Genomic DNA, 142272 nt, shown 5'->3' on the forward strand with positions numbered 1-142272 from the left:
ATTCAGTCCATATAGATATTGGATTGGGTGAATACAGTGTCTTACTGGGCCCATTTTCAGGTCCAATCGTGTTCGTGTCCAGTAGACCAAGTTGGGATAGTAATCCAAATGGAACTCTCTAATATTAGTTTCCTATTTTTCTTTAGGTAAATCAAACGCGTAGTTAAAGTTGTACAAATTTTGGGTATACACGCACTATAATTTCAATGTTCTAGTAAAAGTTATTATGACTTTATATTTCTCAAAACATAAAAATATATATTTATATAAGAGGAAAAATCATTTTTAAAGAAATATCATAGGAGTCTTTCTTTAAATCTTCGAAAGCATAGTTAAAAGTGTGTTCGATATATGTCAATCAAAACTTTTGGTGCAGTCTTTCATTTACATAAAAATATTTCTGCACTACCTGAGCCCACAATTATTTTTATGATGAAATTTGTTACAAAACATTGAAAATTTAGAATATATATTATATTGCATACCAAATCATTTTAGATCTGATACAAAAAATAAAATTTTGAGTACAAAATTGGAACAACAAATGTATATATTTTCTACACTTGTTTTTTTCTTAAATATTATATATTAGCATCCGTTCTGAAAGAGTTTATACTGAAATATCATATATTAATATTACATTTTTTGTTATAGAAAAGATATTATAGATGATTATTGATATTGTTATCTATTCAAATCTGTAAATCTACTCTATAAATAGAGGTCTTCAGTGATGAATAAAACACACAAAAATCATTCTCTCTTCTCTATATTCTCTACTATTCACAACACGTTATCAGCACGAGTGCTCTTCAAGTTGCAATGGCGAACATCACCAAACTTGAATTTGAAGCACTTGACTTGACTGGAAAAAATTATTTATCATGGATTTTGGATGCCGAGGTCCACCTTATCTCTATGAATTTAGGAGATACAATAAAAGAAGGAAATGAAATGTCCCAGCAGGACCGTGCAAAGGCACTTATTTTTCTCCGTCATCACCTCAATGATGGGTTGAAAGTCGAATATCTCACTGTGAAAGAGCCACGAGAGCTTTGGAAAAATCTAAAAGAAAGATTTGACCATCAACGAACTGTAATTCTCCTAAGAGCCCGATATGAATGGATGCACCTACGGTTACAAGATTTTAAGTCCATTAACGATGAGATGTCAGGATGAATGCTTAGTGGATAGTGGTACAACACATACCATTCTTCAAAATAAAAGGTATTTTTTGGAGTTAACATTAGCTGAAAATAATGTTACAACAATATCGGGTGCATCAAAAATTATTGAAGGTTATGGAAAGGCAAAAATTATTTTACCAAATAATACAAGCCTATATATTGAAAATGCCTTATATGCAAGCAAATCCAGTAGAAATTTGCTTAGCTTTAAAGACATCCGCCGAAATGGATACCATATTGAAACATTAAATGAAAATAATTTCGAATACCTTTGCATAACATCTATTATATCTGGCCAGAAGCAGATAAAAGAAAAATTATGTGCACTCCCTTCTGGAATGTATTTTACAACAATAAAAACAGTCGAAGCAAACATTGTCACAAACCAGAAGTTTGTTGACCAACAGAGCTTCAAATTATGGCATGATCGACTTGGTCACCCTGGGGCAACAATGATGCGCAGAATAATAATTAACTCACATGGACACCCTCTAAAGAACCAGAAGATTCTTTTACACAATGATTATCCATGTGTAGCTTGTTCACAAGGCAAACTAATTATAAGACCTTCTCCTACAAAGATTGATGTTGAAATCCCAACCTTCTTGGAGAGAATTCATGGGGATATTTGTGGGCCTATACACCCACCATGTGGACCATTTCGATACTTCATGGTATTGATTGATGCGTCTACTAGATGGTCACATGTTAGTTTGCTTTCAACTCGAAATATAGCTTTTGCTAGATTACTTGCGCAAATTATTAAATTACGAGCTCAATTCCCAGATCACTCAATCAAGACAATTCGTCTTGATAATGCTGCTGAATTTAAATCGCAGACATTTAATGACTATTGTATGTCAATAGGGATTTCAGTTGAGCATTCGGTTGCTCATGTCCATACACAAAATGGCTTAGCAGAGTCATTCATTAAACGTTTGCAATTAATTGCTAGACCATTATTGATGAGAACCAAACTTCCATCATCTGTGTGGGGACATGCCATATTACATGCTGCATCATTGATTCGTATAAGGCCAACTAATTATCACCAATACTCACCCTTACAACTTGCTTATGGTCGAGAGCCTGATGTTTCTCACCTTCGAGTATTTGGTTGTGCAGTACAAGTCCCCCTCCCACCTACACAGCGAACCAAAATGGGCCCACAACGTAGACTTGGGATTTATGTGGGATATGATTCACCATCTATTATTAGATTTTTGGAACCTTTAACAGGAGACTTGTTTACTGCGAGATTTGCAGATTGCCACTTCGATGAATTGGAATTTCCAAATCTAGGCGAAATAAAGTTGTGTCCCGAAGAACAACAAAAGATTTGTTGGAATGAGAAAACACTATCTCATTATGATCCTCGAAATAATCAATGTGAGCAAGAAGTTGAAAGAATCATTCACCTACAAAGAATTGCAAATCAATTGCCCGATGCTTTTGTTAATACAAAGAATGTGACAAAATCACATATACATGCAGAGAATACCCCTGTCAAAATTGATGTCCCCATAGGACCAGCTATTATTCAACCTGCAAATGAATCTAAAATACGCCAGAAGCGTGGTCGACCAATTGGTTCAAAGGATATTGTACCTCGAAAAAGAAAGGTACAAGAGAAAGAAAATTCAAAAGCTCTCGAAGAAGAAATCTTGGATGATATAGTAAGAGAGATCAATGAACCAAACTTGGATAATATTATTCCTGAAGAATCAAATTCTCATGAAAATAATGAGATTTCAATAAATTATATATCATCTCGAAAATTGTGGGATCGAAATAACACAATTGTTGACACTGTCTTTGCCCTAAATGTCGCCCTTGACATCATACATGATGAAGGCCCAGAACCATAATCCGTTAAGGATTGTCAACAAAGAGATGATTGGCCGAAATGGAAGAAGGCCATACAAACTGAATTAGACTCACTAGAAAAACATAAAGTGTTTGGACCTGTAGTACGAACACCTGAAAATGTAATCCCAGTAGGATACCGATGGGTTTTTGTACGAAAGAGGAACGAAAATGGTGAAATTGTAAGATACAAGGCCCGACTCGTAGCCCAAGGTTTCTCGCAGAGACCTGGAATTGACTATGAGGAAACATATTCACCTGTGATGGATGCCACTACTTTTCGATTCCTAATCAGTTTAGCAGTATCAGAAACTCTTGATATGCGACTTATGGATGTTGTAACTGCTTATCTTTATGGTTCACTTGATAGTGATATATATATGAAAGTGCCTGAAGGATTCCAACTATCGAAAGAAAATGGTGAAGCACCCAAGGCTATGTTATCAATAAAACTGCATAAATCCTTATATGGATTAAAGCAATCTGGTCGCATGTGGTACAATCGTCTTAGTGAATATTTGTTAAAAGAAGGATACACAAATAATGCTATTTGTCCATGCGCTTTTATAAAAAGAACAGATGAGGGTTTTGCAATTGTGGCAGTATATGTTGATGATCTAAATCTTATTGGCACTCCAGAAGAGCTTACTAAAACTGCCAATTATTTGAAAAATGAGTTTGAGATGAAAGATTTAGGAAAGACAAAATTTTGTCTCGGATTGCAAATAGAACATTTGCAAGAGGGAATATTTGTTCATCAATCATCATATACAGAAAAAATATTAAAGCGCTTTTACATGGACAAGGCACACCCATTAGCATCACCCATGTATGTTCGATCACTTGATGCTAACAAAGATCCTTTTCGACCACCTGAAAATGGAGAAGAAATCGTTGGTCCAGAAGTACCATATCTAAGTGCCATTGGTGCACTGTCATATCTCGCAAATTGTACTCGCCCAGATATATCATTTTCTGTTAATCTTTTAGCGAGATATAACTCATGTCCAACCCGAAGACATTGGAATGGTGTAAAACACATATTTCGTTACCTTCGGGGTACAATTGATATGGGATTATTTTATTCGACAAAATCAAAGTCTCCTTTAGTCGGATATGCAGATGCAGGATATCTTTCTGATCCACATAAAGCTAAATCCCAGACAGGTTATGTGTTTACACGAGGAGACACTGCTATATCATGGAAGTCGGTGAAGCAATCCTTAACAGCGACGTCTTCAAATCACTCTGAGATCATTGCAATGCATGAAGCAAGTCGGGAGTGTGTGTGGTTGAGATCTATGACACAACATATTCAAGAATCATGTGGACTCCCAACAGCCAAAGATGACCCAACAGTAATATTCGAAGATAATACTGCTTGCATTGCGCAGTTAAAAGGAGGCTACATCAAAGGTGATAGAACAAAGCATATTTCACCAAAGTTTTTCTATACACATGAGCTTCAAGAAAATGGTGATATTGACGTCCATCAAATTCGCTCAAGCGACAATGTAGCTGACTTATTTACAAAGGCATTACCTACTTCAACATTCAAGAAATTGGTGCACAAGATAGGAATGTATCAGTTGAAGGATATCAGATGATTGAGATCAGGGGGTATCTTTGTGTCTTTTTCTGATTCATTTTCCTTGGGTTTACTGACAAAGTTTTACATGAGCATTTGACTCCCCATTTAGAATAATTGCTGAGTAGATATCACTAGGGGGAGGTTATAGAAAAGATATTATAGAATTATTGATATGTATCTATTCAAAATTAAATCTACTCTTAAATAGAGGTTTCAGTGATGAGAAAAACACAAAATCATCTCTCCCTATATTCTCTACTATTCACACATTTTTAATGTTTTATTCTGATTTTCATTCTAAAAAACATGTGTCATTAATACCAATTTTTTTTTTTATAAATGTTTGAGTACTCAAAAATCATATACTAATTTCAGATATGAAATATTTAATATTTAAATGTTATATATTAATAGCAGTTTTTCAAATTTTTTTACCGAAATTTCATCCAAAAATATGTGTCATTAATGTCAGAATTTGTTATATATATTTTTTGAGTATTCGAAAATCATATATTAATGTCAGATCTAAAATATTTAGTTCTGAAATATCATATAATGTTCTAGATGTTCAATGTTTTGTATCAAATTTTCATCTGAAAAAACACACGTAAGCCGAGAAAATATAGAACATCTTTGTATTCGTAAGAAACTTCATATAATCGGTCTGATAAAGACTAAACATATATATAATTATTAAGATTGAGATTTATGGATCATTGCTCAAAAATCAAAAATCATTTTCAAATGTTCACACGAGATATTTGAAGGAAAATTTAAAAAAAAAAGAAGAAGAAGAAGCTGTGCCTTATCCTTGAGCCCTTAACCAACCCAACCGTCATAATAAGTGGCAAAAGCTCAGACACATACACCCAAAATGGCAGCTGCAGCCATGTCAGTCCATCAAGCCATGTTAAATTTCCATGCTTCTAAACCTTGCGTCGGTTATGGCCGGTCGAAGGGAGTGCGCCACGGACTGTTGCGTTGCTGCCAGGCTGCTGTTGAGGTGGCGGAGAAGAAGAGAACGGTGTTGAAGAATGGGAACGATTCTCTCGAGATATGCAGAGTGCTCAATGGTATGTGGCAGACCAGCGGCGGATGGGGTAGAATCGACCGAGACGACGCCGTCGAGGCTATGCTTAGCTATGCTGACGCCGGTCTCTCCACCTTTGACATGGCTGACCACTGTATGACATTTTACTTCTCTTGTTTCGTAGTGAATTTGATTTTTACTTTTCCCCATTTCATCTTACTCGAAGACCGAAGCTCTACGTGCAACTTGTCCGAGTCCATGTGTTGGTGGGTTCAACAATCTTAATGAGGGGTGAACAGAATGGGAATATCTAGTGTACTTTTGTTCGTCCGATTGAATATGTTGCCATTTTTTTGAACAATTCAAACATTGAATTGAATCTGGTTTAACCCCTCCACTCTAGTCGGAGATATCTTGTCTTAAATGGCATTTGAGGAGCCAAGATTTTGGGATTTATGTGAAACCGAAGTTTATTGATTGAATAATTTAGGAGTTTAGTCTTATTGTCATGAATGTGTAATATGTAAAAATATATGGAAAAATTAAACAACTGGCCGGGGGGCGGGAACGGCGAGGGACACCCTTAGATCGCTGATTATTTTCCTATTCAAGTATCATATCTCACAAACATCTCAATTTCTGCAAACTCTGGAAGCCATATGCTACTACTAAATAGCAGATTGAGATAGCATTCCAAACATGAGATATGGGGTGCTTTCGAATTTATCTAGATAAGTTCTAGGTTCATCAGGCTACGGATGAATGATATGGGGTGCTTTTCAAACCCTTGGTTATTAATGAGACCTCATCCTTTAACGGTCTAGGCCAATTTCGGAAATGGGCTTTGACCCGCCCAGATGTGGTAATTTTAGGGACATCAGTTTTGAATCAAGAAAACTCGGTTGCATCTGCAAGGTCATTTCTTTGCTTTCTAACAAGCACACATCGAAATGCCGGTGCTTGGCTTCCTACTTTTGTTCTGGCCGATGCATCTAAACCAATCAAATCAAGTAACATTTTGCATCTTTCAAGGAGTCTCTTTCATGCCACAGAAAGCTCAGATACTGCATTGTTTACTAACTAGTATACCATATTTGCAGCATGATTGGTTAAGAAATTAGGAATGCAGGTATCTTGATACAAGATAGTTGCAATAGCGATAGCGACATTTCTATGTGAGAGAGAATGATAGACTTATCCTCTCTTGGTTTTCCATAGATGGACCTGCAGAAGATCTTTATGGTATTTTTATCAATAGAGTACGAAGAGAGCGCTCTCCAGAATATTTGGAAAAGGTTAGAGGGTAAGTGTAATGCTGCAATATTTTGGTATTTTTTTGATTTCTCTGCAGCTGTATGAGTATCAAATTAAATGAGACCCTCCTTAAAAATATGTGCAGAAGAATATTGTTTATAAATTCAGACCGTTATCGTAACTCAATTTGTTCCTTTTCCTGCTATGTAGTCTGACTAAATGGGTGCCTCCACCTGTCAAGATGACTAGTAGCTATGTTCGCCAAAGTGTCGATGTTTCACGTAAGAGAATGGATGTTGCCTCTTTAGATATGCTTCAGTTTCACTGGTGATTGGGTTATACTCTTCTTCTCTCACTGAACTTGCCAAATTATCATCATGAAAATTGACACTCATTGTTGCTTATTTCTAAACCGTCTCTATCTTATAATTGAAGGACATCCAGATCAATTAAAGCTTATTTCCTTTTTAACTTTTTTCTTTTATTTTCTTCAACTAGGTGGGACTATTCTAATCCTGGCTACCTTGATGCTCTAAAACATCTGACAGATTTAAAAGACGAAGGTTTGTATATTCTCACGTGTCTCCCAATTTATAGTATTTCAATTGACTGTAGACTGGATTATTTAAGCAATTGGCATGCAGGTAAGATTAAGACTGTTGCTCTGACTAACTTTGACACGGAGAGGCTGCAAAAGATCCTGGAGAATGGGATTCCAGTCGTTAGCAATCAGGTGGGAGAATTTTCTTTGTTGTTTTAAAATTTATTATCGTTTTGTGTCTGTGTGTGTGTGTGTGTCTCCAACCCATTGTACTTTATACTTTATTTTTACAGGTACAACACTCAATTGTGGACATGCGTCCTCAGCAGAAGATGGCTGAGCTTTGTAAGCTTACAGGAGTAAAACTTATAACGTCTCTCTCTCTCTCTCTCTCTCTCTCTCTATATATATATATATATATATATATATATATATGCATTATTCTTATATCTCTAAATTTACTTGCTTGATGTAGTTCATTTGTAAAATGTTTAATTCCGTCCTTTTCTTTCTCCCAGTTTTTTCCATGTGGCATAGAACTTGATCCAGGGAAGTCGGCATGAATTTTCTAACATAAAAGTAGGAAAAAGATTTGTGTGTGTCAATTTGTCCATTTTTACTTTCACTACCGGCTGTTTCTGCATTTTATCGAAGTTACCAAGTCAATAAAAATGAGGAAGTAAAATACTTAAAACTGCTGTTTAAATATTTTTGCTGTTATAGTTAAAGATGTTTGAGCTTAGTGTAGCTAATATCTTCGAAATTTTCATGCCTTGCCTTGTGGTGCTTTATTTACAGGTATGGAACAGTGATGGGTGGACTACTGTCTGAAAAGTTCCTTGACACCAATTTGACCATTCCTTTTTCCGGCCCTCCATTAAATACTCCTTCACTGCAGAAGTACAAAAGGGTATGTCACTTTATAGCTGATTCAAGTTATTTGGAATTTGTGTTCTTGTCACGGGGAACTACTCACGAAATGCCCTTGCTATTTTACCACTCAGTGTTTGGTGGTATGTAAAGAGAAATGAAATATGTTGGTCATAGTCAATGGATTATGCGAAAACAGATTAGATGTTCCACAAAATTTAAATCAAAGGTCAAATGTTTTTCTCAAGTGGTAAATTGTTCCCTTACTCCAATCGTTCTCTTTAAATCCCTAGAAACACTGTATAGATACCGACTGTTTCAAAGTACCGGAGATTGGGAGGCTATTTTTCATTTATTTGCGCCAAATTTATATTTGATGGTGTGTTAACACTTTTGTGCCTAAAACCCATAGATGGTTGATGCTTGGGGAGGATGGAGCCCTTTCCAGGTTCTGCTTCAGACCCTGAAAAATATAGCTTCAAAACATGGAGTTTCTATCCCAACTGTTGCTGTGAAATACATCCTCGATCAGGTCAAAAGCCATAACATCCAAACCCTTTTGCCTGCACTCTTTTCATTACTTTTCTTACTGTATTTCAATCGCTATACTACTTGTATCAATTGCAGCCAGCTGTGGGGGGATCAATGGTTGGTGTGAGACTTGGTCTCTCAGAACACATCAAAGACTGCGACTCTATCTTTTCCCTCGTTCTTGATGAAGATGATGTGAACAGCATTCTTGAAGTTTCGAAAAAAGGCAAAGATCTGATGAAAATAATCGGCGATTGTGGGGATGAATATAGACGGGTGTAAGATGGGTTGCCGGTTTGGCTCTGTCACTCAGAAATACTCATATTTAGGATCTGATACATTCTTGAAGTTCTTATTCTAGATAGGGCGGAAAATTTCACAAGGGATGAAGGCCGAATTGTTATGTTGTATGTAGTTATATGTGTAGAAAGAGAGGTGTACATTAATCTTGGAGCTGATAAAGCCACTCAAGGAAAACCCAAGTTATAGTCATGTATTGTACACTATCATAGCAAAATGGCTCTTTTTATCCCCCAAGTATACATGGCACTAAACAGTATGCCTTTAAACTGTTTCGGTGGCAGGTATTCCTTCTCGTTTTTATGGCTTCAATCCCATTTCTGTATCTCACTTATACATGATCTGCTATGGAACATCCACGCAATGAATATTTCTTTGTAGTTTGTGCATTTATCCCATTGTGAAGACATGTTTTTCCAGACCACTTCGATACTTCGTAGGTTCAAAGAGTCAAGAAATAGGTCATTAACCAACCGAGTTATGTTAGCTTGTATCTTCAATATTAAACATTAGCCATCTTGCTGAAAAAAGAAGAAGAAGAAGAAAGTTAGTCATATATGGCGTATAAATCTTTGCACGAGCTTCTCACTCTTTTTTCACAAGTTTCGGTGGCTGTACAGAATGTGATGAATTCACAATTCTATTAATTTCATTCCTAATAAATAATAAATATCCCGAAGACAAACCCGAGCATCGTGGGATATAAGGCTCTGCAAATAGGTTACTTTCGCTTCTGTTAATTTCACATTCTTCCCCCAGTTTTCCATTTTTTTTTCTTTAGCCAGTTTTCTCTTGTACGGGTTTCTTCAGTGTTGATTTTAAGACCCTGACGTGGTTTTGTATTATTAGTCTTCTTGGGAGGATCAGGAGACACGTAAAGTGTACAGTTGCGTTGATCTTTATTTTGTTTGTCAGGTAATTTGCTATAGTCATAAGTTCGATCTCGTTTGATTTGGAATATTTATTTTACTTAGTTGTTTGATGTTTGAATCTTTGACTCTAGGATGGTTCAACATTTAAGGCAAAATATAGGTTCCGGCCATATTTTTTTGCGACCACCAAGGTTAGTATAGTATGAATTGAGTATCAAAAAATTGGATTGAATGGTCTGTTTCCCACGCTTGAGCGTGTTACGTTATGTGATTATAGGATAAGATGGAAATGGACGTAGAGGCTTATTTGAAAAAGGCACTATGAAGTTCAAATTGCAGACATTAAATTCGTGGAGAAAGAAGATCTTGATCTGGTGAGGCACCCTTTTCTTGGGAGAACTCCATTCAAGCGTTTTTTTTTAAAGCTCGATGCTTGTAGACATATTAAATAATAACTTGAATTCCTTATGATGCTTTGGGGGATTATTTACTGGCCCTTTTTCTTCATGTCCAGAGGTTCGGTATGCACCATCTAGTTTTCTCAAAATATTATTTTCTGATGCATTTATCTTTTGTCGCCAAAAATTCATTTGTCTGGCTTGCACAATATTGATCTTCGCCAGTACGATGTGGCATACCATGTTGGCTCTGCCATCGACAATGGTGATTACTTTCTAACAGATGAGTTATAAGGGATCATTTTCACTCTTCTTATAAATTTATAGTCACTGATACATTCCTCGACGTCATTCTGTTGTTTTCATCATTCAGATGTAAGATGTAGGCTTTGGTTGATGTTAGTGTTTCTAGTTCTGCTGTTACAATGGAAAGGAGATCAGATCTATTGCAACATGCAGAAGTTCATGTACCGTGCTTTTGATATTGAAACCACAAAGCTCCCTTTAAAATTTCCAGTTGCTGAATACGATTCAACCGTGATGATTTCGTACATGATTAATGGTCAAGGTTACCTCATCATTGATAGAGAGGTAAACAGAACAGAAGCTGATATCTGTTGCTTTGAAGAACCAAATTCTTTGCTAACAATTGTTTCCAGAATCCATTCTTTTACATATTATTCTCCCCGGTCATTTGATTGAACGATTTAATAATCTCTTTATTTTTAACAAAAGTTGATATTTACTTCTACACGTATGCTTTTTGCATAAACATTTTGGTAAAAGTCAAAGGATGAACTTGACAAACACACGGTTATTAAAGGCATACGGTGCATGGTACCATAGAGGTCAGGCACAAAGCATAAGGTGCAAGGCGGGCATGACCCTTATTGAATTAGTCATCAATTAATGCTTTGGGTTTTAATTTTCAACGCGCACCAAGATGTGTGCTTTATTGCCAAGGTGTGTCATTGGGCCTTAGGTTGTTTTTAGGGCCCAAGGTGAGCTTTGCAATACTTTGAGCAGCCATTGGAGTTTAGACATTTATTAACTAAGAAGTAATGAATGCAAAATGGATCCCAAAAGTAGCTGTTAAGATATTGTTATTGCCCTCAAGTTTTGGTGATCAACAAAATCAAAACAACGCTTAACTGTTTCAGGAAACAACCGCAATCTCTCTTGTACAACATAAACGCTTCAACCGCTTGCAACATCAGCTTGAAGAGTTTCAATCGTTAAATATTTTCCAACCGTCTGTTTAAAGACTTCAACTGTTTCATTTAAGGATCTATTTATTGAACACTTAATGAAGACATTCTCTGACCGGCTCAGGACATTCAATGGGTTGCACCGCTACAAGTCAACCGTGTCTTGCTTCAGCCTCGATAAAGATTTTTATCCTCCAGATATTTCTGTCATTATCCCAAAAATGGAAAGATAATTCAAATATCCTATCAGTTTTGATGGAACTAACATTTACCATAAACAAAACATGTAGCAGCAACTTTTCAGAAGAACGAGACTCAAAGTTGCACAAGCAAAGAGAACATTAAATGTTTGTGCAGTAGCTGATAGTAACATATCATTTTAAATCGACCGTGGGTCTGTTAGCTTATATAAATCAAGAGTTGAAGAATGCATGAAGCAAGCTTGTTGACTTTTGCACTCTCTGACATACAAGCTTTTCAACCGCTATATTGCTATATCACTAAGCCTGCATACCTGAAGATCTTGAATGCACTTAATGTTTCATCTTTCATCGCTCATTCAAACACGCACTCATCAGAAATTTATCTGATTCTTCAAGGATCAACCTCGTGTTACCCAAGCATATTGTTTCTTTATATCAATGACCTTTGAGTTGTTTGATTTACTGTATGGCCTGGTGAACCTAAGGTTCTTAAATATCCAGAAATGTAAAGTGATAACTAAGAGTTCTAACACAGGTATTGTGATAAGTCCTGGTTCGAGTGGGCTGTTGCAAAAGTTTGTAAAGCCAAAGTCTTTTAGTGGAATCTTTTCTGAAGAGGTAAAGGAGTGACGTAGGAGTTATATCTCCGAATATCCATAAAACCTTGTGTTTTTACCTTCTGCAATTTTTTACATTTTGAACTGTTTCTTGTTAACCAGCTAGTCACCGGGTTGTAGCTAGCGTTAAAAATTCTGAACTGTCTTTCGCATTTTTTAAGTGGTTCATATTTTTAACCGTTCGAGAAAAGTTTCAATTACCTAAAATCCCTTGAGAACAAATTTAAAAACGTTCAATTTTTTAAAAGAGTTTATTCACCCTCCTCTAAACTCTTTTCCAATCCCAATAAGTGATATCAGAATGAGTTTTCTTGAACTCTAATATCTACGATCTATATATGGCATCATTTAACAAGATTCTTATGTTTTCAAAAGAAGATTATGATGATTGGAAAATTTGTACGCATGCACATTTAGCGGCTTAAGATGATGACATGTGGTATGTTATCACAGACAGTCCTATGAAAATTCTGAAAGTTAATCCAACTGTTGTTGTAACTGAAGGTGCTCCTCAGATGGTAGAAAAACATCGATCTGAATGGACTGCTGAAGATAAGAAGAAGGCAAACCTTGATAATATGGCCAAAGATATCATTTATAAAACTTTAGATAAAAATATGTTTGATAAAATTAAAACTTGTTCACAGAGAAGGAGATCTGAGAGAAGGTCGTACAACTGTGTGAAGTCAATGATCAAACCTAGGAGAATAAACTAACCGTTGCCATCCAGAAGTTCGACAATGTCAAAATGAAGCTTGGAGAAACTCTTTCTGAGTTTGATGAACGGTTTAGCAGTTTCATTATTGAACTTATATATCTCGGTAAAGAATATTCTAATCGTGAAATTGCTTTGAAGGTGACGAGAGCATTTACCAGAGAATGTGATGTAAAGATGGTGGTTATGCGAGAATCAAAGTATCTAAACATGCTAGAGCTTTATTACCTTTTCGCCGATCTCAAAGCATACGAGTTCGAACTTGGAATTCGGACTGAGGAAGAACCATCTACACCTCAACCAACCAAGGCTCTTGCCGTAACCACAGTGACTCTTCCGGTCGAAGAGTCTCCAAGTAAGAAATCAGCTGAACAATTAAGCAATGAGGTCGTGTCTCTGTTCGTTAAGAAATTTGGTAAATTCATGCACAAGAATCAATCTAAGTTTACTAAACCATATTACAAAAAGGATCATACAGATGATGGTCAAACATGCTTTAACGGTGAAAAAAAGGCATTTTATTGCAGAATGTAACAGGCCAAAGAGGGATGAGGAGAAACCGACCGAGAGGAGACGGTCCAGAGATGTAAGAAGTTTGCCAAGAAGAAAGATCAACGAGTCTTAGTTGCAGAAGAAGGCAAGAGCAAGTGTTGCAGAAGAAGGCAAGAGCAAGTGAGCTGATTCAGACTCACTTTAAAACATGAGAATCATTTGGTACTACTTTGTATCGGTAAGGCAACCATGCAAGCTCCACCTTTGTCGAAATCATTTAATGCCTTCAACCCCACTTGCCAAAATCAAGCGCCTAAAACAACCAAATATTTTTAAAAAGAGTCGTAATCAATTTTAAAATGTAGTAAACATTGTAATCGATAATTTGAATCTTCCTCACATTCCAAGGACGGTCAGGGAAATGTAATTATAGTCATCAAATATTCCGTTTATTTGAATACACATCAGAGTGTGCCTGGAAGCAAGTAAGGTATGGACATCATTGATATTTGATCATTCCACAAGCTTCGTGAAACACATCATATAAAAATAGAAAAAACAAGCAAGGACTTCAATCAGGGGAAAAAGACCACCATGTTGGTCGGCTGAAAGTTATATGGATGACTTCTAATGATTTAAATCGCCATCCATAGCTGTAGACAATCCATGCTAGGTCACCATGTTTTCGTAGTTGAGTGACCATACCTCTCCAACAATGTGGCTTCTGATTCCAACTGATTACATCTCTCCTTTGCTTGTTCTACAGGCATAGACGTTCCTAATCTTAATCCTTATCCTGCATAAAAGAAAACCGAAAACTAAGAACTGGGGAAGTTAACTACACAAATAGAAACAAGCAAAGGAGAAACATATAATGCACGGTTGAAGCAGACCCTCCTCTCTGCACATTGCTGATACTGTGATACAACACAATCTCATCTTGACAGAATGGCTCGATATCATTGATGTGTAGACCTATTAACCACAAGAAACAAAACCGGACAAACGTTTAAGACCCGAACATATACCCCCCCTCGCGATCCTCCCTTGTTCTCTAAACATAAAAGGTTATTTTACATAGAAACAGATTCCGCAAAAGCCCATCACAAAAATCAACACCTTCCAGAACATGAGAAGCTATTTCAGGCGGAATTATAGGTGATGGAGGAGTAGAGGACCCATCATTAGATCATTACCCACCAACTCTGTGTCCTCCATCGTTTGCTTTGAGTCCACTATACAAACAAACAAGAAAGCAAAAAAGAAAAACAACTCAGGAATCATTCGCTAGCCATTTCTTGAGAACCATGCTTATATATCTGACCAGAACATTCAATTTAAGTTCATACCATCCATGGCGCTCTATTTGCTGTAGACTACAAAGTGCTCGACCAAATCACTCGTTGAGAAACAGTCCTCACTGAGATACCTCCGACAAAAAGCAATTCAAATTTCACCATTAATAGCAAACGATGAATTTTAAGATTGAGAGAGGAAAACTAACGGCGGAAATCTGTTGTATAGTTGTTAGTGCTGACTGCAATGCGAGTGCTTGAGAAGTAGAGAGACTGAGGAAGGAAATTTCATTTTCCTGCTTATTGGGCTGCCAAAAACAGTTATGTGGACTCTAGATCATTTTTTTTTTCGATGGGCTCTAATAGGTCTCAGGCCCAAATATAAATCAAAGGCCCATAACAACTAAACCCTAGCTATAATAAGGACTGAATATGTCGATCTTCTTTCAGTTGCATCTAATCGCCAGCAATTTTCCATAACCCAAGCAGCACCGTCATCTCAGAGATTGTGATTCCAAGTAATTTATTCCTCCATTTCCTTGATAATTCGTCTACTTTTGTATATATTCCTTTGATTTTGTGATTCTATTTTGAGTCTATTATTGCCTTGGATGACATACAGATGAAGATATTAGCAGCTTATTTGTTGGCTTTGTTGGGTGGCAACGCCAGTCCTTCCGCGAAGGACTTAAAGAAAATTCTCGGCTCAGGTTAGTCTCCATCTATTTCTGTCTGTCTGTTTTTTTTTTTTTTGTAAAAATAAAATCGTAGCTGTTCAAGTATTGAATCTTCGTATGGAATATGTTATTTGTGATAAAATTAAAGCTAAATGGGAAAGTAAAAGTGCAAGGGAAGGACAACTTTTATTCAATAGAGTGTAGCCATTGTATAGGCAACCACTTAATGACCCAACATAAAAATAGCAACTACTAACCCACTAGTTAAAACGTGTAACCATGACTCCTAAATACTAGGATTTAATAAACTGACCACTACTTTAAATGCCAAATGACTAGGTCAAACACACGAAAGGGTGAGACTTATTCAACAATTCCTCCCTTAAACTGAATGCTCTAGTCCTTCAGTTTAATGAGAAATTCATCTAAAGTGCATACTCCAAGTAACTTCCTCAGCTTTAAAAATGATGCCAATTTGAGGGATTTCGTGAATATATCTGCAACTTGGTCTTTACTCTTGCAGAACACTAGATTAATTGTTCCATCAGCTACAAGATCACGTAAGAAATGATATTTCACATCGATGTGCTTACTTCTTCCATGCAAAATAGGATTTTTTGAAAGCTTAATAGTTGAACTGTTGTCACAGAAGATGTGTGTAGGTCCTTCTTGCTTAAAACGAAGCTCCTCTAGAACTCTTCTCAGCCAAATAGCTTGACAAGCACAAGAAGCTGCAGCTACATATTCAGCTTCGGTGGTTGATAAAGTGACGATTGGTTGCTTTTTCGATGACCACGACACAACCCCTGTACCAAGCATAAAAACATATCCAGAAGTACTTTTTCGATCATCTTGATCTCCAGCATAGTCACTATCAGTAAACCCCATCAACTTTGATTTCTCTCCTTTCTTATAAAACAGACCAAAGTTAGAAGTTCCTTGTAAATATCTAAAAATCCTTTTAGCAGCACAAAAATGCATTTCTTTTGGATGCTCCATGTATCTGCTGATAAGACTAACAGCATGCATCAAATCTGGTCGAGTTGTAGTCAAATACATTAACTCCCCACAATTTGCTTGTAAAGAGTGCTATCACCATTGCCTCCTTCAGGGTATTTTTCAAGCTTCATGCCTACTTCCATGGGAGTACCAACTGGATTGCAATTCTTCATGTGAAATTTCTCCAAAATGTCTCCTGCATATTTCTTTTGAGAAACAAAAATACCAGTAGATAATTGAACTACTTCCATGCCAAGAAAATAGTGCATCTTTCCAAGGTCAGACATATCAAATTCAAGCATCATGGATTGCTTAAATTTTTGAATCATGGTGCTGTCATTTCCAGTGTAAATCAGATCATCCACATATAAGCAAACAATAAGAATCTTCCCTTCATGTCCAAGTTTGACAAAAAGAGTATATTCGCATGGACATTTTTGAAAACCTTCCTTCAAGAAATATGCTTCTATACGACTATACCAAGCTCGTGGAGCTTGTTTTAATCCATACAAAGCCTTTTTTAACTTGCACACTTTATGCTCATTTCCAATCTTAATATAGCCAGGAGGTTGATCAATGAATACTTGTTCTTCCAAGTTTCCATGCAAGAATGCTGATTTGACATCTAACTGGTAAATGATCCATGAATTTTGCGCCGCCAAAGCAATTACCAATATGATTGTATCGTGCCTAGCAACTGGAGCAAAAATTTCATTGTAGTCGACACCAAATTCTTGTTTGTAGCCTTTAACTACCAAGCGAGCCTTGAACTTGTCCACCTCACCATTCTCCCTCAGCTTTGTCTTGTATACCCACTTTACACCAATGGTCTTTTGCCCAGGTGGAAGATCTATCAACTCCCAAGTTTTATTTTTTTCAATGGCTGCAATTTCGGCATCCATCGCCTTCTGCCATTTTGGTTCTTTAGCAGCATCTTCAAAGGTTACTGGATCACAATCAGAAAACAAAGCAAAATGAGTAAGAGGATCTTCATTTTGATCAATCCCAGTTACCTTATAATCAGTCATCCAAGCTGGTCTTGTTCGAGCTCGGTGAGGACGCTGGTCTTCAATTACAGGGGCTGAAATTTGTTGATCAGCTACTGGTGGTTGCTCATTTTCTTCATGTCTATCATTTTGTAAAGAACGATCCCATTCTTCTGTGTTTTCTCCATCAAAATCAGCTTGTATTTGTTGTGCAGCTCTATTTTCTTCCCAAATCCAGAATCGGTCTTCATCGAACACAACATCACGAGAAACTACAATTTTCTTGGTGGCAGGATTGTACAATTTGTAGGCTTTGCATTGATCACTAACACCAAGAAAGACACATTTTTCCCCTTTATCATCAAGCTTTCTTCTTTTCTGATCTGGAATGTGCGCATACGCTATGCAACCGAAAACTTTGAAGTGCTCGACACTTGGTTTTAGTCCACTCCAAGCCTCTTCAGGTGTTATATTTTGGACAGCAAATGTGGGACTTCTATTCAAGACATGAATGCTCCACTTGACAGCTTCGGGCCAAAAACTTCTTGGGATGCCATTTTTTGCTAAAATAGTTCGCACCATGTTTAATATTGTACGATTCTTCCTCTCCGAAATGCCATTTTGCTGTGGGGTATAGGCTGCTGTGAGCTGCTTTTGAATGCCATGTTCCTCACAAAAATTTATAAATTCTTGTGAATTATACTCTCCGCCCCGATCACTGCGAATAATCTTTATGGGAGTGCCTGCCTTTTTTTCTGTGAGTGCTTTAAAAGTTCTGAAAGCTGAAATGGCCTCCGACTTTTCCTGTAAAAAATAAACCCAAGATTTTCTGCTATAATCATCAATAAACGTCATAAAATAACGTTTACCACCATTTGATGTTGGATTAATTGGCCCGCAAATATCGGAGTGAACCAGCTCCAACACTTTCTTTGCTCTCCATGATCTTCCCTTTTGAAAATGGTCCCGATGTTGTTTACCAACAACACATTCTTCACAAACTTGAGAAGGAATCTGTATTTCCGGTAGACCCGTCACCATTTCCTTCTGTTGCAGCGTTTTTAAACCTCCAAAATTCAGATGTCCATAGCGGTAGTGCCACAGCCATGTTTCATTCTTCAATCTTGTGGAGAGGCATGATTGATAGGTGGTGTTGTTGAGATACAACGGAAACATACGGTTTGCCGTCATATTGACTTCTGCAATCAGACCCAACTTTGCATCTTGAATTCGACACACTCCATCTTTTATGAAAATCTCGTACCCCTTCTCTTGCAATTGACCCACGCTAAGTAAATTGGTCTTTAAATCTGGAACAAATAGAACATTAGAGATAGTGTGGGTAGAGTTGTCTTTAGTTTTAAGAATGACCTTTCCTTTGCCCATGACAGAGATTTTGGAGTTGTCGCCAAATTTGACGGTGTCACGAAAGGATTCATCTAAGTCAGAAAACATCTTCTTGTCTCCACACATGTGGTTGCTGCACCCAGTGTCTAAATACCACATGTTTTGTTGAGTTTCTTCTGTCATGTTGCACACCATCAAAAGAGACACTTCTTCTTCTTCATTTTCTGCAAAATAATTTTTTTCTCCATTTTGCTTGGTTGGATTGGTTCGGCATTCAGATTGATAATGGCCATACTTATGGCACCCGTAACATTCAATGTGGGACTTGTCTGCTGACTTTCGTCTTGATTGATAACCTCCACGTCCTCTTCCTCTTCCTCTACCTCGGTTTGGTGTTTGATTAAATGTTGTAGTGTTGTCAGTGGAGGCCTTCAAAGCTTGCTCTTCATTGTCCTGCCGGATCAATTTATTTTCATAAACCAGTAAAGAACTTTGCAATTCATCAATTGAAAGTTTCTCAACATCATTGGCTTCTTCAATGGAACATATGACAAAGTTGAACTTCGGTGTCATGGATCGCAGGATCTTTTCAACTATGGTGACGTCTTCTGTCTTGTCGCCATGAATCCGCATCTTGTTGACGATTGCCAACATCCGGGAAAAATAGTCAGTGACTGATTCTTCCGATTTCATTCGTAGTATTTCAAACTCTGTACGAAGTGCCTGAAGATACTGCCGCTTTGCTCTTGATGAGCCTTCATACTTCTTCTTCATGGAATCCCAGATGTGCTTGGCGGTGTCTTTGCATAGAATAGTTTCCAAGATTGAGCGATCAATTGCTTGGAAAAGATAGTTCTTCGCCTTGAGATCTTTCAAACGTTGCCCTTCAAGCTCTATTTTTTGCGCTTCTGAGATTATCGTGTCTGTTGCTGGCTCTGCGATGCCCGTGGAGACTACCTGCCAGTACTCCTTAGATCTCAAAAAATTTTCCATTAGCATGCTCCAATGGTCATAATGACCATCAAAACGCGGAATTGCTGGTTGAACAAAGTGCTCCGAAGTCATGCTTTTATGCCCTAAGTCTGAACAGCTACAGCGATGGTGAGCGTCTGCACGTTTTTCCCTCAATGTCTCCTCCTTTTTTTTTTTTTGACATGGCTCTGATACCACTGATAAAATTAAAGCTAAATGGGAAAGTAAAAGTGCAAGGGAAGGACAACTTTTATTCAATAGAGTGTAGCCATTATATAGGCAACCACTTAATGACCCAACATAAAAATAGCAACTACTAACCCACTAGTTAAAACGTGTAACCATGACTCCTAAATACTAGGATTTAATAAACTGACCACTACTTTAAATGCCAAATGACTAGGTCAAACACACGAAAGGGTGAGACTTATTCAACAATTTGATCTGATTATGCATTTCGGAGTGATTTTATGTTTCAAATACATTTAGAATTTTAGATCTGGTTTAACCTCTTGTTTGAGAATGTTGTAATCGCTTGGATCATATTCCTTATGCTATGAAGCTTTAGGGAAAGCTTTGTGAACTCATTTCTGTTAATTTTGAAATTTGAAGTTTTGACTAATTTCTTTAGTTGAGTGGTTAACGGGTGGCAAGATAAAAGAAAGGCTTTCTTTGAACATTGAGTTCTGTTTGAAATTCCAAAATTGGGAACTCTGTGATGGAATATTGTGAGGAAAGATGAGAGACAAGTAGTTGATCATGTACATACATGTCTCTAGTCTTCCATTAAGCCATGGAAGAGGGATATTTTGATGTTAAACCAAAACACCCGCTAGTAGATGGATGTGCAAGCAAAAGATAAGAAAGATTGAAAAATTACATTTTAAACTTCTGGAAAATAACTAAGTTTGGTCTTGCTGCTTGGTGTGGTATTTTTTTCCATTTTCTATGAGTCCCTAGACATTGGTATTTTTAAAATATTTTTCAGCCTTATGTTTTTAGTTGATCAGTGTTAATCTATTGTGTTTTACATTATGTTTGCAAATTTTATTCCACGCACTAGAATCAGTTCTCTGACTGTAATTGTATTGACCTACTCATTTCTCGGTTCAGTTGGAGCCGAGTGTGATGATGATAGAATCACCTTGCTGTTGTCTGAAGTTGAGGGAAAAGATATCACTGAATTGATTGCTGCTGGAAGGGAAAAGTTGGCTTCCGTGCCGGCAGGTGGGGGTGGGGGTGCAGTTGCAGTTGCTGTTGCTGCTCCAGCTGCTGGTGGTGGTGCGCCTGCTGCGGCCGCTGAAACCAAGAAAGAAGAGAAAGTAGAAGAGAAAGAGGAGTCCGATGATGTAACTATCTGGACATGGCCATATTAAGACTTGTTTTTATTATGCAAGATTTTGACAAATTTCACTTGTATCTAATATTATTTTCTGTTTGATTGCAGGATATGGGCTTCAGCCTCTTCGACTGAGGGTGCGGCAATTGCTTTTTGCTTGAAACAGCCATCTTCTAATCTTGTTCTTCAATTTCTGGTATTAGGGAACATTTATTTTAAAGATGCTGACATTTTTAGAATGGTACGTGTAATTTTGTTGTCTAAATGAGTCATGGACAAAAGCCATCAAAACTTGAGTGTTTAAACAAGAGTTTAAATCTTGATGTTGTTTCCTTATTCTATTATGTTCTGCATACATGTTCCCATATTAATTAAAAATTTGTACTCCATGTAAAATTTTGGTTTTGTGATCAAACCATAGCCTTCAAGGAAAATGAGATATTATTCTTAGGACAATCCATCTAAGAAAAGATATTTATTGATGTGTGGAGTTCATATTTTTTCAGTAGACCCTATATATGACGATAAATGTACACTTTCAGATTTAGTCTAAAGGTATTGATTGACAAAAAGAGAAGGTGAAATTTCCCGATGTAAACATAGGAGGTTGATTGGAACTATTTATGGCCTCGCATATATTGCCTCTAATGCGTTCTTCATGATGTATCGGCTGATATACATACGATGTGATTGAAACCATTGAATTATCTAAATTTTCAATGCTCCACGAATTTATGCGGGTCTCTGATCATATCTGATTATGGTTTTTTGTTTTACGAATCTAAGGTATCTTTGGATTCATATGTTTGAATGTAATTATTTCTTAATCATTTCTACCAACTTAAAGCCTGAACTTAAAATACTTTTCTATAATGATAAATTTCCAGAATCTCTATTATTAATCTTTCGAGTATATATATATATATATATATATATATATATATATATATATATATATATATATATATATATATATATATATATATATATATTCATTTTACAATTGATTTTAAATCTTTGACTAATTATTTTTTGAGTTATTGTATTAATTTCGAATTGTTATCTGTTTAAATTAAAGAATTTGAAATTAAAAAAATAAACTCATCAAACTTGTTTGGATACGATTGAATTTCATAAATTCAATATTTAACTCATTTTAGTTTTAGATTGTCTATGCATCAATATGATGAACTTTTTTATGTACAAATTGGAGTCAGTTTAAGTTCCTTCCCTAGGTTTTTTAATCAAATTAATATTACTCCATAGTGTACTCCATCCAGAAGAAATCTTTTTTTCTTTTTTAGTAAAACGACCGACTCATCATCAATGCATTCAAAAATTATTTGAATACTATAAAATATCATAATACGTTAAGCACATGAGGTTAATCTATATATATCTATAAAAGTGTGGATGAAGGTCATTGTTTTCTAATTGTGCAATGACAAAATTAATCTTCTATACACACTTCAAGATTAGAATGTAACTCCTATATTAATTTTATCAAATAACTCATATTTATACTACATTTAAATGTTTTATCATTTTAATTCTCTCTACATGTTTTTCTAATGATTTTATTTCTCTCTACATGTTTTTCCAATGATTTTATTGTAATTTTGTAATTATTTTTTTATTGCAATTTTTAATTAAGTAATAAATTTTCTAATTAAGTAATAAATTATAGTATCACAAAAATATATATGAACGTCTGTTTCTTTTGTTATATTTCAAATTTTAATGGTTAAAATCATATAGTTTCTCTACATGTTTTTCCAATGATTTTATTTCTCTCTACATGTTTTTTCAATGATTTTATTGTAATTTTATAATTATATTTTTATTGCAATTTCTAATTAAGTAATAAATTATCACAAAAATATATATGAACGTTTGTTATATTTCAAATTTTAATGGTTAAAATCATATAGTTTCAAATCTATATTTAATAATTATTATATGAGTTTATTTGATAATTACCATATAATCTTGTTTGAATGTACGTTTTTTTTACATATATTGATTTATTTATTATTTTAAAACTTATTTAACAAGAAATTAACAGTCATCAATGTTAGTTCACGAAAGATCGATATATAGAATTTATTATCCATGATATATAGAATTGTAAAAAAAAAAAGTAAAAAAAAAAAATTAAGAGGTTAAATTAAATATTATGAGTTATATTTTACTATCAATATTACTATTTCATTTGTATTAATGTTGTTTTTAAGAGTTAGTCATAGTGATTTTAAATTGATAATTATTTGTTTTTAGTACGGTTCGTTTTTGTAGATTATGATTTATACATTGGTAAAATACATAATTTGGTTGATTTTTAGGTTATTATGATTTATACGTTGTGTTTGAATATATAATTTTTTTAAAAAAATTTGTTTCAGTTCATTTTGTTTTATATGTTATGTTCATTACAATTTATTATATAACATAAAATCAACTGCTTGAATTTTAATCTGGGAAATAATTTTGAAAATAAGTTATATAAGTTCTTATAAATCGTCTGATCAGATAAATAACAAATTGATTCAAATTATTTTTAGAAAATCATATTTTTTAAATTTTTATAATATAATTGAAATTACGTGCAACGCACGTGCATCATGCTAGTCACTTGAAATTTATCAAAATAAATAGTTTTATCGGATGAGCGAAAGTATTGTGGGGCTATCACATATTCAAGAATATATTTTTTTTTTATGAAGATGAAACTCATTTGGGTTAGCATTCGATACAAATTAAGTAAATATTATGGCTACCGCAATAGACTGACTACAAACCGCACTGAACACAAACAATCTTGTTCCTCGTATCATCTGCGAACCAAAGATTGTATTCACCAAAGCTGATGAAAGATCGAGATCAAGGGGAAAAGGGGAGATATCTCAAAGCTCAAAAAGTAGCACAGGGGAATGCAGCAGTACCAGAAGTAACTGCGACTAAAGCTATGTAAGTATGTCTAGCCGCACACATGTTGAAAGACTGGAGATGGGAAGTATACAATCTGTCCAGAAGCAGCACGGAAGCTTGGGTTTGCAACACTTGAAGCTGTTGAAGAAACTCGGAGGTGGAGATATTGGGATAGTTGATCGTTCTGAGCTGATAGGCACTAGTTGCCTCTCCGCTGTGAAAGTAATGGATTATGATTTTCTGGCAAGTGGAAAGAAGATTATGCGGGCTCAAACTGGAAAAGAGATCATGGAAATCCTGGATCGCCCATTTCCCCCTACACTTAATGCGCATTTTACAACCAAGAAATTCTTGTTGTTGGTAATGGAACACTGTCCAGGTGGTGATCTTCATGTGGGACTGTCAAAAGCAGTCCACGAAGAGTTCTCCTGAGCACGCAGTCAGGTAAAATTTCAAACAGTTGTCTGCCGATAGCCCTTTTAGTCGTATAACTAGAGAAGCAAACTAGGCCATACACTTCAATGAGCATGCGAGAAAATATAGTACCTGCAGTCCTCTCATTTTGACTTTGTACTTTCTTACAAGAGCTATTTCGTGTTTGCAAAGTTCAGAGTTTTATTAACAAGGCTTATCAAGGAATGATAACTTGGTTCGTTTTTCAACTCTCTATGCAGGTTCTAGGTATCTGAAGTCCTCCTTGCACTGGAGTACCTTCACATGCTTGGCGTAGCGTACAGAGACATGAAACCAGAAAACATATTGGTTATAGAAGATGGGCATATCATGCTCTCAGATTTTGACTTGTATTCTAGATGCACCGTAAAACCTATGCTACTCAACTCATCTTCACCACTTCCCGAACCTCCTAACAGAATGTCCAGTCCATGCTCATGTTCTAGCTGCATCGACTCTTTTTGCCTCCAACAATCATGGCAGCTCGCTGTTTTACACCAAGATTTTTATTCGGGCCTCCAAAACGCAGAAACTAAACGCTGACCAATGCATTCCATTGCCGCAACTTGTAGTATAGCCCACCAGTGCTCGGTCCAACTCTTTGTAGGAACCCGAACACATGAATAATCAAGGGGCAAGGCCATGGGAGTGCAGTGGATTGGTGGACACTCGGGATTTTTCTATACGAGCTTTTATATGGCAAGACGCCTATAATGGGATCGAGCAACGATAATACTTAATCAAATTTTTCGTCCCAGTGCCTCGAGTTTCCTGCTTATCCAATGGTCAGCTCTCATGCTTGAGACTTGATCAGGCTGTTATTGCCGAAGGAACCAGAGAATAGACTTGGTTCGACAAAGGGTGCAGCAGACATCAAGCCACAACCATTCTTTGAAGGCCTGAACTGGGATTTGGTTCGATGCGCAACGCCTCCAGATCCTCCCAAGTTCTTCGATTTGGGCAACACCACCCCTGAGTTTGGGTGGATGAAATAGAATTTGAGATGTTTTAGCAAATTTTAATGTGGAAGTATTACACCTAGGAATTTCCATTTTAACTCAAGTTTCTTCACATGATTTGTAACTGATATATAGAATATGGTGCAAATGTATTCAAAGAATATGCTCCATGAAAAATAAAATAACGTTTTAGGGGTCTAAAGCTGGAGAAAATTTGTATTAGAGTCATCCACGAAGGAAATTTTCAAATTGAATCTTTAAGAATAGAAGTTATTAGCCAAAGTTGTAGTGAATCACACCTAAAATCTCTAAAAATAAGGAGTTTTCTGCCAGAATAAGTCACAACAGATATTAAATAACATGTCATTCAAACAAATTAAAAATTATTATCATGAAATTTATTTTCCTGAAATTACATGTTAAAAAGGGATAAAAGCAAACGTAAAAACTAAAAATATTTTTGGATAAATTTTACAAAACCAGAGGCCTTTTTATGTTTCTTATATGTGTGCATCATATCATATCTTCTCTTTTTGAAAAAAGACATGAATCTCTCGTAAAATTATATGGGGAGAAATAAATAAAACAAGATTCTCCCTATATGGAATAAGAGCATAACACCACCATACCAAATTTATAATCACACTGACAGTGGAAAACATCTTCAATCCAATGAAATCCTTGTACACTGCTACTTTTTTCATCCCAACTACCTCTAAGTTACCAATTTGCCACCACTCTCCTCTTCTCTCCCTCAAATCTTCGCCATTTCTCCGGTTTTCGGCGGACCCTTCAAACAAACAAACAAACAAACAAACACAGGAAAATCAAGAATACCCGAAAGAATCAAAGCTTCATCAATGGCTTCCACACTATCTACAGCCTCGAGTGATCATTCACAGGCCACTAAGCCATACTCAGTTCTATTTGTTTGCCTCGGGAACATTTGTAGAACCCCAGCTGCTGAGGGTGTTTTCAGACATCTTGTCAAGCAGAGGAATCTTGATTCTGTGTTCTATATTGATTCTGCAGGCACCATCAATTATCATGAGGTTTATATGTACTCACTGTTTTTGTTTTGTGTGTCAGAGATGTCTGATAGTTGAATCAGAGGATTCTTGTTAGGATATACTAGATTTAGCATATATTTGTTTTTCATACCTGTGTTGAATATGCGGATTCTTGGAATGCTAATGATGCTGCGTATATTGTGGTGCTTTTTTTGGAAATGAAGGGTAATCCAGCGGATTCAAGAATGAGGGCAGCTTCTAAAAGGCGTGGAATTGAGATAACTTCTATCTCCAGGCCGATTAAGCCGTCTTATTTCAGGGAGTTTGATCTTATTCTTGCTATGGATAGGCAAAACAGAGGTAGATTTATCCGTAAAATCTTTTAACTCAATCATGACCGTGCTTATATTTTTTTTTTTGGAGTTTCTTTCTTCATCGGATGTCCCCTAAGGGATGGAGTTTCTTGCCTTATGACACTCCTCTCTTTGGGAATGATATGTGGTCAAAAACTAGAATGCAGTTCATAATTTGCAACTCTCTGAAATATTATACCTCAACCGAATTTTTGTCGTGCACGTGCTTCTTCATATGTTGTCCCTACTTGTTTGAATCTAGACTTGATTGAGCACTAACCATTAAAAACCAAGGTTGCATTTGAGCCAGAGCAACCGCTGAACTTGATTTAATAGATCCGGTTGTAGCACTACTATATTTCTTGGATACCATAGATGTTCAGTTGCTAGGATTAGATTTATTCAATCTACATGTTTACTAATGAACCGTGACCGCGCAGCTATTATGGATTCAACTGATTTTCAAAGACATAAACCACCCTTGTATAATACCAGATAACATTTTGAATTATCAAGTAGTCATCTGTTGACATGAGTTTAAACATTCTAGCAAGTAGCACCAGCAATGTGTCTGTTTGGCTGATTCGGCCGAAAATGCCCATCCCTCAATGGCTCAGTTGTAACTTATGATCTAAGAAACTAGCTAATCGAATGAGTTACATTTGATGATATTGTCAAATCACCTTGTTTTTATCCTTTGAAATTCCACCATTCTGTGGAAGGTTCTGGATTTTCTTGAAGATGCTTGTGAGTCACTATTGGAAAAAATTGTGGCCGAGGGTAGTCAAGTTTTAGCTTCTTAGCTTTTTTACGCAAGACGCTGTACATTTTTAACTCTAGTCCTTGTTATCAACTGCTTGATTCGAAATGTTCATACGAACTGCATTGTTTGAGCGAACAGAGTAGGACTCCATCCCGAAGACTAGTATTTTAGTGCACTTAGTTTACAGGAAAAAATATCGGAGCTGTTCAGGCCTATGATTCTCATTTTTTTTATGTTTCCATTATGTTACATTATCTGCAGGTATACTAAAGGCTAGACATATAATAAAAACTCGAGAGAACTACAAATGTATGTAAAACTCAGGAAGTTCAAGTCTCCCTCCCCGTATACGACCTTTAAAGAATCCTGGAAAATAATTTTTATATATATGTATCATATACAGCTCGCAAATGTCAACAAGGGGCCACCTCTCCGGTATGCCACGATCTAAAGTCAACTGGCATTTTCATGCTAAATTTCATGCCGATTGTGCACACAGTAGTATTATGGGTATCTGAAGTGATATGTTATAATATGGTCAACTTTATAACTGGTGGCTGCTTACGGGGTGAAACCTTGAATGGGGGATCCTACAATTTGTTTCTCTCTCCGCTGAAATCTGGCACAAGAAAAATATAGCCAGGATAGGAGAGAGGTGTACTGACAGAGTATGTGGTATTCATATAATGAAGTTCTGGACCGGTCCTTTTCGTGAACGGTTTCTCCTTGGAGTGGCTAGTGCGCAGGAAAAGGCATTCATAAGTGCGGTGTCCGCGGTATTAACCAAGAAATTTGCCGCAGGTGGGTTGGCAATGAGGAGTTTTGCTACTAGATATCCTGCAATGGACCAAGTTTGAAAGAGGTGTGCCTGTTTTCCAATGAATCTTGCTCCTTTGGTGTCGTAGTACTCGGGCCATTTGTCTTTTGCTAATCTTTTTTCGGCAATCTTGATTGCATTTTCAGCTATCTCTGGTCTTTCCATTTTTATGCATGCCACAGTTAACTGAAAGAGCACATATATGAATCAATAAAAAATACAAAATCTGATAAATCAAACAGCTGTTGAAATAAAAGCTTGATCATGGAATAATATATGCGTTGCTATTTGAAAAGCCGAGTACTGACATGAAACTAAAATATGCCACCATTCGTAAAAAATACCAAACGTTAGTGGAGAAACTGCAGTCCTAGAAAAATTACATACGAAGCTTGAACTCTTTTTTCCCATTTAACGGGAAGTTATTCACTTTTATGCCGCACAGAGTAGGCTACAAGTGTAACACTACTCCCAAGTGGACTAATTCAACCTCAAAATGGCATATTCAAGCGACAATCCGATACAATCCTCCTCTTTTTTCGCAACTCAAATCCATCATATGAGTAATACCACAAAGCTACTTGGTCAGACACTAAAATTCAAACTGGTAATACTAGCCAAAATAAGAAGAGAAAAAAACTAACCTGCCAAAGCAAAGTTGGCCAGGAACCTCCGTTATGGTAAGACCAAGGACTGCACGAAAAGCAACAACATGCATTGTTAACCTGTGTAAGTTCACCAAATCTGATATATATAACAAGAGGAGTACATTAACATAGAAACTGTACGTGTTCTTTGGATCACTGCCTGTAATTATTCGCCATTCTTGGCCCTCTAATGCTGGGTAACAAAGTTTCATTGGCATTTCTGCTACCAGATCTGACCATTTTGCTTCAATAAGATCCAAAATCGCATGTGACTGATCAGTTGTAGCAAGACCGCATACTATAGCCCATAAGTTTCCTAGTGAAAATAAACGAAAGTCCATATGTGCCGGCTGCAGGTTTCCAATAAGATAGCCTCCTTTTTTAGGCATCCATTCCACAAGCCAGGGAGGAATCTGATCTGGGTAGATATTAAACTTGTTAACTGCATCATATGAGTACTCTTCTGTCTTGTATCGATATATTTCATTCAGTTTCTTCAAATCAATCCAATAGTACTCTCGGATGTGAATTGATAATGCCACTAGTCGATTGTTAAGTGCCTGCACAAGATTCGCAGAAACCTCCTCTGGAACAAGCATCTCGCGAGCACAAAGTAGAGCTGAATAAAATAATGACTGCAACAAAAGGCAGCATATCAGCACATATGCGTGCAGCATACCTGTGGAATAAATATAATTTTCACCATTTGCTCTGGTGGCTCCTTTTCATGTGGTAACAGTGTATCATTGAGCCTGGAGGACATCTCTGGCTTACAGTGATTTTTATGCTCTGAAATGCTGATAATTTCCAGGTTTTCACAAGTAAATGTCCATAGACATCCCGTCGAGCACAAGTACGAGGATATGCACAAGGGAGAAAAAAAAATGATAAAAGAGCACAGTTGATGAACCATGTCTCTGGAAAATGCTTTGATATCCCATAATTTGTTTAAATCTACCTACACTTTATAACAAAAAGGTAGAGGGAAAGGTATGGAATGGAATCGAAGCCAACAGGTGTTCAGGAATTTTAATTTAAATACTGCATAAAAGTATGTAGTTCTGTAAAATTTCTCAAAGGCCGTCATTCAATTGCTATTGTGCTGAATCTCTCACGTTATTCCGAGAGAATTTAATGGCATTTCAAACATATGTTCAAGGAGACAAATGGTTACTCAACCATTGGAAGATTGAAACACAAGAAAGTTTTCCAAGAATTGTGAATGAGCAACTTTTTCACACTTAGATCACAAGGCAGGCTACTAATCACGAATGGAAACGGCAAAAGGTACATAGGACATTACGAAATTCTAATACAATATCTACAAAGACAACTGCCACTAGTAGAAATATTGTCTCAGCTTCAATCCTGTGAGCAGTTTGGACTGTATGGTTTTGAGGTACTAGGGCCGTTTGAGGCGAAACAAACTCTTTAATTTTCTTCAAAAGAATATAAACCAACGGGGGGAAATGGAGAAGAATTAAGAGGGGGAAGGAAAGATTGCATAGAACATAATAGAAGGATGGTCTGAGATAAAACACCTGAATTTCAAGGGGGTGACCATGGATACCCAAGCGACGATCAATCATGCACGACCCATCTGTTACCAACAAAGTTGGAAACATATCAAAACCATCTGCCAAACAAAGTTTTAAAATCATCCTGATTCCAGTCTGCACATCAACCCGTTCCTGGACTGAAAGGTCTCCTGAACATTTTCCATATGCTCGTAATAATATGATCCACCACAAACCTGTTGAAACAAATTCTTAAGCTTATGTGTGTCCAGATGGTCAGAACTACAAGCCAGACAAAAAAGACAAACCAACCAGAATCGACTGGTGCCACCCGACCAATTGCTGCCTCACCAAAGTCAGGATCTAAGATCTCTTCAGTTGCAGATTCATCACCATCAAGTGGTACAGTACGCACCTTGAAGCTTGCTGGCATCAGTCCTTGCCCAGGACTATGGCAATCCATGGTTTTCTCCCAGCTCTGAGTCAAGCAAAAAAAAACATCCAGTAGAAGCAACAACAGCTATGGTACCAAGCAGCATTTCCATTCAGTAAATAGCCCTTGTAGTGCAAAAGGATGAGAGATGTATTGGTGCCAGGTGCAGAATTACCACACATGATTTTACACAAACAGGAAAGGAAAACATAGAAACATTTTAAATGTTGATCAAATATCAGTAGGCGGATTCACACAAATATGAGGAAGTCCTAACATCTAAAAGAAGAAGCATAGGACAACGAAGCCATGCACAACTACAAAATAATCATAATTGTTTCAAATGTAGTGATAGAGAAACGACACACAAACAAACATACTAGTGCAAATATTTTAGTGAAGATTAGCAGAAATTCCAATTTGGCTTTTCAAGCATAGAAATAGTTGATTTCGCAGTCACCAAAGTTAAAAATCTTGAAAAACAGGAAACTTTTCGCCCGATTAGGATAGTAATATTACCTGAAGCTGAAGAGTGTGCAGAATAAAGTTCCGAACAATTTCATACTCTCCTTTTAATAGGAAAGCGATCCCAGAAGGTATAAAATCACGGATAAACACTTGATCATAGTTGAGAGTGTTCGAGTCGCATGGATCGTTAGCAGCAATGGTTCCAATTGGGTTGCCACAATAACATAATATTGATTCTCGCAACAACTTCCAAGCTTCATCCTCTAAAGATTCTGCAACTCCTGTAATTATCATCTTATTATTTTTTGCTGCAGATGCTGATCCATTGCTGGACGAAAGGCCTTCCTTTTCACCAACCAAATGCCCTGTTGCCTCAGTTTTACTTCCATCTTTCGAAAATGTCTCTCTAACACTCTCGGCCTTAATGCAGTTGCATTCGAAAGATTTTGACAAGTTACCTGGTTTCTGTCCTCTTAAAACATATTGTGCACCTGTCATCACACGATTTCCTTCATAATATTGATTTACCCCAAGGCCCTTCCGCATTACGGCCCTATAATCTCCATTTTTTGCACTTTTGACACTATATTTGAAGGAGAGCGGTGGAGCGAAATTTAAATTTGGGTAAATCCGACATGGCACCCCCCAAGATAGAACTTGTAGGGATGCTTCTGAAGCGGCCATCAGGAAAATGACTTCGAAATTTGGTGAACGCGTTGATTACACTAGTTAGGTGTTCCTAAACAAAGCCACAACATTCAACTTCATAAGCATAATAGTTAAAACATACATGTACTAAATTGATGAGTTAGTTGATTCATAGGCTTAGACAATGCTAACCGTATTGAAATACATGAATTTCTAAACAAACACAGCCTCTTCGAAGATAAGACTGAATTGTCCAACACATCGACATGAAGTAAAACAAATTAATTAAACTAAAAGAGAATATAACAAGATAGCAGAGACTCGGCAGACAGTTTTCAGATTCACTTTTCATTTCCCTTGTTGTCCCCTCTTCAGTCTGCTCTAAATGATCACGATCAAACAAAACATATAACTAAGGAACAATGTCATACTGACAATTGCAGCATGTTTTCCAAAACTACTCCTCCACTCGTTATTTTCAAAATCTCGTATGGTTGCCTAGTCACAAACAGGAAATCCTTAAATCAGGAGACGCAAAAAAATTAATCCGTAACCGAGAAACGTATTCCTGCTAAGAGGAAACAAAATTCAACAAACCAAAAAAATACAGCACCATGTACGATCAAATAGATTCTTTCATTTCTACTAAGCTAAAACAACTATGTATTAAATATAATATCAAACAACACACGCTGAATTGACGGATTGAAAAAACAATACTAATTTTCTTACTTGATTTCTGAGAGTAAATTTGTATTTGCGGAAAGAAATTAGAGAGTCGGAGGAAAATCATGCGCAGCAACCGCGGGTGTGGTACGGAGGAAGCCAACTGTGGGCGGAACTGGAAGATACAGGCACCTAATTTGCGTGATTTGGTGCACGTGGACCTATCGAATTCATTAAATAGGCAATTGGTTTACGACGGCAAAAAAGAATGTCGAGTCTCCTTTTTTATTATTATTAAAATTAAACCTTATTTACGTGTCAAACTTCGACATCCATGTGTCTCGTTCTCAATCGAAATGTAATTACGTTAAAACTTATTCCCGAAAATATTTAATAAATTTTTAAAATAAAACATCCATAGTTCCGTAATTTTGGAGGAAATATACGTTTTCTCTCATGGTCGATTCGGATTTTACATGTACAGATTTCTTGAAACACGAGTTGATTTTTTGCAAGGCCAAAATTTTACATAGAATAATCAATAGGATATTATTACAAGTTTGCCCAAAATTAGAAATTTCACTACGAAATACATGGAAACAATTTCACGCCTGAATCCTGAGAGAGCCCGTGATTTTACTGGACCTGACCGTTGAGCTTTCAAAAGAAACAATGACAGAAAATGCTTCCAAAAACAGGACCACTCAAACTGAAATGTATCATTGAACCAACAGCAATTTTTTTCAAAGCAAAATCTACCAGGAATAACAAATTGTGGCATCATTATCAACGAAAGAAAATGTATAAGCTACTGTTAATCCTTCTGAAATTCAGAAGTTATTGACATTGAAATTGCAAATACTTCAAGAACACAAAAACTAGTTTCGAAATGATTTTTCCGTGAACAGAAGACATCATCTCCTCATTCCTTCTTCCCAATTCCATGGGACATATTGTAGATCCCTCTTCCCTGCACCACAGTATCGATAAAAATTAGTGCTCACGTCAAAGAAATGGATAGAATATACAAATCATATGAAGAAAAGAACAGAAAAGAACTCACAATGAGATATAAAGAGGTACCGGCCAAAGCCAGAGGAATGGCAACTGAGGTGATCTTATCAAGTGGTCCTTTCAAATATGTATGCTTGTGAATGCTTTGAAAAATCTTTTGCTTCTCGATGAGCTTCTCTCGGGGCCTAAAGGGTGTTTCTGACATCCTGCATCATTTGGACGCTCTTTAACTAAAAATGTCGACAACCTTGAACGATTTTTCACTCCAGATCCTCGAATCACTCTCCCCGAACAAATCAGGGGAGAGGATAAGAGTGTGGGGCGAGAGGTAGTTAATTGATATACAAAGATTTTGAAATAGTAAAATCATCATTTTAATCAACAAAAAATTACAAATTTGGGGAAAAATATGGGAAACAGTGGGGTAGAGAAGGAAACAGAGCTCGTCTATCTCAAAAGTACAGTAAAGTTTTGTTTTTTTTATACAATGGCAGAGTGAGGGATTTGAGTTAGTCCCCCCTCTTCTTCGAGGGGAGAACATTGGATCATTTTACGCAAGTAAATATAAATCCACTCTGCAACAAAATTAAATCAGAAAATATAACCTTAGAGATAACTAACCGGGATACTTCTCAAATATATCCATTTTGGTATCAAAAAATCAAGCTAAAAAAATTTATTATCAAGCTCGATTTTCCTTGACACGGACCTTGGTTTGGCATAGTGAGCTCTTTTACACGATTATTTCGACATCAAATAACATATCTATATTGGAATAAAAAAAGGGAAAAAAAAAATTTTGACAACACAATTCAGCCAAGCAGTTAAGACTGGCTACTTTGTGCCTCACTTAATGTCTCTGTGGAGTAATATAGGGCAGTCCTGAAGATGCTTGAATCCAGATATGCACAAAAAATGCAAAATATGATTGACGCATACAAGGCTTTAAAACATTAAATATTGGTCAAAGGAATGAAGACTAAAGTGTTCAATAAATTACTATATTTTGCAACTATGGTAAATATATTGAAACTAATTACTCGCGAGATTTAGCATCCAAAAAACAATACCAAAAAAAACTATCATTCACCTAAAACAAATAAATAATAATCCGAAACAGAAGAATTTATGTAATGAAAGTGGATCGATGCCACCGTGCCCTTGCAAATGCAAGACCACACTAGCACTCAAACCATCAAAAACAAAGCCAACCGGTTTCAGGCAGAGGTTAGGCGATACAGTTTCCAGTTTATTACCAAACATCACAAGTAAACTGAAAGAAAAGGGGAATGGAGAGGGGCACACACTCATGAAGCAGGACAGGCTATGGTATAGCTCCCTCGGAAGAAAATATCTGCATTTTCCTGTTTAAGTTTAACTATTTCAAATTAGCAAATGTTGCCTCTCGACTATTTGTTTATGTTATATAAATGTTTAGTCTCACCTAATTAAGTTTCCAAGGTCTCTCCACTCACACGGTGCTACCCTCCAGTAAACAAAATTGAAAGAACAATACTCAAGTGGCAGGAACAAGTGAAAGAAAGTAAAAATACATGAAACGAGCATATTAAAAAAATACTGAGAAGATAAAGTATATAACAAATGTATAAGACAAGTTAACATGAAAAAAAACATGTCGGAAAATTCGATCAGGCAATCAAATAAAAAATATTAATATTTTCCTTCAATCTTCAATGGGTAAATAAGGAACTCCAAAAAAAGGAAGAACCCAAAAATTTTCTACCCAGACGAGTGGATCCAACCAAAAGCTACACAAATTTCAAGTCAAAACCACCGATAATCACAGTCCATAGTCAAATCCAGATCAATTAACCAACAAAATTCTTTAATAAGCATACATAATCCAGTATGCAAAAAAATCTGCAAAAAATAGAAGATAAATAAAGATTAAGAAAGCGATTTACCTGATTTCGAGAGTTGAAAACCCAAGAGTAGGCGAAAAAGTGCGAAGCGAGAGAACGAACAGAGGAGGATGAGCAAATTGTGGGAGTGAAATGAGAAGGGTGGACAACCCGAGAATCTTAAAATGGGCCGACAATTAAGGTAACATTCTGAACATGGGCCAGATAGCTAGGTGTAAATTGGGGCATTGGGTCAGCACGTACAACGAGTGAGCCCATTATCCTTCGAATTAAGCCCATATCTTTTGATGAGCTTTTTCATTTATTAAATTTCTATTTTATATTTTTTTGTTCGTGGTTCCAGTGTCTTGATATTATTGAATGATTAGTAAATATATGATAAAAAATAATGACATATGATGATAAAATATTATGTTTAGTAAATTTTTGTGTACGAATTAATTTAAATATTATTCCATAATATACCTAAAATACCATTAGAATGTCTTAGAATTTAAGAAACAATAATCAATCGATATTATGTTCCTTTGGGGGACAGGAAAATGGAATTTATAAGAATGACAAAAATTTGTGTGAGAAGGTCTCACGAGTCGTATTTTGTGAGACGGGTCTCTTATTTGGGTCATCCATGAAAAAGTATTACTTTTTTATACTAAGAGTATTACTTTTTATTGTAAATATCGGTATGGTTGACTCGTCTCACAGATAAAAATTCGTGAGAACGTCTTACAAAAGACCTACTCTTATAGAATATCTCATATTAAAATGGGTATAATTAAGATATTGATTGGTCATATCATGTGTAGCTATGGAGATGGTTGATAAAATGAGTTTGTTAAGAAAACCAAGCAAACAATGGTTAAAACACTAAGGCATAGTTTGGTACGCATGATAGAATAAACATGTGATATATAATATAAGGATAAGTTAAGGATAAATAAGATATATGATATTATATTTAATGTTCGGTATGATTTTAATAAGAGTGATTAAATTTATATATTAGATTGTAATGACAAAATTAACCTTATCATAATAAATTTTATAATTTCAAAGTTGTTGCTTGAGTTCATATTTTTTATTTGTTCATGCGCCGATAGTGCTTGCATGATTTATTTATTTTTATCTAATTTTATATATTATATAATATGATAATTGAGCCCTTGATTTTGTGAGTCAAGTCAAATATCAATTTTTAAGGTTAATCGTGTGATACTAATAATTTTATTGATATTTATAAAAATTATTTATATAATTATTTGGAATTCATTTATATAATTATCATATTATATAATATATAAAAATAAATAAAAATATTTATTTGATTTTAATTTCTACCTACTAACATAGATTTATAAAAATCATTTATAAATTGAGAGTAATTAAGTCATTTATATTGTAATTTATCATTATAATTTTTTATTCTTTTTAAAAATATTTATCAAGGGCACATGACATGGGATAAAGATGATTATTTATCAATCTCTCCCTTATCTCATGTACCAAACTATGCCTAAAACATCTCACAATCCCACCTCGTCCCTCATAACAAATGAAATGTATTGGAAACAATCGCATTTTGGAAAAAAAAAATGAATTAAGAGCGATACAGTAGATACAAAATGTATATTTTTTTTCTTTATTTATTTTTAATATTGAGAACCCACGATCGCTATTTTTGATGCATTCTGGATAAACTGAGAGAGACTGTGTACAAAATGCATCTTTGATCGTATGGCAGCATGAACTGGACTTTTATAAAATTTGAAATGCTTAGGATGTATTTGCTTTCAAACATGTTGAGCAAACAAAATCAGGGTGGGTCTAACATGATGATGATTATATCGTTGAACAAATAAAGCAGAGTCTGCTTTAAGCAAGAAAAATACTCAATTAATTCATTATTAAAACCACTTCACAATCAAATACCAATACAATATTAATTCATAGTTCATTGTCAAATGCATCAATAAATTGGTTAAGCGTCGGATAGCATTAGGTTGATTCTCATTTGTCATGTCTACGTATATATATATGTAGTACCCAACGAAGAATTATCTCCTTAAAACATAAAAAAGATACTGATATTTCATGGGTTTTCATTCCTTAAAAATATGTTGAATCACATGATCAATCCTTGGTCACCATGATTATTTGTCCTAATTCTCGGGTACTGTCACAAAAGATGTAAAATCCAAGAAAGTGAAGTTTCTTGAACAAGTCTAAGAATGAAGGGGCCTGTGTACTAAAAGATAAATAAATATAACACGTAAAGGGCAGCTTGCCATCGCCCTTCTCTCCTACTTTGTCTTGTCCCCTAAGGCCATCATTTCATCTGTGTGTTGGTGAACTTTTATTTTCAACACAGGCAACGAGACTTTCACCCCAAGCACCGCATTTCAAAGATAAAAGAAAAAATATATAAAACCAATAAAGACCCTTCAACCAATATCATCTGCAGAACTGATCATTTGCAAGTATATGATAATCTATCGTAGCCCTTTAAATTCTTTGATTAAGGCTTATACGCCAAACCGATATTGTAAAGACAAATTTAGCATGCAAGAAGATACAAAACAAATAATCCTACGTACGTACGATGAAGTAAAGTAAAAGACTATTCTTTAACATCCTTATTAAAAGCGACATTGGGCAGTATGGTCATTACCCTCCTCCAGAAAGAAAGATGGATCCATATGTATATTTTAAAAGGTAGTCTTGTTTTATTTAAGCATATGTAAACAGGAAAAAGAGAAGAATTGAGGACGCATCATTCTTAAATACAAAAGCGAAAGTATACAAGACAAGGAGGAAAAAGGTTTTAAGGATTGTGGTTTTTGAAATGACAACACAAAAACAACAGACATTTGATCAGAAGGTTCCGATGCCGCGTCCTCAGAACTCTGGTTCTATCAACCACGCTGACAGCCCTTTCCTAAGTGAAGAAAGAGATGAAGAGATGACAAGGTCGGCATTAGCCGCATTTCGTGTCAAGGAAGAAGAGATCGAGAGAAGGAAAAACGCGGTCAGGGAGAAAGTCGAGGCTCATTTAGGCCGTGTGGAGGAGGAAACGAAACGCTTGGCCGAAATTCGTGAAGTAAGTTTGATGAAAGAAAGATGTATATATTCACCATTCATGAGTTTCAAAGTATTTCAACCTACTGCATGCAAATGTATTGATTCTCATGTAGTTTGGGATCCTCTGTGTTTGCATAACTTATAATAGGAGCTTGAAGCTTTAACCGATCCGACAAGGAAGGAAGTTGCGATTATTCGCAAGAGGATCGACTTGATTAACCGAGATTTGAAGCCACTGGGGCTTAGCTGCCAGAAGAAGGTGAAGGGTCACAAATTTTAAACGTAATTTAACCATAGTAAATCAAGAAAATGTTAAATTAATAGATATACATGTCTTTTCATCGTATAACGTAATAACATAGGAAAAGGAATACAAAGAAGCCATTGAGGCGTTCAATGAGAAGAACAGAGAAAAGGGTCAGCTTATTGGCAAACTAGTTGAGGTAATTTTGTTCTTCTTGCATGCAGAATCTTGACTCGAAAATTATAATTGTACTGATTCGTAAACTTTAATTTTCTTCATAAATCTTTTTTTGTTAGTTGGTGACTGAAAGTGAGAAATTTAGATTGAAGAAATTGGAGGAGCTTAGCAAGAACATAAACTCCCTTTGCTGAGATCCAAGAATTCATTCACTGCTGGTTTGGTTGGGTTGTCTGGTTGACATTAATTAATTTTTACTGTCGTTGCATGTTTTTCATCCTTTTATTAATCGATTGTTGACACTTTTCGCGATTAGGATTAACAAATCTTCAAATGTGTTACTTATCAATTAAAAATATATGTATATCTTGGTTTGAATTAATACCAATGTGACAGACTCAATCATGGCATTTATTGGCTTGAAAACAGATCCCAATACTGTGCACATCATTACGTTGTTTTTGTGTCATTCAGCACCCCAAATATCGGCCTCAAAGCCCTTAACTTTGCTAGCAGGTACCTTTTACATATATTATTATTTGCAACTATATGAACAAAGGAATGTTACACCACTGAATTGGGCCCTACCAAAGAACCAAACTTCCAACTTTATCAACCTTTTGCAAGCTGCACAAGCCTTTTTACAGCTGCATTCATTTCAACATCACAATTACCTCTAACTTCATTACTCAACTTATCCACATTCCTCTCCATCTCTTTTCCAACTTCTCCCACCACCACTTTTTTTATCACCCTCGCGATCTCTCCTCTAGTATACTTCTTCCCATCTCTCCGAATCTCAATCCCAATCCCAAGTTCGGCAACCAACCTCGAATTCATCGGCTGATCAAGTTGCATCGGCATCGTAATAACAGGTACTCGACACGATATTGCCTCCAGAATCGAATTCCAACCACAGTGACTCAAGAACCATCCGACACTCGAATGCCTCAAAATTTTAGCTTGTGGCGCCCATCCTTCAACTATCATGCCTCTATCTCCAACCCTCTTCCGAAACCCCTGTGGCAATGCCTCATCTAGATTCATTTTTTCTCCCACGGGAAACCTAACAACCCAAATAAAAGACACCCCACTGATTTCTAACCCTAAAGCAACCTCTTCTATCTCATTTTTTGTTAGAAAATACTCACTTCCGAAAGATACATACACCACGGACTTGGTATTTTTCTTACTTAGCCAATCCAAGAACGTAGAATCGTCGGATTTTTGAACGGGTTCTTGAATAAGAAACCCAACTGGGACAACCTCTTTTTTCACTAATTCGGACAAGTAACTAATGTAAGTAGCTTCAATCGGATTCGAAGAGTTTATCAGTATAAAAGAAGCCGATGACATTTCGAAGCATCTCAGGAATCTCTCCTTACTCTCAGCACTATTTATTATAGCTTGTATAATCTCAGAATTCTCTCGCTCCGTCTCTGGAAATCTGAGTGACTCAAAAGGAAACTCCATCTCGGGATGAATGGAGTAGTGGGCTATGAAAGAAAAGCAAGCTGCACCACAAGGGAGGAGAACAACGGAACTTATTCCCTCTTCCGACGCCACCTGTGGCGCCCATGGCTGCAAGAAATCATAGATTAAAATGTCCGGTTTGAAGGTTTTAAGAATGTTTCGAAAATTCTCTTTAGATTCATCGAATGCAGCTTTGAGAGTTTGCATCAAATGGGTTGGCAGGTTCTTGGTAGTGTGGAATTTTTTGGGTAATTCAGTGGAAGAAAGGTGAAGTTCCACGAATTTTAACGAAGGCTCGTTCATGGACTTTCTGAATGGTTCCAAATTCACCGGAGTTGAACATAAAAATACATGAAAATTTCTGCGAATGAGCCTCTTGGCCAGTTCCGTGAAGGGAGATATATGGCCGTGAGCTAACCACGGAAACATCAAGATTTTGTAATATTGCTGCTCCCCCGACATGATAGTTGGATTCTGTTCGATCAAAATCCAATGGTGTGAGAATGGTTTGATTGGCATTCGTTTCTAGTGAGAGCAACGCCTATATAGCGCAGATCGACAGTAGGAACCAGCGAGGTCTGGATGCACTCCGCGAGACGTGTCAAATTCGCATCAGAATTCAGAAGTGCAATATTTTACTTCGTGACACGATTCAAATTATTTAATGAGACCTTTCAGCTTGTATTTTATCATTATAATATTATTGCATTCGTATAATATTATGACATTTGTCGAGTTACATGTCCGGTTACAAATATTTAAAGAATTTATGCATGGTCCGGGAGCATGAATTATACCCATTGTTCATTAAAAAGGAAAACGATGTCAAAATCGGTTGCTTCGATGTTACATGTAGAGGTATTGTCCTTACATAGTTTGGATGGACAAAATTCATATATATATGTGATTTTAAAAAATTTAGTGGACCTCATATATGTGTAATTAAATTTGGGCTCTTGATTCTATCATGGAGTAGTACCTCTACATGTAGGATGAAATCAACCGTCAAAACTTATAAATATCAGAATCTTTACAAGACCAAAGGAATATACTGAAATTTTGCTTTATATAAAAAATGTTACACAAACATCCTAAGAACATATCATATTGTGCCGTGAAATTCTTCATTCTAAGAACGTATCATTTCGCAAATAAATAAATTTGAATTTATTTCCTCCAAAATGTCTTAATATTCATGCATCTTTAGCTCAAGTTCTAGCTCAACAAGTGAAAACAAAGTTGAAGCTGATGATCAAGGTCATTATCTGGCTGAAGAGCTAATGTTATTGATAATTCAATAAAGACGACAAATACCAGAAGCATGTCAAAGTAGTAACGAGATGCAGTGAAGAAGAAGAAGAAGATTCATCCAAAAAAAATCGTAAAGTCAAGCGTGCGAGGTTCATCCATGATTATTTCTCCACAAACCTCGTGTATCTAGATCAAATATTTTGAAGACGATTTTTAATGCGAAGAGAGTTATTCACTTGCATAGTTACTACAGTTGAGAATCGTTCATTATATTTTCAGCAGAAGGACGATGTTACGAGAAGAAAAGGCTTGTCGTCACTACAAAAATGTACAGCTACGATTTGTCAATTGGCTTAAGGAGTCTCTGCCGACCATCTTGATGATTACTTACATATGGGTGAATCAACTGTCATGAAGTGTTTTTTCAAATTTTGAAAACATGTGGTTGAATTATTTGATGATCGATATTTGAGACGGCCGAATGATGAAGCTGTTTTGTGTCTTCTTCTAATGCATGAAGAGCGACACGACTTCCCTGACATGGTGGACAACCTTGATTGTATGTACCGGAAATGGGAATTTGTCCAGTTGCTTGGAAAGACCAATTTATAAGAGCTCATGGATCTCTAACAATCGTGCTTGAAACACTTTGGAGTTTTCAGTTCACGTATTGTACGAATTTTCCATATATTCAATAGTGTCTTGCAAGGAAACACCTTGGAGATTAATTTCATGATGAAGGATACTCAATATACAAAGAAGTAGAATCTAACACATGGAATGTATCAGGAATGGGCAACGTTCATGAAGGCTTTTTCTTTCCCAGAAGATCCCGAGAGAAAGTTGTTTAAAGAAAGAAAGAAACTATAAGAAAATATGTCGAACGGGCATTTGAGATGTTCTAATCTCGATAGGTGATTATCAAAGGTCTCGCTTGTTGTTGGTACAAGAAAAAAAAACATATTATGTTAGCATGCATTAGTTTGCACAACATAGTCGTTGAATATGAGGATGTTAGCATGCATTAGTTTGCACAACATGGTCGTTGAATATGAGGAGGTCACGTGAAAAATTGATATAATGATACTGATGACGAACCTACGATGCAAACCAACGATTTCATTATTATCTCCAAACTAGTTTTTTACTAAATGCCGATTTAGTTTAGCATTTTCCAGGAAAATACAATAAGTGAATTAATATTTTACAAATTTTAGAAAGTTTTTGTTTATATGTTGCTTTAAATTTTATACATTTGTATTTTTTAATTATTTTAGAAAGTTTTTGAGTTTATATGTTGTTTTAAATTTTATACATATGTATTTTTACTATGTTGTATTTTTTTTTAACTTTATAATAAAAAAATTAATTTTAAATAAATTACAAGATTAAATTGTTTTGATTAATAAATAAATTTAAAATTAGTACTATTATTTATTTTAATAATCATTTAAATATTGTGAATAAAACTAAAAATGTATTAATTTAATAAAATAAGAATAAATATGAACATGCGGCTCAATTATTATAATTTACAATTAAGGCAAAAACTTGTGTGAGACGGTCTCGCGGGTCGTATTTGTGAGACGGGTCTCTTATTTGGGTCATCCATGAAAAAGTATTACTTTTTATGCTAAGAGTATTACTTTATATTGTGAATATGAGTAGGGTTGATCCGTCTCACAGATTAAGATCCGTGAGACGGTCTCACATGAGACATACTCATTAATTATCAAACAATATTTATTAAATTACCTACGGTGAAAAATGATTTAAAATTACTTTAAATTTTAAAATTGACCTCATAGCGTATAAAAATTTTGGCATGATCTCCCCATAAATAGAATATACCAAAGATTTAAAATGCATGTAAAAGAAAAATGATTCAAGGACGACGCTGTGATATTCATAAATACTCAGTCAAACACAATCCAACAATCCGCAAAAAATAGTTCAAATAAAACCGACAAGACTCAACACAACATAAACTAAATCAAAACTTAAAAGATAAACTTCATATAATAATACAATCTCCTCGAAGGATAAAAATACGACAAACTAAACAAGACTCCGATATAATATACATATACTAACTGAAATTGAGAGACTCCAAACCGACCAACCATTACAATCCAACCTCAATCATGAGCTCCACTTACGGATCTTCGGCATGTGCTACAAAAACAAATTGGGTGGCCTACCATAGTGCACAAACAACATCCACAGTAGCTCCCAATAAACAACTGGGGTTAAGATTCTCGTATGAAACATTTCAACAATAACAAAAATAATCATATATAAATATATAAACAAAATTATTTATTTTTTTGATAGGATAAACAACATGAATTATGCAATGCATGAAACATGGCTCAATAGAGACGAGGTGGCAGGAGCCAACAAACGGTACGATAGAAATAGGAGTACTGCTCGAGCAATAATATACAGGAAAGCTATATCGTCATGCAACTAAACTGCCATGTCACATATGCCGTGATGCTAACACAAACACCCACCACAATAGCCTACGCATTGTGATGCTAACACAAACACCCACGACTCAGCCTCCACATATTTTTCATGGTACAACAAGATGACACAACGGAACAGAACTAGATGACAAAATTCCAAACCCAACGCTCACCCTCGAATGGCTGCACTAACAGACGGGATCGCTAAATCGAATCTACAGTCTCAAGTGTATCAATATAGGCTTATTAGGCTGGAACAATTGAATCTAAACCGAATCTACAGTCTCAAGTGTATCTACGGGATTCCTAAATTGAATCTACAGTCTAAACCGAATAACAATGAACAATTGTAACGGATAAATGTCATATACATGAACATAAATCAACAAGACATTTAAAAATCCACATAATCCACAGAAATACATAAATATGTTTAAGACGTAATTTATGTGTTATTGTTGTATGTTACCGAACTTTAATATACTTATATCAACTCAACACTGATTAATGAACGATTAACTTGAACTTTATCGGCCTATAACAAATATTTATTTCCAAAAAATAAATAAGTTCACAACAACCCTAAATGATACAACACGGATTCTAAAATATTCTTCAAAGTTTGAATTATTTTACCAAAAATCCAAACTAGGCGAGTTATTTTCTAAAAGTTCTCATCTATCAATTTATTTTCCAAAAAATCTTCGAACAACTAAATTTGCAATAATTCCTAGATCGTGACTTGTTGAATATTAATTCTAATACATCCAACAACCATTAATTCTTACACACATCGCACTTAATAATTTGACATTGATTCTTGGGTCGAAGAATTTATACCTCAAACTTGCCAATGCTTGAACCTACCATTATTACCCCATTAATAATCAATAACGATGAGATACAATCGATTATAACAAATTAAATAGAAGAGAGTAAAACTTCCATTTCTGGTACCCTACTATGCCTCACGAAAACAGGCTGAAATCTCTGATTAATCTGAAACCAAACTCGAACATCGACCACCATTCGACATAAAGTAGGCTGGAACAGAAACTGAGTTTGTATACATGAAACATTAACCCAACAATTATCAAATATATAATATATCCAACAATGTTGCACTATATCCTATTTTCTGACACCAACTGCTCCTGAACATCTACGATATCCCCTTCGTCCAGTCAATCTTCAAATGATTCGACAACAATGATTACCGAGTTAAGGTATCTAATTCTTGTGCACTTGAGTGCGCTGCTTTTATCGAGGTAACCCGAATTGGGAGATGTCATCCGAATTTTGTCTGAAAGCCCGGGTTCCCTTAGTCCGAGGAAATGATGTTCCGGGCATCCATCTACCCGGCCTGTAATATGACTTTACTCAAAGTTTTAGATGACCCGAGCTATTCTTATATTGTCCTGGGTTATGCACGATCCGGGCTCACCTTAGAGTTATCATGTATTAATCAAGTTATTTCATTTCACGAATATAAATATATGAAACAGTTATCAAAAAAAATCTATTCAGGACGGTGCATGATGATGATATCATCCCCGTATTAATAATTCGGCAAAAACTTATGCGACACGGTCTCACGGATCGTATTTTGTGAGACGGATCTCTTATTTAAGTCATCCATGAAAAAGTATTATTTTTTATGCTAAGAGTATTACTTTTTATTGTGAATATCGATAGAGTTGACCCGTCTCACAGATAAAGATTCGTGAGACCGTCTAACAAGAAATCTACCCTAATAATTAAGCATGCCACTGGATTTGAAATTTTAAAAACACACACATGCACACATACATATAAAAGATAATTATATGGCATAAATCTATCAAAACTTTATAAAATGATATTAATTAAAAATATTTAAATGTATTATTCTTTATTTTAAGGTATCTTATATTTTTAATATATAAAATCCATTGAGTTTATAAAAAAAAATGTATACTTATAAAAAATATAATCACAAAATAAAAATTGTTACAAATTTTTGGGATTCGACATAATTAAATAAAATCATATAAACTTAATTCAAAACGTCAATTATTTTAAAAATCATTCTCTCTCAAATGTTTAACAAAAAGCGATCAATAAGCCAATTAGACTGAAATTTTTAAAAGTAATTTGTTGTAAAATAGTATCATAAACTTATATTCACAAGATGTGCCAATTCAAACTATATTTAAATAATAATTTTTTAAGAAATCAAATTGGATTAAATTAATGAATCCGAGAGACAGGTCCCCTGTCATTTTTTTTAAAACGTACTTTTCTGAGTAAATTAATGAACCGGGGGTGGTGCAGGATCCGTCTCACCCGTCGGTTAGCTCCATTTCTGTAAACACCCGGGTTCCAACTTCCCACCTCCCAAGATCAAAATCTCTATAAAAACAAGTACCAGAAAAAAGAAATCACTATAAAACCTTTCCCCCTCCTTCTGAAGTGGCTCTACTTTTTCTTACAAGATCGAAATCCCCTTCTGCTCCTTTGTTACTTTATTTTTATTCGAAAGAAGTCAATTATCATGTCGGGTGAGCAGCAATGTTTCAAAATCTTGATGTTCCCATGGTTAGCTCACGGCCATATATCCCCCTTAATAGGCCTGGCCAAGAGGCTTATTCAAAGAATTTTCATTTATTTATATGTTCAACTCCGGTGAATTTAGAGCCATTCAGAGAATCCATCCACGACACTTCATTAGAATTCGTCGATTTTCAGCTTTCCACCACTGAGCTTCCCAAAATATATCATACTACCAGGAACCTGTCAACCCATCTGATCCCAACCCTCAGAACTGCATTCGATGAATCCAAAGAAAATTTTCGGAGCGTTCTTAAAATCATCAAACCTGACATTTTAATCTATGATTTCGTGCAGCCATGGGCCCCACAAGTGGCCACTGAAGAGGGAATAAGTTATGTTGCTTTCGTTCCTGTTGGTGCAGCATGTGCATCTCTCCTCGCCCACCATGTCATTCATCCTGAGATGGAGTTTCCTTTTGAGTCATTTAGATTTTCAGAGATTGAGCGGAAGTTCTGTACTATAATAGATTTTGTCACAAATGATGCTGCGGGTAAGGACAGATTTCTAGCATGCTTCCAAAGGTCATCGGCTTCTTTTATACTGATAAACTCTTCCAATCAGATTGAAGCTAATTACATTGGTTATTTGTCTGAATTAGTGAAAAAAGAGGTCGTTCCAATTGGGTTTCTTGTGTTAGGTGGGATTTTAATAAGGTGGGGCCTATGTCGAAATAAAATATTCAGAAATCACGAATCCCACATCGAAAGTTTCTAAAAATAAACGAGGAAAATTTGTTATAAATTGAGCCTTCCTTGTTTGTTTTTAGTATCCCAAAATCAAAAGCTTTTCAACTTTGATAAAAAGAGAGTGCATTGAAAAAAGGAGTGTATTTTTTCTTGAGTGCGGGAATTCTCTTTTGTGAGTTAGAGAAAATATTTTCTCGGTATACTCGGGGTTGGATCGTGAGATATTGAGTGTATTGGTGTATACACTTGTTGTAATATTTCTCCCGGTTATAAAAGGTGCAGTGCTCCGTGGATGTAGCCTATATTGGGTGAACCACGTAAATCTTTGTGTTCTTGTTGGTTGTTTTATTCCGCAATTTTTTGGGTACTATTATCATCGTGATCGGCATCGCTTCGGGGGTAATTCCCCAACAACTGGTATCAGAGCCTTGTTGTGAAAATTCTTAAAAATTCTGAGTATGCTCTGTGGTTGCAGCTTTGTCTGATCTTCCACATCAGAAAAGATTTTTTAGATTTCATGTTAAGGCTAGAGAAGTGATGGCCGGAGATGATGGATCGGGACCGGGAATCAACAAGTTCGACGGAACAGATTTTTCGTTCTGGCGGTTACAGATTAGAGATTATCTGTATAGCAGGAAGTTGCATCAACCTCTATCTGGAAAGAAGCCAGAAAAGATGGAGGATGATGACTGGAAGCTTCTTGACCGACAAGTGTTAGGGGTAATACGATTGACCCTAACGAAGAACGTGGCACATAACGTGGCGTAGGCAAAAACAACTGAGGAGATGATGTCCATTTTGTCGGACATATACGAAAAGCCATCGGCAATTAACAAAGTACATCTCATGAAGAAGTTATTCAACTTGAAGATGGGAGAAGGTGCTTCGGTGGCTAAACACATCAATGAATTCAACACGATTGTTTCACAGCTAACATCTGTTGAAATTAAATTTGATGATGAGATTCGGGCACTTATTCTTTTGGCGTCTTTACCAGACAATTGGGAACCAATGCGAGCAGCGGTTAGCAACTCTGTTGGAAAAAGAAAGCTACAATTTAATGATGTCAGAGATCAAATTCTTGCCGAGGAAGTTCGCAAGATGAATTCTGGTGAAGGAACATCATCAAGTTCTGCTCTAAATCTCGAGAATAGAGGAAGGGGCAGGAGTGGCGAAAAGAGTTTTAACCAATGGCATGGTGGGTCCAAGTCAAGAAATGGAAAGGACAAAAACAACTTTGAAAAGAATTTGAAGTGCTGGAGCTGTGGTGAAACTGGCCACTTGAAAAAGAATTGCAAATCAACAAAGAACAACGCTAATGTTGTTACTGAGGAGGTACATGATGCTCTGCTATTATCCATGGAAAGCCCTGTTGATTCTTGGGTTATGGACTCGGGAGCTTCGTTTCATACCACTGGTAATCGTGATGTATTCGATAATTACATTGCGGGAGATTACGGAAAAGTTTTCCTGGCTGATGGAAAACCTTTGGAAATAATTGGTATGGGTGATATCCGGATGAAGATGACAAATGGATCTATCTGGAAAATCAACAAAGTAAGGCATGTACCAAAGTTGACACACAATCTGATTTCAGTGGGACAGCTTGACGACGAAGGCCATAAGGTGACCTTTGGTGATGGTTCCTGGAAAGTGAGAAAGGGAGCCATGATTGTTGCTCGAGGAAAGAAAACTGGAACACTTTATATGACTTCCAGTTTGAGAAATAAATTAGCGGCTGTGGATGCTGGAGCTAATTCAAGTCTATGGCATAGTAGGCTTGGGGATACGAGTGAAAATGGAATGAAGATGCTTGTTTCAAACGGAAAGCTACCGGGATTAAAGATCGTTGAACACAAGCTGTGTGAAGCTGTATTTTTTGGAAAGCAGAAAAGGGTGAGTTTTTCAAAAGAGGTCAGAGAACCGATATCGGCGGATTTGGAGCTGGTACATACTGATGTATGTGGACCATCTCCTGTGACATTCCTTGGAGATCACTCAAGATATTATGGCACTACTGTTGACGATTCGAGCAGGAGATTTTGGGTTTATTTTGTGAAAAATAAATCGGATGTTTATGAGACCTTTAAACAGTGGGAGTTAGCCATAGAAGATGTGATGGATTTGCTGTCATCCAATCACATGTGGAGGTTGTCAGAACTTCCTGAAGGTAAAAAGGTTTTACAGAGCAAGTGGGAGTACCGGTTAAAAAATGACGGTAGCAAGCGGTACAAAGAAATACTTGTTGTAAAAGGTGAAAAGAAAGTCATTGGTTACACTGATATTTTCTCTCTGGTGGTAAAGTTAACTACTATCAGGACTGTACTTGGATTGATGGTAAAAGAAGATTTACATCTTGAACAGTTAGATGTAAAGACGATGTTTCTTCATGGTGAGCTAGATGAAGAAATGAATCAATCACAGGGATTTGAAGTACGAGGGAAAGAGAAAATGGTGTGCAAACTTCAGAAGAGCTTGTATGGTCTCAAACAAGCTCCAAGACAGTTGTACAAGAAGTTTGATGGTGTAATGAATAATGATGGTTTTCTGAGGTATCAGGCTGATCACTGTTGTTATGTGAAGCTTGATGGTTATTATATCATACTACTGATAAATGTAAATGATATGTTGATAGCAAGAGCTTGTCTGGAGGAGATTGATAAACTCGAGAAAGAGTTATCAAAGGAATTTGCTTTGAAGGATTTGGGTGCTGCAAAACAAATCCTTGGACTGGGGATCCTTAGAGATCGGGTGAATGGAGTCTTGAAGCTTGAGAAGATTCCTGAAAGCAAGAATCCAGCTGAGATGCTCACGAAGGCTGTTATCATTGAAAAACTGAAGTTGTGTTTGACTTCAGTTGGTCTCCTGGACTAACAAAGGAGGTATGAGCTGTTGCACTGATGGTGTGAAGACATGATTGAAATCAAGTCTTCAAGTGGGAGAATTGTTAGGTGGGATTTTAATAAGGTGGGGCCCACGTCGAAATAAAATATTCAGAAATCACGAATCCCACATCGAAAGTTTCTAAAAATAAACGAGGAAAATTTGTTATAAATTGAGCCTTCCTTGTTTGTTTTTAGTATCCCAAAATCAAAAGCTTTTCAGCTTTGATAAAAAGAGAGTGCATAGAAAAAAGGAGTGTATTTTTTTCTTGAGTGCGGGAATTCTCTTTTGTGAGTTAGAGAAAATATTTTCTCGGTATACTCGGGGTTGGATCGTGAGATATTGAGTGTATTGGTGTATACACTTGTTGTAATATTTCTCCCGGTTATAAAAGTTGTAGTGCTCCGTGGATGTAGCCTATATTGGGTGAACCACGTAAATCTTTGTGTTCTTGTTGGTTGTTTTATTCCGCAATTTTCTGGGTACTATTATCATCGTGATCGGCATCGCTTCGGGGTGTAATTCCCAACATCTTGTTCAAGAGTTAGTTCATGAATCCCATGATGATGATGTGTTCATGAAGTGGCTGAGCAAGAAAAATCCCAAGTCCGTGGTGTTTGTCTCCTTCGGAAGCGAGTATTTTCTGTCAAAAAAAGAGGCGGAAGATGTGGCTCTAGGGTTAGAAATTAGTGGGGTGTCTTTTATTTGGTTTGTCAGGTTTCCCGTTGGAGAAAAAATGGGTCTAGATGAGGCATTGCCACGAGGTTTTCTAGAAAGGGTTGGAGACAGAGGCATGATAATGGAAGGATGGGCACCACAAACTAAAATATTGAGTCATTCGAGCGTCGGAGGGTTCTTGACTCACTGTGGTTGGAATTCGATTCTGGAGGCAATGACATACGGAGTGCCTGTTATTGGTATGCCGATGAAACTTGAACATCCGATTAACTCGAGGTTGACCGTTGAACTGGGGATTGGGGTTGAGGTTGGGAGGGACGGGGACGAGTTTACTAGAGGAGAGATCGCGAAGGCGATCAAAAAAGTGTTGGTGGGGGAAGATGGAAGAGGAATGGAAAGGAATCATGTGGATGAGTTGAGCAGCGAGGTTAAAAGGAAACGTGATGTTGAAATGAATGTGGTTGTGAAAAAGCTTGTTCAGCTTGCAAGAGCGTGGTAGGAATGAAATATTCTCCCGTTGTTAATAAAAACAATGAACTTGTAAGTTTCTTGTGTGGTTTGTTCGGAAAAAAGAATGTATTTTCTGTTTGAATATCTGAAATCGCCTATCGGGAATTCAGTTGATTTTTAGTTTGTTGCTGCATTCTAATGATATGTAAAATTCCTTTTTTGTTTATAAAGTTGCTGCATCTAGCGAAGTTGAGGCTGATGCTTGGGGTAGAGTGAAAAAAGCAACTCGGTGACGTGCACGGTATATAATTCATTCTTCAAGCCAATAGAACAGATAGAGATCTTATTTTAAAATAAATTATTGAAACATTTAGATGAAAATTTGGTATTTTTAATAATGTTATGATATCGTACCGAATTTTCGATATGAAAAATGTTCATATCGATACCGAAAATTTTGTCAGTATACCGGTATACCGACATTTTTTCGGTATATCGAACTTAAATTTTAAAAAAAAAATAATAAAAAATTATTTTCGGTATTTTGATATATACCAAAATACCGGAAAAAAATGTTATACCGATAACCGTACCGAAATTTTTGGTATATTACGTTCGATATTTTTTTCGATATGTTTTTTCGATATTTCGATATATTTTCTCACATCTAGTAACAAACACCGAATGATGATATATCCTCGGAAAAATTATTTTAATGAATCAAACGGTCTCCAAATATATTAATATTGTCTTAATACGAATTTTTTTAATTTTAAATGAATTGTACAAATATTTATACAGTACAAAATTTTAGTCTAAGTCAAGTGACACCACTATATATTTTAATTATAAAAGGAATAATGACAATGAGCTCATTTCTAAAAGATCATACACCTTGGGCCCCATTTGATTCACCTCTAGAATGCTAATTTCTTCGTCTCCGCCCATTTTCTTTTCTCCATCCTCTGTGCGAGCCGATCGATGGTTTTTTCGCATAAAATTGAAATTGGAACTACATGCACGGATCCGATAATGGATCTAGATCCGGATACAGGCGAGAATTCAAATTCGAAACCGAGAATCGTAGTGGTTAATTGGTGCGACACTGCGACGGGGTGGGCAAAATCCAAGCTAGCCATGGATCTTGCTTCCCAGTTTTCCGAGAGGAATTATCCATACAGGTACCATCTTATTCGATGTATGTGAGTCCCTACTTCTTTAGCGGTCTATCATCTTGCGAGACTGGATAAACCATTTTCTTTTTTGTTGATCCTCTTATGTTTTGCTCCTTTTTTTAGGAAAGAAAATGAAAATCTGCCCCCATTAAATTGGTGTAGCATGAACCAGTCTAACTAAGTCTATTCGTAGATATCAAAAGGGTCGGATGTTCTTACAACGCCGCCTCTTTTTCGTTATTCTCTTTGAATAATCAGAAGCCTTCCACCTTTCAGTGAAGTATGGCCTCCTTCATATTTGGTGTCGGTTTTGATTTTTAAATGTTTGAGAAAGTATAAGTTCTATTGATCACCTGAGTTTTGGAGTGTTGCAATAGTGTTAAGCCTATTCTGATGTTTGAGCCAAGGGATGACGAGTGTAAAGCATGATTTATTGGTGCAATATTTCCTTCCCCAACTTCGGTACTTACCTCTATTCAGACCTTTAAACAGAAAAAAATATCAATATTTAGAACACTTGCGTACAGAATTTTATTATATTTTTACATGTAAGGGCGAGTGTTTCATCCCCTACTGAATCAGGGGAAAGCTACGGAGGAAGCTATATCACACATCTGATTAAGCTCACTCTGCCAAAGAACCAAAAATTGCGACTCTATCAACCTTTTGCCAGCTGCACAAGCTTTGATACAGTTGTATTCATTTCATCATCACGGTTCTCTCTAACCTCACTACTCAACTTATCCACATTCCTCGCCATGTCTTTTCCGTCTTCTTCCACCACTACTTTCTTGATCGCCTTCGCGATCTCTTCTCTTGTAAACTCCTCCCCGTCTCTCTGAACCTCGATACCGATCCCAACTTCTGTTACCAACCTCGAATTAATCGGCTGATCAAGTTGCATTGGCATAGCAATAACAGGTACTCGACAGGTTACAGCCTCCAGAATCGAATTCCAACCACAATGACTCAGGAAGCCTCCGACACTAGGATGGCTCAAAATTTTAGTTTGTGGTGCCCACCCTTCAACTATCATGCCTCTATCTCCAACCCTGTTTTGAAACCCCTGTGGCAATGCATCGTCTAGGTCCATTTTTTCTCCCACGGGAAACCGAACAACCCAAATAAAAGACACTCCACTGATTTCTAACCCTAAAGCCACCTCTTCTATCTCTTCTTTTGTTAGAAAATACTCACTTCCGAAGGAGACAAACACCACGGACTTGGTATTTTTCTTACTTAGCCAATCGACGAACATAAAATCGTCGGATTTTTGAACGGGTTCTTTAATAAGAAACCCAACTGGGACAACCTCTTTTTTCACTAATTTCGACAAGTAACTAATGTATTTACCTTCGAGCTTATTCGAAGAGTTTACCATTATAACTGAAGCCGATGGCCCTCCAAAGAATCTTAGGGATTCATCCTTATTGTCATCACTCTTTGTTACAGTATTTATAATCTCAGACTTCTCTCGCTCAGTCTCTGATAATCTGAGTGACTCGAAAGGAAACTCCATCTCAGGTTGATTGGTATAATGGACTATGCAAGAAGTACATGCTGCACCACAGGGGAAGAGAACAATGGAACTTATTCCCTCTTCAGAAGCCATCGCTGACGCCCATGGCTGCATGAAATCATAGACTAAAATGTCTGGTTTGACGATTTTAAGAACGTTTCGAAAATTTTCTTTGGAGTCAATCAATGCAGTTTTGAGAGTTGGCATCAAATGGGTTGGCAGGTTCTTGGTAGTATGATATTTTTTGGGAAGTTCAGTGGAAGAAAGGTGAAGATCCACGAATTCTAATGAAGGTTCTTCGATGGACTTTCTGATGGGCTCTAAATTCACTGGAGTCGAACACAAAAATACACGAAAATTTCTGTGAATGAGTCTCTTGGCCAGCTCGGCGAAGGGGGATATATGGCCGTGAGCTAACCATGGAAACATCAAGATTTTGTAGCACTTTTGCTCACACGACATGATTATTGGCTTCTCTTGGTTCAAAACACAAAGGAGCGTGATTTGTTGTGTGAGGATTTTTTGTATGAGGTTATACAGGATTTGTATAAAGATAGTATATATGGAATATGGGAAGTTGGAACAAGTGTGTTCTTTGATGATCCACCGTGCAAGACGTGTCAATTTCTCATCAAAAGTGCGATGTTTACTGCTTGACACGATTCAAATAATTTTAAAAAAAAACCATTAGAATTTATTTCTTTGTTATAATAATATGGCATGTATTATATCGAGACATGTGTCCGGTTAAGACACGGAAGAAAATTTTCATCACTAAGAAAAACTGTATATGAAAATTTTACGAACAACTTTGAAAATTATATATACATAGCAATTTTTATAAAAACACAAGTGTTCATTTATAAATTATAGTACAAACTACTTCTACCACATGCAAGCAACACTTTTAACTTTACATGCAGACGCATAAGCAAAAATTTACGTATGTTGAACTTGCTAAAGAAACTCGTGATTTAAATGGGAAATAAACATTGTAAATATGGTCTGGAAAAACTAATTGAACCTCTGATCAATCTAAGTCAGCTATAAAAACTCGATCAAGTTTAAATGTTAAAGTTCCAAGTGAAATGCGAGAGGCGAGAGTAAGGTCCCCACGACTCGAGCAAGCGAGAGAAGAAGACCATACTATCATACATGCCCCTACTTTATCGTTATATTACGATAATTGAGCTGATATATATAGCCAAAATATCAAAATTGGTCTATCAAACCGTCCGACTCGAGGATGTTTGGCCGATTTCTCAGTCTCACAAGATTTTTAGTTTGACTTCATCTAAATTTCAACTTGTCAAATCATTCAACTTTAGATATTACAACTATACACTTGAGTAAATATGTTAAAAACTTAACAACAAACTTTGCCACTATCAAAATCAAGATTGCTAGTATTTCCGCAACTCAATAAGTATAATTTAGTATTTAATAAAATTATATTATTGTTTAATATTTTGAAAATTCTAATTCAACAACGTTTTTTGAAAAAAAAAAAGTCACACAAATCGAAAGTTTTTGAAAACCATCGTTAGTTCATTTTATGATATTAATATATTTTAAGAATGTATTTGAAATGAAAATCCTGATGTATTTTAAATCGATCACAATTATCATTACATATACATAACCAAGGTTCTAAAAGGCGTGAAGCGCCCCGAAGCGCGGATGTCGAGCTCCAAGCTTTTCAAGCTTAAGCGAGATTAGCACAGGCTTAAGCGTGAAAAAGCGTTTTTTATATTCAGTGTAATTGTAATTATCTCAAACCAATAATTAGATAAAATAATACATAAATATGATAAATTTTATGTCTGATGCATTAATTCTCATATTTATAAAATCATAAAATATCAAAATTACAATCTTAATTTGTTTTTGCAACTAAAACACATTAAAAATGTTAAATATTTGTCAAATCATTATCAGACATGCTTAATCATAATTAAAATTAAAAAATAAACATCTAAATTATAAACCTAATTTATTATTTTAAAATAAAAAAACATACCTTCAAAATAAAAAAATTAATAGATGCGATCAATTGTAGTTAAGCACGCTTAATCAAACACCTTAATTATGCTTAATTCGGTCAAACTACAGTTTGACCACTTTTTTCCGCTTTCTCCGAAGCGGGGCGTTTTCGCCAAGCTTCAAGCTTAAGCGGAGCTTAAGCGAGCTTTTTAGAACACTGTACATAACTAACAAATGTGTGGATTCAAAATTCACCTAACATAAATTCATTGTTGTGTTTTGGAAGATGATTTGAAATCAATGGATTTCGATAATAGTTTTATTTTTTACAATGAAACAATATATCAAAAATTTTAAATTCACAAGTGACTTATTTACACATTAGTGAGACAAAGTAAAATGAATTTCAAATAATACTATTGTTGGGTGGATTTGAAACATATCTTAGTTATCATGAAATAATATATGGATATATGAGGAGTGAATTTGAAGTGAATTGTCTTACTTATCTAAATAACAAAAATACATTTGATATCTATAGAATTGAAATATATCGATCCAAACGCAATATCGAGTAATAAAATAATTTGAAATTCATGGCTCAAATCTTTCAATCCAGATACACCGTTGAATTTTGTGTTTGGATAGAAGGATTTGGATTTATGATAGCATTTCAAACCAAGGAATTTGAAATGTGTTGACTCAGAGGACTAGGTTAAATGGCTGATCCATGAATCCTTTACTTTTTTAAAACTGATCCACGGTATATGTTGATCAACCACTAACTAAGTTGGATAGTGAATTTGAATTTGAAACAAAAATTATACATGAGCAACACGAGATTTCAAACTATTTATTATAATTTTGAATCAAATGGATACAAATGATTTGAGACGTGAATTCAAAATCAAATACACTCAAATCTTCAATCCAAATACAACCTAAAGGTCGTGTTTGGATGAAAATATTTGAATTATGAGAGCGTCCTATCGGATAGAGTGATCAAACCCTGAGTTTGGGTTGCTATGTAGGTTAAAATATTTGAGTTATACCATTACCACAAATTATAACTTTTGTTAGACAAAAAATTGTGTGAGATGGGCTCACGAGTCGTATTTATGAGACGGATCTCTTATTTGGGTCATCCATGAAAAAGTATTACTTTTTATGCTAAAAGTATTACTTTTTTATTGTGAATATCGGTATGGTTGACATGTCTCTCAGATTGTGATCAGTGAGACGGTCTCACATGAGACTCACTCTTTTTGTTAAAACGACAAACGATAGATAGGTCATACATAATTTGAAATGCATTGATCTCAAATGAGTGGTGATACCCCATGGATGGGCCCACTGTCCCTGGCCCATCTCAAGCCCAAATGGAAGACAGACCCATCAGGGGCCCAGGTATTCTCCTATAAATACCAGGTTTGAGTGTTCAGTTCATTCATTCAATATTGTTTTCAGCAGCACCTTTAGCTGCTTCCCCCCATATATCCTCAGTCTCTGACTTGAGCGTCGGAGGGGCTACGCCAGGACACCCTCCTGGCCCCCTCTTAACGGTCTTTTTCTTGATTTCAGGCTCAGGGTCATCTTAAAGCCCACGTCTGAACTAGTGACGCTCGTTGGGATCGGACCTTAAATTTCCCGTGAGTATCAAGTAGGTTGAAGACTCAATTTGAAATCACAAGAAATTTCAAATTTTCCATTCTAATTTTGAACAAAATGGATATAATTGATTTGAGAAGCGGATTTAAAATCAAATCCACTGAAATACTTCAACCTTAAAAGTATTTAAAAGGTATTCAGAGACATAAATTTTGAGATGAATTAAACTTTTTCTCGTATATCGTAATTATGCATTACAAATGCTAGACTAATGAACCAAAATCCAAATTAAGAATTGGTCCAAACATTGGTTTTATCGCGGAATATAGGTGATACGAAAAGTAAACGTAAACATAGAGCGAGGATAATGTCGCCGATGATGAATTTTAATCTAAGAGTTAAACCACAAACTTTTATTTTCAAAAAAAAATATTCACTAAAATAAAAGAGAGATTATAAAAATATAATTTGTTATGAACGCTATAAAATGACGATGTTGACCTTGTCGTGAAGCCAACATTGAATGAGATTCTCTTTTACTATATCATGTACTTAAATGTGGGTTAATTGCATAAGGTAATTTTAGATTACATGCTTTTAATACTTCCAAAGTTGTGTGATGTGATTCAGACAAATTGAGTGAGCTGGATAGGGACAATTCACAAAATCTGCTAAGAGTTTGTTAAAAAGAAAATGAGCAAAGGATATGACTCCAACTATAACATGCAAACAAGAAGATAAACTCGTGAATGAGCACCGAATGAGTGTCCGACGTAGTCACTCTGATGCTTAAGTCCGCAGGTGAATGATGAAGAAGAAAATCTGTATATGTGAGTGAATATACATGAATGTCAAGAGCTTGGAAACAATAATATCTGAATCCTTCAAATGTAAAACATATCTGCTATTTATAGGAAAAATCTCATGATTACCTTATTTTCAGTGTCCACATGCTAATTAAGGTAAGGTGGCTGCCCATACTCTACCTCTGATAACTTATCTGACACAGTCAAACCTCTGTAGTTCTGACAATAATGATTATTAAGCATAAGGGAGCACATACTTGTGCACTTGAGTGATGCGCTATTTTCGAGGTAGCTCGGGTAGAGAGCATCCGGGAACTTGTATGAGAGCTCAAATTTCTGGTAGCCTGGGGAGAAGATGTCTCGGACATTCATCTGCCCGACTCCTGAAGAACTTATCCTGCAGATTGGTTCTGATTTGGGCTATTCATTTAACATCCCTGATCATCCATGACCCGGGCTGAATTCATCCATGATCGGAGCTGACTCGGGGTATCACCACACCAATGTGTAATTTACATTTTATGAGTTTGAATGTATGAAAATTGTCATTAAAATCATAAGTAAATTATTTTCAACAGTTAAAAATATAATAGTTTTTGCAACATGACACTGTAAATTTATCAAAGAAATAAAATTAAAACACCAAGTTGAAAAAAAATTAAACAGAAAAAATAATGTGATTTATGTTCATTTGTACTGATTAAAATTTGAATTATATGCATAAACTATGATGAAAAATTATTTGGTATATAATTAATGGAGTTAGAATGATATTAATATTTTTACAGTGGTATATGAATATTTTTAAAAATACAAAGGAGGTTAAGAGCCTATTTACATTTCACGTGAAGTTATTTTGCTCTTTTGATATTTTTCAAGGAGGCTATATGCAATTTACCCGTCAATTGTGGACCATGATTTAGAATAAGGTAGGGCAAAGACGTCATAAATTGTATTATTAAATTAAATTCAAACAATGTAAAATACATTAAGCAGATATTTTCGAAAGATCCTTTATCAATAATAATTGTGATTATTAAATGATATGGTAGGAAAACACATCGAAATTTGGCACCTCATTTCACCAGCATAAAATGTAAGATGAGCAAGTAGCAACACAATTAAAATAGGGCAGCTATTTGTTTATACACACAAATTTTCGTGAGACGATCTCATAAGTCAATTTTGTGAGGCAAAACTCTTATTTGGGTCATCATGAAAAATAATTATTTTTGTGTCGAATGTATTATTTATTATTATAGATATTAACAGAACTGATTTGTTTCATGAATAAATATCCGTGAAATCGTGTCGTAAAAGACTTATTATTGTTTATATCTATTTTTTTTTGAATCGGAAATATCGACAAATTCTTTCGAAGTCCAAAGAAATGAAATTAAAAAAAGCAGGGGATTAATTTTACTTCCCCATCTAGCTACTCCTCAAACGCAGCTTACAACCCTCCGTTGGCGCTAATCTTCACGGACAGAAAAAGATTGCAGTTCGTCGAGCTTATTGAAATTTATAATACATTATAAAAGCTAGCTACCATCGCACACAGTTCCCGCATGGTCAAAACAATTTATTTATAATAGTTATTCTTTGGATTTCAGATTTTATCCCAATCTGTGAGATGGGTCAACTCTACTCATATTCACAATATAAAGTAATACTCTTAGTATAAAAAATAATATTTTTTCATAGATGACCCAAATAAGATATCCCTCTCAAAAATACAATCAGTGAAACTATCTCACACAAGTTTTTGTCGTTTTATTTTTGTTACAAAATGCTACTATTGCTTGTCCGAATCTCACCAAAGCCCAATCAAATCCAATCCCTCTAGTAAACGACAGTAATTAAGCCCAGGACTTGGGAAAATATATCCATCAAGTTGGCCCCAAGGTTTTAGTTTACCCCCTGAAACTAGGGTTTTAACTTTAATCGACCTGAGGCATCGCACTTCCCCATTCCTGAACTTCCGAAATGGTACTTGCCATTTATTGCACAATCATATGCATACGACCTTTGTTTTTGTTTGTGTGTGATTTTATTGGTTGCTTATCTTTCTGTTTGAATGTCAATTTTCTTAAGCTGTTTAATTTTCTCATTTCGGCTTGGTTTTGGCTGTTACTCGTGTTCAGAATAATCAAATCAGCTTTCGAATTTAAGACTGTAAACAGTTTGTCCTAGGATTTTAGTGTCTGTTTATATTGTATTATGCGATGGGGAATTTTGTTTAGAGAACTATATCTATATTCTTCCGATTTGTGAATGTTTTAAATATGCTTTTTTTCCAAATTTTATTATTACGAAATATATGGCAGAATTAATGGTGAAAAATGTTCTATTAATGGAGAAAAGCATAGATGCTTGCATTTGGTGATGAATCTATTGTAAAGCTAGAAGGTATTCACGTTTTATTATTTTTATTTGGATGTTGAGGTTTCCTTGATAACTGGGTCTTATAGAACTTGTGTAGTAATTAGGTTATTTTTATTTTTCCTCCTATTATTCAGTGACTGTTTCACACTCAAAGGAAATGATTTTTTTTTGTTTAATGTGAACTTCATAATTTAATATGTTGGCCTCCGGCAACATTTTTATGTGTTTATCTGGTCATTATAATGAATGTGGCATTATTTTCAGGCCTCTGCCAAGTCAAGGCAGCCGGCCAAGAAACCTGCTGCAGAAGATGAGGGCATGGATCCAACGGTAGGCCTATTGTATTGGTTTCCTCTTATACTGTGGTTTTTTTCTTTCTTCTCTTCCTTATAATCTATATGGGATTGGGTGGGAGTTATTTTGTTCGTTTATCAAGGCGATATAGAATCTTTCACTGAATGCAATGTTTTAACTCGTATATGCAGCAATATTATGAAAATAGACTCAGATTTCTCGCTGCTCAGAAGGAATCTGGAAGCAATCCTTATCCTCACAAGTTTGAAGCTAAATTGACCATCCCTGAATATGTAAAGAAATATGAAAGTTTAAATAGTGGAGATCATCTAGAGGATGTTGAAGAAAGAATAGCTGGTACTAGAGATTATATATGTGATGTATTCCAAGTGATATAATGGTGCGCTACTTTAGATTAATGTTATTGATGTTTCCTTTGGAAGGGAGGTTAATGAACAAACGCTCATCATCATCAAAGCTATTCTTTTATGATTTGCACGGTGGTGGTGCTAAAGTTCAAGTTATGACTGATGCAAGGTAGTTGCATATCTTATTTTTAGCTTACAGTGTCCTGGATATGGACCCCTTATACTGAAGCCCACGCTATCTGCCCTATGCTGAAGCCCATACTCTGTGCCCTGTTATTTCCAAATTATTTATTGCTGATACTTGGATACTTTGACCATGTTTCATTGTTTTCAAAAACTCGCTTTTCAATCTACCTAATATGATTGAGTTAATGAATGCAATCTATATTATTAGATGTCTCATGTGACGAGCCCAATTGTGGTTCTGAATGCTATTTTAATCATTGAAGAAGCATACTGAATTTTGCATAACTGAATTTTGCATATTCTTTCAGCCAATTCCTCATCTGTGATTACTTGTATCACTTGTTGTATACGAAGAATTTTTTTCCTTTCTTAGAAAGTTCTGTACATAGTCTATTTTTCAGGATGGCAATTTTGCAATTAATTTCTTATTTGGATTATGTGGTTTTCCTTTATTTCCTGATTCTAGGTTCCAAAAAGCGACGAAAATAAGCTGTGTATTATTTCCTCTATTAAGTAGAAGATGGTGTAACTTTCAGTAAGGGAATACTGGTTTGGCTAGGGGATTCTGTGCGAATAATGTCGGAGAAATAGATCAACCCATGCTATGTTTTCTTTGCTGGAATGTCCTTATTTTTTTATTTTTCGCATGCATACGGTCTCTCACCATCATCATAATCGGTCGTGTAGGAAATCTGAATTAGATGAGGAAGAGTTCTCTAGATTTCACTCTTCTGTCAAGCGAGGCGATATTGTTGGTATCATTGGGTTTCCAGGTTTGTGTCATTTTCATGACTGTGATGAAGTGATCTATGTAATGCAAAACATTCTGCAAATATTACTTGTAAATTTGCATACTTTTCTGATAAATATGTTGAGAACAAAATATGTTAGTCTCTAAAACAGCGTATACCTAAATGTCTTCATTAAAACACAATGACCAAGATTGATACAAATATGTTTCTTCAAATCTAGACTTGAGTTTTGTAAGAATGCACTTGGAAGGTGAAAAAGTTGTCCTCTGTGGAATTTTGCTTCAGGTGTGAAATTGAAGGCATTTCGATAGCTGCTGCATTTTTTAGATCTGTTGTTTACTCTGTGAGAGAGGGTATATAGTTTATTTAAACACATAGGTATTGAACTTAAGGTTTGTATTGGTTTGTAAAGCATGTGATGCTTGTATTGAATGATAATTTGTTGGCAACTATTTGTTTGTTTGGGTGTGATGTGTTTGATGTAATTTAAGGAAGAGTTTTTTTTATATTTAGTGGTATGATTGTGTAGTTCCTTGTGAAGTGATTCATCCTACTTTTGAATGCCACTTTTCCAGATCCTTCACATAATTCTTCCTCCTATTTTACTTAATTTTGTAGGTAAAAGTAAAAGGGGAGAGTTGAGTATTTTTCCAAAAACATTTGTAGTTCTTTCTCATTGTCTACATATGATGCCGCGGCCAAAAATTGGTCCAGGTTCTGACAATTCTAAGGTGACACTTTTTTTTCCTTCAGTTGCTGACCAATTTAATGAATTAATAATGTATAACTTCATTGACATTGAATTACTCTGGACAGGTAACTGATGTTTGGGTTCCAGGAAGTGGTAGGAATCTTGAGGCCTATACATTGAAGGACCAGGTATTGAACAAAGCTATCGATATTTGGACATTCATGTGATTGGTTTTTTTAAGTTTACCCACACATGCACTGCACACTATATGACTTGAATCCAGAAGTTAAGTCTTTGGGAACCAATTAATGCACCCTAGACAAGTTATTATATTACTTATGCATGATGAACTACTAGATAGTTTATGCATGGCAAGCAAGGTGATAATCATAAAGTTATTTTCCTGTCATCACTTCAGAGGACTTGCGCCATGGATTCAATTTTAGTAATTTAGTAACTTTTAATTATCTTCTTTCAAGTTCTGAATTGCAGAGCTTTCCGTGTAAACATGAAAATGTAGATTAATAAATCCCAATGAACTTTGAGTTTGAGATTTGCTGATCTATTTACTAATTCATAGCCCAAAACACGTTATCAACTTGATATCTTTTGTGGATTGAGCTGCTAACAATCATCGTTGATATCTTTCGTGGATTGAGCTGCTAACAATCATCGTTTTGTTTATCATTCCACATATTAAGCTCAATTTAAAAACGAACGTTTCATAAATAAGCATTATAGCGCTAATACTTGGGCTTTTCTTTATTGTTCAATGGGGATACCTGACCCCAGTTTCTTTTTAAAAAAAATTGCTTTTACACCTTATCTTTATACCGCACTACCCCTTTTATCTTGTTTGACTTTCTATCCATTCGTCCAGTGATTCTGTGCATAATTTAAATGCATTCGATCACGTCTTCGTCTATGTTAAATCATTTTACGAGTAGTGGAACATTTCATACCAGGAAACACGGTATAGGCAGCGTTACTTGGATTTGATGCTAAACATGGAGGTTCGAGAAATATTCAAGACCAGGTCAAAAATTATTTCTTACATCAGAAGTTTTCTTGATTTACGAGATTTTTTGGAGGTATGCCTAGTATTGTCTTTAGTCTAAATTGATGTTCTGACTATATCTTGGTTATATGCTTTAACTCAAAATTCTCCTTGTCTGTTTTCTTTAAGGTTGAAACACCCATGATGAACATGATTGCTGGGGGGGCTGCTGCTCGACCATTTGTGACCCATCACAATGATCTCAACATGAAACTTTATATGCGTATTGCACCTGAACTATATCTCAAGGAGTTAGTTGTCGGTGGCATAGACCGTGTTTATGAAATTGGCAAACAATTCAGGAATGAGGGGATCGACTTAACTCACAATCCTGAATTTACTACTTGTGAGTTTTACATGGCGTTTGCTGATTACGATGATTTGATGAAGCTGACAGAAGAAATGCTTAGTGGTGAGTGCCAAATATAGGTTATTATTGACTCACAAATGATGTTGCTTCTGTCTTGGAGTTTGATGAACAAATTCCGTGGGACAGGAATGATCAAGGAAATTACCGGTGGCTATAAAATTAAATATCATGCCAATGGGCTGGATATGGATCCCATTGAGATTGACTTCACTCCTCCTTTCAGGTTTCTTGATGTGCTTGTTCATTTACATTCCATGCATTTCAATATCAATAACATAACTTGCTATATTTCTTTTATGCCTCTACAGGAGAATTGATATGATTGATGAATTAGAGAAGGTGGCAAACCTTAGCATACCCAAGGACCTTTCAAGTGAAGAAGCCAATAAATATTTGGCTGATGCATGTTCAAAATTTGAAATCAAATGTCCTCCTCCTCAAACAACTACTAGGCTGTTAGACAAAGTAAGATATTCTCTTTTCTTTGAATTTACAAGATGAGTAGAAACGCGTAACTATTACCTCATATCTTTATCTGGGTTATTGCACAATGGCTTTGTTGAGCTTGAAAATATTCGTGAGGCCTCATGCTGGTGTAGACTTGAAAGTCTTCATATGGACTTGCTTTCTCTGGGGCCCGTCAGTTCCTTCGCCGGTGATCACAACCTGTGAATTTAAGTGTGGCATTGTTATCATTTCATATTACTACGTTCGAGCGAAAACATCGTCACTGAATATTTGAGCAAATATGCGGAAAATAACGTTGGGGTTGTTGGCTGCTTGTGAATATCCATTGACGTGCTATTCTATTTTGTCCATCACTGCCTTACCTCTCTTTCTGTCATTAACTGTCTTAAGCTTTTACAAATATACAGCTTGTGGGTCATTTTCTTGAGGATACATGTACAAATCCCACTTTTATTATCAATCATCCGGAGATCATGAGTCCTTTGGCAAAATGGCATAGGACAAAACCAGGCCTAACTGAGAGATTTGAGTTGTTCATCAACAAGCATGAAGTAAGTGGTATCATCGGATATCTCTTTTATCTGTTTCTTCTTTGCTATTTATTACTTTTAGGGTTTGAATTTCTGACTTACCTGTATCACAATATCTCGGTTCTCACTTGATAGCTTTGCAATGCATACACCGAGTTGAATGATCCTGTCGTACAACGTCAGCGTTTTGCTGATCAGCTTAAGGTATAAAAGTTATGAAGCCTAGAGTTTGTGTAAACTTGGGTATGGTAGGATTCTGAAGGAGTTTCTACTCTTAAACTAGGATCGCCAATTGGGTGATGATGAAGCAATGGCCTTAGATGAAACATTTTGTACTGCTCTTGAATATGGGCTACCTCCCACTGGTGGTTGGGGATTGGGTATTGATCGACTCACAATGTTGTTGACCGACTCACAGAACATTAAGGTTAGTGACACCACCTCTTTTTCCAAGAACAATAATAAGTGATTTGACTTCCTCATCTTTAACTTATTACTCATTGCCCTATAATCTCGCCTACCTTTATGAATTGTTCCCTCATCACTATCAACAGGAAGTTTTACTTTTCCCAGCAATGAAACCACAAGATGAACCTTTGACCAAAGAAAGGTACAAATTTAGCTCTATGAGTTTTTCTTATTACACCTCTTTATTAGTCTCTAATTCTGTTTATCATCTCCATTTTAATCCTGCCTCGCTACACCAGAACTCGATGCCTATTTTTGTCGTTCAGCTGTAATTCAATTGACCTGGTCATGTAATATTAATGTAAAGCCTGCATTAAGCATCCTATTTTTAATTATATCAACAAATTGTAATTTCTGCGATTTTCTTTACCAGTAACACAAAATCACAGGATGGACCTCTTCTTTCTCAAGGTATAGAATCTATTATAATGGGTAAAATTCTTGAGTGAAAGTGATGAATTTTGAGTTTCCTGGAAGAGTTTATTCATTTGTGTAGCTAACCTCTTATTTGCACAAATGCAGCGCTCGAAAAGATCGTTGCCCTATCTTAAGGACGACCAACTTTTAACACCGGACAACAGGAAAGACGGTTCTAAGTTCCGTGAAAGGGACTGCTGTATTAAATTTGTGTTCTGTAAGGGTTGCTTTATGACAACTTTTATGTTATATAGGTACTCATTTTTTTGGTGATTCCGGTGTTTTATTTGAAAGTCATTGTGCATGCATTCCATGCACAGGGGTGCTAGACGATGAAAGAATGAAATTTCATCTTCATTTTTTTCCAGATATCTACATTTATTCATCTGAAAACAGCATATAATTGTCCGTTCTCGTAAAAAGATGTGTTCGTCTTAGATACCCTTGTGCTGCATTCTGCTGTCAGTTACCTTATTTTGGAAGGTATATACCTCGCAATTATATTTAAATTAAGTGTTGTTTTTTTTTATAACTCGTTAGTTTATATAAAATGATCCAAAATCTCCACGATTTTATGTACGAATGGGCTATAGATCTAAAACGAAAAACTGTTGAAGGGAAAGTAAGAGAGAAAAGGGGAACCAACAAACTAGCCTTTGAATTCCGTGATTGGACAAACAACTCGAGGGGGGTTTTATAATCTTATTTCATGCATTCGATTGTGTTTTAAATAAGTGACGTTTTTTAAAAAATAAACAAATTTACATATTTTTTTAACGAATATCATGCATAAAATGAATGTTAGATGCAATGACGACCAGAGGTGTTTAAATTCATAAGTAAAATTATTCTGCCCACAAATTAATGTAATTGGCATCAGTATCAACCTCATCATCGGTATCATGGCTCCATCTGAATCCTCTCTTCATAGCCGGCGGAGTCAGAAGCATTCCCTCCGCCATGCTATTTACCAAAGCTGGCATATTAAACATCTCCTCTTCGTCTACGAATCGGATCACGAAATCCATCGATGCATCATCCACGACCTCCTTCTTACTTGGAAAATCGATCAAACAAGTTTCTTCCACGTGGGTTAATGCTCTTGTAATACAAGATGAATAATCAGAACTCGACGGTTGAAAATTCTTGGCAGCATCGTGTAAGGTTAACTTGGCTTGAGGGCGACTCCTCTGCATGGATTCGGGAAACTTCAGATGTGGTGGCTCGTTTGCACCAGGCGATGTCAAGGTCCTCGATTTCTTGTCGCGTCGACCCGCTTCAAACACAGGTTCACTCTCATCTCTCCGCCGGATGCCTGTTTCCTTCATCGGTGTTTTTCTTAATTCCTGCAATCTTCTTGTTTGCCTGGAGTAGTTTCCCCACAAGAGTTGGTCGCTTTAACGAGTTCTAGTGATGTTGAGGATTAGATCCCTTTGTAATCAAAGTCTATTCCATGCAGCTGAATTTAGATATCTATGTGTGTGTGTGTGTGTGTGTACACGAACATATATATCTGTTACATTGTATGTATGTGTAACGTGTATGAATGAATATTTATGGGAAGAAAATTGAGGAGTCTGCCATCGCAATGCTTGGTCCCCAAGTCGACGTTGGGAAGGAATAATATTACTAAATTAAAACACATAAAAGTAGTATTTCTCCTCCTTAAGAAAATAAGATTAAAAATACACGTGTTTCAGTGATGATAAATTAGGCACGTGCAAATAAAGAAAAAACCACGTGTGAAAAAAAATGGTGTATGGAGGGATTGGGCTACTGGACAAAAGACGATTTTGCGATTCACATATTAGTTTGTCTTTTAATTTGTTCGAAAAGCCCACACGCTAATTTGTTCGAAAAGCCCACACGCAATGCGAAATCGGTTGGATAATTCGACAACTCCCATTATTTTAAAACTGTCGACTTTTTTATGTTTAAATCAATCAAAACTTTTATTCAAAAATCAAAAGCAAGCTAATCGAATTTAGCCAAAGATTTATCCTTCCTCCGTCCAGTTTACTTGTGTGTTTTAGTACAGATTAAGAAAACAAATTTTATTGAGAAAATCGAACATATGACCTTGGCCAAATGCTTAATGAATTGTTTGGATAAACTGAATATAATTCTCAATGGTTTTGAAAATGAAAAACAATAACTAATTGTGACCATATAAGTTTCGGGTTTTTATTAAAACTAATTTAAATTTTAAATTTTAAATTTTTTTCGTGTTTTAGTTTTAATAAAAACCCTATAAGTTTCATGAGGAAGCTTAATGGAAAATATTTACAATACAGGGGCAACTATATTAAACTGGACTAGGCCGACCCAAAATCACTTGTTCTATAGCTGATAGAAAATAGTCCAAGACTTGTCACATTATGATCCATTAAAGAAGGCCCAACAAATAAGAGGCCCGTATGGAATTTGAAAATTAATTTCCTCTTTTGAGGACTTTTAAAATCTAAATAAATGAATTTATATCTCAATTGAAAAAAATTAGAAGTTTAACCTTTTTCGTCTTATGCAAAATTACGTGGTAAGTCGATGTAATTTATTAGAAGATAGGCCACGATACCACGAATCTATATTTGCGTGACGTATTGATGTTGTCTATATTTACATGAAAAATAATACTTTCGACATAGAAAAATAATAATTTTTCATAAAATTGATTCATGAGAAGAACTCACATGAGTTTTTAGAACAAATGGGCTTAATAACTTTTGATGAATAATGATTTATGTTCTAGTTTTCATTATATTTTTTTAAAAAAAAGGTGCAAATACAATGATTTATTTAAAAATACAAAGACACCAATAAAGTTGTCTCACATATCAATTTTGTAACTAATATATCTCTTGTGAGACGGTCTCACATATCTTTATTCATGAGACGCATCAATCATGTCCATATTTACAATAAAAAGTAATAATTTTTTATGAGTAAACCAAATAGAATATTTATATCACAAAACTAACATGTGAGATCATCTCACATTAGTTTTTGTGTCTTGTGAAATGAATTTCCTATCCAACTCGACTCTTGAAAGAGTGGTTATTTTTATTTATTATTTTTCGCACATCAAGTCGGAACATGATAAAAAAAATGTGACATTTTGAAAAAGATTTCCTCAATCTTTCGCAAGGAACGTGTAGTCATTTTCTACTTTTAAATTTTAATGATAATTGATTTGGATTTTCCCTAAAACGAAAAGAAAAAAGCAATCGGTCACAATTATTTCGTACACCGAATCGAATACATCATAAATTTCAATGCCTTTCACGAATAAATGAACTATCGTTAAATTGGGATTCGATTGTTGAAAATTTTAACGTTGTATTTGAGCAGATGAATTTGAATTATGTTCATCCATAATTAACGGATTTAAAATCCATCGACTCGAACACAACGTGAGATAATTCAAGACATCTTGAAACTCTACAAATGTTGAGAGGAGTGAAGAGATGAAACTGAGAAGGCAAACTAAGGTGTACGTACTTCTGAATAATTTTTTTTTCTAAGGCTAATAAATCATAATTTCTTTTCATCCAATTATTGTCTGGTGCTAGTGTTTGCCCTAGGGCAAATAATGTGCATCACATGAAAGAATTATTTTGGCCATTCCAATGATACTTCCCTTTCACTGTCCTCTTTTTTTCTTTTTAAAAACACCAACTTTTTGGAAATGTTGGTAAAATTATTTCTAAATATGCATAGTAGTTGGTCATGTACCCAAGAATTTGTGTTAGTCAACAATGTTAGTGTTTCATTATCAATTCTAATATCATTACATCATGCGAGTCTTTCGTTTTTTTTATAAAAGTTAACATATATGTTCACGACCTAACGACTAATATTTGACTACGTCATAGGAATGAAAATAATCCAGATGTCACATAGAATAATCCCAAGAATTTGCACGTTAAGTGGTTGGCCTATTCTACAAGCTAACAACTTGTATGAAAATTGCAATTTTAATATTTTAAATTGAATGATTTTGATTTTCAGTCTTGCAACTTATCGAAAAATAGTTTTCATCGATTAAATTAGTTTTTTTTTGTTTTTTGTTTGGTCATTTTTTGCCGAAACCACTAAATTCATCGTTTATTCCTTATTTGGAACAGTTGATTTTCTACTTGGATCAAGTGACAAAAATGAAGATTATATTACACACAATAAAATATAGATAAATAAAATAAAGAAAAACAACAAACTTTTCCTTCTCATTTTGATGAGCCCGACCACACCCCTCAATTTTTTTTAATTTCATTGACTAGAGGCCTAAAAATAATTATTATTTTTAACTTCTCCCCTAATATTTGCTTTTGTCCCCCCTAAAATATTTTAAATTTTTTTCCCCTGATACCCTTGTAAGAGCCCGGGTCATGGATGACCCGGAATATCAAATGGATTCCCAAATTCGAGTGAGTCTGCAGATGAATTCTTCTGGAGCCGGGCAGGTGAAAGCCCATGCTCTACTCTCCGGGCAATCTTAGGCTCGGGCTCTTGTATAAAGCATTCTACCCGGGCACCTCGATAACAGTGTCGTATTCAAGTGGTTCAGAAGATAAGATCTTGTCTCGAGAAGCGCATCCGACATAATCCTATTGATTGATGTAATACGATGGGAAAATAGGGCGGCTTGACAGGAAGTCAACATCAAATGCTATGAGTCGTAGGTGTACACGCAAATCGAGGTCATTATTACTTCTCCTATTATAAATACCAGGTTTTCTCTTTACATTTACATGGATTCATTCATTCATTCACACCAATCACACAGCCATCACTTGGCTACATTGGTTTTATTGCTTGAGTACCCTGCTGACTTAAGCATCGGAGTGGTCACGCCGGACACCCCTCCGGCGCCCATTCACGAGTTCCTTTCATTGTGTGCAGGTTACAGCTGAAGCCATATTACGGAGATATATCTCATTGCTCTTATTCCCATCATTATATTGATAGCAGATCCGGTGGAGCTCCCGACCCGGCTCACCCATTTCACCAAGATCGCATCATTGGCGCCGTCTGTGGGAAACTTGAGCTCAAGACGTAGATATGGTTTCCATTCGAAGCAAGTCCGACCTTGCTCGGCACCACAGTAAGCCCAACTCTCCTTGGCAAACATAGAAGTCCGACCAGCTCGGCATTCAGATCTTATATGTGGATTTTATATGAGCTCGAAGCTCAGCAGCTATTCCGGATTGACGTGGAAGAGTATTTGCTATGTACTCAGTAGCATACAGCTGTAGTCTAGCTCAACTAGAGAATTTCACTCTACCGAAAATGAATTCGGATTCAGTATTTCCAGGTTAGTGATTTGGTTTTTAATAAAACTAATATAGCAGGAGAAACAAAATCTTTTAAGTCCAGGAGATAGGAGGACCCGGCACTCATATTCAAAGTCCGGGAGATACTAGGCCCCGGCACTCATATTCAGAGCCCGGGAGGTATAAGGCCCCGGCATCCGGCACTATATCTTAAGTCTGGGAGGTATGAGGCCTCGGCACATTATATTAAGTCCAGGGATCCGTACCCTGGCTCGGGGCTCCGTACCTCGACCATTCATGAAGGCCCAGGCTCCGCGCCTTGGTTATTTATAAGCCCAGGGTTCTCAAACCTGGCTCGGGGCTCCGTACCTCGACCATTTATGAAGGCCAGGGCTCCGCACCCTGGTTATCTATTAAGTCCAGGGATCCGTACCCTGGCTCGGGGCTCCGTACCTCGACCATTTATGAAGGCCAGGGCTCCGCACCCTGGTTATCTATTAAGTCCAGGGATCCGTACCCTGGCTCGGGGCTCCGTACCTCGACCATTTATGAAGGCCAGGGCTCCGCACCCTGGTTATCTATTAAGTCCAGGGATCCGTACCCTGGCTCGGGGCTCCGTACCTCGACCATTCATGAACCCAAGGCTCCGCATCTTGGTTATTTAGGAGCTCAGTGTTCTCAAACCTGGCTCGGGGCTCCGCACCTCGACCACTCCCAAGTCCTGGGACATGCTCCCCGGCCCAAGGCTCCCCATCCTGGTTATTTAGGAGCTCAGTGTTCTCAAACCTGGCTCGGGGCTCCGCACCTCGACCACTCCCAAGTCCTGGGACATGCTCCCCGGCCCAAGGCTCCCCATCCTGGTTATTTAGGAGCTCAGTGTTCTCAAACCTGGCTCGTAGCTCCGCACCTCGACTATTCTTAAGTCTGAAAGATATGAGGTCCTGCCATCTTATGCAAAGACTGGGAGGCACGAGGCCCCGGCATCTTATCTCAAGTCCATGAGACACGATACTCCGGCATTTCTTCTCATTTCTGGGAGACATGAAGCCCCCGATGCTTTTATAGAACAAAATTGATTGTCTCTTTGGGAATCCAAGCATGACTGATCGGGACAGCGAGTATGACTCTAGCCCGATTATTTAAGGGATGTGTGATGATACCCTTGTAAGAGCCCGGGTCATGGATGACCCGGAATATCAAATGGATTCCCAAATTCGAGTGAGTCTGCAGATGAATTCTTCTGGAGCCGGGCAGGTGAAAGCCCATGCTCTACTCTCCGGGCAATCTTAGGCTCGGGCTCTTGTATAAAGCATTCTACCCGGGCACCTCGATAACAGTGTCGTATTCAAGTGGTTCAGAAGATAAGATCTTGTCTCGAGAAGCGCATCCGACATAATCCTATTGATTGATGTAATACGATGGGAAAATAGGGCGGCTTGACAGGAAGTCAACATCAAATGCTATGAGTCGTAGGTGTACACGCAAATCGAGGTCATTATTACTTCTCCTATTATAAATACCAGGTTTTCTCTTTACATTTACATGGATTCATTCATTCATTCACACCAATCACACAGCCATCACTTGGCTACATTGGTTTTATTGCTTGAGTACCCTGCTGACTTAAGCATCGGAGTGGTCACGCCGGACACCCCTCCGGCGCCCATTCACGAGTTCCTTTCATTGTGTGCAGGTTACAGCTGAAGCCATATTACCGAGATATATCTCATTGCTCTTATTCCCATCATTATATTAATAGCAGATCCGGTGGAGCTCCCGACCCGGCTCACCCATTTCACCAGGATCGCATCATCCCCTTATCTCTATCTTCTGACTCCGTGACCGATTTTTCTATGGGAATGTATTGTGACAACTTCAACCATTGGATCTCAAGACAAAAAAGAAGACTCCCGTATGAAAATATGTGGAATTCATGGAATCCAATAATTTAATCTAATAATTTTTAGACAAGCGTAATTTTTCTGAGTACCCTAGACTAGACTTTAGGCTGGTAACATTGCAAAATAGTAAGCAACACTGTAATAGTAAATATGTTAAAGCTGAATGGAGAGGAGGTAAATCGAGGAAAATTGCAATTTTAGTTTTGTAAGTTGACATATTTTGGGTTGTAGACTTGTAACTTATCAAATTTAAGTTTTCATACAGTAATTTGATTTTTTTGTTTAAGATGTTTTTGTCCAAAACCATTAAATCCATCGAAATAGTTTATCTGACACTGATTCTCTCGTACGTGACACATGTGACGGAGATAAGCTCATATTAAAATTCATTATATCAAAAGGAAATGGAAAAATAAAGCAAACGACCTGCCCCTTGCCTCTGGTTACTAGGTTCTTAATTCATCATCTGGGTTAGATGCAAATTGTGCTTGTAATTTTCAGCACATGGTGCGGACAGCGGACAACTCCTCGAATACTCAAAATAGTGTTCCGATTCAGAGTATTTGCAGAAGCGTCATGTAGACCTAGCTAAGGGTAGGGTCTAATACAGACCTGAACCGAAACCGACTCAAGGCCAATGGACAGGTTAACCGGGTCAATGGGTTTGACCCGGAATTGTCTTAAGACGGTCCGGTTAAACTTTACGGGTAGGGAACTCGTCAACCTGCCAGGTTGGACGGATTCGACCCACCGGGTCGGATATTTTTACTTTTTATTTTAAATCAACGGCCACATTCATTCGATCAAGTAGTTGTTGGAGATCAACAGTCACGATTTAGTGGTCGTTGATGATCAACATACACGTGACGTAATTATTGTGCAATAGTCGACTCATCAGTTCGACCCGGACTAGCGGGTCGGCCGTTGCAAATTTTTGTCCAATATTTCCCTATAAATACTCTCACCCTTTTCTTTTTTTCCACACAGTTTTCTATCAATTCTCAATATCTAATTCCAAATTATTTTTTGATTATCAAAATATCAAGTTTCAATTATTGTTTTATTGTCAATTGTTGATTTATTTTCACAATCATTTCAAATTTCATATTTATACAAATTCTCGGAGCAAGATGAAGTCGTATGAGTGTCAAAAGAAAGGGAAAAAGCATTATGCCACCCGAATTTGAGCATCACTATTTTCTTTCATTTAATGTCGACGACTATGGTCTTGATATTTCTGATGAAGAACATCAAGAACGAGAACAAGAGACTCAACAAACACATCATCATCAAAATCAAGAAAGTATGAGCAATCTGATGCCGTATAAAAGTAAACTTAAGCAGTGCCTCGCCCGACATTCGATATCTTCAACAAACATTTCAAAATGTGATGCTTTCCTATGGTGATTTAAAAATCAAATGCAAATATTGTTTAAAAAGATGCACATTTCAATAAGGAGGTGGTTATGAAACTTTAATGCAGCATATCAGAAGATTCATTTGGTGAGAATTGGTATTCTAGAACTTAAATTTCGACATTCTCTTCTTAATCGGGTATCGATTGTCAAAATTTTAGATTTTTCGAAGCAAAATTTAGAGAAGAAACGGCTAAATTTTGGGTGGTTGAACAACTTTATTTTAGTTTAGTGATAAATTATCATTTGAAAAATGGTTTTTTACAAATGCAAATCATTTTATTAGACGCACCTCACGAAATACAATAAAACATATACTTAAAAAATCAATCATTGGAAAAAAATTACTTCAAAATTTTTTAGTTTAAACTATAAAGTTTCTTTGTATTCGGATATTGGAGTGATCATTGAAAAAGTAATTTATAAATGAATATTACATGTCATTTGATTGATACTTATTTGAACATTCAAAAAAGATTGCTTGCATATAGATGTTTTAACTAACCACACACGACACAAAATATTTTTTAATTTATATTTATTATTTTGGAAAAATATGATATATCTTCTCAAGTTTTTTCAATTTTTTTGATAATGCTAGTACAAATACTTTTAACATTAGTAAGCTTATTTAAATATGTAAATAATCATTGGGTGATAAATTTATATTAGGTGAGCATATCATATTTTAAATTTGTGTGCTCAAGATGAACTAAAAAATTAGAATCACATATTAAACCAATTATGACAACAATTCATTATCTATGGATACATCCTCAAGTTTTTGCAAAATAAATAATATGAGAGTCTAACAGTTTGCACGAGACGTTTCAACTCGTTGGAATTTAACGTATAAATTATTATTATTGTCTTTTGAATATAAAGATTTATTATGTATATTTTTTTCATCGACATGTTCAAGCTCGTAATATTTATTTGTTTTCGAATAAATAGAACCTATGCCATGATATTTGTGGAATTTTTAAAGTTTTAATGATATTAGTTGACCAATTATCTACTTCTTATTCACTTTTATCACGTTGTTGCAGATTTGCATGTATTTTTACTGAATATATTAAATCTAGTGATAATATTTTAGTTCAATGTATTTATGTCATGAAAGCGAAATAGGAAAAATATTTTTTAGAAATTCCTAAAATATTTTTATATGCTTTGTTTTAGATCCTAGAGTTAAATTAGATGATTTACAATAAATGTTTACATTATATTCTGATTCCTTAGATCATACTGCAGAAACCGTTTCATATATCTCATTGATTTAGTTTAATATTAGAACTCATTTATATAATATTTATAATGAATATAACACTAAATATGATTGACAAATTGTTTCAAATTAAGCACAATCAAATGCCACTAGTAATATCACTTCTAAACTAACTAAAACACAACTTTATTAAGGGAGATGATGAAACGTCCATGAGGATACTCAAATTTCAGTCAGAAGTTTGAGAGTTATTTTATTACTACTTTTGATATTAATGATGCGGATGAGAAACTTTCAACATGTTGCGATGGTGGTCGCAAAATATAATATTGTCTATAATGACGAAAGATTCTAGTTGCCCCCGTTTCAACTTGCATCAGAGCATGCTTTTAATATCGGAGAAAATACATTAAATAAGAGACGTTCTAACTTAATGCTGAAAAATTTGGAAGCCTAATGTTTGCTCAACGATTGATCAAAAGCTGCTAGCTAATACAAGATGTTAAAGGTGATAAAAGAGAGAAAGACGAAACCGAGGGAACACCGGCAAGAGAATGTGAATCATTGAGCAAGACAGAGCTTTGAAAGGATGAACAAAACAGAAAAATTAATGGAGTAAGACGTGAGCACGCCCCTGTGATTGCAGAAGCCAAATAGTAGTGAAATTTATGATGATTGGAGATCAAAATTTATGATGATAAATGATTGATAATATAATATTTAGGAGTCCTAATTGTTGTTTGATTCATTTGAAACTTTTGGAGAGAAATTTTTTTTTATTGAAATATATGTTTTTTATTTCATAAAATATTTGATATAGTTTTATAAGTGCAAACCCTTTTTTTTAATTATATATTGTTATTCTTTAAATGTTTATTATCAATGAATATTTTTTTAAAAAAATTAAAACATAAAGGTTGAATCGGACACTTGGCAGTGAACCAAGTCCAGAACTCGAACCGTCGGATTCACCACCCAGAGCTATGCGCTTGTCAATGGAATGTGATTTTGATCGTAACCGGCGGTCAAGGTTCGGGTTTTCCCTACCCGATCCGGAACCTGTGACCATGTCTATCGAAAAGTGCTTGCAGCAAGGAAAAAAAGGTGGGGGTGGGTAGGTAGGTGGTATTGGGTGGGTTGTTAGCCATGTTACTCTTACAAAAGTTTGAAATTATATATAGGTTCGCTTTTATTTTCATGTCTTGCATTTATTTTATTAGATAGCAATAATTATTTACATTGGTGTATGTAAGAATCAGAATCTAGTACAGCGCAATTAACGTCAATTAGATTATGATAGACGACGGTAGATCCTATGTGGTTCAAAAGAAGTCATGGGTTTATTTCTGTTTTGTTTGTTTTTCCATTTAAACTCTAGCTAGCTCAAAAGGCAACAGTGGCACTCTTAACTGAGAAAATTATTTTGTGTGATACAAATTAATTATTGCTTCAATATTAACGTGAAAAATTGAGTGTGTATCTAAACACACAATTAATGTTTACTTGCAAAAAGTTTCAGTAAGGGTGTGGAACTAGCTAGCTAGGCAAGCGAATTCCTATGAAAAAAAAAACGCAGGGCTATTGGTACTTCGGTCCCACAAAATTTTACCTTTAATATCGTATCTCAGATACTGTCTTGTAAAGAAGAGACTGAGTTTCATGGAACAATGAATTTGACTGTTGAAGTTGACACGCAAATTGCTTTGTGTGTATATATTGACTGGTTGTTGTGAGCAACTCGGGGAGTTTTGGGGATGGCTGAGTTTAAGCATTTGGTGCTGGTGAAATTCAAAGAAGAAGTGGTGGTGGAAGATGTTCTAAAAGAAATGGAGAAGCTTGTTTCTGAGATGGACATTGTCAAGTCCTTTGTGTGGTGAGTTGGTTGTTGTTTGTTCCCTTTTACACTAGAAAATAAATCAATGGTCATTTTTTGCATTCTTCTGTCCATTCTGATTGATGGCTGATTCCATATATCTTACAGGGGAGAAGACATAGAAAGCCTGGAAATGCTGAGACAAGGGTTCACGCATGCTTTCTTGATGACATTTGAGAACAAGGATGATTTCACTGCATTTGCCAGCCACCCGAATCACGTCGAGTTCTCCACAAAATTCTCAACCGTGATCGACAAGGCTGTGCTGCTTGATTTCCCAGTTATTACGCTCAAATCTCCTGCCTAGCTAGCTAGCTGATCAACATTAATCTTGTTGTACTTGGGACTGCTATATATATATATATATATATATATATATATGATGTCAAGTGTGTTATTCGTGTTTTTTGTTGATGCGTTTGTTTTTGCTTAGTATAATAATGTGTTTTAATATTACCTGACTCTAAATTTGCATTCTGGCTTTTGGAGAACTGTAGCTCAAGTTGTGATGCATTTGCCAATAAAAGTTACATTTCACACTTCACACGCGTGCGCTCTTCTGATTTGTCTGGTATAAATGTTGTGAGTTGTCATTGCATGTCAAATGGGCTAAGGAACTCCTTTTCTTTCTTTCTCCCAACCCATTGTTTTTAAAAATAGGGACTGAAAAGCACACAGAAATATAGTTAATGGCGCAGAGAACCCATGGGCGTCAGAGCATCCCAATGGCGGAAGGTTCGATCCTGGGTGTGGGGGCAGTGCCCACACCCAGGATCAAGGGTTGAGATTCATATCATGGGGAATAAAAAAATTAAAAAAAAAAAAATTGGGCCAGAAAAAATTCTGACCCTTGGATGTACCCCTGCAGACCAGGGGTAGGGTGAAATAATCCCCCAATGACAGGTCCTATTGGGACGATGTGACAAGAAAAAGGAGCTCTCATCCCATATCAAGCTGTTGGGAGTACTCCCAATATCATTAATAAAAAATTAATCAATACATATATATATATATATATATATATATATATTAAAAAAAAAAAGCATATTGATGTCCTATGAATAGGCCCATCAAAACCAGGTCCAAATCAGATTTTGGGTCCCCGGCCCATTTATATACGAAGTATGTGGCACATGACAAGCACTTGTATATCCTACAAATACCAGGTTTGAGTGTTCAACTCGTTTATTCACTATATTATTTTTTAGCAGCATCTTTAGCTGCTCTCCACTTATATCATCAGTCACTGATTTGAACGTAGGAGGGGCTACGTCGGGATGTCTTCTCGGCCTCCTAACGCTCTTCTTCGTGATTTCAGACTCAGAGTAAATTCGAAACATGCGTTTAGATTAATGTCATTTGCTGGAATCGATACTTAAATTTTCAATGAGTATCACATATACTAAAAATAAGACGTGGTCCTATTTTTTCTAGTATAACTATTACAATTACTTGAGATGGGGTGAGACTCTATTTTTGTTAACGTGGGAATAGAACCCACGCCTCTCCATCATAGGGGAAAGGTTTATACTAAACCATCTAAGAGATGGTTGGCGGTGTGGTCCTATTTTTAGGACTAAAATAAAGTTGGGTTTTTAAAATCGATGTTTCCATAACAGTGTAAGACAAGATCCTTGTCCATCCATGGTCGTCTTATTAAAACCTTACTACCGAAAAGTCCAACACCATGTTTAGACCAAATGAAATGAAATTAGGATTCTTCTTCTTTTTTTTTGTGGTCTTATAAAAATAAATAGAAGTGGCAATTTTCTCAAGTGCAGTGAGTTGCCCCCAATCCCATCCATCAACCACTCAATCAAATGGTTATTTCTGGTACAATCTTTCTTACCTGGACCAGCAGCCATAGAGTGTGATACAAGGACCATCATGGCCCAGATCTCGTGTATGAATTTCACTTTCGTTCGAGTTCATTTACTATGTCCGAATCGTTTTTTTTTTAAGTTTTCTTAAGAAAGTACAATACTTCCTTATACAGGGACTCATTACCGGCACAAATTATATGAAAATCGTAAACAACGAGTGTTCGATCTCGGCCAATGCGGATCAGAAGATAACTAGCAACAGAACCAAAATTTTATACCAAGATTTTGAAGCTCGGAAAATTTAACGCAAAAATTTATGATTACATAACAGGCTCTACTTTGAAGCCTTGTAGACAAGAAGTGTTTGCCTGTCAAGATTAGGATAGATGCACATTAAAAAAAAACATGAGAAATAATGGGTTACATCTGTTTACAGTCATGAAAAGAACCAGTTGCATTGCCGGAAGAGGCTTCCAGTTCAAAAATCAAGGGACCCGTGACTTGTGGTCCAAAGTTAATGCAGATAGGAATGTTCGATCTGTCAACCCCTTCATATTTATTTTGATAATGCAGATTTGTGGTAATGTATTGATACCTTATTCACCCCCTTCCCCCCTTCTGCCACTGAGTAGGTTTTGTGTATTTTCAAGCAAGAATACTGTACAAACACGACACAAAATATTAATTAATTGATGTATATCTGCTAAATCTTTTGTTTTTTAGAAGATGCTAATTAGTCAGAAGAGAGAAATCAATCTTCAATTTTTATTACAAATTCTAATGAACGAATTTTTTTTAAAAAAAATCACCAAAAATAAATAAAATAAACAATAAGCTCGCAAAACATACCGTTGGGGGATATGGAATTCGATATTATTCTTAAATTTTCATAATGAATTCATACACACTTTTTTCATCAAATTTCTAGCTAATCACAGGTAAAATTAAAGATTAAGCAGAAACTCTTAATTTCGCACTAAAGGATCGATGTTCTTGCAGGCATAGATCATTAATGAAAACTCTAGTTTATCATCGTCCTTGTGCGTCATCTTCTCTTCCAGCCACAATCGGCTGTTGTCGAATCCACTTCGAGTCCTGAACATGAACACCCCACACCCCGATCCAGGATTATAGAACCAATCATGAACATCCCACATCAAATCAATAACCAATCCATCCAAGAAAATCGTCTGATTTCCCCGGAAATTCCATTGCAGCCTCTTCACCTGAATCGCCATCTTTTTATCAATGGAAACAGACAGCGCCGGATACTTAAACCCTTCGTCTCCCCCGCCGCAGCGTATCGAAATGTCGTGAGAAGTTCCAGTTTCGCAGAACTGGGCCTTGGTCGAATAAAGGGCGTTGCCTGAATAATGCTCTTGACGCGTGATTAATGCGAATTTAGCCATTTTATGGCAGGAGGTTTTTATCTTCTTTCCTGTAGCAGCTTCTTCCGCACTGTCTCCAAGAATCAAGCCAAGTTCTGAATCAACAGTGATGAAGACATAATAGCCCTCGACGGGTTCTGGCCCTGTTAGGTACCTGGCAGTTGAAAGATCCCAGAAAAGTTCGATCTTACAGCCATCAAATTCAATTGATTTGCTGCCTTTTAACTTTCGGAACAACCGCGAGTTCGTGTTGAGTTTGATAGAGCTTGATGGATCTTTTCCGAAGAACACATTCAGGCCTTGAAATAAACTGTTCTTACACCATGTGAGTGTGACTAATATCTGTTTTTGAGTGGAGAGAACTATCCTATATATACATGTGACAGCATTTTGAATCGGAGGAGTCAAATTCGTGGAATTAATACAAGATGTGTTTGAGTAAGCAGAACATGAAGTCTCAGAGACTTGGACTGCATATTCAGTTAAACAAGACCCGAAATCTATCATCTTTTTCTGACAGATATATCTCCAAGAACTTTTGGAGAAGAATCAGATGTTGTGGGAAGAAAGGATTAATTCAAAGAAGTGGAGGATGATCGAAGGAACACAGATAGAAAATCTCTGATTTTGCTGCTTGATTTCTCATCGGTTTCACCCGAGAGAGATAAATTCTTTGAAAAATGAATAAAAACTGTCGATGTATAAATATAAGGAATATGGACAGAATATCATTAATGCTGCACTGTAATGATAATGGCACGAATAGGTCTTTTGTAAGACCGTCTCACGAATAGGACTTGTCGCTACGCATACATAATATTTGTCATAAATAGTTATACAAAATTATAGAATGATGGGTACTTTTTATTTTATTTTTAATTGGGGAGAAGTTTGTAAGAATGATCGATAAACTTGTAAACCCTAATTTCAATGTGCTACCAAATCAAAAATGAAAAACCACGACTTTTATATACCTCCCTACACAATCATAAAATTACACAATCATAAAATTCTTTGTCGAATCCCACTAATTCACACGTCATTATCTATATTTTTATTTACTATCTTTATTTATTATCTCTAGTCATGTTCTATCTTGGTTAATTAATTTATTAATAATATATTAGTTTAATTCAATAAATTAATAGTGCATTTCAGTTTAATAATTATCTTTATTTAAATTTTTCACATAATATCAAGTTTTGTATAAGATGGAAATCTATTAATTTCTTAAAAAAGGTTGCAACATTAGACAATAAAAGTATTACAATCATATCAAAAATAAAACATTACATTTTAAAATATTCATGGTTAAATTTCTTAATTTGGGTGATAACAAACAATAATTTATTGTATTAGAACATATTGTCACTATTCGTGTATTCAGGTACTCAACTGTCTGCTAATGACAAAGAGCAACACACTATCGATATTCAAAAGCTGAGTAAACGATCATAAGTTATTTAGTCTCTCTATCAATAAAACTACTAAACCAGTTACACTAGACTAATTGCCACTCAATTGCACCACTCAGAGATATACTAAAATAACTCTCGACGGGAGAGAGTTAAGGATATTTTTGAAAGGCAAGAGATCGGTTGATAGCTCACACATATCCTACTAACTCTCATCTGACATAATGTATTTCATAAGTCTGTTGTCGGACATCTTTTGTACAAAGATGACTTTTAAAAACTGGAAAGACAATAAAAACATTTATTGAAAGCAGCAACACGCGACAATGATGTGTATATATTTTTGTACTACAGTACAAAAAGTCATTGAACGAGAAAATTGACTTTGATACTTTATATAGAGAATGCAAGTAAGAACTCAACACACAGAAAAAGAGAAAAACAAAAGATACACAAAGCAACAAATTCAAAATCAAGGCTTGCATATTCAAAAAAATTCTGAGCACACTTTCATATATATCATACACAGCTCACCAGCTCTTTTTTCAAGATATTATCATATCTATTTTTTGCCAGAGAAAGTTTGAGGAGTTATAGACATTTTGAATCTTATGATTCGCTGTTTGTTATATCCGTGGTGTTTTGGTTGTTTGACTGAAAGTTTCAACCACCGTAAAAGTTCATAAAAACTTGAACATACGCTGTAGATAATACTTAAAATTGAAGTGAACTTTTACAAAAGATCTATAAAATATAATTCTTATATTAAATTCTTTCATACGTGGAAGAAGAGAAAACGTACAAGGATTTTGTCTTCGAAATTCTATATGTCATTTACTGTACTGTATTTATTTATCATAAACAAAAGAATCATCGGACCGTGCTTCCGTACTATTTTTTAGTCCGAAGTTTTATTAGAATTTAGAAAAACAGGTCTTGCATAGCTAACACAATCATGACCGCTCGAAAAATTTTAAAAGTGTTTATTCACCACCTCTAACCACATTACATATCATAAAACTCATAATTAATGATAAACTTATTTTCTACTAATTGCAACCATAATGTGTCCAAATATGTTCAACCAAATCGACTCAAAATTCGTGATCTGTTTATCTATCACGTAACTTGTTAAAATAGCAGTTATACACTACATTAACTACATAAAGTAATAGAATTTTTTTATTTTTTTAAATATGAAATTAATAAGTTAAACCCGAGACTTTCTAAAAACCCAATTTATTGGGTTCACCAAACTCGCCATTGCAATCACTCTTGCAAATATCGAACTCAAGATTTGTCCCAAACTAAGGACTTTGACATCAAATAGACGGCAAGTAGTCCGCGATTTATTTTATTTTATTTTTTATTTTTGAAATAATTTATTTTATTTTATTACACATGCATTTTGTTTAAGATTCATCTTCCAATGTTCCAACTTTTTAAGAGGGTGTTCAGCAGTACTTATAATTTAAAATTGTTATAATGTTCCAACTTTTTAGGCAAAATATGACATGTCCGACAGTTTTTTAATTTATTAGGCAAAATATTTGTGTATAATGTTCCAACTTTTTAACTAAAATAATCGACTTTCTAAGAGGGTGTTCAGCAGTACTTATAATTTTTATAAAAACAACTTTTAAATTGTTCTTAGAGCTTTTGTTTTAAAGCTTAAAAGCTCTCATAATTTTTTTGGTAAAAAAAGTTGCAAATAAACTATGACACGTCCGACAGTTTTTTAATTAATATTTTATGCACATATTAAAATAATTTTTAAAACTTTTTTTACGAAGAAAATAAATTTATTTTAAAAAAAAATTAGAATTAAAACAACTTAAATTAATTTATAAAATTATATGTTTTTTTGGTAATTTTTGACAATAATTTTTTGGTAATTTTGTCCACAATTCTGGCATGAAATGATTTTCAGTTGTGAGAAAAAAAAAGTTGTTCACTTTCCTTTGATGTGATGTGGGGGCAAAAAGTAGGCGTCTGATTTGTGGGTGTGATTACTACATAATAGAGATATGTAATAGTTTTTTAAAATGGTTTTACGGATCTATTTTCATAAAACATATCAACTCGATCCTTATTTTAAAAAAATAATACTTTTAACATAAAATATAATACATTTTCAGAATCAGGTCGTGTTAGAGATACGTCTCATAAAATTGATCAGTTAGATAATCGTACAAGATTTTTTGTGAAAAACTAATAAAAATTCATATAAGGAATGTCAATACATTTTTGTACGCGACACCAATAATAATAATAATAATAATAATAATAATAATAATAATAAATAATGAAAATTAAAATGAGAGAGGCTAAAATAAATAAATTCATAAAAGACGCATGAATTCTATTTGGATTAAGCAAGAAAAAATATCATTATTATGTAAAAAATATTAATTTTTATTATAAATATCGATGAAGTTGATTCGTTTCAAGATAAAGATCTACGAAGTTGTATCATAAAATACCTACTCTTACAATATATATAAAATAAAATAAAAAATTGAACTAATAATGGGGAATGAATGAGTAAAAGGGGAAGGGAATATCCACAGAAAAGAATTAATGTTAGCTTGTATTAATTGGGTACAGATGAATATAAGCACTTCTTACAAAACATTGGACTCAACCCCTCCATTAAATTATTTTCTACCTTAAATTACCTAACTTGTCAACTAATTTATTAAGTAAATTAAATGGATCAAATGTATGCTTGAATTCCTAATCTCGTCTTAAATATGAGACAATAGCATCAGATGAATTATAAACCATCAGCGTCGACGTGTTACATGAGTTCGGCTTAATTCGATTACAACTAACTAGGGATTGTAAAGTTAAGCCTTGCAAATTTTATACTAGATAATTCACTAATTAATCAAGGAATCCATCCTATATTCATATTTTGGTGGACTTCCGTTTCTGATTAATTTATATCATGCTCGGATTAATTTAATGTCTACGTGAATCACATTTACGTACTATTTTTTTTAAAATAACTAGAGATATATAATTAAAAAAAACATTATGAATTACTGGTATCAATTGGGGTGGTTGACATTATCCACATGTGAGACGATATCACGAATCTTTATTTTTGAGACCGGTCAATCCTACCAATATTCACAATGAAAAGTAATAATCTTTTATGGATGACCCAAATAAGATATATGTCTCAAAAAATACGACTTCTCACACAAATTTTTTTCTTTTTTGAGTTGTAGAGCTGTGATTAAGCCACTCAGCCCCTTTTGACCAACTAATGGCAAACGAGTGGGTTGTGATTATAAATGACGAATAAATGATTCTGAAAGAGACCAAAAAAGACAGTGTACAAATTTATATATATTATATATACAGTAAATGAATATGAAAGAGACCAAGAAAGACAGTATACAAATGTATTATATATATGTGTGTGTGTGTGTGTGTGTGTGTATTGGGTATTTGAACAAAATGAATAAATTCCAGAAATGAATAATTGCTCTAAATTTTCGAAGCATATAAATTAATAATACATGTGAGAAGAATGTTGTGTTGCTAAAGTTAAAAGACATCACACCTTTTCTGGTCCTTGCATTCATTACACATTTAGTGTTGGGATATGCATTCGCTGTAACATATTTTATTATTATTTTTTAAAACACTTAATATATATATATACAATAAATGACACAATTATAAAAAAATTAAATAATTAAAATGATTAAATAAATTCCCTTTATGCCGTTTACATTTTTTGTTTTTGGCATTTTCCTTCTCACAAAACTTTCATATTTTAATTATGTGAACTAAAAGAACAAAATTTATATACGCACCTATATATAATATCTTAATTCTATATTATATATATATATATATATAAGCAGTGAAATTTAGGCAAAATTAGGTTATATTAATTAATCGTTGTCATGGAAGCACGCTGCAAGTTTGTGGAATAACAAAAATGATTTAAAATTTATAAATACTTAAAGTTGGCAATTTTAATAATTGTCTTGTTTTTGTTAATTTAATTAAACTTTCGTTAGCATTGCTTAATTACAAGTTTATTTTAAATAGCATACTCAAATCGTGCGAAATGGACTTAATTATTGAGGAGTGGGTCTCATGTGAGACCGTCTCGAGACGGATCTTAATCTGTGAAACGGGTCAACCCTCACGATATTCACAATAAAAAGTAATACTCTTAGCATTAAAAGTAATACTTTTTCACGGATGATCTAAATAAGAGATTCGTCTCACAAATACGACACGTGAAACCGTATCACACAAGTTTTTGTCATTATTGAAATATGACAATTTGAAAATATTAGGCATTTAAATATACAAATTTATTTGATAAGATCGTCACTCGAGAATGGTCTCATCTTCATCTCATGGCTCTTAAAATAATCAAATATTAACTAGTCCACTCTTATATACTTTAATATAATTAATTTTAAATTATTATCAAATTTCTACTTTGTATTTTTTAATCAAACTAGGCTGAATGATAAAAGTGGAGACTTTCAAATCAAATATTAAAAGAGACATTATGTTCACGAGAGTCAATTTAAGCGTATTTACAACAAAAAAATAATTATATATTTTCAAATTAATGCATTAATTGTGACAATTGGGGAAAGAATTTGCTAACTAAATCTTGTTGTGCGTCAGCTAAATTAATTGAACAAATGCCACATGACATCTCAGCTGCAACTTAGGCAAGCTAACTCCAATAGCAATACCCTATCTAATTTTGGTTTCGGTATTGTTAAGTTTCAGTCTTAATCGTAGTCCTTATTCAGTGAATCCTTCGAGAATGACCAAAAGTCAGAAAGATACGATATTAAGATCAAATTTTGATAAGTTAAAAGATCAAAATCACAAATAAACAACGATAAAGTTATAATTATTCGAAACAGTCAAAACATGGGTGAACAACTGTTGGAAGTTGCATCACCCCCTTTTTCTTATATTCCAACCTGTCGAGACATGGCTTAACAAAATGTTGAAAGCAACATCTGAGTTCCTCATAAGAGGGATTGTCGCACACATTTCCGTCTAAAATTTAATCTTAGATTTATGTATTTGATAAACAAAAATAAAATCAATTTACCCTCTGAATTCTTCGAGTTTTGTTCAGTCACTTTTTGCACAACTTCAGTTTTCTGGCCTGATACTCACGGGAAATTTAGGGATCCGCTCTCAGTAAGTCTCACTAGTACAGACGCAGGGTTTTGAAATTGTCCCGAGCCTGAAATCAAGAAAAAGACCGTTAAGAGGGGGCCAGGAGAATGTCCTGGCGTAGCCCCTTCGACGCTCAATTCAGTGACTGAGGATATGTGGGGGAGCAGCTAAGGGTGCTGCTGAAAATAATATAGAGAATTTTTAATCATACGCTCAAATCTGGTATTTATAAGAGAATACCTTGGCTTGTTATGAGTTATTCATCTGCGGGATTTAAATATGGGCCGGGAGTTTGGGCCGGATCTTGATGGGTTCATCCCTGGGATATCATGGCCAAAGTCATTTTTCTGTGTTATTGGTTAAAATATATTTATTTATTGGGTTCAATCATCAATATATTCTATTTTATTAAGAGTGAGGACATGATAATAACCACCTAGGGGACACCAACTTTTTCTTCCCACTTTACTCTTATATGATACTAATATTACACTTTTGTTTTTTGTTTTTAATTTCAACACATACTTTTATTTTTATCGATAATGATTAAAAAGACTGTACACACACGTATTGCGTGTGCAAACTAACTAGTTTATTATTAATTCGTACGAATGTTTAAACAACTTGCCATGTGCAAAGTTTACACATTTCCCATCATTATGATAACGAACATTTTAAAATATGCGACTCTCATACGTCTCTATTCATGCCTGTTTTATCTTAATCGTGTCGGAAAAAAAGAAATTTAGGAATAATTGGGAATAAAAACCTGCTAATTTTCAGTAATCTACATAATTTTTCTTTTTTCTTTTTTTTTACATTAGGACGAATGGAATATTTCTCCAAAACAAAATTTTAAAATAAAAATATCATTAAATTATTCATAAGATGTATTTTATATCGTTTTGGAAACAATAAATAAATAAAATATTATGTAAGCCGAAAAAGAAAAGAAAAGAAAAGAAAAAAAAAGTCATGTAAAATGATGGGCATTAAGAGCCACTTGGTGTTTGGCGACCTACATGGATTAATTAGGTTTTAGAAATTTGGCACCCTGTAGAGTAGATTAGACTTCTATTTAGCTTTAAACTCTGGGGAACTTGATAAATTAGGCACATCGAGTAGCAAACGCGACGACGACTACCTTAGACTCCATGAATTAATCTATATTTCCTTTTGATTTGGCGCTTATTGATGTTAATTTTTCGTTTTTACGTGAGCTCGAACATATACTTTCGAAAAAGAGAGAAAAAAAAAAGATGTTTACGACATTTTACTCGAATAGTTTACATGTGTATGTGGCCCATGAATTCTTTGGGCTACACGAGTTGCTTTCTTAATCATAACGGCGTGAAATATCATCTATACATATAAATTTTGAATCTTCACCCTTGTCCAGTTTACATATATCTATCGACACTTAAAATTCCTCATCATCAATGGTCGATCTCGTGATCGGTATCGACCACCGTCCCAGATGAGCGGTGTAGTTGATGCACCGGACTACACCTCTTCCGGTGTCCCTGTCTGGAAAATCAATGACACTGATGCTACCAGCATCAAGATGAAACGATCCCAACCATTCCTTCGTTAGGTTCAAGCAATGGCCCATCATTGAAATGTGCAGTGCTGGATGACCAACAGCGACAACAATATTGTCTGAGTCAGATCCTTTGTCAAGTTCATTCAACAAGAATTTCCAGGCCTTCCCAGATTTATCCCACAATGCTGTTGTAATTTCTTCATCTAATCCGTTTAACCAACCAGAGTGAAGGGATTGAAATCTTGTCGAATCCTACGTAAAACACGGGCAAGTAAAGATTTTAAGGCAGTAACAAGTAGTGAGGAGCAGGTAACATGTTCTAAGAATGAATAGGATCAAGCCCGGATGAAACAAAAAAGACACGACTCCACTGTAGCTATGCTTTTGAAAATTCAACTTAAACAAACCATCTTTTGAATAATCAAAATACTATATGTCGCATACCGACGGCTATACCCTTTATTGTGACTAAGTGCGATGGTTCATGCAAAAGGTTGTACAAATACGGTTCGTCACAATAATTTATGTGAGGTACTATATAAAGTATGTAAAGTGTAACAAAAAGTGTTTCTTACTGTCTTTTTCGTCTGCTCAAGGATGCTTCCTATGTCAAGGTCAAGTATTTCCTTCATTTCCACATAACGTGGCACACAATCGGCGCCCAAGCAGTCAGCAGCTTCTTGAACCTAAAGAAGAGTGATTAAAGTAACCCAACATTCTATATAGGGTACTATCGACTGATTTTAATGTGAAAAGGCTCACTCGGCAGATGGAATTTGCTGTTTCTACAGATGCTATGGAACTGCTGCACACTATACTGCTTACTCTGGTATCGAGAAGTAACTCAGCAGTTTTCTGTGCCTGTTTTATACTTGAAATGAAATAGGTGTTACAAAAGCTTCAATAGGTAGTGGGTTGCATTCAAGCAGTAAAAGAGCAGCACCTGTATCATTCCGAGCATGTTCATTGGGCCATTTCCAGAGAAAGAACTGCCTTCCTACAAATGCAAGCACACTAACTATATTATTAGAAATCATTCAGAATATATATGGAAATATAATCAGTCATGTCAAGATATTAATCTAGCAGATGGTTAGGAATAAGTCGATTTCTTCAAAGGTCACTAAAGTTCTCATACCTCAGCCTCACTCGGTGACAAACCGTGACAGACAAGTATGACTCGCATACTGGTTTTCCTACCTCCAGAGCTCCCGCTAGCAATTGGTGAACTTGGGGTCTGTGTAATTACATTTAAATCATAGCATCAACCTCAAAGAAACATACAAAAAACAAACACTATATCATCTGGACATTGATGGAGGAAGGAGAGTGAAGTTTTAGAGATATGCCATAAATTCTCTTCCTTTATTTCATTCATCTTTTGTTTGTGCAAGTTTATGATTAATTTGCAATGATAACAAAAGCTCAGAGATCTTATTGATCCTTTTCGAATCATTGACCGAAAAAACTCACACTTAGACAGTGAAATATTTTATATGAACCAAAAGGTATGGCTCGGTTTGGAGTTTTCAGACAAGTACTTTAAAAACATTTTTAGCATTTTATAAGTTAAAAAACTTAAAGTATGTGTTTTGAGAAAAATTTGTAAAAAGTTTATGAAAATGTTTTAAAAAAATTGCTCTCTGAGAATAATTTTTAAAGAATAACTGAGAGACATTTTTTTATGTTTTTAAAATAAAAATAAAAAGTCGGACACATACAAGAAAAAAATTTATAATTAAAAGGTTTTGTAGTTGTCCAATCAGTTTCTTAATTGTTTTTAACTAAAAAAACATTTGTAAAGAATAGTTGTCAATATCATATTTATTGAAACAACATTTAGAACTTTTTATATATTTATTGTAAAAACACTTTTATAAAAACATTAACATATTCCTGAATTTATGCAATGTTGCACAAGCATCAAGAAAAACTAAAAAGGTAATTCATTTTGGGGGCGGTTATTCACTGGTGTGGCAGTATCATTCAAAATGAAGACCTTTTTTCAGCTAGAAAAAGATTTCAAGAAAATCCCAAAATGTCTTTCTGATATATACCTGATTCAAACGATTAAGGCATATACTTGGAGAACCGCCTTCAGGTTTTGGCGTGAAGTCCAGCACGCTCACGCCACAATTGCTTTGAAGTAGAACCCTGAAGTATTCTGTGCCTAGTCCTACATATTGGCAATAAAAAGAAAATGGCAATATAGCAATAAATAATAATCAACATTAACATTTGGTTCAAGAAATAAAGCTATGGGGTACCAATTGCCGTGGCAACAAGAGCTTGGTTAACGGCATTATGAGCAACAACTAGAATAGATCTGCTTTTGTGTGTAAGAATTTTTGTCCAACAGCTTCTAGCTCTTGCCCACAATTCCCTCACTGGATAATGATCATCAATATTGAAATTTGGTGCATCTATTTGCCACTGTCGATATGCTGCACCATACCTCGCCTTCCCTTCATTTTTTAGGAGGCCCTGGATAAGTAGCAAAACTGAATCACGTTTACAAGTCTGTTTAATTTACAAATAAATAGATTATCTTGGATTCTTGAGTGCCATTGGAAGGCATACCAGTAAAAAGGAAACTTATAGCAAAGACACTCGTGAAATCCATTATCTACAACAGTACTAACTTGGAATGAGTAAAGATCAATTTCCCTCATGTCGGATTCAGTTATGATCTCCTCCTTTCGAGATCCCCATATTATCTCTGCGGTTCTCTTTGATCTAATCAGAGGACTGCAATGGTTATCAAGATAAGTATAATAAGCTTGGTATAAAATAAAATAAAACGCTAAAAATAGCTGTTCCACTGTTAGAATACAAAATAAAATATGGATTATTTTTTATTTCTTAGTTTTCCATTTTTTCCCTCCTCGGTGAGATATCCCACAAGCGAGGAACTAGCATTATCTGCAGTCTTTGCAACGAGCTCAAACAATAATATAACTAAAGTGTGCCAACTCTGTGACGACTTTCACAATAAGGTGATTTGATATTCAACCAAGAGCAAGTATGTTAAAGGCTTGAAACAGAACACAATGAGTGTAATCTGATTTGGGCTAATATAATAGTACAGTAGCAACAAAATAAACCCAATTGACAAATCATAATCTTTCAAGAAATAGTATGTTGTTAAGTTTGAGGATAAACAAAAAAATTAATGGATAAAAAACGAAAGAAAACAGAAAATGGAAGCATGGGGATGAAGAATAAACAAACCTGGAGAAGCACACATCAAAAGAATCATCAAGAAGCATTTGGCGAGAGGTCTCGGCCTGAGACTCGCCCTTGGTAGTAAGAACCGAGAAATCGGAGCTGCCCTGGATTCGACCCTCCGCATTCCACGTGCTCTGCCCGTGCCTCACCAGCACCACCCTCTTCGCCGCCTGCACCGGCGGTAGAGCAATGCTTTCCCAGCTCGACGGAAGCTCCCTCCTCTCATCCGAACTGCCGGATGACACCGGAGGTTTCTTGATTTCTTGCACGCTTGAAGAGGACTTGATGGTCAAGAGTTTGCTGTATGAGCCGAGGCGGCGGCTCTCGTGGAATAATTCACCTGTTTTGTTGGGGACAGGGAGACGGGGGATCGGTGCGGTGGACAACATGGTTCAGTGTTGTGATGGGAAATCCGTTGTGTTTGAGATATTTTCTTCGTTTCAGAAGCTAAACGACATTAACGGTTTTCTTTTTTTTTTTTCTAAAAAAATTTATGATACGATCAATTTTATAAGATGAGTTTTTTTATTTGAGTCATATACAAAAAAAATAATTTTTTTATAATAAAAATATTATTTTTTTATTATGAAAATCGATGACACTAACACGTGCGAGATAAGTAAAACTGTCTCAGCCAATCTATCAAAATTCGGGTACATGAGAGAGGGAGAACTGGGTCGACCAATTTGGCTTGGGCCCGTTTGCTAGCCTCATCTCATATGTCCAAATGCTAGAAGTGAAGTATAGTAATTGTTAGGGTGTATAATAATTCTTTGGTTCGGTTTGGATCGATAGAAACCGTAATTGTAGTTTAATTATTTTTAAAATCAAAGAAATGATAAAAAAAAATTTGTATAAAAATAAACCGATCCAAACCGATTACAATATAAAAATGTTAATTTAATGCTATTTTTTGCGGTATATGAATATTTTATATAATTTTTAGTTTTTAATATATTATCAAAGTGTCTTGTTGCGGTCCAAGTATATTACAAACATATTTATTGAGATTTTAGCCTAAACAAACATAATTACAACATTGAAATTGTTGGATTTTTTTAATAAGTTGAAAATTTAATTAACATGCAGAAGTATTTTAATGTTGAATATAGTTTGTGATGCATGAATTGAACCACATGGAAAAAGAATGAAAGAATTGAAAGATGTTGCTTCGAATAAATTGTAATTGAGTGGTGACTAATATGAAAGGAAATCTCCCAACATTATTATGTTTAATATTCAAAGATATGCACCTGAGAATCTACTGCACTAATCAGAATTAATTGAATAAATTCGGATTTGTTTTTTATTATTAATTTTATTTTTAATAATAATTAAACTAATGAAAAAAATTATATGTACTAGTGCAATAGTTCAAAAATCAAGATCTTTTAACACATCGATACTGATATAATATGGCTGAAAATCCAAGATCCAATGAAATTTCGCCAAGGTACAAATTTAAAAATATCATTATAAAAAATGTTCAAAGAATTATTTACATGTTAAGATGTGAGTCATTATATTAGACAGCGCCACTAAATATTTTGATCTTTATCGATCAATACCAGTTATTCCAACGCTAGTAAATAAGAAAGATCTCACAAGATGTTAATAGAGTGAATCATACAAAAATGTTCTTCATTGAACATAATGCTCCATGGATAATCATGATGTTACTGGCTAAGCTATGCAATGTTGACTCAGTGAAAGAAAAGGAAAACACATGCCTCGAACATTAATCATCTAAGCCGCACGTGCAACGCAAAACTTAGACAAAAGGGATTCAAATATCAGGTCGAGTCGATAGTGGAGTGTGCAATGATAAAATATTGAGATGCTCAAAATCTCTTACGTGTTTCCTGGCAACATTCCTTTTCGAGTGAATTCTGAAGCTACTTGGAATGGGAATGCATTCGACTCCAGGGTTTCGCCTCATGTATCTCAGTGTTGAGCTTTTGTTGATTGAACGGGGAAAGCTAACAGAACTTGATATCTGCATCTTAGGAGTCAAAGGATGAAGATCGCATGGTGGAGGACATATCTGTTTCTGTAGGTTCGACTCCTTCCACCTTATAAAGGATTGCCGCAACTTCAATGGAACCTGTGAAGCCATTCAAAAGATGGCTATCAACTTGGTGAACTTTCATCCACTCAAAGATGCCCTTTTTAAGTCCAGAAAAGAAAAAACATGATGAACATAATCTAAACACATTACCACTTACCAGTGAAAGAGTACTAAAACCAACAAATGATAAAGAGGATGCAGCAAATGGCGGCTTTCCAGATTTACTGTCCTTCGAATCATTTGCTGGGTTTGTATCATCAATTGACCCAAAACTCGAAGGGGTGATCTCGTCATCTTCTTCTTCATCTTCCTCCTCTTCGGGTTCAAGGGCAGTTTTCTCTGACTCATTTACGGGTTCAGAAATGGGAACATCTTCTTCAACCTCTTGATCCACATTCTTTTCCTCCTCCTCCTGCATCATCTTTAATTCTTCGTCCAAGTCTTCCATGGCCTCTTTCAAATCCAACTCAGCATCCACCATATCGATTTCTTTCTTCAACATCTCCAACTTCGCTTCACTAGCTTTCCTCTTTTCTTCGGTCCATTTCTCCAATCTATCAAACATTGGTTTCAATCTGTTTTCTACCCCTTCTATAAGCCGCATCCAAATGTTGTCTTTCTGAGTATCAAGATTTCGTCCATAAAACTCGTCAAATCCGAGCGGTAGGAACTCAGCCTTCTCAGGATCAACATCTTCACCCTCCTTTAATAGAGGCTGCCAAAATAATCGAATCCCATGTTCCTCATCTTCCACATAGTTTATTATTCTTCCAGTTGGGGTGTGTAGAATGAGGGGGTCTTCAGTGTAGATAAGCTTCGATGGATCTTTAGGATCAGGATCTGGTTCTTTATTAATGAGAACAAATTCTGGTGTTTCATCTGATATAAAAAATGAGGGATCAATCAACAAGTCCTACAGATGAGAAAATTAAACTACACAGACACGTGCGGCCAAATTAATCAGTATATTTTAACTGAAACATACCATTAGAATAAAATGCATGGCTACATATAATGTTCATACCTTTGGACCACCAGTATTCGAGTTCAGATGGCATAGGTAGCCGCAGAGGAGCTTTGTAGAATGAGTTCAGCCACATCTCCCTCTCTTGATCAACTTCATTGACATATGTTTTCCAATACTCTGGAACCTGAAAAATGAACTGTTAAATACGCATCCTTGAAACCTGAAAAATGAATCGTTGATACACATCCTTGAAACCATTAATGACAAAACTTTCAGGTTACTATATTTTATATGTGATTACTTCGTAAAATTGATTGATGAAGCCTGGGGCCATCCACACATCATCTTCCTCGTATAAATAGGGATGCTGAGGATCAGAATATGGACCTCTTTGTTCTCTGACCACTGCAAGGATGAAGCTTCGCTAGGTTAGGAAACAGAGAGATATGAGCAAGTTTTGTGACAAAAATCAAGAGCTTCGATTAACACTATTACTGATAACTAATATCTTCATTTGATATGACTTAACTGAACTCCTGCTATGTTCTCAACTTTAAATTGATCACGTTCTCTTTTCAAAACATGGAGCATATCCCTTACCACCGTAAAAGTCGTTTATATTATCAATTCTGGTCTTTTTTAATCATTTTCCTTAGAGTTCAAAATTTTCATACTTTCCCCACCCAAGCCTGCCTATCAGAACCTCCCAAAATTAAAAGCTTGCCTTTGATATCCCTTTCAGGAACTCATTTCAAAATCCTTATTCAATTATAATTCTCTCCTATTCCTGAACATTGCAATGCACTATGTATTTAAGTACATGTGACGTAGGAATATCGTCCCAAACTATTTTTGGATCCCCTAATAATTATCAGATATTTTCCTTTCTCATTGAGAAAATGTCTTCTCTGAAATAAAACAAAAGCTCCATACAGAGTCCACTCCGACATAGAATAACACGTCTGTTTTCAAAATCCTTTTTTGTTAGGATATTCCCTTGCCGAAGGCTTTTTAAAGCAAGCCTGTAAATTGTTAATTTTCAAATCTTTGATAGGCGCCAGACAATTGAAAATCAAACTTGATGTAGAACTTAATTGTTAGCTGCCGCTAACTGATGAAGAACCTTATCACCAAAGCAAGAAATGAAAAGGATCCACACTTACTTCCATCAGGTTTGTTGACAAACATGCGAGCCTTTGCTGCTGCAACCTCAGCTATACCTGCATGGAGCTGAGATAACATACTTTAAGTTGTCCTCACCATGGCCAGTAGTAATTCAAAGCAAGAAGAGAGAGGAGACAAGATCCTTAAGTTACCCCCGACACTTCATCATCACAGCCAGTTGAATCCGTCAGCAGCTGACCGAAGTAGAATCGCCCCTACTCATATATATACAAGTTACAGATATATCATAGACATCAGATTATCGCTTTGGCTTTAGCAAGAAATTAATGTCCACAAATCATGCAAAGTGCTTTACCTCTTCGTGAGTGCTAAGAAATCATAGATTTTAATAAATTATAGTAATTTGAAATTAATTGCAATACAACAAACTGTTGGGATAAGGTGCTACAGGGAAGGGAAAAGAGGAATGATGCCAAGTTGCCAAGGAAATAACATTAAATATAATTGCAGTTTCTCTGTTATTGTTGTTCTAACTTTTCTCCCTTTATTGGGTGTTCCTGAGTTAAAAAAAATGCTTTACATGTTTCCAACTATTTAATGAATTAAAAGCAAGTCATGAAAACCAGCAACATCAAAATGCACTTACGAATGTTGTCCGCTCATTGAGTTCATATACACCACATCCATGCATTCTCCCATGTTTCCATTGACCAGCATATCGATATCGACCTTTCTCCCTGACACAAAATACAATTGAAAATGTCACACGCCTGAAACAAATACATAATTTCTAGAAATATGAGAGTAACAACGAGAAAAAAAATTCATAAACTGCTCAAACTTAAACCAATTCCAAGACTTTGGTTAATGACATTGTCACACATTTTTTAAATAGGTTGGCTCAGATTCTCTCTCATGCTAACATATGAGTCATGTATGAAATTAAACTTCCTTTTACCATCATGTGCACCAATAAAGATATCAAAAGAAGCTACGAAGTTAAACATATTTGTAGCTCATTTTATGTCGTCCCATCCAGTAGTATGATGCAGAAACGGGACATCCTGTAAATTTATGCACTAATAAGTCAACTCCAGAGAGTATACAATTCTGCCTCAATTTTTTGAGTTCTTATAACAGAACAAAATTAAAAAGACGCAGCAGAAACCATAGTACAAGATGCACAACAAAGGGTCCAAGACAACAGCTGAAAGATGCAGGTTTTGGTCAGTGATTGTCGACTGATAGTTTGATCAAAAACTTACGGCTTTTCTCCAAATTGTCTAATCCACTCATCATTCTCATAAAAAGGGATTTCATACTCTCCATCGGCTAAACGGACACTGTCTTCAATATCCATCTCAAGCCACTCTCGATCTTCAGGGGACATAAAATCTCTGGCTATTATGTGCCCCTCACTTCGCATTTTTGCTTCAAGCCTGAATAAATATTGAAGACATATATTAGTTACAAGATTGATAAGAACGATTTGGTTCTATCAAGTGATTATGTTAAAAAGGAGAGCACTGAAAGACATACTTGGAGCCTGGAATAGGCTCGATATTCGGAATTTCCACTTCAGCAACTCCATGACCTTCCATGGAGTTTCGGAGCCATTCCCCTTCATACCTACATCGCAGCTATCGATCCTCAAAAACTCCTTGTGAAGAAAAAGATGGGCATTCAAAGTAAAGTTGAGAGCTATGAAAATTCAACCGCGTTTTCTATTGTGTAGTGACATTATGGGATCTAAGGTAGTACTTATATTAATTGACAAACCTGACCAGCCCTTGCTGTGCAACAAGAACACCTTTCCCATGAGCCAAGTCATCCCAAACAGTGCCTTCATACCTTTTATGATTATAACAAAGTTCTTGTCAACAAATCACAATAAGAGATTCTAGTTGCCCTAAGAAGATATGGGATGGGGACTATCACTGATTCAAGGTATATTCTGGTCAAACTTTTAGTAAAGGCAATCAAAAAGGAAATAGATACCTATATTTCAGAGTAAGAAACTTAGCATCTAAGAAAATTTGTCAGCAGACTCGGTACTTAACATTCCCACAAATAATGGAGGTTTTTTGCACAGGACGGAGTTATATCAATGATAGCAGACAAATAGATAGCAGTTGATAATGGTGATGGTTTTGGCTAAACATCATATAAATGAAAGCTAAATAAAGACACTTTCTATATATATAATTGATAAATAGTCGAGCACAACACCATTAACCTGCATAATGAAGAATTACGCTAGCAAATCTCAACGGAAACACATAATGTATAACTTAAGCAGTTAAAAATTGAACAGTTCAAAGAAAAACAAACGACCAATAAATACTCACGAGCTACCGTCTGGGAAAATATAGCTAACCCAAGTCAAGAACTCCTCAATCCTATCCAGCTCCTCAATAACTGCCTTTGGATTCGAAATATCATAATGGTTATCCGGTATCACCGGATAACACTTCCTATACGGCACATAAAACGGAGCAATAGGCGGGTCGCGACCAGCCTTTATCTCCTCACTAATAATATCCATTTCCTCCTCATCGACAAAATTGGGGTCCCACCCGGGTTTGGTCATCCCATATGGAGCATCCGCCCACAGCTCCTTCAAATCCTCCTCCTGCCAGTTTTCCGGGTCCGGAGGAAAATTGAAACGGTCCTCGTGATACTCAACGTCTTCCTCTTCCTCCTCCTGCTCCCTACGGAGTCGCTTAGAGTTGAGGATTCTGGTGAAAAGGGGAATATTCACTTCGGGAATGTTTTCGGGTTCTTCATCGTCCGGTTGAATTACCTGAGTCTTTCCGTCGGGCCGGACGTAGGCAAGTGGTTCGTAGTCGGAATCGGAGTCAGAGTCGGAGTCCGAGGAGGAGGAGGAGGAGGAGGAGGAGGAAGAGGAAGAGGAAGGTGAATCGACGGGGATTTTCTCGGTTTCAGATTCCGAATCTTCTTCATCCGTATCCTGAAGCTGCGTTTCGGGTTCGATATCTTCTGTTGGGACAGACATTGCCGTTGAGTAAGCAGAGAAATGCGAACAAGATAAGGTTTGGGATGGGTTTATGCATATATCAACTCTACTCTGCCAATTGCATTGCCGGCCGTTCCGAACCCACAAAAATTAGACCGAACCGTGGACCAAAATCTGAATACCGTGAACCGCGTTATTGGACTGAGACTGCTGGACTGGACTGGACTGGACTGGACTGGACTGTATATTTTCAGATAGGCCACTACTTATCTTTCTCTTGGGTTATGATAGGCCTGATTAATGCAGGTAGTTGAGATGCTATTGGAAGGAAGAAAAATCTTTCAAGAAAGGTTACAGTATAATCATTTTTCTAATTTTTCTGGCAAATATTAAGGTTGTCTCGGTAATAAATAATAATATTTAATATCAGAAATGGGGTGTTGCCCAATGGTCTCACCCCCGTCGGATTAGCCGGTTCCCGGGTTCGATCCTCCTCTCCACGTGAGTTGTAATAAAAAAAAATTGATATCAAATGCTAAATTAATCATATTTTGACATTTTAAAAAAGTAATCCACACGTATATAATGTCGAGTGATCTTGAATAGATTAAAGTCAATTTATCATGCGGTACACGCTAATTCAAGATAATTTATACAACTAGTATATTTTTTTACGATTATCACGTTCTCGATTTCAATTAGTACTAAATATACGTGTAATAGTACTCAATTTAGTAAATATACATAATTTTCTTGTAATAATATTTTGTGTGTTATTATTCAATAACACAATCGAAACGTGGTGATTGACTTGTTGTACAGTTTAAAAATAATATTATAGTTATACTATTACCATCAGATATAGTGTTTGATAAATCAATAAACGTTCAATCCTACAATTGATACAAGAGTCAATGTCTCAAGTTTGATTGTTTTTTATTGTAAGAAATGCAATTATTGAATGACGAATTGTTTGAGTGCAATAATTTTATCTATTCGATAGAGTAATCGAATTATGGTAATTAAACTGTTGTACGATTTAAAAATATCAGATCGCCACACTTAATAACCACCTTCTTCTCAAGAAATATACATGACCCGAAGGCCGAAGACCTAAGTTCATGCTCATGACTCTCACACGTGTGACTCAATTAATCATGTTTTATCAATATTTTTTGAAATAACTCACACATATATTATATTGGTAATATTGCGTGTTGATACAAATTACTATTTTATATGATGTTATTTTGATTTGTTTTTTTTTTTTTCAATTTTTGTAACATAATTATTTTAACTAAAACTTCAAATATATTCACGCTTTTATTGAACTGGATTTTAAAATGTTATTAAATGATGGAGTTGACAATTAGCTTTTAACAACTTCACTAATCTGAGATTGTTTTATATGTAAATTTTGTAAGACGGGTCTGCAACCCGATCAACTTATTAACAAATATTATTTTTACGTCAAAAATATATTACTATTTACGATAGATGCAGATCGAAACGACTCGTTTTACAGGTATAAATCCGTGAGAATGTTTTACATACAAGATATATAATCTTAATTAAAGGTACCAAGAATAACGCGCATTGATTAATTAATTGTCATTGTTAAATCATGAACCCTAAGTTAAAATTGAAACATTAGTTAGATTTATTGATTTGTTAAAAATAGTATTATTCCTCCAATAATATTGTATTAATCTCAATAATTATATTGAAAATCATACATTGTAATTACTTATTCAATTTATTTGTTTCGTCGGAAGTAATAAAAATTAAACAGGAAAATGTTTGTTTGTGTGTATTTTTTACAATGATTCCTTGAATCATTAAAAAACATCAAATATCCTGATTCATATGCTACAGTCAATGATGTTATAAATAAAATTTACCTTATAAACTAATTTAGAGCTCAATACTTAATTTAAAATGTGAGTTTAAACAGATTATTTTTATTTTTTATTAAAGATATTATGGTAAAAGGATATTTTCAAAAATCTATTTTGATCATATTCAACAAGTATAATTAACTAAGAGTAGGTCTCATCTGATACCGTCTTACGGATCTCAATCTGTGAGACGGGTCAACCATGCCTATATTCACAATAAAAAGTAATACTCTTAGCATAAAAAGTAATACTTTTTCATGAATTATCCAAATAAAGATCCGTATCACAAAATACAACCCGTGAGACCGTCTCACACAAGTTTTTGCCATTAACTAATCCGATTTTTTGTTTCGAATATTTTAAAATTTGTCAGCTTGTTTACTATAAAGAATCTTATTTCTTCAAACATTTCAATGTTTGTAATGCCCGAAAATTAATCGCTATTAATTAATGATTATTGATTTATAATTTAATGTGATTATGGAAGGACAAACCGAGACACGATTTGAGGTAACGTTGTGATAATGTATGTGCGAGGACAGTGTCATTCGCGCACATGCGCGAAATGGACAGAAGACCCCGCGCATATGCGCGACGTGAGGACGCGCATATGCACGAGCTGTGCGATGGAACTTCAGAAAGCCTCGCGCATATGCGCGAAGGTACCCGAGAGTCGGGAAAATTGAACAATGGCCTCGCGCATATGCGCCGAGTAAGGGCGCGCATATGCGCGAGGGGCTGTGCGAGCTACGCGCCGAGACATATTGTCTCGCGCATATGCGCCGAGGAGGGTCGCGCATATGCGCAAGACGTGTTGCACGTAGGATGAGCCATTTCCCTTATTGCATGTCGAGTGTATGTATATATATATGTATATATATATATATATATATATATATATATGTGTGTGTGTGTGTGTGTGTGTGTGTGTGTGTGTGTGTGTGTGTACGTTATAATTTTCGAAGGAAACAAGAGAAAAAGGGGAAAAGAAGCTAAACCTACGATTTTAATTTTAGAATTCGATTTACGAGAAATCTACCCGTTAGATTTTGAATCCGACTTCAGTACTGTGTTCCTATCGACGCAGACTACAACTAGACGTAAGTTTTAGTACGTTTTGACATGTCTTGAAATTATAATATTGTTGGAATTGAATAGGATTCATATATGATGTTCTTGACATGTTAGACATCGTAGAATCGAAGTCAGATTGTAAAACAAATCGATTATGGAATTGTTATAATTTTTCAGAATATATCAGTTGATATTGGACAGATCGGTATTATGGCTTGATTACTGATGGTATCGGATATGAGTTAGGAATTGTAATTGATGTCTGTTGATATGGTACTGACTGGGATACTGAGATTGTGCCGTTATGCCGTGATTTGAATTAAATCCATATTAATCAGATTCAGTGTTGAATTGAGAATGAAATATTGATATTATGATTATCGATATATTGTTTCAGATTTACAGAGACAGTCTTGAGTTCAGAATTGATATTGCTCCAGATCGTGACTACAAATGAAAGGTATAAGTCAAGTGGTATTGGGAGATCGACTCAAGTAGGATATACTTAGGTTTCCCTAAATCACATACTTATTGTTATTATATGCATTGATTTGATTATTATATGATGTTCTATTGATTTGTAGGAAGCATGTATTAGATGATTATTAGATGAGTAATCTTGTGACAAAAGTGTCTGATGGTGGTGGGATAACCACGGGCACATTGTACGATGTCACAAGATAGTGTATTGGTGATAGTGCCAAAGTCTGTCATCGGATGATTGGCTATCGATGTGGATAGAATTGGAGTTTCTTCTATTACTGGTGATCTATACCATATCGATGTGGATAGAATCGAAGTTTCTTCTATTACTGTTGATCGATATGGAATGCCAACGTCTGGAAACCGGGATCCCTAGGCTAGGATTGAGTCTAGTCTAAGTCGTGGAGTCACGAGCATTGTCGACAGTTTTATAATGATTATGTTTCAGAGTTTGATACGTATTGCTGTTACATGTTCATCTTTTATGTTTATCATATGATTGCATGTTTCATTGATGTATACTGGGATTATATTCTCACCGAAATTATCCAGGCTGTTGTCGTGTTTGTATGTGTGCAGGACAACAGGTGGGACAGGTTCAGGGTCAAGGAGATGAGGAGAGATCGTGATTAGAGTGGAGGCTCCGGACTTGGATTAGAGATAGGATTTGGACACTTGATATTAGTTGTTAAACCTTAGTTGAATAAATGTATGTGGTATATGACTTGTACTTTTATACTAAGATGTATATACGTTTTATTTCACTACGTTCCGCATTTTAAAAAAAAATTTAGACCCTCTTTTATAAATGATTAATTAGTCCCAATGATGATTATGAACATGATTAGCATCCGGGCCCCCACAATTTTCATATAAAAAATCGATGTTTCATCTATTTCAAAAAAAATTAAATATGTTATTCTATATTTTCGATCTTTTCAATATATTTCATAGATTAAATTGGTGTATCTTATATTTTCGGTGGTGATATTATTATTAAGAACGAATACGTCAAATGTAGTATCTAACATATGAGACCGATTCGAGTATATCGGTCTAGACAAAAACTTGTGTGAGACGGTCTCACTGATCGTATTTTGTAAGACAGATCTCTTATTTAGATCATACATAAAAAATTATTTTTTGTTGTGAATATCAGTATGATTGACCTGTCTCACAGATAAATATTCGTGAGACCGTCTCATAAAATACATACTCATCGGTCTAATAGTTTGTTGGAGTTGTTCAAGTTGTAAATACGAAGTTAAACATCAATTCAATGACATTTAAGGGTGTGTTTGGTTGGGTGGATTAAATAAGGATAGATTAATAGTCCAATATTTAACGTTAAAATTTTAAGTTGTTTTAATAATCATTTTGACTCGGTTTAAGATCCAATTTTATGGATAACTATTTGATTAATAAAATTGGATCTTAAACCGGATCAAAATGATTATTAAAACATCTTAAAATTTTAACGATAAATATTGGACTATTAATCTATCCTTATTTAATCCACCCAACCAAACACAAATATTCATGAACGGATAAAACATCTTGGAATGAAGTACTCAACATTGTTGATGAAAGAAGTTTTAGATTTTATAATATAATATTAAAATATGCAGATGTTACATTTTTACATTATATCTTTTAAAAATCTATGCCATCTTTTTTAAAGGAATAAAGGAAACCATGCCATCTTTTTTTTTAAAGGTCTAATTAGATGTTGGATGAATGGATATGGATTTATGATTGATTCTTTTTAGGAGGGGAAATGGACAACGGGTGAAACCAACTGAGTTACAATCTCGGCAATTTGAAAAGCATCTTAAAAACTGATTGAAATTTCTAGGAAATTTCTCAAAATGACATCCGGACATTACACATGTCTTTTTTGTACTGTATTTTGAACTAATAGACATTACATCCGCCATCTCCCTTGGTTTGTATTATAGTGGTGCAGTCCTATACGGGGTAATATCATATGACATTGTTTCACTCGCATGATGAGATAGATTGATGGATTACAATGACATATATCTAAAAATTTTATCATATATATATATATACACACACACATGCACACATTACAAACTTTATATAAGATAGTCTCACGACTCAATTTTGTTATATCATCAGTGCGACGGCATTAATTTGACACATAATGTACACTGAGCCACTAGCGAGGTTAGTTAATATATGGTAAGGAAACGAAGAGAAAAATCAAATGACGAGATAAATTATTTGTCATAAACAATCATTGAGAATATTGAAATAACCAAATAATTGATCCCTGCGTATATACAACTAAAACTTTTAACACATTTTCAATGTTTAGATTCCAAAATAATATATTTTGGACAATAATTAATCGAATAGGTTGGATGGTCGGATTCACAACCATAACTTGACAAATTTAAAATTTTATCTTCCATGTGGATAAATTTATGCACCGGAAAATCTACCTCCGCTCACCGGAAGATTATGTACGCAGGCAAGAGTGGGTTTTTGTCCGGCAACTCTTACCCACTTTTCTTAATATATAGTAGTGTTTCGTGATACGTACTACAATATATTTTTTTATGAGTGGGTCTCATGTGAGTCCGTTTCGGATCAACGATATTCACAATAAAAAATAATATTCTTAGCATAAAAAGTAATATTTTTTCATAGATGACTCAAATAATAGATCTGTCTCACAAATACAACCCGTGAGATCGTCTCACATATGCTTTGTCTTATTTTATTAGGATTGATACTTAGGGGGTGTATTCAACGTGGGAAATTTATTGACTTTTAATGACTTTTGTAGATTTTAAAAATCTAGAGGTATTCAATCAAGACTTTTGCATACTCTATAGAAGTCTTGTGGTATTCAAAATAGACTTTCATGGAGTTTTAAAAGGTCAAGTGGTATTCAACATTGACTTTTATAAACTTTGTAAAAGTCTACAGTTATTCAAATTTTCCATGGACTTTTAATAACTCCATGGAATTCATTGACATACAAACATTAAAGCCTAAGGTACAACTACAAATTGTAAAAAATTGTATTTGGTTCACCCCAAAGATTTGAATGGATTTTTAAAACTTCTAACTCTCTCTCTGTCGCTTCACATCACATATCTTCATATCTTCTCTCCTCTCATCTATTTCTATTACTCTCTCAAATTTTCGAAGTGTATCTCTATATATATTTTCATCTTTCCTTTCAAATTTTCATTTTTTGGCTGATTGTTCATTTAATAATTTTTTATTTTAATAACACGGGGAAATTTTGAATTATAGAATTGATTTTGTGATTTTTAATTTATGATTTATACAAATTAATGTAATATTCAATAATAATAAATGATGATCAAAAAAATGTTGTTTAATTCTTAATAATTGAATAGTTTCGTAACAACAATGATTTTTTAAATTCATTTTCGTATTTTTAATTAATATGTAAGCTATGATATTTTTATACAAAATTATATTCACACAATAATAAATAATATTATTTTTACATTTATATTAAGATTACATGTTAATCAATTGATGTATTTTAACAAAATTACAAACATGCATATAAACCCACATATATATACATGTAAAGATTAAACGATTTAACTTTTAAATAAGTAAATTTATTTATTAATATATATATTAAAAATAATTTCAAATTGAATATGTTATATATGTCAATTAATTATTGGTTCAAAGAAATTAATAAAAAATCACATGTTATAGTTAAGTACAAAATTTATAAAATTCTATAAAAAAAAAAAACTACAAAAGTCTATAAAAATCTTGCAAAAAAATCTACATAAATCTGTTTATAAACCTGTGAGATTCCATAAAATTCAATAAAAATTTATTAAATCCATAAAAGTCTATCATTTAAAAAAGTCATTAAAACTCTGAATTGAATACATCCTACTTATATATATTAATGGTTATATAAGATTTACTAAAATAATGAATTTTTAGATAAATTAAAGATAATTAAGAGAAAAATCGAAAAAAAAATAGAAAGATGTCTAAAAAAAAATTAATAAACTAACACCAGCAAAGTTACATGACTAATTTTATGAATATAAAATTGTACAGAAAATGTTGCAGAGCTTCTTAATAAATTGGTTGGTTCAATTGTTAGATTTGTTTTTTTTAATGAATCGGTGGATTATATTTTTTTTAAAAATAAAATATTCTAAAATTTGTTATCTATAATATAATAAGTAATAAATGCATCAGTGCACATTTTATATGGGGTCGAAATTATTAATTAAAAAATAGTTCCGAATGAAAAATAATTGGCTACGTCCCTAGCTGAAGGGCGTAGGTGTTTGGTATGGAATGAAAATTCCAATTTGCCTTTTTTGTCATACTCAATCATAATATCCTTTATTGGGAAAATTCCCAAATGAAACATTGAAAATTCATGGCCGCCACTCGTTCAATTAGACTAAATTCAATATAGGATAAACATATGTCTGAGACGATATCATTGATCGTATTTTGTGAGACAGATCTCTTATTTGAGTCATCCATGAAAAAATATTACTTTTTATGTTAAGAGTATTATTTTTTATTGTGAATATCGGTAAGGTTGACTCATCTCACATTTAAAGATTCGTGAGATCATCCCACAAGAGACCTACTCCCAACATAATTTAGTCGTATGATAATTTATTATCATATTTTATTTAGTTTTGACATATTATTTATTAATTGACAATTAATATCCTTACATCAATCAATTATTGAACTTATAATATTAAATTTAATAAATAATGTTATTAATATTTTACTAATTATTAAAAATAAAAAATTGTAATTTATCTTCTTATCTCAAATGTATCAATAAAATCAAATATTATTATTAACTATCAATTTATTTATTAATTAATTATATTATATTTTGTTATTTATCTACGTGATATTGTCTTATTTTTAACTTCAAACGATGAGATTATTCTATAATACATTTGGAGTATTTCTCTCTCTATGACTATGATATAATCAAATAATATTCATTTGATCATCAATATATATGTCAACTTCCATAAAAATGTGAGAAATTTATATGATTTAATGATATTGGAATAAGAAGAGAAGCATTTCCGATGTAACATATACCAACTCAGTCCACTGGTAGAGTTCATGCTACCGGGTATAGGGATGACAATGGGTAGGGTATGGATCGGATTTCATACATCCATCCACATACCCATTTATTAAATTCATCCACATAAACATTGTGGGGACCCGGACGCTAATCATGTTCTTAATCATCATTGGGACTAATTAGTCAATTAGAAAACAGGGTCTAAATTTTTTTTTTAAAATTACACAGCGGAAACATAATGTAATTAAAATCAAATTACATATTAAACATGAACATACAAATCTTGCGTTATCTACAAGAATTCAACTAGGTTCAACTACATATCAGTGCTGAATCCTATGTTGCTTCGAAGCCCGGATCTCCACGCTATCTAATCTGCTCTCATCCTCTTCTTGACCCTGATCCAGCCCCACCTGTTGTCATGCACACATACAAAACAAGACAACAGCCGGATAACTCCGGTGAGATATAAATATCCCAGTATAAACAATGTAAACATGCAATCATATAAAAACATATACAAAAGCATATATCAGTTATCATTAACATGTATCAAATCAGAAACATAAATCAATTTCAGGCATTCAATAATCATGAATGATATAAACAATGTAAATCAACATGGCGTATCAGACTCAACTCAACCGACGCGTCATCTCAAACTCGACTCCACTGACGAGTCGTATCAGACTCGACTCAACTCTAACCTAGGGATCCCGATATCTGGATATAGGTAATTATATCGAATCTCAGTCGATAGGAATGAATCAATCCCTAAACGGCATCGATATAATTAATATCTCCAGTGTCTGGGCGAATCAGCCACAGAATTGACGACTCAGTCAATAACCCGACGAATCAGCCGGTAATTAGGCAAATCAGCCAACAACCAGACGAATCAGCCTGTAATTAAGCGAATCAGCTTAAGTTTAGACGAATCAGTCAATCACCAGACGAATCAGCCGGTGACTAGGCAAATCAGCCTATGACTCAACGACTCAGTAATCAATACATACAGTCAGTATCTAAGCAAATCAATCAATGACTAGCGAATCAGCAGTCATTACATGCAGTGGCTATAAATCAATAGACAACAAACATCAATCTCATCAATTACAAGAATCAATGTAATAAACTAAGTATGTGATTTAGGGAAACTCGAGTCAAACCTCACTCGAGTTGTGCAATCCCAACTCAACATTAATTTATACATTTGTCTTCCCGCTCTGACGAAGACGAAGTCTCGTATTTTGATCTGTCCATACCCGGTCTGGCAATGACAATCACATAAATACAATATCAGTATATAACTCAATTCAGAACATGTTCTGATCAATACTCAAATCAATATATAATCTGATCCATATCTGAACAAGATACAATCTAATTCATATCCACGATATCACGTTACAATCGAAATCATTACTGAATCTGATCAATCTAATCAACTGATGTTTCGACGGCATAATAACACAGTCTTGATAATCCCGTCAATCTCAACATCACAGATATACTATCAGACTTCATAATCAATATCAGTACAGTTCATAATCTCAATATCTGTACACTCAAAATCAATAATAACTCAATTCTGATATCAAATCTCAATCAATTTCACTCTGAAATTCATAACAATTGCATAACTAGTCTATTCTTTAATCTGCCTTCAATTATACAATGTCTATTGCAAGCAGAAACACCATATCTGGTTTCTATTCAGTTCTGACAACATCATAATTTCAAATCATGTCTAAACGTAACAAAACTTACGTCCAGATGAAGCCTGCTCTGACAGGAACTCAGTACTGTAATCGGATTCAAAAACAGACGGACAGATTTCTCACGAAATGCGTAAGGATTTTCTATAACCTTCATCGGCCCTTTTCTTGATTTCTTCTCCTTTCTTCTGAAGCAAGAATCGTGTATATATATATATATACTCACCGTCCATGCAACTGAAACGTGTCACAATTGCACAAACCTTCAGCGGCGCTCGGGCGGTAATAAACTACCGCTCGGGCGCCGAATATACTGTTCGGTGCTTGACTTACAATCCATTGGCGCTCGAGCGGTAACTTTCTACCGCTCGGGCGCCACAAGTTCTGTCCGAATTTCTTCTTGTGATACATTGGCGCTCGGGCGGTGCTTTTCTACCGCTCGGGCGCCGCATATTCTGTCCGAACTCTTGGCTCATAATGCAACGACGCCCGGCTTCTTCATTCAAGTCCGTATAACCTCAATCATGTCAATTATCAGCAAATCGTGTCCGATTATAATAACCATTGTCAAATCATTTCGGATTAACATGATAAATTTCTCGGGCCTTACATTTCTCCCCCTCTTAGATCTGAGTTCGTCCCCGAACTCGCAACAATCGATTCAGAAGAAATGTATACAGAGTTCAAAGCAGAACTCATCTCAATGAATCTGTTCTGAAATCTCAATCTCACCATACTGGCTATACAACATCTGTATATACCAAACCACAGCTCATAGTAAATCACTACTATCAGCTGTTATCAAATCTGTTTATCCCGGTCCAGGATCTACTCAATCTTTATCTTCCAATACCAATCGTCATCATCCGACGTTGGTTTCTTAAATCTGTCCATTCTGAACTGTCTTAATAGCTATTGTCATACAGTAATTCAAACAGTGACAATAGTCATAATAATTAGTGCTAACATCCAGCACTAAAGCTGTACCAAAGTCTTTTAATATCTGGATAACACATTCTGACTGCCTGTCAATCTGTGAAACAATCTAAAAGAGAGTTCATGATATACTCTATTACGAATACCACTCAATCAAAATCACAATCTGACATAATTTACTTCTATATTCTAGTCACTCTGACTATGTTCTGACATCAATCTGTGTCATTTGGTACTGAATACAACATGCAAATTTGGTTAATCTGTCAATCACAACCCCAAATCGCATCACAAACTCGGGAGAATCTCGGTAACTTCATTACAAAATCCATGGAAATGTGATCTCATTTCTTTTCAGGAATAGACAAATTCTGTAATAGTTCTCCGGGTTTCTTTCTCTCAGTCTTCATCCCTCGGCAATTCAGACATTGGCTACAAATTCAGCAATATCAGCTTTTATTTGTTTTCACCAAAACTGTCTTTTCAAATCAGTATACATTTTCCTGCCATCAGAATAATTACTAAATCGAATGTTGTGCGCTTCTGATAGTATCTATCGTTTCAACTTCGAAACATTTGGCACAACAATTCCGGTTTAATTCTGCTAAATTCAACAGATATATCATCCTCAGATATAACATACCCTGAATGCAATCTGTCTCAATCAGGATTCACCATTTCCAACAGTTTCTGATATCCAATCAAGGCTAAAAGCAATCTCTCTGACTGGAATCATATTTGAAGTCTTATCGCAGAAAACATCAATAACTCTCATATCATTGGTAAATCAGCCAATGATAGACTCAACTTCAGTAAATCAACTGAATACATAAGGAGTTTCTCTACTCCTTTCTGTAATAATCAAGTCACAGATAGTACGAATTATCAAAGGAATTCTCAATCTAGAATCCTTATCGTACAATATCCCTCCCTTAGCCATTTCAGGTCTAATTCTCACCATCTTCTGGAATTAATCTAAGATCGTTCTGTACTTGGTCAGCATATCAACATCAGTAATGCAGTCAAAGTCAGACATTCCAAGTACAATACAATCTAATTCCATTTCATGCCCGTCATACTGTAGCATAACATGTTTTCCAGAATTCACTGATATCAACCTATCCTCAAAGGAGAAAAGACATACACTACAGTAGATAACAACTCGACAGGCAATGCATGACTCAATGCAAATCGTTCAAAATAAACATATAGGAAGCATCTGTATTTATCAATACAAAAACAGGATAACTATATCAAGAACAGTTACCTGCCATATCATCAGATGCATCTTAAACCTGCTCCTTTGTCAAAGCAAATACTCTGGCCTACTGTCTAGGAGGCTGGCTACCAGTCTGGCTTCCTCCTGGCCTTTGCTCTGACTGATCTGGTGCTGGCTGAAATGAATAATCAGTAGCTGATTGTCTACTCGACTGTGCCGCTGATCCAGATAATTCGGCTCCCTGGAATCTTTGGGAACTCTTCTGTGGACATACTCTCGAGAAATGTCCCGGTTGCTTGCAGAAATGACAACTACCAAATACTCCTTGGCATTGTTCAGTGGAATGTCTCCCTCCACAATTTCCGCAATATACTCCGGTATAACTTTGCTGAGAACCACTGGAGCTAGAAGAACTTCCGCCAGACTTCTTAAATTGCTTTCCTCTAGCCTTTAGAAAATCTTTCTTTCCACTACTGCTACTACCACCCTCGAATCGGGGAATTGGTTGATGTGGTCTCGACACTGGAGGAACAAATTCAGCTCCTCTTTGCCTTATCAGGCCCGCTTCAGCGCCCTTTGCTCTATTCATGGCATCAGCAAAGTTATTGGGTCGTCCTGTGTTCACCAATGTAAATATATCGGGATTCAAGCCATTGATGAACTGATCGGCAACGGCTTCGTCATTTTCAGACACATGTGGAGCAAACTTCAACAAGGTAGAGAACTTGGTTACATATTCTTCAATAGTTAGTTGACCCTGTCTCAAAGTGGCAAACTCTGCCCCCTTGTCTTTTCTGTACGACACTGGGAAAAATCGTTGATAAAACTCAGTTTTAAATACATCCCAAGTAATAATCGTACCTCGTTGCTCCAAGGCTCTCTTCATCGTACCCCACCAGCTCTTTGCAACATCATGCAATTGGTTTCCAATCAATTTAATCTGGCGCTCATCACTGTACTCCAGTGAATCAAACAGCAACTCAATGCTACCTAACCAACTCTCACACTCGACTGATGTCTCAGTACCCGTCAGAGTGGGTGGTTTGAATGACTGAAACCTCTTCAGCAAGATTTCCATTGGAGTCGGTGTCACATCCATAGGAGGATTCGATGTGTTACCCTGTTCTGGTATTCTTCGGGGAGACATATCTGAATATCCAAGGATTAGTCACCCAATCCAACACACCTGTTTCAATTCAGTTCTTCCTCCGATCATCTTACTGCTGATCGAGAATCAATTCAGATTCGTTCCCAATAATACATATTACAAAATCAAATCAGATAAATCAAGTAACATGTATCATATAAAGCAGTAAGACATGCTAGCATTCAAAAGCAGGAAAGAAAACCTCAATCTACCCCGCTCACTAGCCTCTTCTATCTCAATCTAAAGAACCTGGTTCTAGACCTATAGCTCTGATACCACCTGTTGTGGGGACTCGGACGCTAATCATGTTCTTAATCATCATTGGGACTAATTAGTCAATTAGAAAACAGGGTCTAATTTTTTTTTTTAAATTACACAGCGGAAACGTAATGTAATTAAACTCAAATTACATATTAAACATGAACATACAAATCTTGCGTTATCTACAAGAAAGGTTCAACTACATATCAGTGCTGAATCCTATTTTGCTTCGAAGCCCGGATCTCCACGCTATCTAATCTGCTCTCATCCTCTTCTTGACCCTGATCCAGCCCCACCTGTTGTCATGCACGCATACAAAACAAGACAACAGCCGGATAACTCCGGTGAGATATAAATATCCCAGTATAAACAATGTAACATGCAAACATATAAACATATACAAAAGCATATATCAGTTATCATTAACATGTATCAAATCAGAAACATAAATCAATCTCAGGCATTCAATAATCATGAATGATATAAACAATGTAAATCAACATAGCGTATCAGACTCAACTCAACCGACGCGTCATCTCAAACTCGACTCCACTGACGAGTCGTCTCAGACTCGACTCAACTCTAATCTAGGGATCCCGATACCTGGATATAGGTAATTATATCGAATCTCAGTCGATAGGAATGAATCAATCCCTAAACGGCATCGATATAATTAATATCTCCAGTGTCTGGGCGAATCAGCCACAGAATTGACGACTCAGTCAATAACCCGACGAATCAGCCGGTAATTAGGCAAATCAGCCAACAACCAGACGAATCAGCCTGTAATTAAGCGAATCAGCTTAAGTTTACAAAAAATCAGACAATTTTTTGTAAAAAAAAAAATTAAAATGAAATTATTAATAACCTAGATCAGAATTATTATACTGAAATATGTGTAGGTGCGGACCAAATTTAATATAGTTTTCTCCCTAATTATTAATAGCATAGAATCCTCGAAAGGAGCGATGCAGAATAAAGATTCTGTGTAAATAATCTTTTTTTCCTAATCTTACGGTAATTATATTATTTTATTTGTCGTGTTAATAATTTGTAGGAATTTTTTGTTCAAAGTTTTTTTCCCGATTTTGAACATCATTTAATTTGTTTTTCCTTTTTTTTTTCGGAAATTAAAAAATCTTGGAAGGGAAAAAAATATTTTTTATCGGCCAATCATTCAGTGGCAATTAATTATACTGATAAATATGCAAAAAAAACTTTAATTTATAATGTTTCTTTATATTTAGTTTCAGTTATCAATGACAATACGGTACATTGCGCATTAGGGTATCCGCATCCGTTCTTGTTAATCCATGTTAATAACTCTCTATCTCCTCAACAATTATGGGGTCCACGAGCCACATATTCATTACATTAACATTTTCCCATTATTAACACACACCCACATTCATTTAATATCAACTTTCATTATTTATGGGTCTCACTGTCCACTTACTCATTTTTTTTATTTTTAATTATTTCAATATCTTTCTAATATTTTTAAAATTTTACAACAAATATTACAAAAAATAAATAGTATTATTATTTTAAAAATAACTTAATTCCAATATTCATTAAAATATTATTAAGAAATGAAAAACCGTCGCAAATAGCGACGGTTGTTAAAAAACCGTCGCAAGTAGCGACTTTCATTAAAAAACAGTCGCAAATAACGACGCTTTTCAAGTTGCGACGGTTTACGAAAAACCGTCACTATTTGCTAAATAATGTCGTTCATTCTGATGAATTTCTTGGCTGTCATGTCACCCAAAATTAATAACTTCTACACCCACATTGGTGCATGAACATTAATGGGCGTTAATAATCACCCATTAATGCACCAATGTGAATGTTCTTAATTTGGTGTTTAAAAAAATTACTTATATTTCATATTTAAAAATGAAAATAAGTATATTATTATTAGTTTCTTTTTCTGAATAACAATGTCATATTTCTAAATATAACAGTCACTTTTAATCCAAAAATTTATTATTTTAGAAATTTCACAACATATTAGTATATTCCTACATAAAAAAAAAATTAAAACATAAAAAATTAATAATCAGAAAAAGAATTGCATGATTTGATTGATATATTAGATTTTATTTTTTCCTCAAAAAAAAAAAAAAAACCAAACATATATTTTGTCTCAAAATATTCTTGACAATCCATTTTATCAGAAACAAACTCGAAAATAATATTTTCTTACTGATATTCAAGAGACTTTTAAATTGATTTTCTCCAATATCTCTTCAAAATTAATAATGGATGATAAGTTCGAAGAGTGGGTCTCATGTGAGATCGTCTCACGAATCTTAATATGTGAGACGGATCAACCTTACTCATATTCACAATAAAAAGTAATATTATTAGCATAAAAAGTAATATTTTTTCATGTATGATCCAAATAAGATATCTATACATAAATATGATCCGTAAGACCGTTTGACACAAGTTTTTGCTAAGTTCGAATTATTATAATTTTTTAATCAACACAATTCATTGGCGTATTGACGTCTGTAATATTTAGCTTCATATAAACATAAACTTTACGATATAGAATAGGTAACCGATGGGTTCTGGACAATATCGAATTATTAACTAGTGATTTCATTGAGTTTCATATTAAAATAATCGATGCAACTTATGAAGTAATCAAAATGAAATATTCAATCGATGACTTGAAATTAGTATGATATCAAGATCTCAATTTTGAAACGAGATATAGATTTCGAGACTTAATTATAATATTCACATGTCCGAAGAAGAAGAAATATTCAAAAATACGAGCAATAGTTATAATTCTTTGCGATATCAAGAAACTTCTCTACCCCTATAAATCAAGTTCCTATCATGTTGCAACGGACAATAGGTTTATTTTGCAGAGGGGCATATAAATTCTATAAAAACAGGAAAAATATATAAGTTTACATTTCTTATTTCTTGGATTCACAATTGTATAATGATGGTGACCCTCGTTTTAAACGTACTTCGAGCTCGAGATATCGTCCTAATCACTAATCAAAATGTCCTAAGATCACTAATCTAAATTTCCTTTTCACAAGAACTCGAGCTTAGCTCCACTGATTTCATCTTGGATTATCCGTATATCGACTCGAGTTCGAGCTTCCCCAATTCTAGATATAGAAATTTTTTTGAAAATATCTTTATCGCACGTATTCAATTTAGAGTTTTGATGACTTTTAATGACTTTTTCAAATGATAGACTTTTATGGATTTGATAAATTTTTATTGCTTTTTATGGAATCTCACAGATTTATAAACATATTTATGTGGATTTATGTAGACTTTTTTGCAAGATTTTTATAGATTTTTGTAGATTTTTTTTTATAGAATTTTATAAATTTTGTACTTAACTATAACATGTGATTTTTTATTAATTTCTTTGAACCAATAATTAATTGACATATATAACATATTCAATTTGAAATTATTTTTAATATTTATATTAATAAATAAATTTACTTATTTAAAAGTTAAATCGTTTAATCCTTACATGTATATATATGTGGGTTTATATGCATGTTTGTAAATTTTTTAAAATACATCAATTGATTAACATGTAATCTTATTTTTAAATTGATAATATAAATGTAAAAAATAATATTATTTATTATTGTGTGAATATAATTTTGTATAAAAATATCATAGCTTACATATTAATTAAAAATACGAAAATGAATTTAAAAAATAATTGTTGTTACGAAACTATTCAATTATTAAGAATTAAAAAACATTTTTTTGATCATCTTTTATTATTATTAAATATTACATTAATTTGTATAAATCATAAATTAAAAATCACAAAATCAATTTTATAATTCAAAATTTCTCCGTGTTATTAAAATAAAAAATTATTAAATGAACAATCAGCCAAAAAATGAAAAATTTGAAAAAGAAAGATGAAAATATATATAGAGATACACTTCGAAAATTTGAGAGAGTAATAGAAATAGATGAGAGGAGAGAAGATATGAAGATATGTGATGTGAAGTGACAGAGAGAGAGTTAGAAGTTTTAAAAATCCATTCAAATCTTTGGGGTGAACCAAATACAATTTTTAACAATTTGTAGTTGTACCTTAGGCTTTAATGTTTGTATGTCTATGAATTCCATGGAGTTATTAAAAGTCCATGGAAAATTTGAATACATGTAGACTTTTATAGAGTTTATAAAAGTCAATGTTGAATACCACTTGACTTTTTAAAACTCCATGAAAGTCTATTTTGAATACCACAAGACTTCTATAGAGTATGCAAAAGTCTTGATTGAATACCTCTAGATTTTTAAAATCTACAAAAGTCATTAAAAGTCAATAAATTTCTCACGTTGAATACACCCCTAATCTAAGTGAGAAATAAGTTTTTTTTTTTAAATATTAGGAAGGTGCATAGTGCCCATCACACAATAACCAAGCAAGCACTTTTCAAATTTTCATCTCCTTGTCTCCGTCGGTAATAAAAAACTCCACACATTTTCTTCCTATATATTGATAGCCCCTACCCCGTAACCACTTGTCTAACTTCTCGAGCAAAACATTAGTTGAATCCCTCACTCAACCTGTTGCTTCGTCCGTAATAATTACTATTCTGGCGCATGGTTATGTCCGCCGTCGGTCCCCGGAATCCTCAAGAACTTGGCTTCCCCCGCCTCCGCTTCTTCCGCTACCGCCGTCTGAGATAGCCCGTTTTCTACCAGCAGTTCGCTACCTGTAGTACTTATACAGCATACACAGAATATATATAAATATTTATAGACAAAGAGCAATATATTTCATATGCCGTCGCCTAGGATCAATCAACGGAAAGGAGGCCATGATGAGAACAATAAGTGGAGGTTGTGGGAGAAGTCGTCGTCGTTTCACGGAAGACGGGATGGGGTAGAAGCGGATATCCTTCCGAGGCCGCGGACGGTGCCGGACTTGCTGGCAGGCAGGAGGAACATTGAAAAAACTCCAGATGAAGCGGTGGCATTGGTGAGGCCGCTGAAGCTGACCAAGTTGCTGCTGAACGTCACCGTACAGAGGAGTCTTGGCCCTGTGCAAGTGTTGATTCCGCCGGAGGCGACAGTGGAGGATTTGATTGCGGCGACGCTGCGCCAGTACGCCAAGGAAGCACGCCGCCCTGTTCTTTCAACTGATGCTCCAAGCTTTGACCTCCATTACTCCCAGTTTAGCTTGGAAAGTATGTTTTCGGTTCTTTTCAATTTCGGTTTTCGGTTCTTTTGAATTTCATACATTGTATCTCGGCTTGTAACTTCATATGTAATCCATAGATAACTCCACATGCCATTAAAATACTAATCAATTCAAGAAATATATATATATATATATATATATATATATATATATATATATATATATATATATATATATATATATATATAAACAGGTTTGGATCGTGACGCTAAGCCATCAGAGCTGGGATCAAGAAACTTCTTTCTCTGCCAAAAGCCTGTGGCGTCCTCCGCCGCTGAAGCGACGACGTCGAATTCGAAATGTTCAAAGGAAGCTGAAAAGCGTAGCAAGAAGAGGTTTCCTTGGCTCAATTTCATGGATTTCTAACTCTGAGAGATCCTTAATTACTGTCAGAATTCGGGGCTGCCTCTGTTTCCAGGAATCTTGATTCCTAAGTTCAGAGTAAAAGAATTGTAAAATATCGAAATTCTAGGAGTTAGTCCCTTTAGTCTGGGTGTCTGCAAAATTATTCGGCTCGTCATGTGCCAGCTCTTCGATGTCCGACGGACTGCCTCCACAAGATAACTCAGATTCTCATTGTGTGGTGTCGAATTTTAATTTTTGTCGGCATTTGTGTATCTTTTTATCTTTCTATGTTATAATTTTTTTTATATATCCTAATCGCAAGAGAAAAATCAAATGAACCCGGTCTCTATCGAAATCAACTGTAACATGTCTTTCCAATTCAACCCTAAAATCTCTTATTATATAAATTTAGTTTATTGGGTTTTGAGTAAAAATGAACAACTACCGTGGCTTCTCTAGCTTCTTATTTTAAAATTGAGCAACAAAATCTACCCATTATCCCATAAATCATCTCTCTCATGGTTTCATCTAGAATTTCTCGCAGTGTCTATAAAATCTTTTTCGTTCAAAATTTGCTGAAATTAATCTGATAATGTCAGCTTCAACCTTCAAGCCGTGTCAACACTAAAAAGCACCGTAACCAAGAATTACATTGAATAGAAAATGCTATAAATCGAAAATGTTACTAACAAAATCGTATAAGTAAACTCTGAAGACAAAATTATAATCAGAATAAGTGTACTGTTTATAATATGAGTATCGTGTAAAGAAAAACTAAACTAAACTGAGGCCTATTGCACAAATCACTACACTAACGAACGAAATAGTACCAGTAACGTAGGAGAAACTGATTTTTTCGATGCGTTTTGTGACCTTTCCACATCTCCTATTTACATATGCTGATGAAACACCAAAGGCTGCCATCAAGAGGGCAAAAACACCAAAGGTTGCCATCAATAGAGTAGCCGAAGCACCAACAGCTAGACCATGTGAAAGGTCTCTTCCGAGAGAAAAAATACCAAAAGTGACATAGACTAGCTAAGCGACTTTTGCCTTGATCGGTCCAACATTCGACGCACTCAAGTAATGCTCGTATGCACATTTTCCAGTTCAAATCAGACACATGATTTGCACTTTCTTGCGCCGACATGTGCGAGAGATGACATATTGACCAAAAATTCTTACACTTCCACAAAGTGTAACACGATATAAGTGTTAGAGTAGGTGCCCGTCGAGCCAAGTGTTGGCCGAGTGTTCACAATGAAACTCTATGTATAAGCAATCTTTATTTTAGTAATATTTGATATTATTGTTTTGACACATCTTTATCTGTATACCCATGCTAGTTGCATAGATAAAGCCCTTGAATATACAAATGGTAGAAAGAATATGAGATGCTCATATGATGAGTATCATGAAACTCATATTTGTAATACTGTATATTCTAAACGGTTCCTAGTCGATTCAGCCGCCACTAAGAAGGATATAGGCCGCTCGAGTTAGAGATTAGTATCTGCGATGTGAGTACCATGTTTCATTGGTAGGGGACATTGTGATGTCCGAACATGCAGATAGGTGCTCCTTGTAGAGTGCACTGAACAACCCTCCATAAAAAGACTTTCCAAGTGGTTCTCACTTATCGAGTGGAAAAGTCCTGGTTTATGGTTGTACAACATTAGTCCTTATGACCCGGGACAACATTGAGACTCTATGTGCTAGAATTACACTTTGACTTGTTTACCGACTCTCATGGGGTCATCAGGTGGCAAGGTTGGGTGTTCTGTCGAAACACATAGCAGTCGATGCATTGTAGTCGGGGATTCACTGCTTACCTACGGGTATGGATATCCTATGTGTTTTCATGTGTATGTAGGTTGAAATCTATGGCCAGAGTATGGTTGTAATTATGAAAGGTGTTTCATAGATTACACCATTGATGCAACTACGACATGACACATAGTATCGATTCATTGACAACTCTCGATATACCAATGGTTGTCGAATCGATCGGGATATATGAGTTGAAAGGACCGTACTGTACGCTAACCATAATTGAATGGTTCTTGCAGGCACTATCATTTGATACCTAGGGAATCATGTAAGCGATGCTGCTAGGCGTTTAACATGATTGGTTGGGTACTATCAGACTTGAGTTCTGACGTTCTTATTATCAAGGAGTTGATAAGTAAGAATGGAGCAATTGGGGTATGCTCATATAAGGACATGTTTAGTCCGAATCACATGGAGATGTGAACCCGCGGCTAGTTGTATCAATGAACCATTGAGGGCCACACAAGTACTAGCTTTCTAGATCCCGTTGAGAAGTAAAATAGTTCAATGTGTTGAACGGCTTATAAAGGAGTTTATAAGCGTAAGGAAAATTAGAAGTATGACTTTTATAAAGGAGAAACTAGTTCAATGTGTTGAACGACTTATAAATGAGTTTATAAGTGTAAAGAAAAATAGAAGTATGACTTCTATGAGAGAAATGTAAATTTTAATTTATGGAAGTGTTCCTAAATTAAAATTTGGTCAAGTGAATAATGTATTTGAAAATTGTGATTTTCATAAACATTATTATGGACTAAATTAAATTAATTCAAGTGTTGAATTAATTAAACACTAGTGGACCTAGTAGAGTCCAAATAATTAAATTAATTCAAGTGTTGAATTAATTAAATTATATTGAGTCTTGTAGAGCTCAATTTAAATTAATTATTTAACTAGTGAGACTTGGGTAAATTCAAGTAATGTTTAATTAGTCTCAAATATGTTTGAGATAATTAAATTTAGTCCATGGTTTTTAATTTGTTAAAAAACCATATAATATGCATGCATGGGAGGTGAAAGGTTGAGAGACTACTTTTTGAGTTTTCAAGGCATGGCATGCAACTTTATGCCTCAACTTTTCCCACAACTAAGACAAGTCTCCATTCCCCCTCATTCTCTATGCTATGGCCGAAATTTCTCATCCTTTCTCTCCAAGTTTTCTCTCCATTTTTGTGTTTTTCAATTGTTGAAGAATACACACACTTCTATTTGAAAAATCCTCATATTTTTCTAGTGCAAAATTTGAGGGGATCTACCTAGTTGGTGGTGGGCCTAATTTGAAGGAAAGATTCAAGGACTTGGAGGAGGAGGCTTGTAGATTGTCATCCTTTTCAAGAGCCAAGTTGTTTACAACTTGGTTGGTGCCATCATCAATCTCTTGAGATTGATAGGTAACGATTTTCTTACACCCTATGTATGACATAGTTGTGTTTATTGTATTTGTTGCACAAAGTTAGGGGTGGCCGAAATTTTTTGCTCAAAATTTGATTTTTTAAAACTTCCGTTGCGCTTCCGGTCACCGTAACCGATCTCCTTTCAATAAGCTCATCTATATCACATTATTTTCCGATGTAGGACAAACCCAACATCCCTTGATTTCCATTCACATAAAGAAAGCACATTAACACACACTAGGCAACTTATTGGTTCCGTCAAACCGTTTTCGGATCGATTCTTACCAGTTTTAGGTCTGCTGAGTTTGGAACCGGTTCTGATTCCAATTTGAAATCCTTGGAACCAATCCAAACCCAAGATCGGTTCGGTCTTTAATAAATCGGTTCGGGTCGAATCGGTTCCGAACCCTAATTTATTATATTTTAATATATAATTAAAATTAATAATATTAATGGACATTTTTTTTATTTAGTGTTTTGATTGCAAATACTTGTGATTAGATAAAAAAAAAATTATAACAAAACAACTTAAACTTTTATTTTATAATTGAAAATCTAAAATTTATGACGATTTATTAAAATATATTTTGAATACTCTGGATCTTCATCGGAGTTTGAGCTTTGAAATTCGTCGAGCGCTCCACAATCCTATTCTTTTTTCTGCTGCAAATCAATCTTGTAGATATTATAACATGCTAAGTGTTTCTAACTTTAAATTAGTTGTTTGTTCACCGATAATTCTTCCACATACTGAAAACGTTGGTTTAGAAGCAACACTTGAACTTTGAACGGCTAGGACATCTCTTCAATTGCCGCTAACACTTGATACAGTTGAGAATTTACTTTCTTTAATCTAGAACATCAAAATTCTCTGTAGTCTCAATATATTGGCTTAGAAAAATTTTATCTCGTTGTAATTTGTCGTTGTCACTGATTTTCCTTTGAACTTTTATCGTTTTAAACTTTGATAAAAGTATAGTGCTCCACTTTTGCTTTTTCTGTCGGTGTCTCCTCCGGCTGTCGACTTGGTTCACACTGTTCACTAGCATACAAGCCAAACAAATTTTGAAGAAAACACGTTATTGACTTCTTTTGATCTTCAACATTATTCTCCAAAAATTTAGAGTAATATTAAAAATACATGTTTAACTCACCTTGACTTTGACTAGGATCAAATAATGTTGTTATAACATGCACAATTGGGATTTTCTCTCAATATTTTAAATTTTTTTTCATGTTTGAAACAAAGTCATGCATAACAACATCACCACGAAATTTAATAAATCTATATAGCATATTGAAAATTAAAGGTAGAAACATTGTTGAATTATGATAGTTAATACCAGAAAATGTTTTGGGTTGCTTCTTTAAAAATTTCTAACAAAGATACACATTTACTCAAAATATCCCATTCATCATCAGTCAACATTAAAGACTCTATCAAAATATTATTGTAATATATATAGGCTCCGTTTGGTACTATGGATTGTCGTTGGATTATGATATTAGTCAAACGTTTGGTTGGTTTTTAAGAGCACCAGTAATATCCATGGGCCCGGGAATGGAGCACTGTAGAAACGTGAAAAAGCAAGAGAAGAATCCCAAATTGAAGATGGTATTGACAGTCCTATTTTGCACAGTAGAAGAGACAGGTTGTTTCATTTCCATTTGTACCCTTCGCCCTACTTTTAAACATGATTTATCTTTTCTCCATTTGTGTTCTTTTGTTGCAATTGGCCGCCGTCGTTGGTCGACGAGGTTCGTAAGTTGACTTCGTCGTTGCAAGCTCGCACTGAAATCTTTACAAGTATCAGGTAAAATATAAATTGAGGCAATTTTTTTTTTCTTTGCACAACTGTTTGTCTTCGTACAAAGTAGTTATTGTTCGAACCTTTGTTGAAAGAAAATGTTGCTTTGCTTTCCACATATGTTTTTTTGTTACAAATTAATTAGCTTTCGACCATTATTGAAAGCATTTGTTGGTCGCTCATTTTTTGTGGAAGTTCGTTTGTAACTCTGGAATTCCGTCACCAACATTTTTAGTTCAATCCAACATTTCATGCTTCAAGCGTGCATTCAAAGTCTTCTGTGACAATATGGACATCAAACGTAGAAACCTTAACTTCCTTTGGCGGATCTACTTCCGTAGTAGATAAGATGTGTGAGTTAACAGAAGCCGCACCGTCGAGTGAGAGATTAGTGGGTAGATCTATGAATGGGGAAAAAAATAGAAGCGTGATATCGACTGTGGTAGGGGTAAAATTGGACAACTAATTATTATACTACTACTTATCTTGACAAAATATATAGAACCAAACATAAATGCGGTTTGAAGACTAGTACTAAATGTCCATATACTACACGTTATTATCCCTTGTATTATCTTTCAATTATTAATCTCATCCTACGTATCAAACGAAGCCATAGAGTAACTAAATCCTAAAAACGTAACAAAGTGTAAAGCAAATGATATAAAAAATTCATATAGTTTCAACAGGGAGGGGAAATTTTTTAAATTTAATCTCATTTTTTCGACTAGTGTTTTTCAATCACGTCCATGTCTTCTTTCACGTAATAATTTTCCCATACTTTGAATTTTTCTTTTACAATAGTCATTTGTTCATCACATGCACATTTAACACATAAGTTGATAATATGACATATACATCTAACATGAAGCAAATTGCCATCTAAAATTGGTTTTAATGAATCCTTAAGATATTTAATCGCATGAGTATTGACGCTAGCATTAACGAATATGATTGACATTATTTTAGTTTGTATCACATAAATCTTAACAACATTTTATACATATCTAGCTATAGTGCATGAGTTGTGTGTTGATTCTAAATAATCTAACATTAAAATTCTTTTTTACATAGTCAAAGTTCATCTATCCAATGAAATGTAACTACAAGATAAGATTCATACTTCAGATTAGTTCAAATATCAGTTGTTAAACTAACTCTATAAGAAATATTTGAAAGATGTGATATTAATATTTATTTATATTCCTTATACATATCAAAAACAATATTCTTAAGTGTTTGTCTAGAAATATCATGAAACCATGTTGGATAGTACTAGTAAATTCAACAAAATTTTCTTGTTCAGCTATTATAAAAAGTTGATAACATTTCATAACAAATTTAACGATAGCTTTGCGAGATATTTCTTTTGTAATCGTGAAGGCTTTACCAGATGAAATATTAATTTGTTGTCGAGTAGTTTCCCTACCGAATGGTTGTAGAGTATCAGGGTCAGGCTTATGTACCTCGACTAAATATTTTTTCAAAATGCCGGTACCACTGGAATCACCACATATTTTATAAGAATATCTACTTTTGCAAATTCTACACACAACAGAAGAGTCGTTTGTACCATGTTTTTTTTCAATGTCAAAGTGATCCAAAACTTTGCTTCTTTGCTCGACCCGTCGGCGTGCTCGTCAGATTGTTGCTTCCTCCGACGGATGATGATGATCGAAAATTCCCACCACCTTCGTTGGGAAGTTCCGCAACATGTTCTTCCTCGTGACTGGGGGTTCGAAGTCTTCAAAATTGGGAATATAGGCAAAATCTTCACCAAAATCAAAATTGCAGTTTGAAGACGACGCAATTGAAAATATATTTAGTAAATACGTATAATGAATAATAATAAATAGCAATTGCGTTGAAAATATTAACAATTCGAGATTGACTTCAAAGAAATATAGAATGTGATTGTTGGGTAAATATTATAAAAAACAAACAAATATTTATAGGGATGGAAAAAAATATTTACAATTAAGCCCCTAAATTAGGGGCCTAATTGCAATTATTTCAAAAAATATCTGTTCCCAACGGATTTGTAATTTTTTTTTTCATTTTTTATTAATTTTTTGGCCAATGGATATGTCATTTTGTATTTTTTCGTTGTTAATTATTTTTTTTAAAATTCAAACCAAAACTGGATCTGGATCTGGTTCCTGTTCAGATTTCGGATCCGGTTCTAGAATCGGTCAAAAATCCAACATTATATATAATTACATCCGTGAATTCAAGTGTAGAGTATAAAGATTTTTTTTAATAGTTTGCAACAACAAACTTTCAATATTTAGAATAAAAAATAATATTTTTGTTATAAAAAATATTACTATGCTCATTATGACCTAAATAAAAGACGTATCTCACAAAATTAATATTTAGCATTCGAGTTCTTACTTGGGCTGCTTGACTAATTTAAATTTTCTAATTCTGGTCGTGAGTTTATAGATGATTTGTTTTCAACTGTACAAATAAGGATTATGTTTTTATTTCCGTGTTATCGATAGTTCACATTCGCCTTGGCTTACTTCAAGAATAAATTGTAAACATCCTTCTTGCATTTCGTTTTGATTTTAATTAATGAGATTAAATGGGAAAACGTGATTCTTCATTTGATATATGCTATTTTGTTACCATAAAGAAATACATATATTCATCCACGTTTTTTTAGGTTTTATGAATTCATAGCAAGCCCAATAAAAAGCCCATCCATAGAAAAAACGCAGCCCAAATACAAATATTTTATTTTAGGCAAAACGGTTGTGCCGTAACCCTTGCATCGTTTGTTATAAAAACCCCACAAAAACCCTCGCGAACCCTTGCTTCGCTTCTTTCAAACTCTGAAATTTTTCCTTCCCGTTCCTCTCCGCAAGTTCCCTCGTTTTCTGCCTGGTTTCAATGGAGTTTTGGGGTAAGCTCTTATTTCTTTGATTTGAATGAGCTTTCACTGACTTGTATTGTGTTCACTACTGAGGTAGTTAAATTTCATGTTCAATCATTGTTTGTTGATTGTGTTTCGCTTTTCGAATTAGAGTTGCAAGACAACATTAGGGTTAACTACTTTTCTTATTTTTTGTATGATATTTAATTTAAATTTTTTTTTTGTGTGGAATATAAGTATGTATTCACTTGCTTTGAGCTTTTTGGTATGCTTTGAATTATTACAGCTGTGTCAAGTTGATGGCTCTCTTTGCGGTTGAAACAATTTTGGTCCAGAAGAGTAGCTATAAGTTTTGTCGATTTAATGTTTTTTTTTATAAAAATAAGTTCCTTCTATGTGCCTATGCAAAATTCTCTTCTTTTGGGTATTTCTTTTTTTGAATTTTTGAATCATCTGGATTTATGTTTTGAAGTTGAATCTTCGTATAGAAGTTTTGATGAGGGCCTGTTCTGAAAATGACCTGTCCACAAGTTCCCAAATATCTTACCTCAGATTCATTGTATTCTAGATCATTTAAATATATCCGTCCGTTACTTTTTTCCTATTTTCAATGTGATTTTTTTAATTTGTTGTCCTCTTGCAACTCTAAGGAGTTGAAGTCAAATCCGGTGAACCACTTAAGGTGCAACCTCAGTTTGGCAAATTGATACATATCTCCCAGGTGAGAGTTGTTTATTTCGACATAGAGTTGCCTTTCATATAAGCTCGTGAATGTTGACTAATTTGACAAATGTTTCCAGGCAGCATTGGGGGAGGTGAAGGACGTGGAAGGAGCCAAGCATGTTCCCCTACGTCTGAAGATTGATGATAAGAACTTGTTTTTGGGAGCTCTTTCGGCAGAAGAAATAACTCAATTGATGTTTGACTTGGTATTTGAGAGAGAATTTGAGCTATCACACGACTGGAAAAACGGTAGCGTGTACTTCATGGGTTATATCGCCAATGATCCAGTTTCAGGTGCATATTCTTTGTTCCATAAATGTATGTGTTATTGCTATTCTTTGTGTAAGCAGTCAAATGCTGTTTTAAGGTGTCTCTTCTTGCTTTGATTGTTTTCCCTAATTCTGTTCATCATATCTCTATTCAATTTCTGTCTAGTTTCATTCATAAACGAGTGTTTTGGGATTTAGAAATTAAAGTATTCTCGAGCCTTTCTGTATTTGAGCTATATATTATGCAATCATTTCTTTGTATTTAGACGAGGAAGATCTCTCAGATGATTTTGAGGATGAACCAATTGATGCACTTCAAAATGGTGATCTTTCTGTCTCACTCCGTACACCTCCCCATTAGAAAAGGCTGTACAGATTTTACTATAATAAACTATTCTAGGAATGATGACTTCATTGTTTGTCTTTTTTCAAAATTTTAGGCAATATCGAGCAAAAGCTTGGGGATGTGAAGGATGCTAAAACTGCTGCCGCCACCAAAGGAAACAAGAAAGAAGAGCAACCGGTCTCCGATGAAGATGAGGATGACAGTGAATCTTATTCTGATGATGAGTTGGCATTTGGCAAATTAGCACAGGAGGATTTTGGCGACCTCTCTGAAGAAGTATGCTTTGTCATTTGCTTTTTTGACATCACACATTAGCCTAGTCTCTCCTTCAAAGACAGTATTATTGTAAACTATTAACGATCTATTGTTTACTCTGTGAGTTGGTGTTCAGGATTCTGAAGATGATATGGATGGGAGTTTTTCCAGTGAAGAAGAATTGCCAAAGGTACCAGCCCTTGAATCTCTGCCATGATTGGTATAATATGAATTTGGCTAATTTCTCTTTACATAGGAGGAGCAGCAGACCAAGAAAAGATCAGCCGATTCTCCACAAGAAGCTCCTCTTTTTAACAAGAAAGCTAAAACTTTTATTCCTAACAATACAGGTTTCATCTTTATCCCTTTTTGTGTTTTTACTGTAAAACAGTGCCATTGCATGTTCTTGAACATGTCTCGAACTTCATTCAGTTCAAAACATATACCTGCCCCTAAACTTGCCCTCTATTACGAATTAGACAACCGTGTGTCTATCAAAGATATAGGGCAGTACTAAGTAAGTATTTTGTTTAGGTAACAAGAAGACTGTCCATAATTCCATTCCTTTTCCTCCAAAAAAAAGTTGGAAAAGGTCCAGCTAGCAACAAGTCAAATGAAAAGAACAAGAAGTCGAATGGCCGCATGTCTCGCAAATAAAATCAGCTATAGTGCCATCTTCCTCTCCTATACCGTCACTTCTGTATTTACTCCTCCCTTTCAAAGAGTACTCTTCTGTTCACTCTGCAGTTGCACTGCAGATTGTTGATATTTTTTGATCTGGCATATACTACAAGAAATATGGCTCATTTATGTATTGGTATAAATTTTCTTAATATTTTTAGTGTTTGTTAGCTACAACATGGTGGATTTGTAAACAGGAATCAAGATTATTCTTTACCTTGTTGCATTTTTGGGAAAATCCACCATGGATTACTATTTCGTGTTTACTTATGGATTCTCTTACTTGTTTATTTTCATTCAAGGCAATACATTTCTCGAAAGGTAGCCATGGAATATTTCTGGAGAGGTAGCCATGGAATGCGGAAACGAGTTAAATTTCTAGATTCCTTAAAAGTCAAAAACCTGTATTTAGGTGCTTGGAGGCGTGTATATCATCATTCGAGCACATAGACAAAGAAAATCGGTCTTTATGAAAACATTATACCTCCTAACAAATTAATGAGTTTGCATGCAATCTTCCCATGGAATTACAGCGGTGGAAATGAGTTGGACCTGTCTGGTCGACTTGTTCAGTCACATAAAATAGGTGGATTGGGTGGGTTGCGGTTAAGTGGAATCAGCCACCTTTTTATGCCAACTTTTTTTCCGAATAGAAATTTAGAACAATTTCTTAAGTGCTCTTCATGGATACGGTGCCAGTCCTGTTTTTATTCCCCTAAATATAGATTATTTATTGCCTGAGAATTGCTTCTCAAAATACTATCAAAAATTGATTATTTACGGTTTGGTCTAAATTCTTTGATTCCAAATTTATACAAGCATCTTAAATGATATAATTTACAATATCCGATTAATATAAATTAAATTATTCTTGTTTTATAAATTTGTAATAAAATTGAAAAATCAGAATCAACTCAAAGAATAAAATAAGAAATCACCATAATGTGTAGTATGATTGTGAAACAATTAAAATTAATTAATGATTTGGTGACTTCTGTAATCTGTTTTTATCGTTCTTTCAAATAATTTTAGTTCTACTCATAGCCGAATTAGAACCAAAACTATTAGCATCAGAAGTAGCATTAGCCTCCATTATTTTCGTCTGCTAAGAAATATTTGACACCATAACGACAAGGGAGGAACAAAACCGGTGATACTCACTAAAAATTTAAGGTGCGATTCCAGCAAGTGTCTCTAGTCCAGACGCATGTTTCAAATTTGTCCTGAGCCTGAAATCACGAGTAAGACCGTTAGAAGGGGGCCGGGTGGGTATCTCGGTATAGCCCCTCCGACGCTCAAGTCAGAGACGGAAGATATAAGTGGAGAGCAGCTAAGGGTGCTGCTGAAAAATAATATATTGAATGTATGAATCGTATGTTCAAATTTGATATTTATAGGAGAATACTTGGGCCTTTCATGGACCCTCCACCTGGGTTAGGGATGGGCCTGGAGTTTGGGCTTGATTTTGATGGGTCCATCCATGGGTATCACCGGTCTCCCCCTCTCGAGTCAAACTGAATTGCATGTTCAAAGTTTGATTAATTGTGTTGTCCTTGGTTTATAAGGTGCGAGCTGTACTTTTTTTTCTTTGATGCTCAAAATCAAACTTTGTTGTTCAACATCTTGAATTAGTCTCCACAAGTTTGGAAACATCTCAAATCGCAATCCCTTTCTAAATGGAAAAATTTGGTTATGGGCTTCCCCTATAAATAGATGCCCCCTCCTTACTTCATTATCACTTCTCTCGCACAGTTCCTCGCCCTCGCCCACACATCGCCTCGCCCGCACGTCGGCTCGCCCCTCGCCCTCGCCTTGCACACCAGCTGGCCTCCTCGTGAACAGCCTGATCCACACACCCACTCGCCTCAACCCCCCTCCTCGCCTGATGTGCCCACTCGCCAACTTCGCTCATCTCCCTCGCCAACGCCCAGCCTCGCCCCTTCTCGCCAGCCACGTCTTCACCTTGCCCTCACGCCCACTCGCCCCTCGCCTATCAGCCTTGCCCTCGCTAACCTCGCTCATCTCCCTCGCCAACGCACGCAGCCCCGCCCGCATGCAGCCGCGCCATCTCCTCGACGCCAGTCTCGCCTTCACCCCCTCGAAAGCCCTCGCCAATCTCGCTCACAGCGATGCACCTTTGCCTGCCCTAGCCTCGCCGCCAGCCCCCTAGACAGCCCTCGCCCTCGCCTGCCCCCGTCGACCCTCTCCAGCGCTTGTACTACGCCTCCCTTCTCGCACCTCGCTCCTTCTGCCCATTGGGTTCTTTGGGATGGTATGATTTATCTCGCCGGACATGCAGCAGTCTTACTGAGGTATATCTCTCCTTTCAACTTTAACTTGATATTCAATATATGATTGATATTTCTCTTGTTCTCTTACTTTTTTCTTCTTGATTCAGGGCATCATGTATCTCGGAGAGTTGGTTGAGGGCGCCGACCTTATCAGGTCAAGTGCCTGTCACGATTTACGCGAAGGTAAGGTTCTTCGCGACCAACTCCAGGTGACCATAGACAAGGCGAAAGCGACACATGCCAAGGAGCTTTCGGAGTCCAAATCTCAATGTGGCGAGCTTCTGAAGGAGAAGCAGGAGCTTTAGCGACTGACACAAGATCAAGCAAAAGAGATTCGGAAGCTGAAGGAAGAGTTAAAGAATTCCCAAGCTGAAGCGGTACAAGTCCGCAGGGATCTTAAAGACGCCAAGTTGCAACATGCTTGAGAAGCCTCCTCATTCAAGGAAGAATTCCTCAAGTTTGAAGAATTCTATGAGATTTGTGGTCCTAAAGCTTACCATTACTTGGAGATGGGTTTCGATGGTGCTGTTGACCTCTTCAAGGCTCACGGTTACCCTCCGCCCGGCGTTTCCACTGACTTCATCGACATCGATGATTTCTTAGCGAGTCTCTCTTCTGATTCTTAGACTATGCTCCTTTACTTATGCTATTTTCTCATTTATGCAGACGATGTATGCCTTCGGGCCATATTTGTCACGCACTGCATTGCTTTACTTTCCACACTATTATGCGACTATGGATTTTGTAACGCTTATATTTGGTAATCTTCTTTTGCGCACTTTTGGTATGTACGAAATTTGTTATCTTCTTTTGCGTACTTTTGGGGGTTTCGATGTTCCCAAACAATTTGATGTGATTAGTGGATTGTATATATATTAATAATATTATTATTCATTCGAATATTTTCATAATAAAACTATACTAAATAATATTGCGCTTTAAATAATAATAATTGCAATAATGGAAGAGTAGGAGGGACAAGTTTTCAATTCAAATAAACTCCGAGACAGCACATAGCTGTGGGCTGCGGTGACAATTGAGCTAACGAAATTCTGTGTCCAAAAGCTCCATAAATTTGGCTTGGACCACTTCCTTCCCCGTGTCACGTTATTTTCTCGTAAATTTCGAGTACGCTCAGAAATTATTTATGAGTAGAGTAGACAAGAAATAATTGTCGCACCAATTTCTGCTAAATCAACACGCCGACACTCTTTCTTGGTTCTAAATTCTAATGATTCCATTCTTCCTCTTGGATTAATTTGGTTTGTTTTTGTTCTTTGTTGGATACTAAGTCACATAAATAAATGATTTCGGTTGTGCAATACGTTGGCAAAAAAACTGAAACAAGATTTCACACAAAAACTACAACCTCTATAATCTGAAAAGAAAAAGAAAATATCTTACATTTATATTTAAGCACTATTTATATGATCTTTATGCTCCTTCAATCTTTCTTGAACGCGTAACTTGCTGCATCTTCTGCCATTTTTTTGGCCACGAGCAGCAATAGACATCTGACTGAAATGAGAAGCTTGCATTTTCTATTACACTAAATAAATATTTTATGTTCTTGTCCTAAAGGATGTAGGACCGGGGTCGGCTTTTGGTCCAAGAAAAGCATAATTTTGTATACATATTTTGTGTAGAATTGAGAGATACAGTAAAAAGCTGAGTTGAGAAGACAGAACTCTGCTATCAAGAACTTGGGACTATGGTGCCAATGTACCCGAATCCTGCAATGGTAAAAGTGATGACTTGAAGGAATAAGTATATGAAATAGCAGTTCTTTCCATACAAGAAGTCGTAGCACCCACAGACGAAAAGAAACCCGGCGAATCCCAGTTCGTGCAGCTGTATTCTGTAGAAGAGACAAACTTATTTAAGAAAGTGGGATTCGATCAGCAGGGGAGTAGAGGCACAAGAGTGACAACAATCTGATCTGAAGTTTCGAGATATTTTACCGATCTCCGAGAAATTTAAACAGCTGTTTCTTTGGTGCAGCTGTTTTACTATTGGATTTGTTCTTAAGCGCATCACCAAGTTTTTCAGTGACTACCCATTCGTTAACTCGCTTTGCCTCCAATAACCCGATGAATGTGGCCTTGGTCCGGTGAAACGACATCACATTCTCAAAAAGAACCCAATAGAACAGCAAATGGAATGACCTGAAAATCACCCATGTCTGTGAGCATAAAAAACCATCGTGTCCAAAATTCTTAACCAACTTCACAATTTCTTGCGGAGTCGATGTACATACAGATTTATATACCTTGGAGTTCCGACTGAGTTGAGGGCCGTTATGATGCATGGAATGTAAATGGCTCCCCATTTAGGGACGTCGACTTCAGGGACTAGAATTGACAATGGTAAAACCACGCAATAAAAGAAGAACGTGAAGAAGTGGGCGACGATCTTTCGGACGAAGAAGAAGCTATAGATCACATAAAACTTCTTGTACAACGAAACTTTCTGCAAAAGATTAGCACAAAACAAAAGGGTAAGTTCCTGTCCAGTAATATTTCGTTAAAAATGTGAATTTAATTACAGATTATTGCAAAACAAATTACCCTGTTCAACACAATATCTAGCACCATTTTTCTGAATAAATTTGCTGGACCGCAAGACCATCTGTGCTGCTGGAATCGGAAGGCTTTAAAAGTACTCGGAAGCTCACTTTTAACCTATCATAATTATACACACAAGCCAAAAACAAAACCTTTGATAAAATGATAAAAATATAATTACAGTTTGACAAACAAGAACAAATATGAAATCGGTTTGTTATGAAGATACCTGGAGGTCTCCCAAGTAGACAAATTTCCAACCCTTGAGACCAGCTCGAATAGCAAGATCCATGTCTTCCACCGTGGTTCTATCTTTCCACCCTCCTGCCTCATTTATCGCCGCAATCCTCCATATTCCTCCAGTTCCTATAAGGATCGGATCGTCCAGAATTATAAATTATCACGCCGTTATTATGTTCGTAAATCAATCAAGTTTTTGTGAAACAACTTTAATGGAGTAAAGGCTAATTAAATTCATTGTTGAATTAATCATCATTATATTAAGCATGCTTGTATTATTGTTACCATTAAAGCCAAAGAAGGCATGAGTGGAAGATCCCACTTCTTGCTCAACTGTAAAATGGTAGTCCAATGACATCTCTTGCATTCTTGTCAACAAGCATTCGTCCGCATTCACTGCAAAATTTTATAGGAACATTTGATTTTCCAATATAGAAGAAACATACATTTCACAGTCCAATTTTTCCAAAAAAAAATACGTGTCGACCAATGTTCCAAACATGAGCAAGAGAGTTTTCTGACAGCACGTGACTCCACAGTTCAAAAAATATCCAAGATGCGATACAAAATCTTGTCGGCACTCAACATTTTCCGAAATAGGTGGCGATGAATTACAACCCTGCACTCCACCTTCGTGGTTGACCCTTTTCACCAGCTTTAACTTTTTATTCACCAATAATAGCCATTTAAATTATAAGAACACACACACACACACACACTATGTAGATTGTCTATATCTTGTTACCTCACTCTTGTGATCAACAAGGAAAGACTAGAATCCCTTCAATGGAGTCGCTTATCACTAGGTCAAGAAATCATTGACACAGAAAATTTCTTCCCTATTGACTTTAACTTATTAGTTCATATTGGAAAATAAATAAATAAAACAATATAAATCCGCCAATTTGAAAAGAGTTGGGTCCTGACGCCGTGATGTGGGGCGCCAAGTAGACAAACGGAAAATTCGACCCTACCCCTGCAGGCACTGCCTGCAGGGGTAGCACTGCCTGCAGGGGTAGATCCAAGGGCCAGAAAAAATTCTGGCCCATTTTTTTTTATTTTTTATTTTCCCCCCTCTCCATGAAGTGAATTTTGGACCCTTGATATGGTGTGGGGCACTGCCCCCACACCCAGCGTCGACTTTACCTAGACAAACCAAGTGTGTCAGATGATTCAGGGCGTTAACGGCCCCACTCCGTCAGTCAAGATAAGAGGGCCTAAATAGATCCCACTTGCTGGTTAGGTATCGGGCAAATATCATTAACAAAGCAACCCACGACAAAAAATAAAATTCTAAACAGATAGTTTATTAGATTTTTGTCTTTTCCAGCTTTTAATTTTAGTAATAAATAATAATTTGGCGGTCTATGCTAGTTCAAAATTTCTAAACACGAATGAATTTCAATAATAAATCATGAATCTAACTGATATTAAGAGTTAAATTCTAAACAAGTTCAATTCTCCAATGTCACATTTTAGTTGAACTAATAAACAAAGGCATGCATGTTTAAGTCCACCGACACAATATCCATGCATGTTTCCATCACCGACACTCTTGCATGTTAGAAAAATGAGGGGAAAAGCGCATCTCCAATGTCACATTTTAGTGAAAAATAAAATATTTACCAATCTAAAACAACAACAATAATATTATAAAGTTTATATTAAATATTTTTCATGCGCAAAAAATTAAAACTTAAGAGCAATAGTCACAGATATTCGACTCTTACCGAACCTCCAACGGCCTTGCACAAGGGCGATATCGGGGTTGTGAATCAGGAAAGGAACAGACCGCCGGAGAAAGTCGGGCTCGGGTCGGAAATCGGCGTCGAAAATAACGACAAAGTCGCATTCTTTGACGTAATCGTGTTTCAAGCCTTCTTTAAGTGCTCCGGCTTTGTAACCTCCCCTAGTCTCTCTAATTTGGTATCTGATATTAATGCCTTTACTTGCCCACCTTATGCATTCTTTCTCTACCATATCCTACACAGCGTTTAATTCAGTTTAAAACCTTTGTACTACATAACGGCTGTGCTTTTATGTTTAACGGATCAAATGATGACAACTAATCATCTAATCAATAGCTAGCATTTCAATTTCGACACCCAAATCATGAAAATGCAGATATATACATAATAATTTCTGAAAAATGTAAACTTCCATCATTACATGTAAACGTATAGATTCTATGACTCTACGACTGCACCACCGTACACAACAATGGAATAGCCCTTCTGTGGAAAACGGAGAATTAAGTGCGAAATGGAATCATGCATCGTACCTTGATGACAAGATCAGTGGAATCATCCAGAACTTGAATCACCAGCCTATCAGTAGGCCATGAAAGATTACACGCCGCTCCAATGGAGATCTTGTAAACCTGCAACAGAACAGCCACAAGAAAACAAACAAATGTCACCTTCTTTCTCTCTCCAAGCATCTCCATCTCTGTGTGTGTGTGTGTGTGTGTGTGTGAAGAAAGTACAGAGTCAAGAAACCAGAGACTCGCCTCTTTCTCGTTGAACATAGGGATCTGAACAAGAACCATAGGGAAAGCGCCATTTCCCATCTCCAAATCATCTTTCATCGGCTCCCATTTGTATCTTTTCTCAGGCTTTTTCCAGAAAAGCTTCACGAGAATGATAACGACTCCCATATAAAGCCTCTCCATGAAAACCATGATTGACATTGCCAGACAGATGTACACAGAGATTCTCAGCAAGGGAACAATCAATGGCGCTTTGATCAGCTCCCATAAAAGACCAATCTGACCCGCCATGTCTGCCGTGTATCCCGGTAATGATTCTGGTATAAAACCGTTCTCGGAGACTTCAGCCATTTTTCGTAGTTTTCAAAAATCAAGAAACAGGGGAATGTAGAAGAGAAAAAGACGGGGATGCTCTGTTTTTCAATCTCACTGTGCTTTATGCTATATCTGAATAAACCTATAGATCTGCTGACTTCTTGCGCCCGTATTCAAGCCCAGAAATAGATTCGAAAACAACGGAAAAACGGAACTTGGCTACACAAATCGGCTCAAGATTTTCAAGAACTGAGGCTGGTTAAAAGAGTCGCACACCTCTTCTCTTGCATTCAGATGTTTCTGCTCTTAGTTTCGAGCCAATGAATTGCTTATTTCACTGTAGCATCGTGTGAGCAGTAGCGGGAAGGGAATGGAAGAGAAGGGGAGGAGTTGAGGAGAGTGGAGCAAGTGAGTAATGGGGGAGCAAGTGTGTGAGAGACGAAGAGGCTTTTTTTTATAGTCATTATTCTGTTTGATTTAGACTTACTGTTGCTAATTCCGTAAGTCTTTTTTTAGTAAAAACATTAAAAAAAAATAAAATTGAGAAGTTAGTGGCATAAATTTTTACTCTTTCTTTTCTTTTATTGTCTTTCTTATTCATTATTTAAATTTTGAGCAACGGTCTAATGCTAATTCTTACTTGGAAGTATTGAATTCTGATTTGAAATTTGGTATAGTCACACGGAAAAAAGACGAGTCGGTTTGTTTCATAAAAATAATATTTTCTCATAAATCGAATTAGATAAAAGATCCGTTTTACAAAATTATCTCGTGAGATGTAATTTTTTTAAAGATAATTACTATTATAAAACAATAAAAATTAAAATTTTATAAATAAAACACCCCTTAATTTATCAATCACTTCACTCATATTAACTCCCAGAGACATGTCGATAACTCTAGAGAATTTTCTTACAAGCACTCCCTGTACTTTCGTAGAACGATTGGAATTTTATTTAGGTTGTAATATTCTATGAATTATGTTCAGCTGGACCTTTAATGATATTAATGCCAAGAAACTATCTTGTACACGTAAAATAATAATAAAGAAAAAAAAAACAGAAGTGGGTCATACCTGCCGTTACTCCGGGACATGATTCCGGATCCGGGTTTTTCTTTCTTTGGAAACGGGATCCAAATTTCGATAAAACAATTATTGATGGTCTGCAACGCAAAAACCCAAATGATGATGATTGAGAGAAAGTGCCGACAATATCCAAATACTCACCTTTGTTAAATATGTGTTATTCTCGGGATAATTTTATGAGACATATTTTTTATTCAATATGATATATGATCAAATATTATTTTCGATCTAAAAAATATTACAATTAACTATAGATATTAATCGTATCAATCCGAAATCGCACCACATGAGTCATACTCTTCTCAAACAACTTAATTATTCGCAGGGAGTTGGTTTTGGTGAACAACACGTAGTCCAAAAAGCAGGTCAATGTATCATGCTCGAGTTGCAATTCTTTTATTTTGTTTCCCTCGTTCAGTCAAAAGTAAATAGGCTAAAATGCGCGCAAGAAATTGCGAGATTTGCTATTGGCATGCAATAAACCTTTAAAATGTCTCTTTCGTGGGTCATCTCCGTAGTCTTCTAATATATATATATATATATATATATATATATATATATACACACACACACACATTTCGTATTATTGTTGTCTAAGTTATGGGAACTCCGGAATAATTTCCGGTGGAAAATATTAAAAATACCTTGGTTGCTTAATGCTTTTAACGTGGTAAAGAATTAGGCCATTTTATCTTGAACAAGTCATGGCTATTCTCAAGGAAATTATTATTTTTGCCTGATGTTTATGTGTATATATGCCCCAAACAAGGTCTTTGACAAAGCAAAAATTTGTGTGAGACGGTCTCATGAGTAGTATTCTGTGAGACGAATATTTTATTTGGATCATCCATTAAAAAGTATTACTTTTTATGCTAAAAATCTTAATTTTTATTGTGAATATCGATTGGGTTGACTTGTTTCACACATAAAGAATCGTGAGACCGTCTCACAAGAGACTTACTCTTGGGAAGACAAAAACTTGTGTGAAATGATATCATGAGTCGTATTTTGTGAGACAAATATCTTATTTGGGTCATCAATGAAATTGTATTACTTTTTGACAAAAACTTGTGTGAGACGGTCTCACAGGTTGTATTTGTGATACGGATCTCTTATTTGGGTCATCCATGAAAAAATATTACTTTTTATACTAAGAGTATTACTTTTTATTGTGAATATCGGTAGGGTTGACCGTCTCACAGATAAAGATCCGTGAGACGGTCTCATGAGATTCACTTTTACTTTTTATGTTAAGAGTATTATTTTTTATTGTGAATATATATAGGATTGACCCGTCTCACATATAAAGATTTGTGAGACTATATCACAAAATATTACTACTTTAAGAATTTGGGCTGTTTGACGTGGAAATATATGGAGTAAATACAAACATAATAATATATATTTAAGAAAGATGGAGACACAATTTATCGATTATTAACACACACACAAACAGCTGTACAAGGTATCCTGCATACAATGCATCCGTGGTTAATAAAATGTTAAAATATTCACTTTCGACTAACAAATTTAAATTCTAATAAATGACTACTTGTCCTTCTAAATTTGTAGGAAAACAAATTGAAATTTAAATTATTCATCCATTATAGAAATTCCAAGTTACTCGGTTGCTATTTTTTTTTAATTTAAAAGTAACTTATAGTGGAATTTATTAAAGAATTAATAAAGTAAAAAAATTCTAGATTTGAAAGTAAAAAAAGACCTAGGTTTTGTAATCGAAAATTAGGCCCATGTGTTGGAATTTTGAAAAAGCGAAAGTTTCTATCCATATCAATTAGCGCTACAATATATACTACTTGGATAGATAGGGCGTGCTAAAAAATTATGACAAAAATTTATGGACGGTTTTACGAGTCTTATTTTGTGAGACAGATATCTTATTTGTGTCATCCATGAAAAAATATTACTTTTTATGCTAAGAGTATTACTTTTTATTGTGAATATTGGTAGGGTTGATCCGTCTCACAGATAAAGATTCGTTAGACCTTCTCACAAGAGACCTAATAAAAAATTGTATAATCACACTTAAATATTTGACATAAGTGATTGAGAAAAATTGCTTTAGTATATAATTTTTTAAACAATTGAAACTTGATTGAAAATTTAAATTTTTTTCCTATTCTTGAGAATATTTGTTAGATGTAATCATTGCGAGAAGCCCGATACTTGATTTGATATACAATTTAATAGATTTAAGTTGTGTTGTTATCATAAACTGTTGTGTCGTTATCGTAATTATAGCTTTAAACTTACAGTATAAGCCCTATTGAATCATCTTATACACATGGAGTTGGAACAATTTTCATATCAATTTAACAAAAGTTACAAGTCATTTATCTTAAAATGTCGTGACTATAAAAATCAACCTTGTCATAAAGTAATTTTTCCCTCTTTGCAACCCAATTAATAAGAATACAAAGTAAAAAAGAAGACATGGTAAAAATTATGGTGAACCCTTATTAAGATATTAGATGTTTCATTCTTCTATGTCTCTGCTATTTTAATTTTAAGTCTGCCACGTCCTCAAATATTGTTTATTTGGTTAGCGTAGTTTGCATGTTACTGTGTTGACAATATGGAATTACCCATATTACATCAAAAGTAACGTCAGCGAGTTTCAAAATAAAAATAAAATAAAATATAAAAGTTATGGTAATGATTGACCACATAATTACCTTAAAAACTCAAATTGAGCAATGTAGTGTACTTAATTTGGCAGTACACATATCAACCGAGAAGTAGTTAGTTAGTTATAAGTTCTGATTTTACATAATCACCCCATCTGAGTGGAAAATTTATACTCCCTCTGCTTCATATCATATATTCTTAATTTTCTTTTTCATTTGTCAAAAATACATAATTTATTTTCCATAATTAATATTATTTTATATACTCTTTTATCAATTTATCCTTGTTTAATTTGTTTTTTCAATTACTAATTTGTTCATTTAATTTTAAAAATTTAAATGATTAATTCTTACATTTGTTACTTTAGTGTGGAAAGACCAACTATTTCCCCCTACTGATTACACAGCTGCTGCATGCAAATACGGCAAGAAAAAATTGAAGACTTTCTCCATAGGAGTATTCGGAGTTAAATAGATCGGTGAAGATTAAATTAAAATCATTCACTATTACCAATAATTTTTCTTATCCTATTAATAAAAATCATTAAATAAGGATTAAAAAAGGAATTTTTTTAATAAAATTTATTTTTTCAAACACTTTTTAACCAGTATGAAAACACATACATACCTAGATATAATTAATTATTTGGAATGCTTTACTAATTATATATATACTTCTTAAAATCCTCAATAACTCACTGCTGCAATTAAGACAATTCTATGCTCTGGTTA

At 35.2% G+C, this 142272-nt stretch overlaps 16 protein-coding genes, 2 long non-coding RNA genes and 2 pseudogenes across 23 annotated transcripts; 10 read left to right on the forward strand and 10 right to left on the reverse strand.

The window, feature by feature from the left end:
• The first annotated feature begins 5427 nt into the window (after window positions 1–5427).
• Window positions 5428–9473, forward strand: LOC140834408 (uncharacterized). The gene is made up of 9 exons (XM_073199275.1): window positions 5428–5828; window positions 6893–6977; window positions 7139–7255; window positions 7427–7491; window positions 7573–7661; window positions 7763–7842; window positions 8268–8379; window positions 8752–8871; window positions 8967–9473. The coding sequence occupies exons 1-9, from the start codon at window positions 5519–5521 to the stop codon at window positions 9150–9152; spliced, it is 1164 nt and encodes a 387-aa protein (XP_073055376.1). The 5' UTR covers window positions 5428–5518; the 3' UTR covers window positions 9153–9473.
• A 1970-nt stretch (window positions 9474–11443) lies between these two features.
• Window positions 11444–15306, reverse strand: LOC140834427 (uncharacterized). 2 transcript variants are annotated; one of them, XR_012118716.1, is made up of 4 exons: window positions 15025–15306; window positions 14753–14910; window positions 14076–14650; window positions 11444–13988 (listed from the first exon to the last, which is right to left on the reverse strand). It is a non-coding gene; the product is annotated as an uncharacterized lncRNA (long non-coding RNA). The 2 variants fall into 2 exon arrangements; XR_012118718.1 differs by having other exon boundaries at window positions 14076–14471; window positions 15025–15259.
• A 47-nt stretch (window positions 15307–15353) lies between these two features.
• Window positions 15354–21626, forward strand: LOC140834419 (large ribosomal subunit protein P2-like). Its single transcript, XM_073199286.1, has 4 exons — window positions 15354–15488; window positions 15593–15680; window positions 21065–21300; window positions 21399–21626. Exons 2-4 carry the CDS (start codon window positions 15593–15595, stop codon window positions 21423–21425), a joined length of 351 nt encoding a protein of 116 aa, XP_073055387.1. The 5' UTR covers window positions 15354–15488; the 3' UTR covers window positions 21426–21626.
• A 2311-nt stretch (window positions 21627–23937) lies between these two features.
• On the forward strand, window positions 23938–25793 carry LOC140834459 (serine/threonine-protein kinase KIPK1-like; annotated as a pseudogene).
• Window positions 25794–26188: 395 nt separating this feature from the next.
• LOC140834467 (uncharacterized) lies at window positions 26189–27108 on the forward strand (annotated as a pseudogene).
• Window positions 27109–28145: 1037 nt separating this feature from the next.
• Window positions 28146–33186, reverse strand: LOC140834433 (alkaline/neutral invertase E, chloroplastic-like). 3 transcript variants are annotated; one of them, XM_073199318.1, is made up of 7 exons: window positions 33007–33178; window positions 31690–32377; window positions 31050–31215; window positions 30762–30973; window positions 29362–29855; window positions 29218–29266; window positions 28146–28759 (listed from the first exon to the last, which is right to left on the reverse strand). In XM_073199318.1, exons 2-7 carry the CDS (start codon window positions 32320–32322, stop codon window positions 28436–28438), a joined length of 1878 nt encoding a protein of 625 aa, XP_073055419.1. In that variant the 5' UTR covers window positions 32323–32377; window positions 33007–33178; the 3' UTR covers window positions 28146–28435. The 3 variants fall into 3 exon arrangements, with proteins under 3 accessions (XP_073055419.1, XP_073055411.1, XP_073055427.1); XM_073199310.1 differs by having other exon boundaries at window positions 28148–28759; window positions 33019–33186; XM_073199326.1 differs by having other exon boundaries at window positions 28528–28759; window positions 29343–29855; window positions 33019–33186.
• A 488-nt stretch (window positions 33187–33674) lies between these two features.
• LOC140834485 (uncharacterized) lies at window positions 33675–36036 on the reverse strand. Its single transcript, XM_073199382.1, has 3 exons — window positions 35892–36036; window positions 34016–34172; window positions 33675–33922 (listed from the first exon to the last, which is right to left on the reverse strand). Exons 2-3 carry the CDS (start codon window positions 34169–34171, stop codon window positions 33875–33877), a joined length of 204 nt encoding a protein of 67 aa, XP_073055483.1. The 5' UTR covers window position 34172; window positions 35892–36036; the 3' UTR covers window positions 33675–33874.
• Window positions 36037–38534: 2498 nt separating this feature from the next.
• LOC140834477 (uncharacterized) lies at window positions 38535–39656 on the forward strand. Its single transcript, XM_073199369.1, has 4 exons — window positions 38535–38946; window positions 39076–39186; window positions 39290–39370; window positions 39468–39656. Exons 1-4 carry the CDS (start codon window positions 38692–38694, stop codon window positions 39540–39542), a joined length of 522 nt encoding a protein of 173 aa, XP_073055470.1. The 5' UTR covers window positions 38535–38691; the 3' UTR covers window positions 39543–39656.
• Window positions 39657–39960: 304 nt separating this feature from the next.
• LOC140834450 (flavanone 7-O-glucoside 2''-O-beta-L-rhamnosyltransferase-like) lies at window positions 39961–41644 on the reverse strand. The gene has a single exon (XM_073199338.1). The coding sequence runs from the start codon at window positions 41338–41340 to the stop codon at window positions 39961–39963; it is 1380 nt and encodes a 459-aa protein (XP_073055439.1). The 5' UTR covers window positions 41341–41644.
• A 5266-nt stretch (window positions 41645–46910) lies between these two features.
• Window positions 46911–52112, forward strand: LOC140834490 (flavanone 7-O-glucoside 2''-O-beta-L-rhamnosyltransferase-like). Its single transcript, XM_073199395.1, has 2 exons — window positions 46911–47772; window positions 51247–52112. The coding sequence occupies exons 1-2, from the start codon at window positions 47094–47096 to the stop codon at window positions 51879–51881; spliced, it is 1314 nt and encodes a 437-aa protein (XP_073055496.1). The 5' UTR covers window positions 46911–47093; the 3' UTR covers window positions 51882–52112.
• Window positions 52113–53665: 1553 nt separating this feature from the next.
• On the reverse strand, window positions 53666–54988 carry LOC140808937 (beta-D-glucosyl crocetin beta-1,6-glucosyltransferase-like). The gene has a single exon (XM_073166330.1). The coding sequence runs from the start codon at window positions 54986–54988 to the stop codon at window positions 53666–53668; it is 1323 nt and encodes a 440-aa protein (XP_073022431.1).
• Window positions 54989–60761: 5773 nt separating this feature from the next.
• LOC140834495 (lysine--tRNA ligase-like) lies at window positions 60762–67266 on the forward strand. Its single transcript, XM_073199409.1, has 17 exons — window positions 60762–60912; window positions 61573–61638; window positions 61794–61959; window positions 62046–62139; window positions 62844–62929; window positions 63527–63639; window positions 63725–63787; window positions 64565–64690; window positions 64786–65068; window positions 65153–65249; window positions 65335–65491; window positions 65902–66045; window positions 66160–66228; window positions 66308–66451; window positions 66579–66634; window positions 66866–66903; window positions 67015–67266. The coding sequence occupies exons 1-17, from the start codon at window positions 60910–60912 to the stop codon at window positions 67041–67043; spliced, it is 1734 nt and encodes a 577-aa protein (XP_073055510.1). The 5' UTR covers window positions 60762–60909; the 3' UTR covers window positions 67044–67266.
• Window positions 65504–68491, reverse strand: LOC140834500 (uncharacterized). Its single transcript, XM_073199423.1, has 2 exons — window positions 67797–68491; window positions 65504–65692 (listed from the first exon to the last, which is right to left on the reverse strand). The coding sequence occupies exons 1-2, from the start codon at window positions 68235–68237 to the stop codon at window positions 65612–65614; spliced, it is 522 nt and encodes a 173-aa protein (XP_073055524.1). The 5' UTR covers window positions 68238–68491; the 3' UTR covers window positions 65504–65611.
• Window positions 68492–78374: 9883 nt separating this feature from the next.
• On the forward strand, window positions 78375–79137 carry LOC140813122 (stress-response A/B barrel domain-containing protein At5g22580). The gene is made up of 2 exons (XM_073171560.1): window positions 78375–78596; window positions 78705–79137. The coding sequence occupies exons 1-2, from the start codon at window positions 78478–78480 to the stop codon at window positions 78901–78903; spliced, it is 318 nt and encodes a 105-aa protein (XP_073027661.1). The 5' UTR covers window positions 78375–78477; the 3' UTR covers window positions 78904–79137.
• A 2133-nt stretch (window positions 79138–81270) lies between these two features.
• On the reverse strand, window positions 81271–82545 carry LOC140813129 (uncharacterized). Its single transcript, XM_073171574.1, has one exon. The coding sequence runs from the start codon at window positions 82312–82314 to the stop codon at window positions 81385–81387; it is 930 nt and encodes a 309-aa protein (XP_073027675.1). The 5' UTR covers window positions 82315–82545; the 3' UTR covers window positions 81271–81384.
• A 7110-nt stretch (window positions 82546–89655) lies between these two features.
• Window positions 89656–93641, reverse strand: LOC140834508 (probable 2-carboxy-D-arabinitol-1-phosphatase). Of its 2 annotated transcripts, XM_073199443.1 has the most exons (10): window positions 93178–93641; window positions 92589–92694; window positions 92214–92430; window positions 92004–92122; window positions 91085–91183; window positions 90890–90943; window positions 90709–90807; window positions 90522–90632; window positions 89808–90198; window positions 89691–89738 (listed from the first exon to the last, which is right to left on the reverse strand). In XM_073199443.1, exons 1-9 carry the CDS (start codon window positions 93561–93563, stop codon window positions 89824–89826), a joined length of 1566 nt encoding a protein of 521 aa, XP_073055544.1. In that variant the 5' UTR covers window positions 93564–93641; the 3' UTR covers window positions 89691–89738; window positions 89808–89823. The 2 variants fall into 2 exon arrangements, with proteins under 2 accessions (XP_073055535.1, XP_073055544.1); XM_073199434.1 differs by having other exon boundaries at window positions 89656–90198; window positions 93178–93640.
• A 1104-nt stretch (window positions 93642–94745) lies between these two features.
• LOC140834517 (protein TIC 100) lies at window positions 94746–100401 on the reverse strand. The gene is made up of 11 exons (XM_073199456.1): window positions 99683–100401; window positions 99114–99185; window positions 98874–98963; window positions 98600–98773; window positions 97981–98071; window positions 97526–97588; window positions 97373–97439; window positions 96511–96614; window positions 96267–96393; window positions 95400–96121; window positions 94746–95278 (listed from the first exon to the last, which is right to left on the reverse strand). Exons 1-11 carry the CDS (start codon window positions 100348–100350, stop codon window positions 94961–94963), a joined length of 2496 nt encoding a protein of 831 aa, XP_073055557.1. The 5' UTR covers window positions 100351–100401; the 3' UTR covers window positions 94746–94960.
• Window positions 100402–118549: 18148 nt separating this feature from the next.
• LOC140834523 (uncharacterized) lies at window positions 118550–120032 on the forward strand. Its single transcript, XR_012118732.1, has 2 exons — window positions 118550–119364; window positions 119572–120032. It is a non-coding gene; the product is annotated as an uncharacterized lncRNA (long non-coding RNA).
• Window positions 120033–127517: 7485 nt separating this feature from the next.
• LOC140813134 (histone deacetylase HDT2-like) lies at window positions 127518–130165 on the forward strand. Of its 2 annotated transcripts, none has more exons than XM_073171586.1 (8): window positions 127518–127663; window positions 128284–128354; window positions 128434–128650; window positions 128892–128948; window positions 129066–129247; window positions 129363–129416; window positions 129483–129576; window positions 129761–130165. In XM_073171586.1, exons 1-8 carry the CDS (start codon window positions 127651–127653, stop codon window positions 129826–129828), a joined length of 756 nt encoding a protein of 251 aa, XP_073027687.1. In that variant the 5' UTR covers window positions 127518–127650; the 3' UTR covers window positions 129829–130165. The 2 variants fall into 2 exon arrangements, with proteins under 2 accessions (XP_073027687.1, XP_073027694.1); XM_073171593.1 differs by having other exon boundaries at window positions 129486–129576.
• A 3427-nt stretch (window positions 130166–133592) lies between these two features.
• Window positions 133593–138239, reverse strand: LOC140834527 (glucomannan 4-beta-mannosyltransferase 2). Its single transcript, XM_073199477.1, has 9 exons — window positions 137512–138239; window positions 137284–137382; window positions 136733–136985; window positions 135288–135398; window positions 134992–135128; window positions 134766–134879; window positions 134468–134667; window positions 134160–134363; window positions 133593–134056 (listed from the first exon to the last, which is right to left on the reverse strand). The coding sequence occupies exons 1-9, from the start codon at window positions 137839–137841 to the stop codon at window positions 133894–133896; spliced, it is 1611 nt and encodes a 536-aa protein (XP_073055578.1). The 5' UTR covers window positions 137842–138239; the 3' UTR covers window positions 133593–133893.
• Between the last annotated feature and the right edge of the window lie 4033 nt (window positions 138240–142272).

The sequence above is a fragment of the Primulina eburnea genome, chromosome 1 (assembly GCF_022965805.1).
Source record: "Primulina eburnea isolate SZY01 chromosome 1, ASM2296580v1, whole genome shotgun sequence".
Lineage (NCBI taxonomy): Eukaryota > Viridiplantae > Streptophyta > Magnoliopsida > Lamiales > Gesneriaceae > Primulina > Primulina eburnea.

Coding starts and splice junctions, on each gene's coding strand:
- LOC140834408 (XM_073199275.1), top strand. CDS start 5,519: ATGGCAGCTGCAGCCATGTCAGTCCATCAAGCCATGTTAAATTTCCAT. Junction 7,492..7,572: donor GACAGATTTAAAAGACGAAG/GTTTGTATATTC, acceptor ATTGGCATGCAG/GTAAGATTAAGACTGTTGCT. Junction 7,662..7,762: donor TTCCAGTCGTTAGCAATCAG/GTGGGAGAATTT, acceptor TTATTTTTACAG/GTACAACACTCAATTGTGGA.
- LOC140834419 (XM_073199286.1), top strand. CDS start 15,593: ATGAAGATATTAGCAGCTTATTTGTTGGCTTTGTTGGGTGGCAACGCC. Junction 15,681..21,064: donor AAAGAAAATTCTCGGCTCAG/GTTAGTCTCCAT, acceptor TTCTCGGTTCAG/TTGGAGCCGAGTGTGATGAT. Junction 21,301..21,398: donor AGAAAGAGGAGTCCGATGAT/GTAACTATCTGG, acceptor GTTTGATTGCAG/GATATGGGCTTCAGCCTCTT.
- LOC140834433 (XM_073199318.1), bottom strand. CDS start 32,322: ATGGCCGCTTCAGAAGCATCCCTACAAGTTCTATCTTGGGGGGTGCCA. Junction 29,856..30,761: donor GTCACCCCCTTGAAATTCAG/GTGTTTTATCTC, acceptor CTTTTGTTGCAG/TCATTATTTTATTCAGCTCT. Junction 29,267..29,361: donor GGCAGTGATCCAAAGAACAC/GTACAGTTTCTA, acceptor CTTTTCGTGCAG/TCCTTGGTCTTACCATAACG.
- LOC140834485 (XM_073199382.1), bottom strand. CDS start 34,171: ATGTCAGAAACACCCTTTAGGCCCCGAGAGAAGCTCATCGAGAAGCAA. Junction 33,923..34,015: donor GTACCTCTTTATATCTCATT/GTGAGTTCTTTT, acceptor ACTGTGGTGCAG/GGAAGAGGGATCTACAATAT.
- LOC140834477 (XM_073199369.1), top strand. CDS start 38,692: ATGACAACACAAAAACAACAGACATTTGATCAGAAGGTTCCGATGCCG. Junction 38,947..39,075: donor GCTTGGCCGAAATTCGTGAA/GTAAGTTTGATG, acceptor AACTTATAATAG/GAGCTTGAAGCTTTAACCGA. Junction 39,371..39,467: donor TTATTGGCAAACTAGTTGAG/GTAATTTTGTTC, acceptor TTTTTTTGTTAG/TTGGTGACTGAAAGTGAGAA.
- LOC140834450 (XM_073199338.1), bottom strand. CDS start 41,340: ATGCCAATCAAACCATTCTCACACCATTGGATTTTGATCGAACAGAAT.
- LOC140834490 (XM_073199395.1), top strand. CDS start 47,094: ATGTTTCAAAATCTTGATGTTCCCATGGTTAGCTCACGGCCATATATC. Junction 47,773..51,246: donor AATTGGGTTTCTTGTGTTAG/GTGGGATTTTAA, acceptor ATCTTGTTCAAG/AGTTAGTTCATGAATCCCAT.
- LOC140808937 (XM_073166330.1), bottom strand. CDS start 54,988: ATGTCGTGTGAGCAAAAGTGCTACAAAATCTTGATGTTTCCATGGTTA.
- LOC140834495 (XM_073199409.1), top strand. Junction 66,452..66,578: donor CCGACTCACAGAACATTAAG/GTTAGTGACACC, acceptor CACTATCAACAG/GAAGTTTTACTTTTCCCAGC. Junction 66,635..66,865: donor GAACCTTTGACCAAAGAAAG/GTACAAATTTAG, acceptor TTTCTTTACCAG/TAACACAAAATCACAGGATG.
- LOC140834500 (XM_073199423.1), bottom strand. CDS start 68,237: ATGAAGGAAACAGGCATCCGGCGGAGAGATGAGAGTGAACCTGTGTTT. Junction 65,693..67,796: donor GCCATGATACCGATGATGAG/GTTGATACTGAT, acceptor TTAAATTCACAG/GTTGTGATCACCGGCGAAGG.
- LOC140813122 (XM_073171560.1), top strand. CDS start 78,478: ATGGCTGAGTTTAAGCATTTGGTGCTGGTGAAATTCAAAGAAGAAGTG. Junction 78,597..78,704: donor ATTGTCAAGTCCTTTGTGTG/GTGAGTTGGTTG, acceptor TATATCTTACAG/GGGAGAAGACATAGAAAGCC.
- LOC140813129 (XM_073171574.1), bottom strand. CDS start 82,314: ATGATAGATTTCGGGTCTTGTTTAACTGAATATGCAGTCCAAGTCTCT.
- LOC140834508 (XM_073199434.1), bottom strand. CDS start 93,563: ATGTTGTCCACCGCACCGATCCCCCGTCTCCCTGTCCCCAACAAAACA. Junction 90,944..91,084: donor TGTCACCGAGTGAGGCTGAG/GTATGAGAACTT, acceptor TTGCATTTGTAG/GAAGGCAGTTCTTTCTCTGG. Junction 90,808..90,889: donor ACATGCTCGGAATGATACAG/GTGCTGCTCTTT, acceptor AGTATAAAACAG/GCACAGAAAACTGCTGAGTT.
- LOC140834517 (XM_073199456.1), bottom strand. CDS start 100,350: ATGTCTGTCCCAACAGAAGATATCGAACCCGAAACGCAGCTTCAGGAT. Junction 98,072..98,599: donor AGACAATTTGGAGAAAAGCC/GTAAGTTTTTGA, acceptor ATTTTGTGTCAG/GGAGAAAGGTCGATATCGAT. Junction 97,589..97,980: donor TCAATGAGCGGACAACATTC/GTAAGTGCATTT, acceptor ATATATGAGTAG/GGGCGATTCTACTTCGGTCA.
- LOC140813134 (XM_073171586.1), top strand. Junction 128,949..129,065: donor AATTGATGCACTTCAAAATG/GTGATCTTTCTG, acceptor TCAAAATTTTAG/GCAATATCGAGCAAAAGCTT. Junction 129,577..129,760: donor TTTTATTCCTAACAATACAG/GTTTCATCTTTA, acceptor TATTTTGTTTAG/GTAACAAGAAGACTGTCCAT.
- LOC140834527 (XM_073199477.1), bottom strand. CDS start 137,841: ATGGCTGAAGTCTCCGAGAACGGTTTTATACCAGAATCATTACCGGGA. Junction 136,986..137,283: donor CCACTGATCTTGTCATCAAG/GTACGATGCATG, acceptor AACGCTGTGTAG/GATATGGTAGAGAAAGAATG. Junction 134,668..134,765: donor TAGATATTGTGTTGAACAGG/GTAATTTGTTTT, acceptor AATCTTTTGCAG/AAAGTTTCGTTGTACAAGAA.